Source organism: Canis lupus, chromosome 1 (assembly GCF_048164855.1).
Source record: "Canis lupus baileyi chromosome 1, mCanLup2.hap1, whole genome shotgun sequence".
In the NCBI taxonomy this organism is placed as follows: Eukaryota; Metazoa; Chordata; class Mammalia; order Carnivora; family Canidae; genus Canis; species Canis lupus.
Window position 1 is genome coordinate 16,297,176 of NC_132838.1, and position 144,179 is coordinate 16,441,354.

Below are 144,179 nucleotides of genomic sequence, written 5' to 3' on the forward strand. Positions count from 1 at the left end.
GGCGCTAAACCGCTGTGCCACCGGGGCTGCCCATATTTCTCCAATCTTAAGACAAATTTTAACATCTTCCCTCTACCCTATATTCCTCTCTTACTACTTACCCCATTTCACTATTTCCTTTTTTCTTCTTCTTCTTCTTACGGTAAGCCCAAGGTCCAATGTGGGGCTTGAACTCATGACCCCAAGATCAAGAGTCACATACTCTACCAACTGAGCCAGCCAAGCACACCTCACTGTTTCCTTTAATGGCAAAACTCCTTGAATAGGATTTTCTACACTTGGCTGACCCCAATTTCTGTCTTTTTCTCTTGAAACCATTCCAATCAGGCCATCATTTTCTCACCTCACTGCAAGCACTCTTATCAAGAGTTGACCCTTGCAGAGCGATGTTGTATGGTCTTCACATTGCTAAATCTAGTAGTTGTTTCTCCGTCTCCACTGACTTGATGTCAGAAGCATTTAACACAGTGCATTATTCTCTCTTTCTCTTTTGAAAGATTTTATTTATTTGAAGGAGAGAGAGAGCGAGCAAGTGAGCACATGAGCAGGGGAGGGGCAAAGAGAGAGGGACAAGCAGACTCCCTGCTGAGTACAGAGCCCCACTTGGGGCTCTATCCCACGACCCTGAGATCATAACCTGAGCTGAAGTCAGACACTTAAGCGACTGAGCCACCCAGGAGCTCTGCATTTTTCTCTTCTTGAAAAACTTCCTTCACTTGGCTTCTCAAAAACTCAGACTCTCCTATTTTTTTTTTTTCATATTCTTCAGTTGTTCCTTCTCTTTCTCTGTCTTTTTTTTCCTATCTTCTCCTGATTTTTAATGATGGAGTCCCACTAGACTTAGTCCTTGAACATCTTTCTCCTATGTCTTAAGGTGCCAGATCCACTTAGATATCTAACAGGCATTTGAAATTTAATCTGTCAAAGCTGGGCTCCTGATATTTCATCTTTTCCTCACTCTAACCTCCTCCTTTCACAGGCTCAGTTAATGACTGCTTTATTTTTTTACTTGTTCAGGCCAAAAATCTTGGAGTTCTCTTTCCCTTCTCTTTCTCTCTCACACTCATTATTGAATCCATCAGCACATTATACTGGCTCTATCTTCAAAGTATATCCTCCAGTGACCATTCGTCCTCATTCACGACAACATTAGCACTCACCCAGAGATTGCAACTGCCTCCTAACTGGTTTCCCCACCCCTCGGAGCAGGCACAGTGGTTCTGGCCCTCCTCTAATGGAATCCCTCCAAGGGAAGAATAAAAGCTGAATGATGGCATCAGGGTACTGCTATGTGGCCTGGCCTGGCCTTAGCTCTCTGTCCTTCTCTCCCCTTACTCATTCATTCACCTCCAGCTGTACTGGCCTCTTTGCTGTTCCTTTCTGTTGGCCAAGAGCCTTGCAATGGCTCATAGTAAGCACTTAAATAGGTAAATATTAGCTGAATCAATCAGATAGAGAGATATTAGTGCTTACCCAAACACATACAACAAAGATATCATTAGAGCTTGCCTGGCATGCAAACCTATGCTTTTTCTATGCTGTGAGTGATGCCACTTTTACTTTTGGAGGATGACTCTGATTTGGTCACTTTAAAATAACTACCAAAAACAAGTTTTCAGCTTTCAGGATTCTTAGAAAACATTCTTTCTTAAGTTTACATATAAATCATCAAAGGTCAGAAATTTCAGCTATTTTTCTTTTCTATGAAAATGTGTGTTGAACATGTCAACCCTTTAAGACATGGATGACTACTTTGTTTTTATTTCTCATAGAGAAGCCTTGAACTGTATCTTACCCCCTACAAGTACAGCCAGCAATTATCTTGTTCGTTGCAACTTTTTTCCTTAGAAAAGGATATAGGTTTTCCACCATTATTGAACTTCTTATATAGATTTTGGTTCAAAGAAAACCTTTTGAACTCATAATAGGTTTTGAATTCATGAATCCCGAAATAAATTTATGGTTGCTGGATAATTTGTCCTGGAGATGGAGAAAGAGAAGAGTGATCCTAGCTCAGATAAACGCATTAACTACGGTTTCAATAAATATGTAAGCACTGCTTCTTCCAACTGCTGCCAGCCCAGAAAAGATTAGTCAGAGGGCTGCTTTCTAGCACTTGTATTCACAAATTCTCCTTAGGATTCGAGGACATAGGGCCTTTTTATAGTTAAACAGGTTCTAGCCAAGAAGAGGGACACATATCACACAATATGAGTGTGTCTGGGGAAGCCAGGATGCATTTTCTTTTGGATCTCATTTTCCTTTCTTCTTTTCAACATCCTCCCCTTCTGCAAAGACTTCCCAACAAAAGCAGCTTCCTTGGAGAGGCTGCTTCAGTTTTCTAGCTGTGTTGTGACTCAGCGCACAACAGGAGCCACTTTGCTCTCCCAGCTGATAATTTTGTCGGGAGACCTGGTGGGAAAAGCGTTCCTCCGTGCCAAGCCCCCTGCCGCTGAAGGACCCAGCCTCTGAGATGAACGACCGGTTATTTTGTTCTCCTGGAGTGCTCGTTGCATCCTGTGGTGTCTTCCTTTAGAGAAGAGACTCTCTGTTGTTGTTTGAAACAATACAAAGACATGCTCAGGGCCCAATGAGGGAATTTGTGGGGAAACAATTTATTATTTTAAATGGTAATTTGAAGAGGGATAATTGGCCTTTTTCTGATCTTTCTTGAGGACAAACTGCATTTCCATTCCCCCCTCTCCCCCTCGACTAATTCAAGAGAAATGGATTTGCAAATTTAATGCAACTCACTCCCTTTGGAAGCTTCCTGGCTTTAAAGACGCCTGTTCTAGGAGAATTACAGACTTCAGAGTTGTAGAGGGCATAACCAATAAAAATGATGGCAGCACAGTGGCTAAAGTATGAGGCTCAAAATACAAATTCCTGAACCGCACCATGGCTTCTGGGGCGCTTTCCAGACATGGTGTCTGAGATGGTTGTAGTGGAGTATGACTACCTGACATGGAATTATAAGTGAGGCTTCTTCTCTCCTTATGCTGTGAGCAGAGGCAAACAGGTGGAATGAGTGGCTTCATTTTTCACTTTTGTGTTTAATTGAATTAGATGATCTAGTTTACTGCTTGATTTGGAATCTTGTAAACACAGCCTTTTTATCCAAACAGTATTTTGACTGCCTGGCACTGACCTTTGTCGCCTATGTAAAAAAGAAGAAAACGGAAAGAAGAAAGAAAACTAGAAAGGTATGATGCACATCAAAGAGAAAACACGTTTTATAAATTAAAATAAAAAGCCATTGTAAAGAAGCCCTTTCAGGGAGAAGCTTTTTCTGCATTGTATGGCTAATCTCTTAATATTATCCGAGTCAGTATCTCCTAGAGTGAGGTCAAGGTTAGGAGGCATCCGAATCACGATGGGGGGAGACTTATTAGGACACACTTGGGTGGGTCCCACCCTTAAGTTTTTGGGTGCAGTAGGTCTGGGGTAGAGGCTGAGGATGTGCATTTCTGGCAAGTTCTCAGGAGATGCTACTTCTGCTAGTCCTGTGACCATGCTTTGAGAACCACTGATTTAATCCATTGTGCAAACTTTCTCCCTCCTGAAATGTTTACCATAAATTGCTTTTGAAGGATAATATAAACTCTTTGATAAATTCTTTGAGACACACTAAAGTCCTTCTTTTCAACAATTTATATGCTGTATTTTTAAGTCATAATTCATATTTAATACTTAATTAAAAAACAATAGATTTCAAAGGATATTTTAGTGATGTGAAGTGGGAGACAGCACGGAATTAAGCAGTGTTTCCCAGACCTGAGTAATATATGGACCCATGTAAGTTTTTTGTATAATAATACTAGCTTATATTTTAAGAAACTAGGAGAAGTTCGTTATGCTTATGTAGCTTATAAATCTATAATTTATAAATAAATTATAATTTATATTGTTAGAAAACAAAATTCAACTGAATAAATGTGAAAATCTAATTGGCTTCATTCAAAGACTCGTGAATTGGGCAGCATCTTACCTAGCAGATAGAAAGGAGCTCTGAGGAGTTGTACAAAATGGAAGACTTTTATAGGAAGGAGGAAAAGAAAGAGTGGCTTGTTTCAGGCAAGGTCATCTTCCTTTAGAGGATGATCAAGGGTCTGTCGGGCAGGTTAGCTCACTAGTGCTGATCAGGAAACTCCTGAGTAACCTGTTAAGATCACATTCCTGAGAGGGGTTGAAACTGCTTTTAGGTAAGGTATTAAGTCTTGATTTGCTGACCCGGGGCTTAGCACAGTTGACTCTATATTCGGCCTGTTGTTTCTTTTTAACAGAATGTATATATTAATATATAAATGCATGCATAAATTATGTAACTTGCAAATAAGCATATATGTGTATAATACTGTAAAATAATTTGAATTCAAGTTGAACTCAAATGAAAATATAAAAAAAAATTGAAATTAACAACTTTAACTTAATGTGACTAATGATGCTATTTTGAAGAAATTAAAGCAATATTTGCATTGTGACTATGGCAGGATCTTTCTTCAACATGTCGTACCACTGTGACTGTGTGGGAAGACCCACATTTTTCACCCTTTTAAATTTAAACTCCTGAAAAATGTTCATTCAGTTAGTATAATATGCTATGATTGGGCCTTTTTATGATTTATTACATCATTTACTTATTAGGTCTACCTGTTTTTTGTTGTGTGGTTTTTTTTTTTTTCCTTTTCCAAAGCTTGCAACAATTAGAATTGTATTTTCTATTACCAGTGTAAGCATTCATTCATTCAAAAGCATTTGTTTTGTTCTGTCCTGTCTTTTGAAGTGCCCTTACAGTTACAGGAGGGAAATATCCAAAAGAGGGACCTCCTCTCTAGGAGCTTACTGAGAGGGAGTGGACTGGAAGAGATAAAAGACCAGGCTGGAAAAGTAGATCATATGGAGTGTCATGAAGTGAGGCAAGGAGTTTCGATTTTCTTTGAATGGTAGTAGGAAATCATTGGAGGATTTTTTTTTAGGATTGTTATTTTTTAAAAGTCTGGCTGCTACACAAAGAGTGAGTTGTAAAGGACTGTGATGTGGATCCTAAAACTATGGCAGTGCTTCATTTTAACTTTATCATCCAGGTGATCTGTGACATGCCATATATAAATTCCTGGATGTGTATGGAGAATGCACATTCTCCACCACATTTTTATTATTTAAAAAAGCTAACAGTATCGTAGAGAATTCTGAAGCCCCTCATATATCCTCAGGTTCTGTGTAACAAACTGTTTTAGAAGAACTTATACGGGCTTTGAAGTCAGACCTGGTTCTAACAGTGTTTGGGCCACTTAAGCAAGTTGCTTAACCTTGCAAGGTCTCTTTCCTCCAAAATGGGAGTAATAATATTTCTAACTCTGGGCTGTTGTGTGATGTGTATGTGTGTGGGGGGGAAGGGAAGTGGTTGGCTGCATAGAATCTTTTCACAGAGATTTGAAATAGTCACTTTACATATATTTACATATATTTAAATAAAGATGTCAAGACAAAAATGTAACACAAAATAAAAGCAGGTTAAGATCAAGAGGACCAGGGCAGTTATAATTATCATAGGTGAGAAAAGAAAACCAGGAACCTGAAATTGGGTCAGAATGAAGGTGCCTTCCCTTCAGTCTTGGCTTCCTCCTACTTGTGCTTTTTAAGCATGCTGTTAAATACGAAACTCTCACTAAGGGGGAAGAAAAGGCTTTCCAATTCTCTGAGAGGAATCAGTTCACTTCTATGTAGTTATTCTTGCTTTGTAGATAAGGAAAATTTTCATTCAAGAGGCTAATCCATTGTTCTAATTTCCATATTAAATTCCTGGCCAACCCCACACTTGTACTGTCAGTGGACCACTGAATTTTGCCTCTTGGTGGAATTATGCTGGTGGTACTTCCATAACCATTTGTTACAATCTACATGCTGACTTCCACTTGCTTTTAAATTATGCCACAATTCAAATGACTATAATGCTGTTCTCTGAAGAATGCTTAAAAGAGGTATCTCTGAATAGCCTTGTGGGATGGGAGCACTTTGGTCAATTTTTAGAAATAAGGGATGGGAGATAGAGGAAGAGAGAAAGTGAAATTGAAAACATATTCTAGGGGCGCCTGGGTGGCTCCCTTGGTGAAACATCTGACTCTTGATTTCGGTTCAGATCATGATCTCAGGGTTGTGAGATTGAGCCTTGCATCTCCTCACTCAGCAGGAAGTCTGTGTAAGACTCTTTCTCCCTCTTTCTCTGCCCCATGCCCCCTGTTCTCTCTCTCTATCAAATAAATAAATAAAATCTTAAAAAAGAAAGAATATCCTATATTCTCTTAATGCTCTACTCTCTGATAAAAATTTTAATAAAGAACTTTATTATAAATATTGTTACAGAATGTATATTTATGAAGAGAGAAACAAAGAAATCTTATTTTGTCCAAACAATACCAGGCCTGTTCAGTTGCTTCACTGTTCTTGCAATTACTTTTGTGATGACAATGAATAAACTTAACTCTTCCACCAAATATGCTTAAGGATAATTTCACACCCCAGTGCAATGCAGCTGCTTCTGCCATGGCCAGAGTTTAACAGCTCAGAGCAAGAGCACATGGGAGCATCAGAAAGGAAGCATAACAGACTATTTCAATTTAAAACCATGGCATCAAGAATATTGTGTGTTATCTTCACATTCAGACTTTTTCCCCCCACTGAACATTTCCAAAGGGACAAGAAGTCCTAGTTGTGGTGTGTTTAGCAAAATGTTTCTAATAACTTTCTGAATGAGTAGGGTACATTTTGGTACATTTTGCCTGGAGCCTTTTTCTCTTTTAATTTTTAAATTCAGGTATGTTTGGAGCATGTTTCTATTTCATTTACACTTAGCCTACCACACTGTAGTATTCGAAGAGTTATTTGATGTTGGAGAAGCCCTATACATTTTTTATAAGCCATGTTAAGCGTTTCTCTTTGAACCATAAAGTTGCATTTTCCTCATCTCTATGTGAAAATAAGTCTGTGGAAATAACATAACCAGAGTTCCTAAATGCAAGATCACTAAGAGGAGAAAGAAAATGTATCTCGGTATCGCTTATCACCCAATAAGAGGATACTCATCTACACAGAGCCAGAAGATGCTCCATTCTTTAATAACCCTGGAAACAGAGGGGATTAATGGAAGTCTGTTGTATCATTGAAGCAAACAGCCAGTCACCTGATGGTTCTATCAAAAGATCAATGCAAAGTTGAAAAACAATGAGGAGGGGGTAGTAAATGGTTATTCAGTATCATGCACGCATTTCTCTGCCCTGACCAACTTTGTTGATGGAATCTTCCACTTCTGAGGTAGCATATCCTTTTTGGCATAAAAAGATTGAACTTCAGAGGCTACTTCAGTGTTTTACTCTCCTTTCCTTCTCTTTCATTCTATTCAAGGGACTACCCGCTCTTTCTTACTGATGCATGTAGAGATGTTAAAGCCTGGGGTAACCTAAACAATGGCTTATTCTCAGTATTTTCAAGGCACAAGGTTCTACCATTAGTATATAGAACCAAAGCTGTGGCTGAAAAGGCTTAAAAATTTCACCTAATAAACATATAGATTTTACAGTAAGAGAGCGTGAACCTGCCTGGTCTGATCTAGGATAGGCCTTGCTGACTGAAAACCCAGAGGGTTGCCCCTGCTATGGGAATGGGACAAGACAGGAAAGCTCGAAGGCAGAATGAGGCCTACCTATAACCTGAAAGGCCCTTTCAGGAGTGGTCAGCTCTGGTTTTTATTCTTGGCACTGCTGTTTGTTTGTTAGAAATGTTCTTTAGAAAATCAGATCCAAAAGTCCTGGTTCTGGTTGAAGAAGGGCGATTATAACAAGGGCAAAAATCTTTCCTATTAACTTCTTTCTTCTACTTTAGACAATGGCTCCTTAGCCAACTCCATTTCCTGAGAGGTTAGCTTGACAACCACTGGACCTATGAAATTCTCTGATTTTTTGGTGAGGAAGCCCAAGGTAACAGAAATATTTTTTGGCAGAAACTAAGTTATTTTCCATTGCACTATGCCAGCGGTTGACAGCTTTTTTTTTGTTTTTTTCTGTAAAGAGCCAGATAGGAAACATTTAGACCGTGGGCCATATGGTCTCTGTGGGGACAATTCTGTTCTCCTTTTGTAGTGAGAAAGCAGATGTAGACAATACATAAACAAATGGGTTGGCTGTGTTCCAATAAAATATTATTTATGGAAACTGAAATTTGAATTTCAAATCATTTTCATGTGCTATAAAACATATTCTTATATCCCTCCTTTTTTTTTTTTTTTTTTTAGCCATTCAGAAAAGTAAAGATCATTCTTAGCTCCTAGAACTGTACAAAAATAGGCATCAGGCTTAGGTTTGCCAATCTCTACAGTATACCACCCTTTACCCGACTTAAGTAGTACTTTTCATGCATTACCTTTAAAATAGTTTACACCTTATTTGGGGTCTAATCCCCCCACTGATGTTTCTTATTCGACCACTCAGCTGCTCTGATCTGTATATTCTTTGCATCTTATTCGTTTTACCAGAGGGTTCTGAGCCATTTACTGTAAAGTTAGAATTCTCATGACTGTTTTGCTAGTGAGTGTGTGAATATATAAGCCCAATCAAAGTCAGAGCTAAAGTTGGTTAGATTTCCTATCTGTAACTCATCCTCCCAACATCAGGAACTCTCTTCAGAGAGACCTGGCTTCCTGTTCTTTCAATGCTCATGATGCTCTTGGAGGATATATTCTGCATCATTTTCTCAGCTGTTGTCATTCTGAGCTGGGTTTTTCTAGAAGATGATGGTCAACAACAGCAGAAGTAGCAGCATTTGTAATAAGCCTAATGAAGTAATAACTAACATTTATTCAGTAACCATGATGAGACACAATATAACATGATAGTTAAGGATGTTAAATCTATCCACAGACCTCCTGGGGTAATTCCAGCTCCGTTATGGAGTTACAAAACCAAATGACTTGATATATGTAAGACTTTTTAAATAGTGCCTGATAAATGGTAAGCACTATATAGGTATAAATGATATTATTATTATTATTATTATTATTATTATTATTATTATTATCAGTTAGATATAATTTCAAGTTCACTCTTTTCATATTCCTTCCCAATTCTTCTATTTCTTCACCCTAGAGTAGGCATCATTAACTTCAGACAATAAAATCTAGACATTGCCTTTGTCCACGATGAAAATAATAGTTCAGAATTATTGAAAACTTATCATAGAAATAAGGCATTAATCTAAAGTCTCTCTCACCATTGAATAATTTAATTTTTGTAACAATCCCAAGATAGATACTATTAAGATGTATTTAAAGATGAAGGAACTGGGACACAGACAGATCATTGCAGCTAGCCCAAGGTCACATACCTGGTAAGTGGTAGAGTCATTACTGAAAGCAAAATAATTAAGAGTCAAACATGAATAGATGTAGGTTGAAAGTTCATATGATGATATAACTGAAGTCCAAGTGTCAGGTGAATGCAGGCTTTCATAGTTCCTGGAATATTAAATCTAAGAGGCATCTCTTGAAACCCAGAAGAGTAAATTTCAGAGAATGACAAGAAAGTACTGCTTTACATTGTGGACAGAAAAGCCACAGAATTTATTACCTCAAAAGGCTATAGAGATTTCAGGAAGACAGAATAGAGATAGTTAGGTTTCTTCACCTAATCACGTAAGATTATTCTTTAGGGGGAAGGCAGTAGCATCTCCCCCACTCCCAAACACCACTTGTTCCTTCTCTAGGTTAAAAAATGACACTATGAATAAAATATGAGACTGACTTAGAATGGTAATCTTATACTATTTTTGCCTTAGTAAGTTTCATGGTTTTTTTTTGTTTGTTTGTTTTTGTTTTTTTGTTTTTTTGTTTTTTACTTTCTCCCCCTTGGTTCCACCCTAATCAAATGGGAGGTTGTCAGAGCAACAGGAAGTGGGAAGACACCTGGGAAATTGGATCCCAGTTTAACAGACTCTAGTGTGTTAATCCGTATTGGGAGTCTTTGTTTCCCTGTGACCCCTAGCTCTCCTTGGCAAAAGCCAGACTCTGAAGATTGACAATTAACGTGGGGTCAGAAGGAATTGTTTTGGGAGCATCTAGAAGAATTTAAACACCCCAGTGGGATAACTTCAGGCATCTTAAATAATCATGGGTTTGAAATCTAGGGTCACATTAATGTGTTATTTGGCTCAAAATGTTTTGCATTATATTTTCTTGCAGTTCAAAAAGACTGCAACTTCAAAAGACATTAATTAATTGCTGACAGTTTTCCCAGCATGCAGTAGGAAAAAAATGAACAAACAAAAACTAGGCAATTTTGGCTAAAAAAAATTGTGTTGTTGAAAAATAATTTTTTCCACTTATACATATAAAGCATTTCCTTATAGAGCTTTCAGATAATCCCAAGGGCTTATACATATTTCAGTTTATAAAAGCATAATTTTCTTATTTCCCTCTTGTGCCCAATTATTACCTTTCTTACCCTTAAAGTCAGGTAAGGACAATGTGTCAATATAATAATTGGTTGTGAGTTACTCACTTCAGTGAGTTATCTTGCTACAAACTTGCTCTCATTTTGTGGTTCCTACTTTAATGAATGACATCTCTAGAGCTAGAAGCCTCCAAATCAACTTCAAATTATCCACAGTCCACCAGATCCACACTGGCAGGTTGATTCTTCCTCAGGAATGCAGATCTAATATCCCATTAGTGGTTTAGCTTTCCAGGAGCCCAATCATTATAATATTTTTTAAGGACAGAATTCATGCCACTTCTTTTTGAAAACCTTCTTTAAGTCATCAAGGTAGAATGAATTACTCCTTTATCTGTACTTCCATGGCATATCTTTAAAAAAATAATAAAACAGATATAAACAGCTATTAGAAGTAGGGAGAGGTTTGAATTTCAGTTCTCCTGTTTACCATGAGCAGGTGATTTCAGTTCTTTGAACCTCAAAGCATATCTGTAAAATAGGACATTATGAGGTTTTTATAAAGATGAAGTGTCGTAGGCTAGTGTATTATAGGTGATCATTAAATAATCTTTTCCCCAGTATTCTTTACAACCTCTGCTAGCTAGGATATAATTGATCACAATTGTAATCAATGTGATTGATTGTGTGTATATGTGTGTCTGTTGTGTGAGCTCCTTGAAGACAGGGGCCTTCCAGTACATAGTAAGTGTTGATAAACACTTGTTGAGCAGAATGGAGTCCTAAGTCCTGTGCCTTTCATTCAATTGCAATATTAATACAATGGTCTCAAGAAAAATCCTTATCTTTTCATTTAAATAGTTAAGTTGAATGACTTACTTTATTAATTTTTTATTATTTTTCTTTATGATTTTTTTTTCTCCAAGGCTTGCTTGGGAAAATCAATATGTGTGAAATTATCTGAGCTATATCTATTAAAATAATCACTTAAAGTGAAAACAATGAAAAAACGTTGAAAACAACAACAGTATTAGTTTTTTTTTTTTTTTTTAAATCAGATGTTCAGCATTATAGAAGCTATATATGTGTGTTAACTAAGTTTTTTAAGGATAGGTATTTAATTTTGAAAAAGATGAGTCTTAATGTTAAAATTATAACTCAAAGTGCTGAGAGCCCAGATCCATTAATATTAGAAATGAGTGGTACAATCTAATGTCAGGAGCTAATGGCTCCGTAATATAAAGGACATATTTTAATTAAAAGTAAAATCCGCAGACTATTTGTGATCAGTGCTTTAATGGTCGCCACCCAGGAATGAAAGGAGGAATGAGTGAAGAGAGCTCCTTTTGGCAAAATAGAACTTCTCTAATCTAAGCCAGTTTACTTCAATAGGGAAAAGCTAATTTTATGTGTACTTTAAAGAGAACCTCCAACTGCCTGTCATCATTTTCTGAGGACCCTGTGACTTTATCTCCCAACCACCACCATTTTTTTTTTTTTTTTTTTTGTAGGCCCTCAACAGAACCACAGTCTCTAGAAGGCCACTGCCATTTCCAGTGCTGCTACTTACTATGTCTTGTTTGGACTGCACATTCCATGAGCCCCAATAGCCACCTAAAAACAAAAACAAAAACAAAAACAAAAACAAAAAACATTGCTTCTCTTTTGTGTATTTTGTTTACTTCATCTTTTCTGCATGAACAACAGAATTTCACTAATGCCTGGTTTTTATTTAATCAGTCTCTCTGTCTCTTTCTTTTTCACTCTATTTGTCCAGAAATATCACACAGAAGATTGTATTCCCATATGATTTCAGATTTCTAGGCGGAGAGAAACCAATTGGTGTGTCTTGTAGGGAAGAGCATCTTGTAATAATGCATCTGTTATACATTTTGGCAAATTTTTATTTTGATAACATTTTACACTGGCAGAAAAGTTGCATGAATATAAGAGAGATTGCCATATACCTTTACCTCAGATTCAGCAACAACTGTGACTTTTTGTTCTATTTGTTCTATGTCTATGTGTAGATATATAGCCAATTATGTATCCATATTTAATCTAGCTATCATTTATGTATAGTGAATTGCCGTTATTTGTATTAGTCATGTCCTCTAACGCCACTATGAACACTGAGTGAGTGAATCTGGAACTATCACTCCTAGGGGAAATATGGGATTAGGTTCCTGTGAGTCCTGGGTCACAAGCTTTTTTTATTTTTTTTAAATCAAATGATCATTATATGACTTTGTTTTATGTGTGTTTCTGTTTAAAGGCACCTTATTTCATATATAAATAATAAATGATATTATTTAAAACATTTGATTTATTAGCAAGATAATCAATACAATTGACAATGTTGATTCATTAATATTGAATCTTTGACCAATAGCACATTCACTCATGCCTGAAAGAAGCTTATTTAATGCATGTATTTTTCTGGAAGGCACATTACAGCTTTCTTCAGCTGAGGAACACACTAGACAGCACTTCTGCTCTGCAATGGAGGGTCATTTTAAATATCGAAATCACTAAAAAAATACAAAAATGCAAAAAACATATCACTAAAGAGACCATAAGAAGGATACTTATTTATAAGATGAGAGCTGAAAGAAGGCCAAGTGTGTCTGTTTTCTGCCCAAGCTAGGAACATACAAGTCAAGAGATTCAAATTCTTTGCTGCTTTGCCTCTGTCTGTGAATGATTGCTAAAACACTGTATTGATTTTAGGGTTACAAATAAATTTGAGTACGTAAATTCACAAATACAGATTATTGGCTGCATATATGTTTGACCCATATTTTTTTAAAAAAAGATTTTTACTTATTTATTCATGAGAGACAGAGAGAGGGAGAGAGAGAGAGAGAGGCAGAGACACAGGCAGAGGGAGAAGTAGGCTCCATGCAGGGAGCCCGATGTGGAACTCGATCCTGCGACTCCAGGATCACGCCTTGAGCCAAAGGCAGACGCTCAACCACTGAGCCACCCAGGTGTCCCTGACCCATATATTTATGTAAACATACCACGTTCCAAACCACCTGAGAGCAAATTGGAGATGTAGCTACTTACCCATAAAAAAGTATGTTTTTTCCTAGGAGCAAAGACATTCTCTTATGTAACTGCAATACAATAATAAAAGGAAATACAATAGCGCTATAATCTAATCTATATTCCTTATTAAATCTCATCAACTGCCCCCAATAAAGTCCTTTATAGCTAGTTCCTGTTTCCCCCTATGAAGGACAAGATCATGCATTTCATTGCATGCAGTTCCTTATTCTTTCCTCATCTCTTCTGACCTTGATATTTCTAAATAGCACTGACGAGTTATTTTGTAGAATATTTCTCTGTTTTGAGTTTGTCTGGTGTTTCTTTATCATGAGATTGATGTGATGTGTTTTTAGTAGGACTACCAAAGAGTGCATTGTATCCTTCTCAAGGTATCATATCAGAGTTGCACAATTGGGTTCTTTCACATGGTTAAGGTGGTATATGTCAAGTTTTATACGATTTTTTCCTTTGAAATTAATAAGCAATTTGAGAGGGAGATATTTTGAGACTTATTCAAATACACTGCTTTTCATCAAATTTTTGCCTACTAGTTTTTTTTACATTTCCTTTTTTTTTTTTTTTTTACTGATACAAATGAATGATAAAACAAGGTTTGGAAACTACTAATTTTGTAATAGATTCAGAAAAATCAAAATTAAAAGTATATTCAATGACAAAGCATTGTCTAAATTATGCAGACAGTATTTTGTGACGTATGGTCTTCTTGGCTACTTGGTCCACTTATACACAGTCTGAGTTCTAGTATTTGTTGGTAGATCTGTTAGTTGCATATATCCAACACTGGTCAATCTGTCTCATCCTCCTGGTTCTCACTTCTACTATATTATTTCAATCTTTGGTCACATTTTACTAATTTCAAAAATGTGGAACGCTTCACGAATTTGCATGTCATCCTTGCGCAGGGGCCATGCTAATCTTCTCTGTTGTTCCAATTTTAGTATATGTGCTGCCAAAGTGGGCACTGCCTACTAGTTTAAACATCCTTCTATATTTATGAGATCTACTGCAAGGAAGAACTTGCCCCTCCTTCCCCATCCATTTACGTACTCTTATTTATTTATACCAAATAAACAAATAGATTTTTATTTTATTCAATGGGATATAAGCCATTTCCATCAGTATTTATTTTAACATTCAAATTGTTCAAAATTTGGCCAGTGAGATCCCTTTCAAATTGGCCTGTGTTCTTTTGATATGTCACTAGCATTACTTTAGCTCTTCCTTTCTTTATGATGCAACAGGACATCCTAGACTTCTCTGCAAAATTCCCTGCTCTTTTAGCGGAAATAGTCTTTAAAAACTAAAATTTGGGTACTAGGTATGCTCAGTACTACCGATGGGTCATTGTTTCTAGGTCCCTTTATCAGGTAGCCTAGGAAATACATATGTAGGGATTTAAACATGCACACCCCCACATACAAATTCACACATATATAGACATATAAATAGACACCTATATCTATATAAACACATATGTATATATGTATGTACACACATACACATATATGTATAAATTTATATTTATTCCCGTATCTGTATTTATATGTTTTACTCATATCTCTAATTCCAGTCCAGCAGGCAGAGTGTATTTTAGTGTTTCCTCTTTCCATATTTGTAACTCTCCTCCCCAGTGATGAGAAACCTAGCTTTCATTATTGTCACTATAGTTACACTTCTGCTCAAGCTAGGGTATATGGCATTAAAATTGCTAATTCATACCACTGTTGGAAAAAGCAAACCTACAAACTAGGATTCAATATCTATTTATAGTGTTTTAGATTAAATGTGCAAAGAGTGAAATGCACACATCTCAAGTGCACAATTCAATACATTTTAATGAATGTACACACACCTCTTATTCTTTCTGAAAGTAAGTCAGCTGTTCTTCTTATTACTGTTCTCTTGTGTGTAATGTGTCATCTTTTTTTCTGGCTGTCTACAGTTTGACTATGATAAGCCCTAGTATTTTTTTTTTTTGTATTTATTTTGCTTGTGCTTTACTGATTTTCTCAAACTGTAAGTTTATGTTTCAAGAATTTTGAGAATTTTTTTGCAACTATAACCTTATTACACACACACATTTTAATATACATATATGTGTGTGTATGTGTCTGTGTGTATATATATATGTGTATATATACACGTATATATTTTCGGTCCCAGTCTCTTTTCTTTCCTTTTGTGACTTTGACTACTCAAATGTGAGACTGTTTGGTATTGTCCTCATGTAACTGAGGCTCTATTTTGTTTTTCTTTTTGAGATTAGTGTCTACTGATCTGTCTTCAGGTTCACTAATTCCATCTCCAATTTTCTGTGAACCTCATCCACTGATTTTTAAAATTTCAAATATAGTACTGCTGAGTCTCCATCATTTGGTAATTTTTATCTCTCTGTTGAAATTCTCCATCTTTTTATTCTGAGTGTATTTATAGTAAAATAACTGCTTTATATTGTGACATCTGTATGTTTTATTTTATTTTTTAAAAGATTTTATTTACTTATTCCTGAGAGACACACAGAGAGAGAGAGGCGGAGACACAGGCAGAGGGAGAAGCAGGCTCCATTCCATGCAGGGAGCCTGATGTGGGACTTGATCCCGAATCTCTAGGATCACACCCTGGGCTGAAGCCTGCGCTAAACTGCTGAGCCACCTGGGCCGCCCATATCTGTATGTTTTAGTTGGTTCCTGATGACTGACATTCCACTTCCCTGTGAATCAGATTTTTTGATGTTTTCCTTATTTGGGAATTCTTGTTTATAAACAGAAAATTGTGAATAAAACCACTCTAGACAGTAAATTCTGCTACTCTCCCCTGCAGTGTTTATAGTTGTTTAATCAGGAATTACTCTGGCTAGACTCAAACTCTAGGCGCTTGCTTCTTTGTGGTTGGTAGAAGCTAAAATGTCTGAGAGTCTGTCACTTTTTCTTAGACACTCAGGTGTCAGTTTTGTTTCTGTTTTTGTTTTTTGGTCAGTTTTTTAATAGATTAGAGGCCAGCCAAGGGGTTGGGAAGATTTTAAATGCAGAGTTTTGGACTTTCCCATACTCTTTCCTTTCCATGGTTTCCTTTAGCATGTTCTACATAGTATGGCAACCCCAAAGCCAAGCCAGTAAGACTCAGGCTTTCTGAAACAGGCCACGCCGTGTAGAATGAGGAGTTCTCTCACATGAAAAGTTGCATAAATGCCAACCTACCAAGTGCATTTTCTTATTTCAGAGATTGACTCTTCCAGTTTTTTTCAGCTTTTGATTACTTGTTTTCTCAATTATGTCCAGTGTTTATAATTTCATCTCTAGTTTTCATCCATTACAAGCTACTCTACTATCACCAGGAGCAGAACTCTATTAACTTTTAATGAAGTAATTTTGTTGTTGTTGTTGTTTTTATTCTAAAAATACCTTCCTTGTAGAAAAATTGGACAATATGGAAAAAATAGAAAAAACAATTTGTAATACATTTAACCAGAAATAACCATTATTAACATTTTGAAATGCCTTTGTATCCTGAGTTTTTCATGTATCATGCATAGACATTTCCATTTGATTACATACATTTTATAATGACATTTTAATTATTAAATAATATGTTCTAAAATGGATGTACATCATTTATTTAAATATTAGTGTTGATCACTTAGATTGATGCCAGTTTTCATTCTGTTAAATAGGGCTGTGAAACATATGCATTAATGTTTTATAGTATCTTGGATTACTTTATTGAGATTGATTTCCAGAAATAAAGGTAGTACATCAAAAGTATAAATATTTAAGGATTCTTGCTTGTACTTGATGTTTTCAAGAAAGTTGTTTTAACTAATTTATGCTTAAATTGGTTATGTATGAGAGTTCCGCCTCACTACAACTTCTATACATGCATGTATTGTTGTAAATCATCTCCAATTTCACATGGGAAACATGACAACTCACTGTAGGTTTAACTTGCATTATTAGTGAGATTAAACATTAAACACGTTTATTAGCCACATGTAATTATTTTCTGAACTGTTTATCTATTTTACCTTTTATTTTCCTATTGGATACTATTCTCTTCTTACAGATTTGTAGGATAAGAGCTCTTTATTATGTCTTATTTATTAACATCAACTACATGCCAGAGTGATTGAAACTTTGTGGTGGATAAGATCATACAAAGTTTCTGCTGCTTGAATCTTAAACACGAAGGGTTATATGAAATTTTGCCTATATTTACTAACTTCTGTCAAAGATACTTTTTTTTTTTAATCAAAGTAGTTCATGGGTTTGGCAACAAATCAAGTTAAATAGAAATAATAGTTCTACTTCCTTCCTTACTCCCAGATCCATTCCTCAAAGGCAGTATCTTCTGGCTTTGTTGTATGATTCAAGAAAACATGCTTGTTTTTCTCCTTCCTTCATTTAAAAGCAGTAGGCAATATTTAATAACCACTGATATGGAAGGTAAAGATGTAAATCATTTGCATTGTCTTCTTTCCCCCTTCTTAAAGTTTCAGATTTATACTATTTTTAGTTTTCCATTAGTTACTTTTATAACTTAAAATGACTTAAACCTGTAATTTTTGATACATCAAATTTTAAAAATACAATCTTATTTTGCATCATGAAGATATTATCTCATCTCCTTTAGTGTTTTATATCAACATGAAATGAATTTTATTTTTCCTACACTCAAATGTTTAAAATTATGCCACATTTGATTTGCTTCATATTTTTATTTACATATACTTTTAAAATTTTCACATATCTTGGAGAACTTCCAGGTTCTTAGTTACAACTGTATAGTATTTTGTTGAATGGCTACTTCATAAGTGCCTTATATATAAACATTTACATTGTTTCTAATCTTTTGCTATTATAAGATTGAAATACCTGAGATTACTAACTTTGGATAAAGATAATGAAATATTAGTATTGTCACAAATATCAATCTAATACAAAAAATGCTTTCATTAGAATATATTCCTAGAAGTATAATTTTGATAAATTTTGCCAATTTTTTTCCTAATTGCATTTGCATGTGGATTTCTACTTTCTACAAGTGTTGCTAACATTTTTTGCTTTGATTTTGCAGTGTTGCCAATTTGAAATGTAAAAAATGGCATCCAATTTTAGTTATGATACATTTTTATTACTATGAATGAAATTGAGCATCATTTCATATTTTAAAGAGCATTTTTATTTATTTTGATGAACTCTATTAATGTCTTTTGATCTCTTTTTACTGAGATAAATTTGACAAATAATGTGATGCTAATCTAAGGTGCACATGTTGATTTGATATATTAAAATATTGTGATGTGGTTGCCATTGTAGTGATAGATAGCACCTCTATTACATCGTGTAATTATTTATTTTTTGTGATTGGAATAATTAAGACATAGTCTTTTAGCAAGTTCAAATATTGTACAATGTTGTAATAATAACTGTACTTTGCATTGGATCTCTAGAAGTCAGTCACTATCATTTGCAAGATTGTACCCTTTCTTATCCCCCACTCTCCAGCCCCTGCAACTACTATTATACTCTGTTTTTAGGAGTTTGGCTTTTTTAAGACTCCATATGTAAGTGATATCACACATATTCATCTTACTCTGTCTGACTTACCTCATTTAGCATAATGTCCGTAAGGTCCATCCATGTTTTGGCAAATGGCAGGATTCCCTTCTTTGTTGTGGCTGAATAATATTCCATTGTATATTTATACCACACTTTCTTTATCCATTCATCTATTGATGGACACTTTGGTTGTTTCCTTTATCTTGGCTATTGTGAATAATGCTACCATAAACATGGCAGTGCAGATCTCTCTCTGATACCTTGTTTTCATTTCCTTTGGCTTATACCTAGATGTGGAATTGCTGAATTGTATGGTAGATCTATTTTTACTTTTTTGAGGAACCTCCATATTGCTTTCCAGGCATCGCTGCACCAATATTATCTTGTGGCCAGTGGGCTGGCCAAACATCAGATGCCAGATTGCCTCATTTTCCTCTGAAGGCAATTAGTTTTTTCCATAAAGAACCTTTTAGGATCTTCTTTTTATTCTTAATGGTTTGCAATTTCACGTACTAAGCATGGATCCTTTTGTGTTTGTTTGATGACTCGTTTTTGATTTGTCTTCAATCTGATGATGTGTCCTCCTTTAGCTCTAGGAAATAATTTTCTGGCATTATTTTGGTGTGTATCCCTCTCCACTCTCTTGCTCATTCTAGAATTCCTATTAGCTAGACAATGGAAAACATAGGTGGTTTTATTCCCCATCTCTCTCCTGTTTCCTGACTATTTAACCTTTTGTGCACTGTGTTCAGGGAGATGTTCTCAACCTTATATTCCAGTCATTCTTCTGTTTAATCTCTGAGATCATCTTCTCAGATTGTTCTTTGTTCATAGATTTATATTTTGTTTTATAAATATAATACTTCCTCTGATCATTCTGATTACATTCAGTGTTCTCAAAGGTCTTTCCAATTTTCTTAACCTTTCAAAATGCCACTGAAAATTCTTGTTAATTTTGTTCTTTCTCTTGTATGCTGCTGGTTTTCATCACATACCTGACATTTCTTTCCTATTTCTCCATTCACACTTAAGAAAGATACAGGTTTTCCAAGCTACCAGGAGAGTAAGATGATTCTTTAGATATTTTCTCTAAGGAGCTCTGTGAGGAGCCACTTTGGTAGGTAGAGCTACATGATCTAGGAAACAGGCTATAGACTGCATTCCACAACCTAACATTAACACAAATAGCATTTTATTCAGTAGGAAAGGGAACAGGGGAAAGAATGCTTGCCATGAGAATCTGACTTTTGCCCAACATTGATTTTGCTTCCTTTCGGTAATAGCCTTTCCAGTTTTGCCTGGGGAGATAATGCTGGCCATTTATGCTTTGCATTTGACTTTACGGGATGGGGAGTAAGATGGGAGTCCTGACCACTCTAGTTGCCTTATATGTAACTCATTAATTATTTCACTGTAATTATAACCATATCACAATATATACTTACCCATGTCATTCCTTAGATGCATACTTAATTATTCTCTGTCATAAGGGTGCCTGGAATCTGGCTATGTATGTTAATACAATTGCCTAGAACCCTCTGAGCCCCATGGCTAATTTATGAATAGGTTCTCTTGATTTTATATTAATTCTCCTTCAGCCTTCTAAGTAGCTAGATGTCTTACTTTACCTCGCTTTCTGAATTTTTCTCTTTCTTATTAGGGGGGAAAGGAAAGGGACTCTCTTTTCCTCCAAAAACTAAGCATCAATTTCCTTCTCCTTTTTGATTTTATCTTGGATTTTGACTTTTCCTTTACAGTTCTGGCAGACTGCCTCTACATAGAAGTTACCTTAATGACCCAATGTCAGCGATCCTTCCAATTTACATTTGGCTTCATGGAAGACTTAATTAAGTAACAAGGAAACTATGATGAAAATATAACACAGAAGACATCAGGGGGAATGAGCAAATGGGTTTCAGACTAGGCTACAGATCATTCATCAATATTTGATCCTTTCTTGGATCATCAAGACACTTGGAGACTTAAAATATCTAGAACTACAAAATAAAACGTGTACTAAATAATGATAGCAAGAAAGAAAAACTGCTGACTTTATTTTTACTAAAAGTTTTGCTCTTCCTTATTGCACACATGCATGATGTGGTGATTTTTCCAGCCTAGTGTCTTTTTAATGAGCCCCTTGCTCATTTTTTTTTCCTCCTATTCTTCTTCCTTGGTCACACTTTCTTTGGTGATTGGAGGTTTCAGTGCTCATTCCCTTTATTGTTTTTCTTGACTGTAGTCCAGTCCTGCAATTTCTTCCATCTTCCCTCCTCTACTGAAAGTGCCCCATTGGAACTCTCGAGAGCTGTTCCATTGTATCCCCTCCCTCGCATCTATCTTCCTGTCCTGCATCTGAATACTGCTGCTTACTGAGAGGTCAGAAACCCCATAGCCGAACAAGAGTGTAAGGATTGAAATCCGAGGCAAGAAGTCTGTTAATTCTCAACAATTAGTTGTAGCCACTAGCTGATGGAAACAAAATGCAAATCAATTTTAGGACTCTGGATAAGATCATATTCTTGGCTTATGCAGAAGGATGTAATTTGCCATACAAAATGTTGATCACAAAAATGGATGTAGAAGAGGAAGCCCTGGACAAGTTGTGATGTTTAATTTAACATTTTAAATGGACAGAGGAGCAGCAACAGTATCACATCATTTGTAAGTGGTACTGAGAATTTCAGGCTATGGTGCCTGTGGCTGCCTCCGGTGAGAACTATTTGTTAACATGGCTTGTACTGGTGTCAGACAACCAGAGGGCTCCTCTCAGCTGTCAATTTCTCTAATGAAGGAAGAGAAGAACATGCACTAGATTTCTGTATTGACTTTCCAAGAGCTAGTGCAAACCTCCAGGTGCCAACCTATAAATACTTCTGAAAACAAGGTTGAGAGTCTCTTTCATATTGGCGCTTTTAATCTATTCACACCAATATCAGCCAAGTAAATAGAGCAGAACTTCAGGAACAAGGCATGGTTTTGACTAAAACGGTTTAAAATTTAACTTTATTATGTATCTTGATAGGATTTTGTGTGGAAAGTTGGAGAGGGTTTCTGTGACTGATAAAAACCTGATCTCTCTGAAATGTTTGATTTATACAGATTCTTTCCATAACAATTATATGATTTAAAAAAATTTAACTACCTTTCTTTGCCAAGACGATAGCAATCTTTTTTAGTTCGTCTTATAATTTATCTCCAAAATGCCTGTCTTCATAATATGCTGATCATTAGAGTAATGCATTTTTGATGACAATGGGTAATAAATAACATTTCAAAGCCTATTTCTAGGCATTGATTGATGTACGTATTGTTTTGTCTGCTGTGTTTAATGACCACGTCTTACTTTTCCTAGTTTTTTTAGCAGCACCTGCTGAGGAGTAAATGAGAACTGACCTGTTTTGAAATCCTCTTCCAGAAATAAAACTCTCATCCCATTACTTTTGTGGCTGGGGAGAGGATTTGGCACACACATTGTCATTCATTTGCAAATGCAAAGTCACCCACTTGAAAGCCTGTTCACTCTGAGGAGGATATAGTCTATCAAACAAGATCAAGGGTACTTTTTATAGACTCACAAACATCTCTCTTTATGTACATACATAAAAGGAGCTGATAAGAATAGAATTTCTCTCACTGGGAAAAGTCCCCTAAGTAAAAATACCCGGTTCTATGAAATTTATTGATCATAAAGGGGAAGTATTCTTGCAAAAGTGCTGCTAAGCGACCGGGGCTCTATTGATACATAACACTTATATGGCTCAGTACTACTGAGAAACTCTCTCATGTGCTCTCTGGGAAAAACCAGTTCAGACAAATTCCTAATGAGACTTTACCCATCTTTATATCACTTGCAGATAGCCACTTGGCTGTATGCCTACGGATATTAAACCCTGGGAGATGGGACAAGGCTTTGCTTGGGGTCTCATTCGGCCTGGCCCCTCCTCACGCTCCGACTCTCTTCCCACTGGGCACAAGCCACAGGTCAGTGACTACCAGTAAGATTCTATGTCAGCAAGGGGAAAACATACCAGTCCTACCAGTTGTCTGACTCAATTTTTAAATTTTTTTCTTTCTAGCACTATTCACTTTTTTCCTTATAGGAATGTCCTGTGACTTCAGGTGTTGTGCAGTTGTTGGTTTCATTTGTTTCTTCCTTTCTTGCTGACTTACTTTTATTTTTGGAAATATTGTATATTGTCCAATAAGGGAGCACTGGCATCTAAGTTCAGGAAAGAAGAATAAAAAGGGTAGAAGAGGAAGAAAAAAAAGCTCATGGAGAGAGACTAAGAATTATATATAAATTCAATGTGAGAAATGGTCACTCATATGCAGGATTTAAGTAAGTCATCTTGATATTGCTTCAGATTCTGAAATGGCTGAAAACCGTCAAGAACTTCTATTTTATTTGATTGCCAACAATGAGATAAGCAGGTAAGCTTGTTCTATTTTATTTTATCTTTTACTTTTTGAAAATATGTTTACTTTCTTAATTCTTATTTACCCTGAATTAGATAAAGCACATACTTTGGTAAATATGATGTTGGATATTATTTTTCTAGGACCCATCCATAAAATGTTTCCAAACATGAATTAATAATGATTTCTGATCTCTCTTTGGTAATTCATTATTTCCTTGTTTGACTACTTTTGTTTCTTTGGCCTATAGGTCTCTGGAGATAGCATAGATTACGTAGACACTTTCCTTTTCAGCCATCCTAATTTAATGGTTTGAAACCATTAAATTCACTCCTTATCTGTTGGTATTCATTCATTTGCCAACCTTTCATCAGCTTTAGTCAATTTCCATTATTCAGCCAATCAGATTAAAAATTATGTATTTACTGTCAATACATGCCCAATACTAGATGCTGTAGGGAAATTCAGAAAAGTCTCACATTGTTCTGATTTCAATGGGCACATTATCATAACTGATTCTAACCTGGACACAGAGTTGATTCTCTGCAAATCTGTTTGTCATGGTAGACATTCATAACTACCAGATCTATTCACGTTCCTAATGTGTATTCTATGAGGAATAAGAAGGTGACTGAAAAAACTAAGCATTTAGGCTCAATGGCTATTTAAATTGGAGGGGTTTAATATTTTCAAAATATCCCCATTGACATATAAGTACATTTGTTGGTTGTCAATGTGTACTTATAAATGAGAGGAAAAATGCACAGTGGGCATTTGTTAAAATGGATAATTGTTTTTAACTTAAGTAACATGAAACTTAATAAATTGTGAATTCAATTAGCCTGGAAGAGAAGATAGAGATTTTGGAAAAGTTGGATATCTTTTTTTGTTTGTTTGTTTAAGTTATAAATTAGAAAGGAAAGATTTAAATGCTTGGAAGCCTGAATCACAGAAGTTTAAGATTTCTAGTTGGCTATCTCCAGGGCTTTGGAGATACCATTTTGGCTGAAATGAATTTGGTGACACAACCTAAGTCAGTGTCCTAAATAATAATCCTTTCAGTCGTATAAGATGCCGTTATAGAATGCTACTGCTGAACTGTGGTTAAACGAGAACTACTGCCTAGAAAATGATAACTATCCCTGCTTACATGTGTACCATATATAAACACACATGTGTACGTACATAGATACATACAGATAACATATATTCATGCATATGGACACATATAAAATATGACTTTATATGACAGCTCTCAAGGAGTGGTCCATGGATGCTTCCCAGGGAATTATATAATAAAATTGAAACACAAAAGAAATCACTTGTCTTGCTGTCAGTCTCAAACACCAGTTCCAGCAGGTGCTTTCTTTCCATCCTAAAAATGGGTTTCTGTTGTTACGCTTAGACATCATTGTCATTGCCGCTAAGATCTTGAGGGAAGTACTGCTTCTCATTTATTTTTGTATCTTACCATCTTCTAGCTCAGCTCCTGATCTACACTGAGTGAACTATGAAATTTGAATAAGAAATATGAACCTTTGGGTACCTTCTTGTATGAAAATTGTCATCTTTCTAGTCCAAAGGTACGTCTCTGGGGACTGTAATCCTATGTGCATTATGAAATGATGTGGGATAAGCCCTGTAGAGGAAGAACAGAATACCATCTAACTTGCAGTCATCATCTGGGATAGTAACTGTCTTAAGTGGTAAAAAATTACTGTCAGTGCTTTCTAGAGCCATTAGGAACTTGCTGCACCCTGGAGTGCCGTGAGCCATAAAAGCAGAGTGGAGATAAACACACCCTGGGGTGTCATGAGCTGTGAAGCACAGATGTGTTCACCCATATTATGATAACCGTTGCTTAGAGAAATCCTGTTTTGAGTAAAAGAAGAAAAAGAAGGAAATATGCCTTTTGCTATGCAATAAAGATGTAGCAGTTTAATCTCTCATTTCTTAAGCACACGGGGCAATGGAACTGGGAAGTTTTACATGAATATATCTTTCTCTTTAGAAGCTCCTTTCAGTATCACAAAAGGAGCCTCTTAAAGTGACGTTGTAAGGCCTGACTGTACGTTATATACAGGGACTGAATAAAGCAAACCAAAACTTCATCCTTAGCCTCAGGGCTTTAACAAAGTTATCTGGTTGGTAAATATTGCCAGACTTCAGTTACTTTCCTTTTGTTCAGGAAAAAGAAATAACAGAGCTCCTTAGTTTTTGTATCTGCACAAAACTGGAGTCAAAAAAGTTGGGTTTATTTCTTGGCTTTGCTATTAGCCAAAAGCTAACTTGTGCAATTCACTTATAAAAATGAAGGCTGTATGGGGTGCCAGGGTGGCTCAGTTAGCTGAGTGTCTGACTCTTGGTTTTGCTCTGGTCGTGATCTCAGGGTCGTGGGATCAAGCCCCCAGTTGGGTTCCACTCTCAGTATGGAGTCTACTGGGCCTCTTTCTCCTCTCCCTCTCCCTTTTACCCCCTCAAATAAATAAGTAAATCTTTTTTAAAAATCATTTTAAAAAAAAGAAGGCTATAGGGGATAATCTCTAAGGCCACATACAGGTCTGACATTCTAAATAGATGCTTACCTATCTCTCTTTTAGGTCAAATTCATAGTACCTGAAGTATAGCCAGACTTGATTGAATTGGGGTTTATACATTCAAGCCCCTGGTAAATTCTAAATTTTAAGGAAAGTTTTAGCACCAGCTGAACACATAATTTGGATCTCCAGTGTAGACATTATCTCAAGAAGATTCTCACTGGTAGGTGTCAGATCTGTTAGTGTTTCACTTAGCAGGATGAGATTGAAGAGGTATTAGATATAGTTCCTCAAGGCAAAGCTGATGTATGTGATTATGTTGTTGAAGAACATTCTCAGTTGCTCTTGGATATCTCAAATGAAAACAAAGTATATTCATATATTCCTAAAAAATACTTCTAAAAGTTGTTGGCATTATAAGTGTGTTGCTAATCAGAAACAAAGTGAGCAAATTTCATGAGGTAGTCATGGTGAAAATATCAAATTTTATGGTTTGTCACAGACTAATAAGCAAATAATATTAAGGCTGTGCAAACTCTTTTTCAATAACTTGAGCGATTATCAAAGATTACACAGGGCATGTTTAGCAAAAGAACAAAAACTAATAAATATGAACATCAATCTGCGAGCTGTGCCTCATTAATTCTTTACACACCAGTGAAATTGGAATAAAGCAAGAAATATTCATTGTATAATAACCAGGGACTTGTGTAGAGAAGTTTTAAAATACTATTTTTCGTTAATAATTTAAGAGAATAGATGAAACTACTATTTCAGGAAAGTGAGTTGGCATTGCCTGGATTTGGCACTGAAAAGACTGTTGTGCTATAAAGAATGAACCTGACTCAAAGCCTTTCCCCCAGCTTCTGGCAGGTGATCTCTAGGTTCCTGAAATGTCCTGTCTGTAAGAGTATATATATATATATATATATATATATATATATTTTTTTTTTTTTTTTTTTTTTTTTTTTTTTTTTTTGGCTGGGGGTTTGGTCACTGAACAGACTAACAATGTGATTTCTCATGGGGGCTTTGGCCCATATTGTATCAGACATCCAGAGGAACTAGAGACTAAAGGTATTATCCTGATCTCTCAGAAGATGGGAGACTAATGGTTGGCCATACAGGTATGTGATCAGTATGGTATCTGGACACCAAAGGCTGGTTGAGCTTTTCTGGTTGGTGGTACTTCATGTGTGTATTGCCACTCATCATGGCTGGGAGAGGAGAATACTGTCCTTGACTCCACCGGAAGAGGACAGCTGAAAATTCCTCATTTGGATGCCTCCAGGACTCTGTCCTATGTGTCTTTTCCTTTGTTGATTTAAAAAAAAAAAAAAAGATTTTATTTATTCATTTGAGAGAGAGAGAGAGCACATAGGCTGGGAGGTAGGAGGGAGAAGCAGACTCCCTGCTCAGGGAGGGAGCCTGACATGGGGCTTGATCCCAGGACTCTGGGATCGTGACCTGAGCCAAAGGCAGACACTTAACTGACTGAGACACCTGGGCACCCTTTCCTTGTTGATTTTAACTAGTATCTTTCCCCCTAATAAACTGTACCATGACTAAAATAGACTTCAGTAACTTTTGTGATTCATTTTAGTGAATCACTACATTTGAGGATGGTTTTCAGAAATCCTCAAACTTGCCATTGGTATCAGAAGTGAAGGCAGACTTGTGGGGGCTAGTTCCTTATATATTGTAATTTGGGTAACTGCCTAAGGTCATAAATAAAACCAAAGCAATGACAAAAATAAGGTAAATAAAACATACACACACACACACACATTCTTGCATGTGTGCATACCCACAAGATAAAATGAATGTGTGCATACAAGTTACATATATGCTAACATATATTTTGTGTAATTATCATTTTTGCTCACCCCAAATCACTTCCCCATTTGTTTTGTTTTGATAACAAAATTCCCCCTTTTTCATGGTTACACATTCTGTACCCATCACGTCCCACTCTCAGTCACATGACCCAGCCTTGGTTAATCAGAGTCCTCCCTGAGGCCCTATCTTCCAGAATGACAGGTTTCCATGATCATGCTAGACTGAAGTCCTCTCTGAGATTTGTCTGCTTAGAGCTATTAAGGAAACATCTCTCTTTTTTTCTAGAGTTGCCACAAGACCAAGATACATGCTTGGGATTGCTGATAGCCATTTAGGCATCTGTGCTACACCTAAGGAAGTGCTGCTTTTAAGAATGAAGAACCACATAGAGAAAAGAAATGTCAAGAAATAGAAATCTAGTGGAACAATTTGATTTGATTTCTTGAGTTCTACACTCATTGTGTTTCCTAAATATCTGAGCCCATGTTCTCATTCTGCTTTTTGCCAGAATAGATCAAAGATTTTTTTAAAAAATATGTCATTTATTTACTTATTTGAGAGAAAGAGAGGGGGAGGCAGAGGGAGAGGCCAAGAATATTAGATGCCCTGCTGAGTGTAGAGCCCCACATAGGGCTCCATTTTACAACCCTGAGCTCATGACCTGAGCCAAAATCAAGAGTCAGGTGGTGCCCACTAAGTCATGCAGGTGCCCTTAGATTGAAGGGTTTTTGTTTTATTTTGTCACAAATTAATACTAGATACTAAAAAAAATAAATAAAAAATAAAAAAATAAAAAAAATACTAGACACTATCAGCATTTTATATATATATGGATCCCTGGGTGGCACAGCGGTTTGGCGCCTGCCTTTGGCCCAGGGCACGATCCTGGAGACCCGGGGTCGAATCCCACGTCGGGCTCCCAGTGCATGGAGCCTGCTTCTCCCTCTGCCTGTGTCTCTGCCTCTCTCTCTCTCTCTCTCTCTTTCTGTGTGTGTGACTATCATAAATAAATAAAAATTTATAAAAAAAATATATATATATATATAAATGTGTGTGTGTGTGTGTGTGTGTGTAATAAAGATTTAGGTTTACAACAAAATCAAGAAGAAGGTACAAATGTTTCCCATATACCTCCTGCCTGGACATGCATAGCCTCCCCTGCTATCAACATTACTTAACCAGAATGGTACATTTGTTACCAAGGATAAACCTACATGATACATTAAAATCACCCAAAGTTTATAATTTACATCGGGGTTTGCTCAGTATTTTACATTCATTCTATAGGTTTGGACAAATGTATACTGCTGACACATAACTATCATTGTAATACATTGAGTATTTTCACTGCCCTAAAAATTCTGTGTTCTGATTATTTGTGTCCCTCCACCACCAACCTGCCAACCACTGATGTTTTTATTGTCTTTATATTTTTGCCTTTTCTAGAATGTGGCATAGTTGGAATTAAACAGTATGTATTCTTTTCAGATTGGCTCCTTTCACTTAGTAATTTGCATTTAAGATTCTTTTCATGACTTGATAGCTGATTTTTTTAAGTGCTGAATAATATTCCATTGTCTGGGTATATCACAGTTTATTTAACTCATTCACCTACTGAAGAACACCTAGTTGCTTCTTAGTTTGGGCAGTTATGAGTAAAGTTGCTATAAATATCCCTGTGCAGGTTTTTATAAGTTTTTCAATCCTCTGGGTAAATAGTAAAGAACATGATTTCTTGATTGTTTGGTACAAATACACTTAGTTTGCTGAGAAACTGCCAAACCGACTTCCAGTGGCCTTACCATTTTGCATTCATAGCAGTAATGTCTGAGAGTTCCTGATGTTTCACATCCTCGTCAGCACTTGGTGTTGTCATTTTCTGGATTTTGTTCATCCTAATAGGTATGTAGTAGCACCTTACTGTTGTTTTAATTTGCATTGCCCTGATGTGTGATGTGGAAAATCTTTTCATGTTTTTTTTTCCACCTTTATGTCTTCTTTGAAGAGGTATCTGTTATGATCTTTGTCTCATTTTTTAATTGGGCAGTTTATTTTCTTACTGTTGAGTTCTAAGAATTCTTTGTATATTTTGAATAACCTTTAATAGTCCTTTACCAGATGTGTCTTTTGCAAATATTTTCTTCCAGTCTATGGCTTGTCTTCTCATTCTCTTGACATTGTCTTTTGCAGAGCAGAAGTTTTTAATTTTAATGACATCCAGCTTATCAATTATTTCTTTCTTGGATCTTATCTTTGGTGTTGTATCTAAAAAGGCATTACCATTCCAAAGGTCATGTAGGTTTTCTCCCATGCTATCTTATGGAAATTTAGTTTTGCATTTTGCATCTAGGTCTATAATCCATTTTGAGTTAATTTTTGTGAAGGGGGCAAGTTCCGTATTTAGATTATTTTTTTCTTTTTTTGCACAATGGATGTCTAGTTGTTAGCACCATTTGTTAAAGGGATTATCTTTTTCAACTGCATTGCCTTAGCTTCTTTGTCAGAGATCAGTTGATTATATGTATGGGGTCTATTTCTGGGTTGTCCATTCTATTTTATTGATTCATTGTCTGTTCTTTCACCAGTATCATACTGCCTTGATTTCTATAGATTTATAGTAAGTCTTGAAGTCAGGTAGCTTCAGTCCTCAAACTTTGTTCTTCCTCCTCAATATTTTCCTGGCTTTTGTGGGACTTTTGCCTCTCTCTATAACTTTAAATCAATTTGGTAATTCCATAAAATAACTTACTGAGATTTTGATTGGGATTGCATTGAATCTATAGATTAAGTTGGGAAGAACTGATGTCTTGATAATATTGAGTCTTCTTATCAATGAACATGGAATAGCTTTCTTTTTATTTATTCTTTGATTTCATTCATTAGTTTTTTTTCCACATATATATTTTTATACATTTTGTTGGATCTAAGTATTTTGATTTGGGTAATGTTAATGTAAATGGTATTGTTTTAAATTTCAGATTACATCAGTTTATTGTTCGTATATAAAAAAGCAATTTGTACGTTGACCTTGTATCTTGAAAACTTGCTATAATCACTTATTGGTTATAGGAGTTGTTTTGTTTCTTTTATTTTTGGTCAATTCTTCCAAATTTGCTCATAGAAAATTGTGTCTTCCTTCTGAGTCAATATACCTTTTATTTCCTTTTCTTGCCTTACTGCATTAGCAAGAACTTCCAGTATGATGTTGAAGGAAGTAGTGAGAGGGAACACCCTTTTATTGTATATGATCTTAGTGGGAAAGCTTTGAGTTTCTCACCATTAAGCATGTTAGCTGTAAGGCGTTTTGTAGGTACAAACTTATTGAGTTGAGAAAGTTCCTGACTGTCTACAGCTGGTGACAGTGTTTAACATGAATGAGTGTTGGCTTTTGTTAAATATATTTTCTGCTTGTATTGATAGGATTGTGTGTGTGTATTCAAACACTTACTTTGAGGGTGTAAGAAGTAAATAAAGCAAAAAAAAAAAAAGAAGTAAATAAAGCAAAGCTTTTTCTGTCATTTTAATAGAAGCAGAGATGTTACATAGGTGATCTTTATGAGACTTAAGTCTTATCTTCCCTATAATGTTTTTCCACCAAGTTTCCAAAATAACCAAAACAAGCGTGTTCTTACCATGCAAGTTTTAAGAGTTTTCCTAGAACATTTATGGCTATTCATCATTTCCCAAATCACTCTTATAAAGAAATTCTGGAGCTACCTCTGAGTAATGTAGATTAGAAATTTTAACAAACATTCTGAGATTTAAATTTTTTCTTGAATTATAGTTATAAATATGGATAAAGTTTTGTGCAGTCTTGGGAGATGAAAGTGCTTTTTTTCCCTAGAATTATCCAGGAAGTTTGATGGGGTGGCAGACTTTAAGTTGAGTTTTCAGGAAATAGGTATGGTCTTGGAGACAAGGGAATTTGGGCAGAAAGAATTGCATAAGTAAAACCATGGAAATAGAAAAAAATGTCAGCCATATTTGGGGCAGTTATTATGAATTTGGAATGTTAACAGGCAGATGGTGGAAAGGTGGGCTGAACAGCTGAGTTAAGGACAGGTTATTGTGGACAGTGAATGTCAGACTGAGAAATCTAATTTATTCTGCAGGGGATGTGGATTGGGTGAAATATTTTCAGTACAATGATGACATGATCAGAACTGTACTTTAAGAGGATTAATTTTGTGGTACTTTGCAGAATGAAAGAGACAAAAGACATGAGAGAGAGATACCTTTATCATGTCTGATAATATATCTTTTAAATTCATTTTTTAAAGAAAATGTCACATAGCAACCATGAGAACTTTAACTACACCTTGAGGATGTGATTCCACTGTCAGTAGTGACATTCACTTCTCATTTTCTCTGCTGATAAATGATGGAAGTCAGCTTTAGCCGACAGTGAGAAGAATCACAAACAGGGTCAACACAAAATTTAACTAATTAAGGAAGCAAAAGCTTCTGTTATATGCATAATCATAGTATCTTCTGATTATATGTTACCAGTAATAACAATAGTAGAGAAGGTGGAAGAAAGGGAGAGAGAGAGGGAAAGAAAGAAGGAGCAGGAGAGGGGAGGAAAAAAGGAGGGGAGGGAATATATCAAATGAATTCAATGGCGAGGTTCTTGGAAGTTTACTTAGATTAAACATTTCCTTTATATTTTCTGTTTACCAATAGTTTGAAAGATATTGCCTATCAGTGCAAAAATCTGAGGCAGTCACTAGTTCTTGGCTTTCTGGAGTCAAGGTAGAGGTTGTACTTCCTGGCACCTAATAGGTTTAGTGGAGCTGTGTGACTGATTTGGGGAATGAGTTCTGAATGGAAGTGAAGTGTGTCACTTCTGGGCTGGGACATTTGATTGCTGATGTATGATCCTGGATCCCACAGAGCTCTCGCTCCTTCTGGCACAGATGGTGGCTATTCCCCCAGCCTGCATTTCTGAGACACAGTGTTTTTTTTGTTTTTTTTTTTTTACCAAGTCACATTTGCATCAACAACATCTGAGAACATTGGCCTAATTGCTTCTTCCACAATATTGACTTAGTGTTTTTTTAGTTAAATAATTTGATAAAAGAATATATACTATCTTGCTGCATTAAACTTTTACGTTTTTTTTGCATTTGGAGGTCATGAATAAAACTTAAAAACCACAATAAGAATTTCTAATTTTTCAAGTAACTTTTTATTCAAGTAATACATGTACCCAATGACCGATTAATACAGATGATTTTATGAGGAGTATGAGCTATTTCTTGAACATTATATCCCAACTTAGTTATAACGCTTCAGGAAAAGCTTCTTTTTAAAAATTGCTTCTATTTTAGATTTTCTATAGGTCATTTCCATAGCTTGCATCCTTTTATATCTTCATTCATTGATTTACCAACTTTATTTAATAATTCCTGGATATATAAAGTAAGGATTCAGTTCACTTACACTAGTCCATCCTCCCCTCTCCTTTTTCCAATATTTGCTATTTCACAATTTGCTATTATTCTTCTGTTCAATTTTGTAAGTGTGCATCATCAACATGTCATCTTTTCTTCTCCATAGGGCCATAGCCAATGTTACACATAAAAACCATCTAAAAACACAATAGCATAAAATAATAATTTTATTAATCTCACAGACTGTACTGTTAGAAATTCAGCAGGGGCTACTTGGTCCTTCTCCAATAATGTGTGGGGTCTCAGCTGAAAAGACTCAAAGGCTGGACAGTCTCAGTGGGGTGATCTCACTTGAGCTTTCTCTGGTGATTGCAGTATTAACGTGGCTAAAGCTGGAGTCATTTCAAAGGCTTCATCATGCACATCTCTGGGGGTTGAGGCTGGGACCTCAGCTTGGGCTCTGAGCCAGAGCATCTAGATACAGTCTTTCCATGTGGCTTGGGCTTCAGAATACTTGGACTTCCTATATGATGGCTCAGGGGTCCAAATGTTAGTGTCCAAAGAGAACGAGGAGAAAGCTGTGTGCCGTCCATCATCACTTTGGCAATTGCTCAGTGCCACTTCTTCCTTGTTCTCTTGGTTAAGTGGGAGTCGCTATGGTTGACCCAGAATCAAGGATAGGAGAAGGGACATGGTTCCCACCTCTTGATATAAGAAATGTCAAATAGTTTACAAATATTTTTTTAAAAGCGTCACAATGACCTTATTTCATTTCCTTCTCTGCATGTCTAGTATCTGAACCCCTAGGCCACAGTAAGAGAATCCATTGGATTTTCCTTTCTCTCACTTTATCAGATGCTTAAAATAATGTTACATTTTATTTTGCTCTGTTTTTTATATTTGCAACATGAATTTCTTGAATAGCACCCTTGAATAGCTCCCTTTTTCCTCACTCCCTAGAGTTTCTAACTGCATTTTTAAAAATATATTTCACAATTTGCCTTAAATTTCTCCAAAATGTTTTTCTCCCAGTATCTTGGTAATGACTTCTAGTACTGATTGACTTTTTCTTTTCTTTTTTTACCAGATGCCTTTCTCTCAGAGTTCTTTTTTGCTGTTGTTTTCTTTTTTGGCGGTGGGGGAGGTTGTGTGTGTGTGTGTGTGTGTGTGTGTGTGTGTGTGTGTGTATGCAAAGTTGGATAAGTTCTCTCTAGAATGTCATGCTGACATTCTTATTTACTGCATTGGAGCCATCTATACTTCCGTATTTTCTATTTATTCTTATATTTTTGAAGCTCATCTTTTAAGAAAAGTTAACAATGTGATAAATTTTCTGAGTCCCTATCTCAATGAAAATGTCTGCTTTCCCTGTAAAACTTAATAGTCTGGTTTGATAGATAAAATGATAGGTCAAACATGAGTTTCTTCTCATAATTTTTAAGGAATTTTTTTATTGTTTTCTAGAATCTAGTGCTGGTAAAGAGAGTTCTGATGCTTATCTCATTAATATTCTTTGTTGGTGTCCTATAATTTTTTGTTCTCAATTTTCTTGAATATTCACCCCTAATTGGGATATTTTTTAAAATTTATTTTTTATTCTTGGTTTATTCAGTTTCATAAGCAAGTATCTAGATGTATATATGTTTTAATTTATTGTCTGTGTCTTGTAATGAGACTTTTCAATATGAAGACCTGTATCTTTTAGTTCAACAAAGTCCTCTATAACATTTTTGGTAAGTTTTTTCTTACTCATTTATTCTCTTCTACTTACAGAATACTTCATAATTAGAACTTGAGCCAGGTAGCTCAGTCAGTTAAGTGAGTGGCTCTTGGTTTCCATTCAAGTCACCATCATAGGGTCATGAGACTGAGTCCCACAAGGGGCCCTGTGCTCAGTGCAGTTTGCCTGGGATCCTTCCCCCTCCCTCTCCGTCCCCTCCACCCCTCCCTCTGCTCATGCTCTCTGTCTCTTTTTCTCTCTCTCTCTCTAAAATAAATAAATCTTTAAAAAAAAGAAAAAACAAAGAACTTAAGCCAGAATATGTCTTGGCTTCTCTCTCATATTTTCCATTTCTCTTTCACTATTGGGAAATCTCTAAAGTCTCTAAAATTCTCTAAAATTTCTAAAGTCTCTAAAATATCTTTTTCCTTTTCCAGTTGTTTCTTTTTCATAACATCCTATTCTTATTTTACACTAACAACTTCTGAAATACTTTTTAGAAAATTAAAGTGTTTTTTTTTTTAATTTTGTTCTTTGAATTGTATGTTTCACTTCAGATTATGACTCTTTCTTTTCCCCTCCCCCCCCCCTTTCTTTCTTATGCTGCTTGCTTTGCTCAAAGGCCTGATAATCTTTGGATATCTGTATATATTCTTTTTTTTTAAGTTTTTATTTATTTATTAGAGACACAGAGAGAGAGGCAGAGACACAGGCAGAGGGAGAAGCAGGCTCCACGCAGGGAGCCTCATGTGGGACTCGATCCCGGGTCTCCAGGATCACACCCTGGGCTGAAGGCGGTGCTAAACCGCTGAGCCACCCGGATATCCATATATATTCTTAAATGACTAGAGTTCCTTCTGCTATTATATAAGCAGATATTCTTTCCAATGAGATCTCTGTTTTGAGTAGAAATTCTGCCTTGGAGCTCTGTGTTATAAGACAGGTGTGGTGTGAACTAGCCAACCATCATTTAAGATGAACAAATAGGGGTTGGCTGTCAGACCATTGAAACTCCAAGTGTCAGGTGGTAAAGGCTTTCTGAAGATCCAGCATTCAAATTGTATACCTTAACTTTCTTCAGATATTTCATTCAATTCTGTGATGCTACAGTGAGCGCTCTGATATAAGAGAGTAAATAAAGGCCATCTTTTTTCTGGGGGCTGGTGAGGGAAAGGAGGGTAGGGGTGCTAATTGATACACCTGTTCCATATATACCTTATACAGACTTTCAATGAACCCTGTATATACCATATACAAACTTACAGTGAATCTCACTATTTGGGGCTTCATTTTTCACTTCAGAACTTAATCCTACCTGTTGACTTTGAGCTTAATTTCCCACCAGCAGGATTCTGGCCAGCAAGGTTTATGCCCCTCTCTGTGGTGGTCTTCTGGTGTTGTATTTTGGGCTATAGTACTGTCCTTTTCATCTGCCCTTAATGTCTCCAAATGTGGAAATCTATAGAAATCTCTCCTTAATTAGTGACCACCACCTTCTGCTTACTTAACAGTTATAGGTTAATTTCCCTTAGATATTTATTTCTGTATTGATGCATGAATTTATTTTTACTTCCTTTTATTTAGGAGGGTATTCAGAAACTTGAGAATCAAACTTTCATGCCTGGTCTTCCATCTTGAACCAGAAGTTTATAAATAATGTTGTTTTAAACTGCATAAAGGACTTGAATTCCATAAACATTTAGGGGATTGTGTCTATGAAAGGCAAAGAATGGAAGACACCGGTTTCACATCAGGGTCTTTTTTTTTTTAATTTTTATTTATTTATGATAGTCACAGAGAGAGAGAGAGGCAGAGACGTAGGCAGAGGGAGAAGCAGGCTCCATGCACCGGGAGCCCGACATGGGATTCAATCCCGGGTCTCCAGGATCGCGCCCTGGGCCAAAGGCAGGTGCTAAACCGCTGTGCCACCCAGGGATCCCTCACATCAGGGTCTTCATGGCTTACCTGCAATCACTTGAACTAATGTCCTAGTTAACCACATTGTAAAAATGGTTTTGTCTCCAAAAACAAGAGTTAGTCTTCAGCGGTAACAATATACACCTCAAGAATTGGATTGCTGCCATAGACCAGAATTTGGATTCTGGTACCACTATAAGTATTTCTTAGAGGGAGTAATGCAGTAAGAAGCTGTATATCTCAGTAGGAAAAATCTGTAGATCATGGAACATTGGATATAAATATAGAGGATGACTGATTCTGTATAAGGAGATAAAAGGCATTTCACTTAGGCAGATGATCCAAGTGAACAGTTCTTTGCATAGTGTAGTATTAAGAGATCCAGGAAAGCTTCAATTTGATTATAAATCTGATTACCCAGTGAATGGTGGCATAAGATTTATTAGTTATTTGCACCTCAGTGTGGTTAAAGGAACTGAAACTGATTTTTACTATGAGGTGTAAACATGCAGGCATGGAACCCACCATGAGGATGGGAATACTTCTAAAAAAAGGAAGAAAGGCTGAGGGTCAGCAGTGAAGGGTATTGGAGGAAAAATCTACCTTTTTAAGTGGCAAGTATAGGCCAGCATGTGAAATACTCTAACCCAGGGCTGCCATTTTGATCTACAGAGTATATTCAGTTGGGCATATCAGAGAAACAGGCAGAAGAATTTTGAAGTAATGACTATCAGAGATTTTCTTATGATGTATCTAGAATTATTTATTTTAAAAAGTAATTGTAATGTCTAAATAACATTTCCTGTATTGCCCAACTTAAATTTTAAGATGCTTTATTACACTTATCATTGCATTATTAATACATAAAGCTAGCAATGATGTTGGAGAGAATTTTACTCATCGATGAAAACATGAGGTCTCTCTACCTAGGAGACACATGGTTTGATGCAAAGAAATCCCTCCCTATAAATTAAAAGAACAACACATTCACCATCTCTCTTTGTCATCATTGTCCATTTTGTATCTTCTTTTCTTTCAGACCTCAAACTCTCCTCCACCCCACTCTCATTTTCAGCTACCATTCCCCTCCCCCTAATTCACTGAGGAAATAAAATCAGTCAAAAGAAAGCTTTCAGGTTTGCCCACCCTCACACCTCCTCACTAACAGGCATCTGATCCACACCCTCTCCTCTCTCACAAAGTATCATAGATTCTTATTGTAGATTCTGGAACTCAGCCCCACTCTAACCTGCTTGCTCTCCCCTCTCTCTCCTTCATCATCAACTTTTCACTCTGGATCATTCCTGATAGCACACAAACCTCTTATTTCTTCTCCCTTTAAACAAACAAACAAACCTTCTGCTTGAAGCCACTGAACCTGCCAACTACCTACCCATCTCTTGCCCCCTGTGTGAGGTGATATCACCCACTCCCTGCAGTTCTCCCCTCACTGTCTCCGAAGTTCAGGATTTTGCCTCCATTTTTATTCACCAGAATTGCTCATGTCAGCAAGTCCAGTGTCCTCTGTGTTGCTAAATCCAGCAGACTGTCTTCATTTCTCATCTTACTTGAACTTGAAGTAGTATTTGACAGTATTGATGACCCATGCCCCTCCTCACATTCTTAGGTTGCTTTCTGGACACCACACTCTGTTGGCTTTTCTCCTCCCTCACTTGATGCCTCTCCTGCGTGTCCTTTCTTCACTGTTTTTTATGCAAGACTTTAATATTAGAATCTTGCTTTAGCTTAGGTTCTCCCCAAAATGCAAAGCCTGAAACAAGGACTTGCCTACAAGTAGTTATTTTTATCAAGTGATTCCAAAGAGAAGGGAAAGGTGGGCTGAGAATCATGAATCAGGGAAGCAGGAGAAGCCAAAAGATGAGTGATTTACGAAGCTGGTTATAACTGTTGTGAATAGCTGGAACTTGATCCTTCTGTGGGCTCTCTGGGAAACGAACCAAAATGAACCTAGTAGGAGTCCCCCCAGTGTGCTAATGAAGGCAGTTATTTATGTATCCCACTGGTCATGGTTTCTCCCCATGGTCCTGAACTGAACCTCAAAACTTTCTGGTGTGGACATACACTGGAAAGGCCAAGGAAGCTATCACAGACTCTCAGGGAGTGGCCACAAAGATATGCCAGGGAAAGAAGCAAAAGATGCTTAGGGCTGCTGAGAGGAAGTCTCTCATGGTGTGCTGCACCCATACAACAGCTGGCTGCTGCAGCAATGACTGGAAACAAAAGGCAGGCAGAGAGAATGTGACTCAGGGCACTAAATATTTTCAACAAATACAATGGAGCTGCATGAATAGTACTGGATGGTACTGGATGAAACTTATCTAGTACCATGGTTTTTAGCACCATCCTTAAACTGTCAACTGCCACATTTGAACCACCAACTCAGATTTCCTGTATGTCAACAGCCTGAGGGGCAGCCATATATTCAACAGGCTCATTGATCTTAACTTGCCTCCAATGGTATTTCGAACCTTCTTCCTTCTTACTTGGCTCCACCCACTTCTCACTATCTCCAAGCTACCACCGTGGTTCAAATTGCCATTAGGTTTGACCTGGACCATAGCAATCTACTCTTAACTGGTCTTCCTGCCTCTTCTCTTGCTTATCTTTAGGCCCTTCTCCACAGACCTGCGAGAGTGATTCAGTTAAAATGAAATTCCTATCATGTCACCCCTGATCATTTCCTTCCAAAGGCTCTTTACTCAGAGTAAGATTGCATGACCTCTTGGGCCACATATGATCTGGACCCAACTGGCCTCTCAGATGTCATGTCCTTTCCTCTTTGCCCCACCCACCCAACCTCCTTGTGGCCCACAAATGCCCAGGCCTACTTCAGCCTACAGTCATTGAAGTGTTTATTTTGCCTGTAGCTTTTGATCCTCAGATATCCTCAGGATTAATTGTCTCACTTCCTACTCTGTTTCAATCTTACCTTTTCAATGATATCTATACTGTTCAACATATTTATGATTGCAAATTTCTTCTCTATTATTCTTTGAACTTTTTATGTTTCCCTTTTTCCTTTTCCATAGTCCTTATGACCATTTAAAATAGGATATATTTGTTTTAATTTTATCTTTTCTTTATTTTGTTTCTTCTTGTTAGAATGTACATTTCATGAGATAATATCCTTGCCTGTTTTGTTCACTAGTACATCTCAAACATCTGTAGCAGTGCCTGATTCATTAACGGTCACGTTTGGCAAGTAAATGAGTTGATGATCTGACATCTACTCTCAAGTTTGCTATAACCTGCGTGACCTTAGTCAAGTATGGGTATGGATTCTTTCTGAGTTTGAGCATGTTTTAAAAATCAGTATAAAATTTGTGAACTGTGACTATTAGAATTTTCCAGTTCTAAAAATTTATCATTACTTTTTCATAAGACCAAGCTTGGTAAAAGTTTTCTGTGTTTCCTAAAAGTATGAAAATTAGTGAAAGAATATATTTCTGAATGTTGTATTTGGCTTAGAAATCTATACTTTATTGAATGGAAAAAAATGAATTATATTATTTTGGTGTATAACTGACAAATGAAATCTGCCTCTTTAACTGTGGCAAAATAAGCCTTGGACAAAGGTTCTAGGCTACTTGGCAGAAAACAAAATCTACTTTGTAAAATGCAATTTTAAAATGATTTAAAATATATTTTTAGATGTTAACAAATTTGCTAGTATCTTCTATTAGACTTTCAGTGATAAGCAATAATGAACTGAAATAAATATATCTCATATATCGAATTTAGTATTAGAGTAGTAAATGCTTTCCAAAATTCCCCAGGACAAAGAAAAAACATTTTCATGAGTTTTGAGGTGCTTATAAAGTTTACCTGTGTCTGTTTATACTTTTCTCTAGAAATTTTCTTCTCATTATAATTTCCACAAAAATGCTTCTTTTTCAAATCCCAGTTGCTTCAACTTAAAAAGCCTGAGCATGTTAAAAAGAGAAGCATTGCAAAATTCAATTGACCTGTTATCCAATCGTACAATTTCTAATAAGTTAGGACTATTGTGAGTACACACACATATTGAATCATTACAGTAGAAAGGCTTTTCTCTTTTGAAATACATCTAAAGCCATGTCCATATAGTTGCTGTTGAATTTGAGTAAAATCCCTGGCCAGATTCTCAAGGGAAAAATAAATATCACATTAATGTCAAGAATAATGCCTCTAAGCATTATTCTTTATGTAGCTTAGGAATTTTGACTAGTTAAATTAGTTTTTCAGCCTTGTCTGGTTCACCAAGTTATATTTGTAGGATGGGCCTCGTTTCCTATTTCACTTTGCCATTGCTGGAAAATAAATTCCTCACCACATATATATTAAATAAAATGTCCATTCTACAGAACTCTCTGTTAAGTATGACTTCTCAAATTATGCATTCATGTATGAGGTACATAATATTTAATGATACTGCTTTTAAAAATATGTCCCGAGTCTTAACATCGTTTGAGAGACAAAAGCAGAGACTGTGTATTTGAATAGCTAAATACTCACCATGATAGACCAAAGATGACTATAAAGTTGAAGTAAAACTGAAAAAAAAAGAATTAACAAATAGAGAATATGAAAGAAGAAAACAAATATTGTTAATGCTACTCAAAAAGAGGCTTTGGCTAATGGAAAAGTTATTTAGATAAAGAGCTGATCAGATTCTGCTGGTTTATATAATTTCCCCATGTTTAAAACAAACAAGCTGAAACAAAACAAAAGTACATTTGGAAGGTGTGTTGACTGGTTCAGAGTATCCTCTTGAAATATTAGGGTTGCAGTATCCTAAGTGCCATACTAAGGATTCCACACAGATAATAAAATTTGTAAAGGCTTTATTGGTCTTCAGTGAATATATTAGATACTGGGAGAAGATGGCTCCAAATATTTCTGTGTCAGCTGAGTTTCTCATAAGGATAGACCTATGTAAGCTTGATACAGTTCTCATTTGAATATTTCACATAGTATGGAATGATACATTTATAGTTCCCTAATGTACCACCTGACTCTTGGAGCCAGATTTATGGATTTTCCAGAATGTGTTAGACCTCAGATCTTTCTCTGTAATATTTAAACCTAATACACTGTGGTAGAGTAGCAATTCTAATATCTCTTCATCATAACTGCATATAGGATAATACTAAAGGAAAGAAATAATCAAATGTCTCTAGTGCCTATGAATATTTTTCTAACAGCTTTTAAAATTCAATATTCTATGTTTTATTGGTAACTAATTTTAATGAAATTATGTTAAGTGCTAGCCTAAATATTTTACAAAACATATGTGCGTCTTTGTTGCAAGTAAAGTATGAAAATAATTAATAATGTGCTCGATGCATTAAGGCACTTCTTTAATGGGCTTTTAAGATGCTTAGGTATTACAGGCAACATAATGTAGACTAATGTGGCACAATAAACACATATAAATATACAGTACACACTCTTCTGTAACATATTTAGTATTATGCTCCAGCAAAACATAGCTTATCTTTGTCAAATATTGTTATCTTTGATTCAATGTGAGAGGAGATATTCTTTGAATAGGCATTTTATAGTTTGTTTCTTATAGAGATCTCTAAGTATAAATTAGTTAATTTATTGTTTAAAAAAGGCCATCCATATGCTAGCAGAAAATATATTTGTCTTCCTTTGAAAGTAAAAAAAAAAAATCCTACTCATTAAAGTAATTTGAAAAACTGGACTAAAGCTGATTTTCTCAACAGATTATGGCTTTTCTTATATTTTGATGAATTAAGTAGTCTTGGGGAATTTTTAATCCACTTCTAGGAAGCCATGATGTCAGATATCACCCTTATTACATCACATTTGAAGGTCTATATATAGAAGCAAGTATGGAAGGATTTTCTTTTTCTTTGTTGCCTCTTCCCATAATTCTGATGCTTTATCCTATTTTCTTGTATTTATGAGGATCTGCAGTTGTTACGATCTCATGCCAATGTTCTTCCTTTGTATTTGTAGGCTCTGACTCCATGAAAATGTATTGCATAATAAAACAGGAGAGATTTAGCTGTATAAATGACCACTTTGGGTAAATCTTCATCTAGGAAAGAATATTTTTGGCATTAAAATTTTCTGAAATTATCCTTCACTGTGTCTGGATTCTGGTGACTTTTCATTTAGAAAGTGTTTTGTGGCTATCTTGCAACCATTAAATTAGAAGATAACAAGTAAATTTATAGGAGCTTATCTCTTTTTTGTTTAAATTTGTTTAAATTTTACTATCTAGATAGTATTCTTACTTGGGGGGGGAGAAAAAAATTAATAATCTTTGACACATATCAGATATTCCTAGTGGAAAGGCAAATATTGCCTGCTGATCTTTGGTCCTTTCCAGCTGCTAATTTTTTTTCTTGTAGAGAAAAAATGAGGGATCTGTAGTAATTGGCCACTTTCTGTAAACTCTGCCTCCTGGATAGCCTATTATCTTGGCCAGGGCATGTTAATTTAAGGCATAGAAACAAACACAAACTAGTGAAGCTTTGTTATTTAATGGATAGAGAACAATATCTCAATAAGATGCATCCAGGCTTATTAGAAACTGGTATTCAAGGAACCAGGAAGCTCAAGGATCAAAGCTCATGCCTTTATCTCATTTCTACTTTTTAAAGATCTGTCAGTCAGCCTAGTATTTATTGAGTATTCATTCAACTCATCCATTTACCAAATATTTGTAGGCCACCACTGTTGCTTCAATTGGGTGGTAGATGGGGAGTAAGTAATGAATAAGAAAGAATAAAAATATTAAATGACTCACTAAAGAGGTTATGCATATTTATAGGCACATAAACTTGATGAACACATAGCTTGGGAATTAGTACTAGTCTGGGTTACCAGAATTAGGCCAGCAGGGAACAGACCTTAGAGCCTTAGAGGGCCCTCTGAGCCAAGTTAAGGAGTTTAGCTTCTTTCTGGAGGCATATTGCCATTCCTTTGCTATTGATCATGAAAAACCACTTGGTTTCCAGTCTTTAAGATCTTCCTTTTCAAAAACCACAGCTTTCTATATTTTCCTGGGTTTTGTTAACATTCTCAAGGAAGAATATGACTGGTTATTGACAAACCAACAGATTGAATCTCCTTTTTTCAGATCAGATATGATTACCTTATGTTCAGGGGAAAAGATGGATTGCAAATATTCATGTAGAATATAAATGGCTACCCAAGTATCCAAGTACCCACGTCTGCCTCTTGTTTGCAGTGATGTGTGTGAAAGCCAGGTCTACGAGAATGGATTAGGACTGGGTAGGTACCATTACATACAACTACCAGATCTTCCTTAAAAGCTTCCACAGCTTTTTTCTCATCCATCGATGAAAACTTTGTGTTGAGGCATGTAGTCCTTTGCAAATAAATCATCAGCATATTTTAGTTCAGTGTTTTGGTATCTGAGGGCAATTACTTTAACACTTTTCCTATGAAATTATTTCAAAGACTAGAAATGACGTTAAAAAACCTATTCCAGATGTTTCCCATGCATTCAGCTAAACATAGTGAAGACTCTACCAGCTTCATACCCCATCCTTGAAATTTAATAACCTGATTGCTTATTATAAGTGAGAGAGTAGGAGGAGAGCTGAAGAGTGGAACTTGACAAAATAGAGTAAGAGATTGCTTATAATGGTTAATTTTATGTGTCAGCTTGACTGGGCAGTGGGTTGCCCAGACATTTCGTCAGACATTATTCTGAGTGTGTCTCTAAGGGTATTTCTGGATGAGAATAACATTTGAATTACACTGAGTAAAGCAAATTGCCCTCCCTAAATTGAGTGGCTTCGGCCAATCAGTTTGAAGGACTGAATAGAACAAAAAGGCTGGCCTTCCCATGAGTAAGAGGGAACACCTCCTGCCATACTGCTTTCCACCTAGGATATTAGTTTGTTCCTGCCTTCAGACTCAAAACTGAAACATCAGTTCTTCTTGGATCTTGCACTTGTCAGATTTCATAGTACAACTATACTGTTGGTTCTCCTGGGCCTCTAGCTTGCTGACTATAGATCTTGGAACTTCTTAGCTTCTATAATCACATGAGCTGATTCCTTATAAAAAGTCTTTCTTCCTCTCTCAGTAAACATGCACACATACTTCCCCTATTGTTTTTTTTTTTTTCTTTGTAGAACCCTAATACATGGCTTGACTGCTTGAACTTAAAGATTTGATTAATTCAAAGAGTGAACCCTTAAAGATGTATTTCTAACTTGAATAAAGTATATTGAGAGTAGTGTGAAAAATCTTAAGAAGTCAATGATCTTCAAAAAGCAATATTGACCAATAACCTTAAATAGTTGTAATTAGTTCACAAGCATTTTGTAAGCCCCACCTACTATTGTACTGTTTCCTTAGGAAGCTATATTTCCCCCATTTTCCTCTCAGTCACACAGATCAGTCAGACTGAGATGAACTGACGTTATTATGTGAACTATTTTAGTCCAATTTTTAAAACCCAAGTACTCATGGAGGTTGGATCCTAACTCTGATGTGATCCACTAATGATACCTGCCTCTTAGATTTGTGGCATCATTGAGTGGTCTCCACACCTACCATATGGCAAGAAGCAAGGCTTTTTAAAGACAGACATTGTTTTTCTTCTCTGACTATATCCCTAGAATTTCAGATAGTGCCCGATGCCTAGTTCCCACTCAACAAACATTTGTCCAGTACATTTTTGTATGTTACGTACTGTCTGCATTGCCAGAAGGGAGGAGCGTTCAAAGGGACATGGTTTCTGCATATAGAGAAATGAGGAATGAGGAAAACTACAATATCTTAAATATTTACTGTATTTCTGGGACTACGCTAAGTGTTTTCATACAGTTTTACTTGATTCAGATGATAATTTTATGAGTTTTGACACTTAAGAATAGTTGTTCCGGATGAACAGCAATGAGAAATAATTTAAATACTTCATTTAAAAAAAATACTTGCTATTCTATTGCTTTCATTTGTGACTTCAAAAGAGAAGGTGGTGTAATCTTCATTTGTCTCTACCAAATTACATATTACTGTTATATTTTAAACAGTATATAGTTACTGAATTTGGAGATCATTTAGAGTTTTACAAAGATAAGAGCATATTAGAAAAAAAAAACTTTTAGTATCATTTAATGATACGATGTAATTATAGAGATAGGGCACCAAAATAAATACCAACTCAACAGGGAGTTTACTAGTTTATTACAATGTGAATATATCAACATTTGACACATTTTCTACAAACAACACACAAATAAATGGTAATTGTTCTGAAAAAAATATTTTTTAAAAAAAGATTTTTATTTATTTATTCATGAGAGACACAGAGAGAGAGGCAGAGACACAGGCAGAGGGAGAAGCAGGCTCCCCGTCCAGAGCCGGATGTGGGACTCAATCCCAGGACCCCGGGGTCACGCTCTGAGTGGAAGGCAGAGGCTCAACCACTGAGCCACCCAGGGGTCCCTGAAAGAAAGATATTTTTGATAAACTTCCCCCCGCTCCATCAATTCTAACCTTGCTTGTTTACTTTGTAAAATTAATGAGAAATCTAGATTGCACAAAATCGTTATCTTTAAAGGGAGAGAATAATTTTTTTCGACAAGTTATATTAATGGAAAATACTTTTTTCTTTTATTGCAAGATACCTTTTGGTAAGGGGATTCTAAGCACTAGCAACATGCTAGTTTTGTCTTTTTAACGTATAGAAAAAAAGTGACAAGAAAATTGAAATTTAAGTAATTTCACTGAGGGAATTCATTTAAAGCTTTTCCCTTTGATGTGAATATTGTGATAATTTTCCTGTTAGAGAGTATCTAACTTCCACAGTGACATCTGATGTTTACAAATGCAGGAGATTTTAGTTAATCACATTTAAAAATTTTAATTACATCCTCTCAGGTATTTAAGATGTTGCATTATTCCAGCAAATCCTCCCAATGCTTATTTAAAAAACAGGAAACTTCCTCAGCTCTGTGAATTTTTCAAATTTTATTTTAAATTTGTTCTAGACCTTTGGGTTTTTAAATATATATATAAGCATAGTTTTTAACGAAGAATTCGTAGAGCACATAATTGAAGCAGTAGAGGTGGAATCCACTGTTGTGATGACATAGTGAATGGGTCCATCAAATTTCTTAGACTGTGTCTTGGAGCATTTGAATATCTCAAAAACATTCCTTTGAAACTATCAGATGACTATTTGATAGGGTTTTCTTATTTGTTAAGACTCACAAGTTCTATTTTTCTCAGCATGCAGTGTTGAGCATAATGTGCAATGTTGACTAGCCTTTATTTAGATAAGCTGGAAGAGCATTAGTTTTCCTTGGGAAGCCATGCACATGCAAAATTAATTGAGGAAACCAACTGATTTCTTCTTTCTCAGCCACAATTCAAATGACCCAGGTGTAATACAGTGCAGTTGAGAAAAATCAAGCCACACAAAGCCCTGTATTAAACAGTTGCTACTCACAGAATGAGGTGTTGATTGTTAAGTCTCATTAACAAAATTAACAATTTCTAAATGGAGACAAAAAAAAATTTCCCTTTACTGTAGATTGCTGCTCAGCTAACATCTCTGAAGTCGAAGCCACCCATTTCAAAATTCTGCTTCATTTTCTTCTCAGTGTGAATTTGCTTTTAGGAAAGTTGTTTTCTCAGTAATAACATTGGCCATCCTAACAAGTTGAATAACAGTTTTCAAGCACAAGTGTTTTCCAAACAATAGTTTCTTTGCTTTAAAGTGATATGAAGCAATAAATGTGTAAGGAACATGATATTTTGGATGGATTAGGTAAAGTTTTTTTCTCTTTCACGCATAGCCCATGCTCCACTAATCATCAAAAATGATGTTTTGTGAAAAACCATTGAACAATTCATTGAATCCTTTATTGTATTCAAAATAATCCCTTTTTGTGGAGTTATTCACATTGTTCATTGAGCTTCAAAATTGTTTTTAATCATCTGAAACATGGAAGGTCTATCTGTAATAATCACAGCTCTGCACTTAACCAAGATCCAAATGATAAGATCTGCTATTATCTCCCCTAACTTTGTTTTGTATGGTTTATTCTAACAGCAGATACTTGAATAATCTACTGCCTGAATTAGAGGTCAAACTTGTTCTTTCATTTCATTGAGTTTGCTCTTTAACACTGTTTAGTATCATACCACAGCTTTATTTTTCAAGTCCCTGAAGATAAAGCTAATTTTCCATTCAAAATGTTGTTTGTAAAAAAAAAAAAAAAAAAAAAAAAAGTTGTTTTTGTCATAAAAAAACAGGCTGTGTTTATTTTGGCTTAAGGATAATACATTACAGGTGAATTTAACATGTGTTGAGATGGAAAATTTTTCTTTCTTTCCTTCTAGATTCTTTAGCTAGTCTAATACTTAAGTTGATACGAGACAGATTAACAGGAGAAAAACAAAAAATTAATAACATGTGTAACTCCTTTATATATGGGAGAGACTCAGGAGGAGAACTGAATAACTCTCCAAAATGACTGAAGCCATCACCTTAAATACCATCTAGTGGGGAGTCTGTTATGGGAGTGTACCAAGAAAAGCATGGCAAACAAGAATGAAGTTATTATGTCGGTTTAAGTCTATGACTTCTTCACTGATAATAGTTTCTAGAAACTTCTAGTTCTCTTTCTCTTCTTGGTACAGCCAGGGAGACACCCTTACAAATGAAGATTCCTGTATAAATCACTCTCACACAAGTATCATTTTTCTTTGGTTTTCAGAGCTTCTTCTGTATTTTTAAAAAAATAACCAGCTTAAAATAATCAGTATACCAAGAGGGATTCCTAGGGTGGCAAACTTTGCCCCCTTCACATTAACCCATTGTATTTAGATCAGCATCTGTAATTTCCTGACAATGCAGAAAACAGTTATTTTGCTTTGACTTACCTGAAGTTTGGTTAACTATGGTCATTTACTATGACTTTCTGTGACACATGATTCAGTACCAAAGAATTAAAAACCAAATGCTTCATCCTCAGAAATGACTCATCAACACATCTCAAGGACAGTTCAGAAACCACTGGGAGGATAATAATCTTTAAGGTAAGGACGTTAGGGCACAAATTAGAATCTGAGTTTGTTTCATTTTGGAGAGAATGGCCAAGGAAGTCCTCTGCCAGCAAGCTGGTTGTTTGTCTCTAAAATAACTTGATTTCTGGAGGGAAAATGAATAGAAAATTACATTGTTCAGAGAGTTGGTTAAAAGGTGAACCTCAGCACCACTCCACACTCCAAGGGAATGCTTTTAGTGTTGCTCCCTGAAGTCAACTAATGGATTGAAAAGGGACTGGGAAAAGTGGTCACCAGAGGAAACCCAATGATGGGCAGCCGCGGCTGAGCCGGTGCCAAGCACAAACCATTTAAGATGGAGAAGAAAATGTAAAGATATATCAGAGACAGCAAGAAGTGCCTCTTTCTTTCTCCTAAAGAAAAATGAAGAGAAAATGTGCAGGAGAATAGATGGGAAACATGTAAACACAGTAGAGAGAGAGATAGTATAGAATTCTTGTTCTAATACTGTAAGGTATTTCACAGAAGAAACCAAATCTCTGATAAAAATTTGAAAAATTAAGCCATTGTAGAAAAAAATCACACACGTGTATGTATCGACACATATACACATGTGGCAAGAAGGGCCAAGAGAGGAACTGGAGAAGACAAGACAGCAGTATGGAACTACTGATTGGATAATTTCCTGCGTGATTAAGATTTGATGGACACTAAGCATCTACTTATATGCTGTACTTGCAATATCTTTTGATTTAAGCTGTTTGGTTGATGCAGTGACAGTGTGTGCAATTTGCAATATTTCTTTTTTCAAAGATGAAAGGGACCAGATCTGCTCGATGTGTCCAAGTTAGTGAGGGCCTTACCCAGGTGCAGCTTGAGCCCTTGCCTCCTTGTTCAAACATTTTTTTTCTTTTTTTCAAACATTTTCTATACAGAATCAGTGCAGCACTGGACAAAGAATATGGGCTTTGGAGTGAGGCAGACCTATATTCTGCTATATATTTGCTATGTGACCTAAGGCAAGTTGCTTAACCTTTCATAGCTTCAACTTTCCTTTCCTATAACATGAGGATTATAAACTCTGTTTTAGGGCATTGTGAGGATTACTGTAAATGACATATAAAATTCCAGTTGTCAAAGAAGCTCTAAAAAAGGAAAAAAAAAAAAAAACAGAAAAATGACCAACCAAACAAGGAAGCTTCTATTGTTACTGCTGTTGTTTTAGTTATTGTCTTAGTCCATTTGAGCTGTTACAACAAAATTCTTCAAACTGGGTAGCTTATAAACCACAGAAATCAATTTCTCCTTTCTGGAGGCTGGAGGTCCGAAATCAGAATGCCAGCGTGATTGGGTGAGGACCCTCTTCCAAGCTCCAGACTTTTCCTTGTATCCTCACATGGTTGAAGATGCTCTGTGGGGTCCCTTTTATAAGATCATAAATCCCATTCCTGGAGTCTCCATTTTTATGACTTGAGTACCTCCCAAAGGCCCCACCTCCAAATACCGTCACAGTGGGCATTTGGAGTTCAACATTGGAGTTTTGAGGGGATATAAACATCTAGACCATAGAAGTTACTGCTATAATTATTGAGAAGTAAGATTGTTCAATAATGTGATCATTTAGTGAGACTCCGAGGAAGCATGTGGAATATGAAATAGTCCTTAAATTATGGGTAGGATATAGACTCCTAGAGAAGAGGGAGAAAAAAAAAATCTAGCTAAAGGAAGAAGCATTGGAAAAGGCATCGAAGTGGAGTATGTATGGAAAATGTCAAGCAGTTTGGTTCCTTTGGCCATTTGGAGGCATGACCAAAGATCTCCCTCTGAAATGCATTATGCATATTTTACTTCTATATGGATTGCTGAACAGTCAATTTGATTGCAGTGCTTATGATAGGTCTGTGGTCTGCATGGTTTATATTCTTGTGGCGATTTTTCATTCTCAAGAATTTGCTGGAAGCGGTATGTAAATGCAACCTCTTTTGTATTGCCAAGGTCTGTCTGTTTCTTACAAGTCAGAGTGAAAATCTACATCAAAATATCACTTGACTTCAAAGAACAATCATTTTTCACTTGTTTGTATCAAGGGACAGTGAACATTCGTGAAGGCTTCTACATTTATTTCCAAAATACAGCTTATACCTAGTTGAAAGAGCTGCCCAAATCCTTTGCATATATTTGCAAAGCTGCAGATAGGCTTAGAACCTTCCGAAATGAAGGTCTTTAAATGAGCATGACTTCTGAATTTCAGGTGGAACGGATCCCCCAAAAAGAGACATGGTTTTTCACTAAGTGGGGCAAATTGGCTAAAAGCAAATCTTGGAATTGTGATGCTTTTGTAAATAGGCTGAACCGAAGCAAGGATTTTGAGATTAGATTAATGCCAGCCTTAGCTGGAATAATTTGTGCTCTTGAGCATCTGCAGCTGTGAAATCACTACAACATGCCCTAGTTGAGTATGTTTCTTCTGCCCTGATCCCTGCTACGTTTTAGCTCAAACAGAGATCCATATGTAGAAATGGGTCACTCAGGGGCATAATGAGCATTTTTGATACCCTCAAAGGACTTCAGATTTACACATTAGCAAATGACTTACAATGAGGCTGAGAGAAAACACAGTATTTCCATCTGTGGCATGAAGATTATTGACATTTAAGGGGAAATGGCACACATCTCCATTTTCAGCAACCCTTGAAAATAGAAAAACATAAGCGGTATCTCTAGTAAAGGCCAATATTTGGTCCATAATTTTTCTTGTCAGCTGGCTGCTAGGAGAGTGAAAGGTAAGAATATAGGCCCAAGGACATCTATTACCACTGTCTTAGTTCAGGCTTCCGCAATAGCATATGAAAGACAAGGCAGCTCATCAACAGCAGAAATGTATTTCTCATAGTTCTGGAGGCTGGAAGTTCAAGACTGGGGTGTCGGCACGGGCAGGTTCTTGATAATGGCCTGCTGCCTAATTTGTAGATGGCTGTCTTTACACTGCATGCTCACATGGTGGAAGGGCCAGGGAAGCTCTCTGTGGTTCTTTTATAGGTACCAATCCCATTCTACAGGGATCCACCCTCATGACCTCCTCATCTCCAAGTCTACACCTTCTAATTCCATCACACTGTCAGGATTTCAACATACACATTTTCAGGGGACACCCAATGTTAAAAATCTTAGCATACACTGAAAAGAATATGCTTGTTTCAGATCGGCAAGGGCAGAAGGTACCAACCTATAGAGGGTGGGGGAAATGGTATAGCCTTTTCTTGACTGGAAAGAACCAACTGAGTTATGACGCTGAAATGAGTCTTCTGTAGAATCCTCATTTGCATTGTCAGATTTTAAGCTTTTAAGAATCCAGGGTGGTGAACTGGTGAACCACACCTATGTATGCACCAGTGCGTGGATTAATCTCACAATAGTGAGAGCACAAGAGCCTATGCATTATATATAAAGTTCAAAAAGGCAGAAACGAATCCAAGATGTGAGAAATCAGAATAGTGATTCCCCTTGAAGGGTAGAGAAGACTAGAAGAGTTTCCAAAGGTGGGGGTTGATGTTTACAAGGGGTGCAGATAAAAGTTCTGTTTTTGACCTGAGTTTTAGTTAACAGAGGTATGTTCACCTTATGAAATATCCATCGGGCTGTACCTCTATGGTCTGTGCACCTTTCTGGTGTTTGTTTTACTTCTTTTTTTTTTTTTAAATTTTTATTTATTCATGATAGGCACACACACACAGAGAGAGAGAGAGAGGCAGAGACACAGGCAGAGGGAGAAGCAGGCTCCATGCACCGGGAGCCCGACGTGGGATTCGATCCCGGGTCTCCAGGATCGCGCCCTGGGCCAAAGGCAGGCGCCAAACCGCTGCGCCACCCAGGGATCCCGGTGTTTGTTTTACTTCTATGAGACAGTTTTAAATTTTTTTTCATTTCTGTCAAACCCTCTCTTGAGAACTCCATCAGCATCCACTTTCATGGTGAGTCCTGTGGCTATGAAAACATATCGGTGGCAGTTGGGCACTGTGACTGCACCTCGCCACACGTCCTTATTATGCCAGATGCTTGCCTTTCAAAGGCTCAGCAGCTTCTTTAGTGGGAGTGAGCCAAATGTACAATGTTAACAGAGCAACTTAAAAGTAGAAAATCCAAAAAGTATCCAGGACCAAATAAAACAACCACAAGGCGAGTTAAGGGCTCACTTGGGAAATCTTACCACCTTTCTTTAAAGTCAGAATTTTATAATATTTTTGTTAAGATTTCCACTAGCAAGTCAGAAAATACACATCTGTATCAGGGGAAACATACAATTCCTTCCTAAAATAATGTAATTATAGTAAGAACGTTATTGGGAGGCAGTGTTTCATTCAATGCTATTTGTGGTATCAAAATGAAATGAAAACTTATTTTTAACCTAGAAACACCATATTCGGGGAACTAAATCTGTCCTTTGGAAGCATGGGGCATGATTTTATTTGTGGTCTGCCCATTTCTTTACCTAATGGGACCGCTTTCCAGCAGTCACTATTCACAAATACTGAGGGAACTTATGTATAATTCACTGTTGTGTACATGCCCAGAGAGTCAAAACCAGACCTCTCATTTTACATTATGGGAGGATCATGCACAGTTTCACAGCATGAGATGGATGCTTTTCTACACATGAGGGCATTTCTCAGCATGATCAAGACGGCTGTCTTTAATATGGGTCACATCTGTGTCCAGGTGCTGCCACTCACCAACCGCAGAAAGTCTCTTCCATTTTTTCTGTAAGATGCGTATCTCCTGGGATTTTTCTGTTTTTTTTAAGTAATTTGACAAATATGTTCCACTCCTTAGGTGTTTGGTAAATACACACCTATTGCAGGAGTAGCAGGTGTTATGCTACTAATGATAGTGGTGATGATGATGATGATGATGATCATAATAATAATTTAGTAGCAATAGCTAACATTTACATGTGGCACAACTGTCAGTGCTCCTTCTACATAGAAGTAGCAGTGGCAGTAATTGCAGGCAGATTAGAGTCCTACTCCAACTCCAGATTAGGAATCATTTAACTTAACAGCTTTTCCGTTTTTCACTCAGTTCCGTTACTTTTAGATGGACAACTGTATATAAGACAGAACACAGTTTCATAATGTTTGGCTCTTTCTCAGACCTTTTTCGTATGGACGTCTCTTTTTTCCCATCAATACTGATATACAAGTTAAAATGTTAAGAAAGCATCTCCCATTTACTTCTCATTTTAGAACTCCTTCTCCACAGTTATGACGTGTCTGTTACATGCTGATCATAATTCTACATCATAGTGAGTAATGCAGTCAAGGCACCTGCCCTCGTGAGACTTACATTCCAGTATGGGGGAAGGGAAATAAATAAGCATGTACAATATTTGCTGATTTAATTTCTTTGAAAGGAGTACACAGGGAATTGGTGGGAAGCAGCAGTTGGTAAGCAGTCCTTCAGACACAGTTATGACAGGGCACCTCTGAGACGCTGACTCTTGAGTTAAAATTGGGGAAGAATATTTCAGAGAGAAGGAACAGGAAAAGCAAATGGGATTGCTGGGGATTGCTTGGCATGTCGCAGGAAAAACAAGGTCACCGGGCATGGTGCCAAGTGAAAGAAAGATGGGGAACAGTGAAGGAGATGAGGAGAGAGAGGTAGAAAGGACAAGGGGTGATGATACAAGACTTTTTTTTTTATTGGAGTTCAATTTGCCAATATATAGCATAACACCCAGTGCTCATCCCGCCAAGTGCCCCCCTCAGTGCCCATCACCCAGTCACCCCAAACCCCCACCACTTCCCCTTCCACTACGGCTTGTTCATTTCCCAGAGTTAGGTGTTTCTCATGTTTTCTCACTGATATTTTCACTCATTTTCTCTCCTTTCCCTTTATTCCCTTTCACTAATTTTTATATTCCCCAAATGAATGAGACCACTTAATGTTTCTCCTTTTCTGATTGACTTATTTCACTCAGCATAATACCCTCCAGGTTCCTCCACGATGAAGCAAATAGCAAATAGTGGGTATTCGTCATTTCTAATGGCTGAGGAATATTCCATCGTGTACATAGACCACATCTTCTTTATTCATTCATCTTTCGATGGACACCGAGGCTCCTTCCACAGTTTGGCTATTGTGGACATTGCTGCTAGAAACATCGGGGTGCAGGTGTCCCGGCATTTCACTGCATCTTGATACGAGACTTCTAAAAGTATCACTGGAGTTTTGTGGGCAGAGGAGGGCATGCTAACTTAGTTTTGGGATTTTATTTTAAGATTTTATTTATTTATATGAGAGAAAAGAGAGAGAGAGAGCAGGAGGGAGAGGGAGAGAGAATCTGAAGCAGACTCTGTGCTGAGCTCAGAGCCTGACTCGGGGTTTGATTTCAGGACCATTGAGACCATGACCTGAGCCAAAACCAAGAGTCAGACGCTTAACCAACTGAGGCACCCGGGTGCCCCCTGACTTAGTTTTTGAAAACATCCTTCTGGATACCAGCAGGGAATGCCATGTAAGGCATAAGGATGAATTAGTACCTCATATTAGAGGTGGTAGGTGGTTGTAAGAGTTTGGACTTGGTTCAGAGAAGACTATTTTGATTACAAAATAGAAGCTATCCACCTTTTCATTAATGTGAGCAAGAGAGTAATAGCAATGCCAGTTTTCCTGTTTTTGTGGTTAGTAACTCTACCAGAAACTCAGCAGTAACTATAATTGCAAGTGACTAGCAACTGTCCACATAGATGATGTCACAGACGTCCTTCGTTAATCATGAGAGGGGCATGGATGAATCAGTCCAGGTCCTCTGGTGCACTGAAGAAAGAATCTCAAATTTATCCCCTGTTATGGAATGGAAACCATTTAGTAATGAGAAAAAAAATGAAAGCTTGAGAAGCGTTAGGTAATAATAACATGTCAACTGTTAGTACAGTGCATGTGAGTTTAAAACACTTCACATGAGTTAATTCATTTGATGAACCCAGAATCCCCCAGAATCCCAGGAGCTAAATCCTAGGGCAAAGATTACTGGATGTTTCTCCCTACTTTGTAGATGAGAAAACCAAGACGCTAGGAGGATAAGTGCTTTTTCATGTTTCCACACCTAGAAAGTGACTGCAGTGGGATAGAAACATTATCTCCTGATTCCTGATCTATTTTTTAAAGATTTTATTTATTTATTTATTTATTTATTTATTTATTTATTTATTTATTTATTTATTTATGAGAGAGAGCACACATGTGCACACGCACAGCAGGGGAAGGGCAGAGGGAGAGGGAGAAGCAGACTCCCCACTGAGCAGGGAGCCTGACCTGGGCTCCATCCCAGGACCCCAAGATCATGACCTGAGCTGAAGGCAGGTGCTTCACTGACTGAGCCACCCAAGCACCCCTCCTGATTCCTGATATTAAGAGTATTACTTCTAAATGATATGTAAACTGCTCCTTGTGGGGTTCTAGAATGATTCTAAAGGGATATTTGGAGAGTTAGGCTGGGCCTGCATTTGATCTTTTACTTTCTGTCCTGGGCGATTTCTATTCCCCATGGCCAAATCCAATTCTCTTCAGCCCATTATTGCTACCTTTGTTATCGATGAAAACATTTGGAAATATAAATATGCACTCATTATAAAGCAAGTTCTGATGACCTTTTAGTATTTGTTGTGTACGAACTGTAAGCAGCAGTTAAAGATGAAAAGGAATTGGCATTGAGCCTTCTTAATTATTGTTCCTGTTTCAGACCTTTATTATAGCTCTGGCTCTTGCTGACACATCTAAATGAGGTTTACAGAACCTGGAGCTGTGAATTCAGTGCTCATTAACAGAGGACTGACAGGACTGTGGTGTTTTCCTTTTTGCCCTTTTAGAAAGGAAATCATCTTAGATATCAGATTTAGATGTTTCATTTTACGTGTGGATTACCTACTGATTTGGAATTATTGTAAGTGCGTGCTTCTAAAGAAAAGCCTAAAATGAGATCATAGAAGCATGGCAAGAGAGAGAATGGAGGCTGTGCTTGGTTAGGCTTTCTGAATTCTAAGTCACAACCATTACAACGAGTATGAGGACTCAACGTGCCATTGTAAATAGTGCTATACAAGGAGCATTCAATGATGGAGGTTCCATGTCTGGTGAATTCCACCTCCGTGATACCATGACCAATGCCATCTTTTCCGGCTGCAGGTTGTTAGAACTCATCTTCTGACCTCTAGGGTCTTCTCATTTTGAACTCACCTATACCTCACTGCTAGATTTGACTTCTAAAAGGGGCAACTCTGGTCGTGTAATGTCTCCATATATCCTGTTGCTGGTGCCCTGTTTTATCGTGAATTATACATAAGTCCTTTTAGTAATTAACACCTTTAGGTTCTGGTGTACAAACAATTAAGTCAACTAGTGAACCTCAAAAGGCAAACTTCAAAATAGCGGATCTGCTTGGTCTGCTGTGGTTTGCATACTTCATGAGCATGAAATTCATTTAATACACTTTTACTAGAATTATTGTAGCATCCATATTTTATAAATCTGGAATTTACATTTTCTGACAAAAACAACATGGCCTCCTGTCTCCTATGTGTATAGAGCACAGAACATGGGCATGAATAAAGAGGTTTATGAGAAGAAACACCTAGATAAGGAAGTGCGTTCCAGGGCAAAGCAAATGGAAAAAAAGATGCCATGACTAAGCTGAAAGTATCTGGTGGCAGGTACTTAGCATAATATACAAACTTGAAAAAATGTAATTAATGAAAAATATACACCAAAAGTCTTTAGTTTGAACAATGACTAAGAGAGTAAGAACTTCTTGTAATATGGAGTTTTCCATAAGTAAACAATTATCCCTGCACAAAACCATGTGAAATAAAGTGTGTGGAGCACTAGAGAAGGATCAATAAGACTTAAATTCTAAAAGAAGAACAATTGTAGGACATAGTAAAGGGAAATGATAATTTCTTGACCATGCCCACTTCTAATTAACCTGCTCTCTAGTAAGAAGACTCAGAGAAAGATATTGGAACTATGTAGTGTAGTCATTTTTGTATATAACTGGTATTTATTTACATTTTCTCTATAGTTCTGATTTCAGCTGTTCTCAGCTCACTTTTCTCTAATCCATCTAAAATTCTGAAGATGAATACCCATATGGTTACAAATAGATACTGTCTTTATGCCCCTTAGCTTACCAGAGTTTATTCCTACGTGAGTGAGCTAGGTGTCACAAATGCATTCTCAATTCAACGTTCTGTTTCTGTCCTATATGATTGATCTTGTTAGGGGCTCCCTGTATCTCAATACTTTGCCATGGTCTCCTGACACATAGGCAACATTCTCGTGCCTTCATATTTTACTTTAGCCTAGTGGCCAAGAGAATTAGCAAATGGGAAAAATGCTAAAACAGAATATTCAGTTAGAGGAAGCAGTACTGAATGTAAATTTCCTCATTCTGAATCTAGAAGACCTCATGATGGCACAGGTCATTTGCTAATTTGTTCATTGAATAAACAGTTATTAGTGTCTCAAATACCATTTACTTTGCTTGGTCCTAGAGATATTTAGATGAATAAAATTGAATCACTGTCTCCAAAAAGTTCAGAGTCTAGTTAGCACCTAGATATGTAAATAAATAATATGATACAAGGTGTAAATGTCATAATGAAAAGATGTACAAGATATCCTGATGATAGATTTATTCAGGACAGATTGAGGAGGGATTAGTAACATCTTTGGGAAGTAAATGACTTTTGAGTCATAAAGGGTTAATTCAGGAAAGTCATTTGATAATGTAGGAAAGCAACATCATAAAATACGGGTGTCTCAGCCCCCCCATCCTCTGCGTATGCACGCACACATTCATGTATATCTAATATCTGTATCTAATATCTAAAATTAGTTGGTCCTCAGGACATTTCCATCAGGATCATCTGTGACAATGTTAAACATGCAAAGTTTCAGACATCACTCAAACTTCCTATATCTAAGTTGCTGGGAATCAACTTGGAAATCTGCCATCGCAACCAGATTCCAGGTGATTTCAGTGCACGCTATAAGTGGAAAACTTATAAGAACTTAAGATAGTTCACTGTAACTTGTTCTTGTGGGGAATTTTACAAGTCATACGAACACTTTATCTTAGACATTTCATCCTGGCAGCCATATAGAAGGTATATTGGAAGTATCTTAAGTTTATGAAAGAATGATTATTATTTAATATAAACTGTGGATATGGATCTGGAAGAGAAAGAATAGACTTCAGAAACATCTAGAAAAGAAAATTATTAAAATTTATTGCTAGACTGCATTGGGTAGGAAGAATTAAGGGAGAAGATATATTCCACATTGTAGGAGGACTCACAGAACCTGAGTAACACAAATTATAAAATGAAATTTAAGAGGAGATAATGTGACTGAGATGCTTATGGTATATACAGGTGAATACTAGCAGTGAGGAACTAGATTTCTTTTTTAAATTAATTTTTATTTATTTATTCATAAGAGAGAGAGAGAGAGAGAGGCAGAGACATAGGGAGAGGGAGAGCAGGCTCCCTGTGAGGAGCCTGAGTGGGACTTGATCCTAGGACCCCAGGATCATGACCTGCACCAAAGGCAGACGCTCAACTACTGAGCCACCCAGGTGCCCCAAGGAACTAGATTTCTAAACTTAGGAGAAAGACCTAGATATTTTTAAGCTACAGACTTACAGATGTCACTGCATTGATGAGATTTTAGAAGGCACACTTGTTAAGGTGTAAGAAGGTCAGTGGAGCTGTCCAGAGGACTACCATTCAAACTGTGCTCTGAAAAACCAAGAGGAGTTAATGGGGGCAGCTCAGAGGTCAAAGAGAAGTGGGAGAGAGGGGCTTTAGAGAGTAGGGAGCTCCAGCCCTGTCTGCAACTCCCCTCTCCACAAAAAATAACAGTAGCACATACCTAGGTAGGACTAGTTGTTGGATAAATATGATTCATGACTCAAAATACCATTTTATTTTTGTCTCTAACAGCCCCTTTACGATATCAAATGGGTATTTCTTCTCTGGCCACCTTTTGAATGCTCCTACAGATGGTGACTTTTCTTCTTAGTTGTAGGTGACAAAGAGCTCTTGGTTAATATTAAGTCATAAACAGAAGCTCAAGTATTTAATTAGAATGCTTATTCCTTCCTGTTTTTCAAAACTCCAAGCTTGTTATAGCATCAAGGTCTTCTCTCTTCTCTTGGCTGCACGTGTTTCAGGTTGAAAGCTTGTAGTGGGAAAGAGGGCTGTAAATTGGCTTCTTTGTATTTCATTGTTGGCTCCCAAAGCTGACATCTTGAGGTTTCATTCCTTCTGTGACTGGCACATGGGAAGGGAAGATGGGGGAAAAACTGGAAAGTACTTTGATGAAGCAATTCTTAGCAATCTGGCTTCTCACTCTGGTTCTAAGACATCGGGACTGGCTTCTTTCCTTGGTGGGACACTTTCATGATACCTTCATTAGTTCCCTCTTGGGACCTTCTATCTATAATGTTCTTAATCTCCATGGATGCAGCTTCGTTCCAGATGAGTCACCTCCTCTTCTGCCTCAGCCCCTCGGCTTATCTCCAGCTCCTTGTTTATGGGCTTCCTTTGGTGGTCCTCCTGAGTAGGACTCAGGGTCCCTTATGCTCACTCTTTCTCTCCTGTGTGTTCCACATATGGTCAGTGGGAAACGTACTCACCCTTTGCTCATATCCTCTGCAATTGCACAGTGACCCCAAGGCAGCAGAACTCTCTAGCTGTATACCTCTATCTTGTGCTAGATCCTTCAGTGGGACCTGGTCCTAGATCCTAAAGGATATGATAGAGTCAGTTTAGCTCAGGTAACCTTAGATGGGGGAATATACTAGACCTGGATTCCTATTCTGCTTCTTTGGACTCTGAAGGTCCTAAGAGGGGTTTAGCAAAGCTGCAGTTGGTCTGCACATTGAAGCCTCAGAAACCCGAGACTGGGGAGGCCAGGACAAAAAGACAAAATCATAGAGTTCCTTAGGAATCCTGAAACGTGTAGTGTTCATATAACTTGTAATTTAGTTTCGTTCACCGGTGTTTTCTTCTGTGTGTGCTGGAGAGTGATGAAGGATACAGTATAACACTTGCCAGAATAAGCATTGGCGGAAAGAAGAAAATCATGTGGGATGTATAGTCTTTCTTTTTAAGGACAGGTATACTTATTCCTACCTGTAGGCAACTCTAGAATATAGCATAATAATAGTTGTAAATGTATTTTAAGGACTTAATTGTTGTATTTTATGCTTAAGGAGAAAAAAAAATCTCAACTAAAAAATGAGGACTCTTTCTACTTCCTTCTTTGCTATTGATGCCCTGTGGGGGAGGTCAAATATACCATGGACTATTCGATTTTAAGAGACATTTAATTTTCATTTATCATTGGCATTTTGGAAGACTAGGTGTTTAATTTTAAACCGAGTTATGGATCCCAAGGTAATTATTCAGAGGGAATCTTGGGCAGATAAAATAATTGTTCTGCTCAAGTATGAGTCTGAAACTATCCCTAGGTGTAGCTCTGTTAGGAGATATTTTCTTCATGTTTGAAAACTTTTGTTTTAAACATTAGATTAATTAATCAAGTTAGAGGAGTCTTAGTGTTGCTAATGATGTGTTATGGTGATGGTGATTCTAATGTTGACAACTATGACTCACTGAATTCCTAATATTTTCCTAACTTGTTCAAAGAAATTGAAATAAATATGTCTCTTCAACACTTATAACAACCCTATTAATATGCTAAGTCATAGAAGGGTGAAGTTTTGCTGTTGTTCTAGTAGGCTGTGAATAAGGGGTGAGGGCAAGTTACTAAGATAGTTGGATCCTGTGAGCCTAGACTCTGAACCTCTATCTTTATAGCTGGTTCTGAAGCTTCCAACTCTCTCATATTTTCCATCCAACATCATTATCTTAATTTAGCAAATCCTTCAACTTTCATGATTCTTATTTTGAGATTTGTGAAACAAAAAGGTGATGATTTTCTTCTGCTATATCTTAGATGAACAACAAAGGATCATCTCAAGCCTTCCCCATTCTCATTCAGGAGCACTATTAACTATCAATTAGTAGGTTATCCTTATCCCTTCTCTCAATGATATGCCTCTCTTTGGCGCAAGAGAAAATTATTCTTCTGGCAATTTGGCCAGTGAAGCTTCTTTTTAAAAAGATTTTATTTATTTATTCTTGAAAGACACACACACACACACACACACAGAGAGAGAGAGAGAGGCAGAGACACAGGCAGAGGGAGAAGCAGGCTCCATGCAGGGAGCCTGATGTGGGACTTGATCCTGGGTCTCCAGGATCAGGCCCTGAGCTGAAGGCAGTGCTTAAACCGTTGAGCCACCTGGGCTGCCCACCAGTGAAGCTTCTAGTTTAAATGATTTTTCATCCTTACTAATAACATGGGAGACTAAGCTTTGGATACACAGTCAGAGGTAAGTAATGCCAGTTTCTCCTACCATGTTCCTCTGAAGGGCATGAGATAGTTCTAAACCTAGGAAAAGCCATGCAGTTTCATAACCCACAAAATTAGGAAAGAAAAAGTAATTTCAAGTGCTTCATCAGATGACTCCTTCTTCTCCTTTTCCTTCTTTGAATGGTAAGTTGTATTTACAGAAAAATGTGCTTATTAACACTTCTGTAACAACCTTGCTCTATATCTTTAGCATTTCATAGTGTAGTATATAAACGTTCTCCTGGCTTTAATGAATATTCTAATACCATTCACATTGCTCAGTAATATTCTTTGGTATGTTATAAGACAATAATAATACATGCCTGTTTAAATACATTTATATCATCAGCTGTAATCATTCAGCTGGTACAAAAAGCTATATGTCAAGGCACATCTTTCCCTTCTTCTGATCCTCTTCCATGGCTTTGTGCTTCTGTGTTATAATAATAATGGCTAGGAAGAAAATGATCTCTCACTATTTAATACGCCATAAATTTTCTACAAAATTGAGGCTCTGTCATTCATAGATGACCTGCTTCTTGGCTAGGATCTGTTAGCAAAGTAGGCCCTTGTTGAGATTTTCTTCAGTTTAGTTTGTGACGAAACCTGCAGTCAGCACAAAGACTAATTTATCAATACGTATCTTCCAATTTAGACGTTCTTTTTGTTTCTTGGACAACTTGCCCCTCACTTTTATTCCCCACCACCACCCATGACCCAAAATACACAGATATAATCATTCATTAAATGATAGAAAATACCTAAAATTCATTTCAGGAAAAAGCCATTATTTTTAATCACAATAAAATAGAACTGAGTATTACTAGCAATATGAGAAATTAAAAGATAAAGCAATAAAACTCCAATCATTTGAAAGTTAAAAAAAACAAAATAGTTTTTTCCTGTATAACTATTTTGTTAAAGAGAAATATAAAATAACAATTAGGGACCATAAAAATAATACATGCTAGGTCTGTCAAGAATGACTGTGTGAGGATCTCAATGGTAATATTTAACATTTAAATAATTAAACAACAACAAAAAACATTTAAAGTCTCTGGAAAATGTCATAAGGACATACAGCAGATAGAGGCATTTATTTAAAAAAATGAACTAAATTTCTGTAGGAACAGTCAGGGTCTATTGTGATTGAGGAAGGGCATGTTCCCATTCTTCCTCCCACTCCCTCCACTCCCCATGTTATAGCAGCTCTACCGTGCAATGTGTGGCCAAGAAGATGGAGACTCTCTCTTCTCTAATTCTGAGTCTGGGTCTAAAGTTTAATCCTAGGAGGGATAGACCATTGGTATCAGTCATCTTTCTACCTTCACACCAGCTTCATGCTCTGAAAACTCTATTCCACACAGGCATGGCGAAGAAGACTGGGATCCCTTGTGCCACCCACCTAGCCCTTAGTGGTGGGGTGCAAGTCCATCCCACACATGGAGTTACAAATACTGAACTCCCATTGCCCCAGTCTAGTTTACTCATAAATTGGAGGTTCCAGTTTGGGAGGGATAAGCTGAGAAGACCAGCAGCTACTGTCTTCTTATTGATACAGACCATTTGCAGAGTGGAAGTCTCACCCTATGAGAATTTGGGTACTTTCTCTGACCCCAGCATGCCACAGTAGTGTCAGGGCTTTCCCCAGAGAAGGAGGCAGGCCATAAGGACTGAGATCTCCACAACTCTGCCTGAGGAGCTTTATTTATTTGGAACAGAGCTTAGACAAGTTCATGCCAAAAGGGCATTTTCAAAAGCAGTGAAGACTTCGGTGGTAAGCAATTAAGAGGGGCTTGGTAGCTCTATGATATTAGTAGCAAAAAGTAAACCAACCAAAAGATTAACAGAGAGAACCAGGTAGGTAAGAAGAGCCCTTTAGGACACCACACATCACCGTGGGTTCAGAAGGGTGTGTGCAGATGCCAGGCTGCAGTGAGGAATAATAAAAGTGAAAAGTGAGATATATTTGAAGGCCTTCTCTGAGTTACATACAGATCTGCTAGCAACGGGCCTGGAGCCTTATTGCCTCAAGGGGCTGAAAAACAACCTAACCAAACTCAGACTGAGAAATAAGCTACTCTGACCCATGGATGACTTCTAAGAAACCAGGCTTAAAAATAAAATCACACTCACTTCTAGTGATCTAGAATATTGTGTGCATGCCCAAGGCTACTCCGTCACACAGATGGCTATGGAGAGAATCTCCAAGCTACCAGTCCCTGGATAAAAATGAGTCAAAATCATAAAGTCTCTGAATTACAAAAGCAGTCTCCAAGCTACACACACACATGCAATGAGAAAGGGAAAGAACCTAACTAGCTCTGAGGACTTAAGCAGAAGTCAGACCAATAAGTGATTTATGTGGATACAGGGAGAAACTTACGAAGCCTGGCTAAAAGATAAAAGCAAAGAAAAAATAGTGAGCTATAACATTAGAGGCTGCATACTGCAGAGGAATGAATTTCACAGATTTATTCCTACCAGGTCATAAAGGTCATAAACACGCAAACAGTAACCAGAGCAAGAAGTCTAAGAAGGAGAAGACTGATCAGGATTCAGAGTTGCTATACTATGTGTCGAAAGTGTCAGGTTTTCAACAAAAATTATGAGACATGAAAAGACATGAAAAGAAAAGAAAGTATGGTTCATATACAGGAAAAGAAAAAGCAGATGATAGAAACTGCCTTTGAGAGGCTCATATGTTGGACTTAGCAAGAACTTCAAAGCAACTATTGTATGTTCAAAGAACTAAAGGAAACCATGTTTAAAGAATTAGAGGCAGGGGATCCCTGGGTGGCGCAGCGGTTTGGCGCCTGCCTTTGGCCCAGGGCGCGATCCTGGAGACCCGGGATCGAATCCCACATCAGGCTCCCGGTGCATGGAGCCTGCTTCTGTCTCTGCCTCTCTCTCTCTCTCTCTCTCTGTGACTATCATAAATAAATTAAAAAAAAAAATTAAAAAAAAAAAAGAATTAGAGGCAGATATGATAAAAATTACTCATCATATAGTGAATATTAATAAAGACATAAGAATTATAAAAAAAGAAACAAGTGGCTATTCTGGAGTTGAAATGTACAAGAACTGAAATTAAAAAATCACTAGAAAATCTCATTATAGCTTTAAGGTAATAGAAGAAGGAATCAGCAAACCTAAAAAGACAATATAATCTGAAAAACAGAAGAAAAAAAAAAGAATGTAGAAAAACAGAAACTCAGAAAAATGCAGAACATCATTAAGACTACCAACATACACATAATGGGAATACCAGAAGCAGATGAGAGATAAAAAAAGAAGGATTCAAAAGTTATCTGAAGACATAATGATTGGAAACTTAAAAAAATTTATTAAGGAGGCACCTGGGTGGCTCAGTCAGTTGATCATCCAACTCTTGATTTCAGGTTGGGTTGTGATTTCAGGATGATTGGATTGGGCCCCGTGTTGAGTTCTGTGCTCTTGGGAGTCTCTCTCCCTCTTATTCTGCCCCTTCCTCCTGCTCTCTCTCTCTCTGAAATAAATCAATCAATCGATCAAATAAATAAATAAATAAATAAATAAATAAATTTTATTAAGAAACATTAATTTGCATACTAGGAAACTCAGCCAACTCTAATACATTTGACAGTAATACAATAGAGCAGGGTGGAATGAAGCCATACTGGAATAAGGAAATGACACCAGATGATAACTTGAACAAACAGGAATTGAATAAAAAGAAACAAATATGATAAATAAGAAAATTTACCTGTAAATATTTGTGTCCTCCTTTCTCCTCATAACTTCTGTAAAAGACATAATTTTGTGTGAATAAATAGTTAAAACAATGTATTATTGGGTTTATAACCTATATACACATAATATGCAAAACAATAAAAGTAAAAAAAAATAAAGGAAAGAAGAATAGCACTATCTAAGAGTAAGGTTTCTATACCCTACTGGGACATTTAAAGAATTAATACAAATTCAGTGGGGGAAAGAATAGCCTTTTTTACAAATGGTGCCAGAGCAACTAGATATATACAATTGAAAAGCATGGAATTAGACCTTTACTTCACACTGTACAAGAAATAACTCCTAATGAATCAAAGACCCTTAATGAATCAAAGACCCAAATGTAAGAATTAAAACTGTAAAAATTTGAGATAAAAACATAGAAGTAAATCTTTGTGACCCTAGATTAGGCAATGAATTTTTTTACATAGGTTTACATATGACACCATATAGATAAATTGCAGTTCATAAAAGTTAAAAACTTTTCTGCTTCAAAGCATATCATAAAAAACCCGAAAAGGTAACACACAGAATTGGATAAAATATTTACAAATTATATATCTCTTAAGGGACTTGTTTTCAGGATATATAATGAACTCTGACAAATTCAACAATCAACAGATAAATAACTCAATTAAAAGTAGGCAAATGATTTTGAATAAACATTTTTCTAAAGAAGACATACAAAAGGCCAGTAAGTACATGAGAAGATGCTCAATATCGTTAATCATTAGGGAAATACAGCTTTATATCCCAATGATATTTCACTTCACATCCATTAGAATAGTTGTTAATGAAAAAGATAGACAGCAATAAATGTTGGCAAGGATGTGGAGAAATTGGAACCCTCACATATTGCTGGCAGGAATGTAAAATGGTACAACCACTTTTGAAAATAATTTGGCAATTCTTCAAAATGCTAAATATATAGTCATTGTATGACTCAGCAATCCCACTTTTAGAAATGTACTCAAGGTAAATGAAAACATATGTTCACATAAACACTTGCACATGAACACTCACAGCAGCATTATTCATAAGAGCCAAACGTCCTAGCAATGCAAATGTTGAATGGTGAATGGTCAATTGATGAACGTATTAAAAATGTGTCTTATTTCTACAATGCGCTATCATTCAGCCATTAAAATGGAATTCAATATTGGTACAGGCTACAACATGGATAAACCTTGAAAACACCGTGCTAAGTGAAAGAAGCCAGACATAGAAGAAGGCCACCTATTTTATGATTCTATTCATATGATATAGCCAGAATATGCAAAAAAACATATATATACATGGATATATGTAGAAAGAGAGCGAGAGTGAGTTTAGTGATTGTCTAGATTGTATGAGCTTAAAGGGATGGCATGTAGGAGGGAGGGGAAAAGAGGAGTGACTACGCACTGGTACAGGTTTTTTTCTTCTCTATTTCTTTCCTTTTTTTAAAAAAATTTTTTGGAGTATAGTTGACATGTTATATTAGTTTCAGGTGTACAACATAGTGATTTGACAGATTTATACATTATGCTATATGTTCATCACCAGTGTAGCTACCATTTGTCCTGATATGTTGTTATTACAGTATCATCAACTATATTCCTTATGCTGTGCCTTTATTTCCGGGACTTACTCATTCCATAACTGGAAGCCTGGATCTCCCACTCCACATCACCCATTTGCCTAACCCTCCACCACCCCTCCCCTCTGGCAACCATAAGTTTGTTCTCTGTATTTGTACTTCTGATTCTTCTTTTGAGATAATAAAAATGTTCTAATATTTAATTATGGAGATAGTTGTAAAATTCTGTGAACATGCTAGAAACCATTGAATTGTACATTTAAAATGAGTGAATTTTATGACATACAAATTATATTTTAAAGTTATTAGAATGCCAGCCACAAAATAGTAACTATGTTATGATTCTTACTATGTCATTGAGTATATTAATTAGAAACCTATCCAATCACATATAGTAATAGTTGTCATTGGGTGTTTCTGAGATAGAGTGGGGTTTTTTTCCCCATTTTTTTAAGTTTTCCACCATCTTCTCAATGAATATCAATTACATTAAAATAACTTTTTAAAACCTTTTATTTCAAGAGAATTAAAAAAAATTAGCTTTCTTAGAGAACATAGACCTTGTTAAATTTTGTGGTTTTCTTTTAAATTGTAATAAATACATGATGTTGTTTTGTTTTAAATAATGCTTTTTATCTCTACTTTAGGAATAGAGATAGTGCCTCACTAGTGAGGTTAGGGAATTAGCCCTTGCTCTATACTCCCCCCTCTCGAGCTTAAAGGACAAGGTAATTTTATTGCCTGGTGCCCAAAATGAAGCAACAGGCAAGCCTCCTCCCTCAAGAAAACCTCCAACAAGATCTTATGTTTGGAATATATGGGTTTCATTGAATATATGGGTCTCAACTCCAGTTGAGAGAGCAGAGTAGTTGTCAGTACTTTTCATTTGAGTGCTGGTAAAGAAAGAAGACACTCAACTCCTATGGTTAAGGTAGGGAAAGATGAAGCTGGTGGCAGAAAAGGACAGACTCTACGTCCTGAGGGGTCTGAGTTCAGAATCATTCTGAGTACTTTTCAGTGTCTGCTGCCTTGCTAGAGTGGCTATGTGATCCCTAAATGGAAAGATGTGGGAATAAGGGAATGGTGCCTTGGAAATCAGGAAGAAGCATGTTTGAACAATTTGAGCTCAGAGGCTGAGCTCTTAGTTTCTGTTTAAATAATCAAGAGGTCTGAGCAGTGAGGCACCTTACATTATGGCCCTGGAACAGCTCTCTGTGTTGGGAAGCCCACCTTCACCAGCGATATTGGAGGCCATGTGAACTATAGCCAAAGAAGGTTAAGTAGACATCCATGTTCTTTCTCTAGACTATGAAAATCTTTCCTAAACTGGGCTGGATATAAGCTGGGAGTCTGTTTGGGGGGAAATACAGGAAGTGGAGTTGCTCATTAAAGAGATAGCAGGACCTGCCAGTTAGTTCTGTAGGCAGGAACTTCACAGTTTTTATTTAGAGAAATAAAAAACACTCATAAAACTGTCCCTGGTGTTCTGGGCAGTGCACTACAGTGCACATGATCCATGTATATTTTTAAATGTTATATTTCTCTTTTTATGATTGATATTTTATACCGTGTATTGACTGCAAGTTCAGTTGGGAAGAGGTGAAATGAAGCAGGGAAAATGGTGATGTGCGAATGTTATTTTATAATTAAATAATTTATATGCACCTCTTTTTTTCTTATGAAAAGTAATTATACTAAATGCAATGTGCTATGCTGGATCAGTTCCTAGAACAGAAGAACAGTGTTGTTGGAAGAAGTGGTGAAATCCAAACAAAGTCTGGAATTCAGTTAATAATGATATACCGGTGTTGGATTCTCAGTTTTGACAAATGTATTGTGGTAAGATGCTAGCAATGGAAGAAAATGGATGAAGGTATATACAGAAACTCTGTACTATCTTTGAAAGTTTTCTGTAAATTTAAAATAGTTCCAAAATAAAAATTTGATTCACAAAGTAATTATGAATCACATGTTATCTTCGGCGTGCTGTTCTTAAAAATTTCCAGCTGAGAATTATGAAAGTTTTAGCAAAGAGCCAATTCATGTGAAATTTTAACACTACAGGCTCAAGATGTTAGCACATGGTTTGTACAAGCGTTCCATCTAGTCGCTGCTTATTCTAAGGAAAACTCAGAATCGTTTCATATTTCCTGTAATTGATGAAGCAGGGAGTACAAAGGGACATAATTAAACCTACAAAGGAAGAGAAATCCACAGCTAACATTGTTAAATTTGACACACACTGTCAATTACAAATAAGCTACATATTCGTTCTTTGCAATTTACCTGGGATTCATTTCTCACCTGAAAATTTCTTCTTGTATTCTCTTTAGTGTATTATTAAGCAATATTAATTTAATGTGGCAGTAATTTTAGTGTAAGTTTTAGTTTAGTGGCCAGGGAAAACACACTTGGAGAAGAATACCTATGCACAGCACTGTCTCATGCACTCTAACACTCTTTCTAAGTCATAACCCAGTTCCACCATTGGGATGGAATTTCTAACCTTCATTCTTCCAGTTTATCTACTCTGGAGGTGAACAAATGCCTCATAAAACAACCCAATGGTGCAATTATCACTTCAGTATTAGAGGGACACCAGAAAGTGCTAAAATTCTACATTTGATACAACATTTTATTATAACTATAAACGCACAGTGGCCTTTAGGTGTTTGCTACGGTGTTAGTAATGATTCATTCTTGGCATTTGCCAAGAAATGGAAGGATGTCTTACTGTCACTTTTGATAAAGCCAGTATAAGGAGATTAAGAGATGAGTTAAGGTAAATTGTGTGAAACATAATGGTACATCAAATATCCAGTGCAACACTTCAAGAAAGTGCTGGCAGTTTAGCATGTTTCATGGCAAAATGTGCTGTTCCAAGTTAAATATTACTATCTATGATCTTCAGAGTTTATAGTGATGCCCTGAGCAGTCTTCCTAACAGGTAAGAATATGCAGCAGGCCATCTTTCCATTTTTCTCCCTGTACAAATAGCTCACAAGATAATCCTAGGTTATATGATTGAATCGAACCTAAAAGAAAACACTGTACCTCTTACTTGATAGCGGGTAACCTTTACCTTTTGCTTACTTTAAATTACAAAATTCTTGTTTTGAATTAATTTTCCCTTTCTCTGGAATTTATGCTTCAAATGTTTTTCTTTACTTTTTGATAATGGAGACAATCACTGAAATAAAGGAATGTTTTGTGAAAAAATAAAATCCTTCCTCATCTTATTGCCTTAATCAAATGTACTATTTATGTAGGATCCTCCTTCAAAATTCTTCCAGATAAAAAAACTAACATCATTATTGTGTGCTTTGCATTTTTTCAATTAACATCGATTAAGGTTTTCTATTTTCACATAGATTTTATAATTACAATGGATAAATGATATTACATCAAGTGAGCTACTGTGCCAGAATTGATTGAACTGTTCATCTGCCGTAGAACATTTCGATTTCCTTCAACATTGTGGATGATACTGCAATTGGCATCTTTATGCAGACTTTTTTGTGTAATTACTTTTGTAATATAAATTTCTCAGAAGCAAGATCATTGACTCAAAACAGCAGCTATGTTATAGTCCTCGAGATATATTTCCATATTGTTTTATCACTTTACTATACCAGTCGTATGCACAGAAATTTCATGATATATTCCTTATATGTTAACAGAACTCGTGTTTTCATTATAGGCCCCCAGAATACCATGTGGGTAGAGAATTTGGATACATTCACATATTTCTGTTATAAAAAGTGGTGTGCTTCTTTTATTTTTTTTTTTAAAGAGAGAATACATCTGCCTAGGATATAAGCAATGTTTTCTTTTTGCTTTTCCAGATTTTAAGAATTGTCCTGTTATCAAGCTGCACATTTAGTATCAGTATTTGATAATAGTCAGTGTTGCTACTTGTTATGATGTTATATTGGCTTTTTTTTCCTGAGGTGAAATCAAATCTAGTTTCAGTGCTTACAGTACTCGGAGTTATCAGCTTAGTCAAATTTTTCACATCATTAAAAAAGTGGCTTATCAATGATTTTTCTGCTGAGTTTTTGCGTGCTTCTGTAAAGCTCCATAGTGACGTGCTGCTGAATAACAACAAACATTGTTACATAATTGGTTGTAAGGAATCAATTCAATTAAAGTCGCTTATAATCACCGAATATGCAAGACTACTACTCTTCTTAGGACTAGTGATAACAATTACAGAGACAGTTTGGTTGGTCTGATTCTAGAAAATTATAATGGTTAGATTTTCTTCCATTATTATTAGATAATAATACATTGTTGCTGATTAATGAGCTGTGAACAATACAATGATCTAGGAAAAGGTATGACAAGACCAGATAAACAAAAGGATCTATTTTAATTAGAATAATATAATCATTGATACACTCTCAAGACATACTTGCTTTCATTTAACTGACTTTCTTCTATCTCATCATTTCCCCATTAATTGGGATGATCTTATAGAGATTATAATATGTGAGGAGGAGGGTAGATTTCTGTCCTCACTCATCTATTATCAAGCTGGGTATTGTAAAGGATATCACCGAACCATTGATTTGTGTGAACATTGCCAACTCTAAAATTCCGGAATCATATGATGAAGAAAAAGTGGTACTCCTACAGTATAAGTTATGGGAAAAAATTGGAAATGGGTGAAAGTTCACTATTGTCTTGAGAGACACAGAAGAAATCAGTACAAAACAGTTTTCTCTGTGGAGCAGTTTTGAGGGTATGTTCGAGTGTAATTTGACCACTACCTGTGTTCTCAGGGGATTATTTTCTTATGGTTAGATATGCTGCATGGCTACCTATGCAATCACCAATTGTCTTCATTTTGCTTGTTAATGAGAGGAAAGACATTCATGTGTGAGTCCTAAGTCGATTGCTCCTCAACTGCTATGCAATGAACTGGATTTCTGGGGAGGGGATACAATCAAAGGTATTTCTCAGTAAAATTAAACCACTTCTTGCCTCCTAACTAATATAATGAGGGCCCTAATAAATCCACCTGGATTGAAATGTCCTTCATGTAAGGCAATTCTGTGCAATAAACAACCAAAACTTCGTAAATCATTTGAGATTGAGCTGTCTGTGATAGAAATTGCCTGACGACTACTCCTTCCTGTGGAACCCCCTCATGTTATTTCTGCATAAGTCTGCCCCATGGACAGAAAAGAGAGATAGTCCCAGGAAAAAATGAGGCATGGATAAATTTGTTTCTAAAACACTTGCTTTTTCAGTAGTGACCTTAGTGTTAACTCCCTTTCAGCTTTTTGTATTTTCCAGAAATTTGAAGCCCACTTGTATTAATATATATTTGGTTAATTTTTTGTTTAGCATATATCTGTTGAGCAATTAATATATGTCCTATTGATGGTGAGGTGGGCAGGGTAGGGGGGTTAGACAGATTTGTATGAATTTTTCCTCAATGAAGCCAGAGGCAGTGGTAAGTTCCTATCAGAATTCCTGCCCACAAGCATGTCAATGCAGTGGGAAGTTGAGATTACAAGACTTTGTCTTGTTATAAATAGGCCTGAGAGAAACCCCATGAATTTTCCATGGACACCAAAGAGCATATCAGAGTTTCTGGGTCATTGAGAATGATTGTGAGAGTGTTTTGGTTTTCTCATCAGTGAAAGGGAGAAGTAATGTGAGAATTAAAGGAGTAAAAGACAGAGAATAGAGTTTTGAATAGTGTATACAGTAAATGATCATTATGTGTTATTATTATTATTACTACTATTAGTGTAGAATTGGAAAAAAATAGACTGAAATGTACCCTCACTCCACTTGACTATGGGCTTTGCAAATACCAAGATAGGAAAGATTATAGAAAAGATTATAAGCTAACAGCAATCTTGCATATTAATTATAAATACCTCTGTATATATTTTGTGTGCACACACCTACAGTTCATTTCAAAGATCAAGTGTAGTTCTTTGCCCATACTTTTTATAGAAATCCCTTATTTAGAGAATCTATTTAGTAATATTTAAATAAAAACACCTGAAATGGGTCTCCTCTGACACCACAGCCGCTAGTTTCATGTGGGTTCACCAGTTGGATATATCCATCACAGAGTCTTATTCAACTGACACTGTAGCAAAAAGAACAGAAGGGGACTTGATTGGAATTTATTTAATTGACGCTTCAATTGATTGGAGAATAATGCAGACTCACTGTGTTTATTTAATAGATTCCCTCTTCAAAGTAGAGGTCTGGATATTGGCCCCTAGCTATGCATCAAATATTCCCTGTAGATAATTGCATATTCCTATTAAATATCTGTTGAAACATACCCAAAAATCTCCAGATCTACAATTTTTTCATAGAAAGAAAAATGAGGCATGTATTTGGTCTGCAAGGTCAATTTAGTGGGTTTAAATACAGATACAATGGCAGAGAAAGAAAAATAATCTATGATTTCAAAACCCTATTCTGTCTTTTGCAAAGATCTTATATTAATGTTCCTCCTTTTTTTTGTGTATTTTTCAAAATGTTAAAACTCAATTACCAGACTGCCCCTTGTCTTTGCAAGGTGCTGTGTTTGGGGAATGTACATTACTCAGGATTTGGGATCAAGGCTCAGCTCCATTGCCATGTCCATAGGAATATTTCACTCAACATTGTGCAGGGAGGGCCAGTGTACTTTCAGGAGGAGACCTGTCCACAAGTAGTGGCAGAGGATGAAGAGTGGATGGTCATGTTGATGACAAAATAGATAATCCTGCTGTTCAAGAGCAGGAATTCCTAATTGTGGGGTGGGGGGGGGCCTGGGGTTTGGGTGGAAAGGAACTCTGTGGAGGGAGAAAACATTTTAATGCCAGGAAGGTGAGTGTGGACTTTCCTTGGCAGTAGTGGAGTATAGACTGTGATGGAAATCTTAAGACTTCGAGGAAGTAATTGATAGTATCGATCCAGATTTACTGGTTGGTCTCTCCTTGTGGCAGGTAGTTGAGAAGCTTTGAATGTGAGGGAAAGGTATTCTACATGAAATATGTAGCTATAGATTCAGGTGTTGAATTTGATGCTATTTAATGCAAAATCAAAAATGGAAATAAAAACAAAAACAAAACAAAAATCCTCAATGTATTAGCTCACAAACTAGTTGCATTCAAATCCCTCTGTATTAGCCAAAGAGATAGAGGAGCTTCAAGGGCAAATACCTAATGTGTTGCCCTCAAAGAACCATAATATATGTTGGCTTGTGTTATGCTCATAAATGAGAAAGAGAGCAGCCATTTGCAAAAATAAGATGTTATAAATATGCCACTGGTTGAAGAGGAGGAGAATAATGCAGACCCACTTTTGTTACAGGCCTGTGGCTAACAACACATTTCTCCAAATCATGATGTGACATCACTTGTAAATTGATGACATTCATTTAATGGGCCCTTGCAAAAGTAAATTGCTGTTTCAGGTAATGCTACATGACTAAAATGAAAGAGAATGAACTTCCCCTTACTTAGTGACTTGCTGCTTCTTCTTCCTTCGTCATAATTCTAGAATTTCTCTGGTTCTTTTGGGTTTTGGAAACAAGAAAGTAGTAGATGGCTCTATAAACACTTAAATGCTAATAACTATATTGGTTCTCAGTCATACTAAAAAGCGATGAGGAACAAAATGGAGAACCAAAGAAAAGTGGGGAAGAATGTACATATTTCATAGCTCTAAGGAGTCATAAAATATGTGGATATAAATTATAAAGTTTTGAGGAAGTGCATTTTGATACATTTTCTATTTAAACAAATTTAGTGAAAGTATTCTAGAAAATTAGGAAAAGAAGAAAATAAAATTTATCCCTATTCCTATCACCTTTACATTATGTTTTGGTGTCTATAATTTGGTTTTCTTTTTCTTGTATATATGTGTATATTTACAGTGGAGTCATATGTTCTATAATCTGTTTTATAATTTGACTTTTTTGCACCACCTTGATTAATTACTTTTTTTAAAAATAGACTTTATTTTTAGAGTAGTTTTAGATTCACAGCAAAATTGAGTACTACCCTTATTGGCGTTCTATCTGCATCTCCTCTTTTAAATGATGGGTATTCAAATAATGAGGGCCTCATATTTCACACCAATTTACCCTTCCCTCAAACAATGTCTTCAAAAATACTCTGCTATATTCTATGTTCCCATTTTCTTTTAAGTAAATACAATGTATTAATCATGGTCCTCTGTTGTACCGAATTCCACCTGGAAGCTGTCATTCACCCTGCATCAACTGAAAATATTTGAGAGCCTTCTCTTGTGCTCTTCCCCTTCCCCAACAATTTCATGCTTAATCTATGGGTAATTCTATAGTACTTTTTTTTTTATGACTGAATGTATCCCTGATCAGGAAGTAGCAATCACAGAATAATAAGCGTAATCACATCAAGGAGGGCTTTGTTGTTGTGTCTGTGGAGCATGCCTATTGAAACCTGCACCTGCTCCAAATCAAGAAATGCTTTCAGGTTGTCAAATATCAATTGTCAATGACTTCCAATGGCACTGTACTGAAAACAGAGTTAATGTGTTTCCTTGAAAAGTTATCTGAATTGGCTTGTCCATAGTTATCTCTAATTGCTTTATGGGGAGGAAACGTACACCATATCACAGAAATAGAAAATGAACATGAGAACTTATGTTCATCTTTTGCTCCTTTTAAATTCTAAAGAACAGTTATTCTTTTGGTCGGTGGCTGTTTAAAGGAATAACATAAAAATATATGTGTTTGTATATATACATGCACACACACATATACATGCACACATACACTTTCCAAATTACTTAATCTCAAAATGCTAACAACTGTTGAAATTTGGAATCCTCATAGTACCTGTAAGACTAACTCCAGAGTGGATAAGTATTGACTTAATAGCTTTCGTTTGGCATTGTTCGAGAAGCCTTAAATCACCTAATTCAAGGTTATCTCCCCAAATATGTTATTGCTTTACAATGAAGTTACTGTCTTTCATGTCAAAATATAAGACATATTTCCTGTGAAAATTTGATAAAATAACTTCTCATTCCCTTCTAGGAAAAATGACTATAAAATTGTTTTCCAGTGTTATCTCTAAATCCTGTTTAATCAGTAATCTATGGGACATTTCCTTTTCATTCCCAAATATATAACCATTTTATAAGTCCCATTCACTTGATATATATTAACATTTACTATCAGTTACGAAAAGAAGATTTAAAATTTGTAAGATGGCTGACTCATATAAACAAATTGTGAATGAGGCAATGTTATAGGAATTTTAGAAAAAAGACCTGCTTACGGTCTAATATTTTTCATACTCTGATCGACCCTTTTCCCTCTTTTGCCGGCTCACATCTTGCTTAACAAAAGCTGGTGCTCAGATTGATGGGGACTCTCCCTACAGGAGACACATAGGGGGTGAAGAGCTCAATGAGAAAAGGGTGGATGATAGGCAATCAGAAAGCCTGCATAATTAAATGATGCTTTGCTGGCCTCAGCTGAGAGCTTTTAAAATGATTTTAATGGGCATTTGAGGTCCTTGATGAGATCCTAGTCGGCTGTGACATTATCCTTAAAGGAAGTCTTCTGTGATGTCTGGAGAAATACCATTTCAGAGATCAGACTTAGTCATAGCTATGATCATTTTTGTTAGCAGTCACTTTGAATGTTCTCTTTAGATAGCAAATTGGGGTTCTTCGACATAGGATTGCCTCTGTCTCATAATGGCCTCAGGCATTTGTCATTTTTCCAGGCAGATTTCTTGAGTTTAAGGGATCAGAAGTCAGGTTTTATGAGAGTCTTAGATTTTGACAATCATTTATTGGATGCTTATGATGAACCAATCATTGTTCATGGACTTACAGGGTCTACAACAAATAGAAACATTACTACCTATAAATATTTCGTACTGTATTGATAATAAACAAATGCCAATAAAATAAACAATAACAAATTATATGAAAACTTGGAAATGGAATTTGTTTTCTAACTGTGTTAACTTGACTTGCTTGTCTACTAGTTGGCATTACTTTTCAATGGAAGAGTGTGCTGACCAAAAATGGGAGGCATCTTTTTGTCTGTCTGTACATTTCTATCCTTTTATTATGAAAATTATGAAAATGCATGCTTCCCTTAAAAATATCATCGGTGCATGGAGCCTGCTTCTCCCTCCGCCTGTGTCTCTGCCTCTCTCTCGATCTCTATGTGTGACTATCATGAATAAAAAAAAAAAAAAATCTTCTGTACATATATTATGTGTTTCAGCATCTTTACTGATAAACATTACATTTTAATGAATAACTATTATAATGAAATCTAGCAAAATAGGAGTAAAGTATAAAGCCTCCTGATATGTGTGTGTATATATATATGTATATATGTTAGTTTATTTAAGAAAATTGGGATGGAAATATACTTACAGAGCCAAACTTTGTTGTTTTAAAAACATCTTTACAGGGGCACCTGAGTGGCTCAGTGGTTGAGCATCTGCCTTTAGCTCAGGTCGTGATCCTGGTCCTGGGATCGAGTCCCTCATTGAGCTCCCTGCAGGAAGCCTACTTTTCCCTCTGCCTGTGTCTCTGGTTCTCTCTCTGTGTCTCTCATGAATAAATAAATAAAATCTTAAAAAAAAAAACAACAATCCATACTAAGCTAAGAAAAGGAGAAACCTCATTGCAATTTGATTTTCCCTTCTTTAATTACTCTGAGACTTACTTTAATATTTGTTGTTTCATGTTTGTTATTTATTTAATTTCTTTGGTGAGTTCTTTTTTTATTTTTTTAATTTTAATTTTTTTATTTGATTTTTTTTTTTTCGGTGAGTTTTTATTCTTGTTCTTTGCTTATTTTCCTGTTAGGATGAAGTAGTGTCTATTTTCCAATAGGAATGAAAATATGAAGACTAATCTGGCTTGTAGCTTAGACTGCTGTTTCTGCTATCTCCCATCACAACTCAGGTAGGAAAAGTACCTTCTCACTCATACCGCTATCACAAAAGTTAGGAACTCTGCTTTGAATGATGCTTGATGGATTTCCAAAAAAACACCTCCTTTAATTTAACTCTCTTGTCCTCTTGCTAGGACTCAGGAATAAGCCCTTCCTCTGTCTTTCTCATAATAATTTTTAATATCTGAAATGATGCTAGTTACTGATTTGTTTGCCTGTTTACCACTTATGTACTCCCTCATCTTCAACCGCAATAAGAGAACATTGTTTTGAAGATGGAGACTCTGTATTTCTTGGTCACTGATGTCGCTCTTGGTAACAACAGTATCTGGAACATAGTAGGGGTTCAATAGTTATTAATTGACTAATTAAGTGGCTGACTGGTCTAAAGAACATTCCAACTTACAATATTGAGTTTTGATCCAAATCTGTGCTCCTTGGTCATCTCTTCCGTTGGAATTAGTTTTCCCCCTGAACAGTTTTCAGTTTGTCTGAAGAACAGAGCCCAAAGAGTGAGGAGGGCCGTGTTTTTCCAGGGTGGGGCTAACTGTTCTGCATCAGACCACAGAGTTAACCATGGCTGCAACCCATGTCAGTGGTCTAACCTTGGGCACTCTATTTAACATCCTTAGTGTCTGCTTTCTCTCAACTACCTAACTTTCCTCAACTGAACGAACAAGAATGTCTGCCCCATAAGGTTAGTGTGAGGATTAATAGAGGTAATATATGTAAAGCACTTAGAGCAGCGCCTGACACATAGTAAGTGCTTGATAGATGTTGTTATTATTATATTAGTCTGGGCTCCTAGCGAGAGTTATGTGTCTGTCTCCCTCTCTTGAGGTTAACAAGGAATCTGCATATATAAAGGTGGTGGCCAAGGTAGATAGAGCTTGTTTGCAAATTTCTGCCCGGGAATTATTTTTTTCTAAAGCCATTTTATGTAAAATGCCAGACAGTTTTAATTCTGATTTTTTTTTTCTACAAATGCCTGTGATGGGAATAAGTATTATCCTACTTCTTAGAAAAGTCTGAGGCACAGAAAGGTTAAATGATTTGCTCAAGGACGTAACAAATGAATGGTGGCTGGGAGATAGAAATTATATGACTTCTAGTCCACTGCCCCAGACCGGGCTCATTCTATTTAGATGTTATGTTCATACTTAATATTATAGATCCAAACGACCTGGACTCATCTCCCATTTCCTGTATCGTAGAAGTATGCAGATGGTGCACATAAAGGGAAGGTTACAAGTCAAATGTTGTATCATGGACAGAGAGGCTATAAAATTGAAACATGATCCTCTCTATTATTCCACTTTTATTTGAAGCCTATTCTTTCTTTTTATTCACTTGAAAATACTATTTATTTGCTTTGTGGAGAAGGCATATTCTAGTTTGAAATTATTTCTGTCAATTGCAAAATAAAGTTATCAACTATATAAAATAAAAGATCACCTTGGCAACTTCAAAAATAATAAAGTATGCTATTATAAGAGGTAAATTTTTACACTAGCAGCAACTTATAATAAAACATTAAATCCATATTTATTGCATGAAAAAATAAATTGGACCACATTTGTACCCACTACTTTATAGCCACATACTATATTAGAGAAGCAAGCTGTAATACAGAATGGAAATACACAAATAGAGAAATATTTCCTAGAGCTGTTTTAGTGACTGAGACTAAGGTAAGCTTCTTTTGTTAAAATTGCATATGGTATTTCATGGATTGAAACTAGAGTAGAGGCTTAGTGAAAATAGCACAGTGGGTTTTATCCAGGGGTATGGAGTGGAATTATTTAGTGTGGGGGTGGGGAACAGAACAGACTGGAACATCTGATTGTGGAACCAAAGCAGGGCAGCTGGAAACAGATGAGATGTGGCAAGGGTGATACTTCCAACAGCAGCAGGAAGGGCAATATCCAAACATCAAAAACAGCACTGAGGTCCAACAGATGAACAAGGTGAGTAATGGGTTACCAGCTTTGACCCAGGGGAAGAGAAGAGTCCAGTTGCCAGCACCATCCCTGAGAGGGCCACAGGGCCAGCGCAGAGCTGCCTGGTGGCAGCTGTGCAAGCAGGGACCAAAGCAAAGGAGCACTTGGAATGAAGCCTGGGTCCCAGCAGTGGGAGTGAGGAGCCAGCCAGCAGACTCAGGGGCTGGTGAGTGCACACAAGCCATATTCTTCAGGTCTCTCTCCATTCTAGATGAGGAAGGAAATACTAAAAGGGAAAAATACCAAATTGAAAAAAAAAAAAAGTCATGTGTAATTTATAACATAAAATACCCCAGGCTAGTAAAACCTGGGGCTGTTTCTGTTCACATGATGATTTTTTAAGGCAACACATGCACAAACACTGCTTTTTTAAATAAAAAGAAATATCATAATGTTCTGTGATCTGGTGAACACTTATTCTATGTGTTCACTTCTTATCTCATACAAGTCTTATAAAAACACTGCCCAGGAGATGTTATAATGCTTATCATAGAGTTGATGAAAATGGGTTCAAAACACATTATATAAATCTCCCAAGGTCACCCTGTGAAAGCATCAGGATTCCAGCAGATATCATGAACTTGCTACCTGACCCTACTATCTCTGCCATTTAGAACCATGTCTCAGGAGTTTAAAATCCAGATGTGCTCATTAAAGCAATACAACCAATTGAAAAGGCCACACTTTCTGTAATACAGCCTTAAATTCTACACACATACACACTGAAGTTATATATATACCAGTCACAATGTGAAAGCACTGCTTTGCTTATACTTTTCTTTCTCCCAGGGATGGAAATTGCTTGGCAAATTCCTCCTATGACAAGGAGAGGTGCTTCCAGTTAAGGAAGTTTGTACAGCAAGTAAAATAAGACCAAACTCACACTGACTTAAATAGAAAACAGATTTGTTTATTCAGATAGTGAAGTGTCACTGAATAAGTCTGAAGCTTCAGAAACGGATTGAATCAGAGACTTCAGTTATGCCACCAGAGCCCCAGCCTCTTTCTGCACATTTTCCTGCTGTCTTCCTGTGTACGCCCAAGTATGCTAATGGCAAGGTAGCAAAATAAATGGAGTAGTTCCAGACCTTACATTCTTCACATTCAGGAGACAGTGGGTTTCTTGGTCCCATCATTCCCAGCCAGAGTGTTGGGACTCATGATTGGGTTGGCAAAAGTCATTGGCAGCCAAATGTGATTGTTTGCTGGTTCACCAGGGTTTGGGCATTGTCAACAATTCCTCAAACTGAAGTGGAACCCCACTCAGCTGTGAGCACTGAGACTATGAGAGTATGGGGTTCCTCTAGTTGGGAGGCAGCACTAGGTACTAGGACAACAAACATTGGATGGTGGGCAACAAAACATAAAACAGCCCTATAGGGGATAAGACACAAGAGAGGTAGAGTAAAAATCTGAAGTACAAAGTACCAGGTGTTTACCCTGGGCTCTGTGTGTACCCTGGAGGCCACCTCTAATACTCTAAAAGTGCAGATGGGATGAGTTTATATTTGTGGTAAATAAAAGACTTTAATTCCTCAACATTTTTTTCTTTAAGTTTTCGTGTAATATGTGAACATGATGAATAAACCAAACAGCTCGGAAAGATTACAATGAAAATAGAGGTCTCCTTCTCCCTTGTCATCACACTATTCTCTAAGTCTTTATCCTTCTTCCCCAGGGTAAGCACTATAATAGGTTTCCTGTGCAATTCCAGACATAAAAATTCATATAGTGATATATTTTTTTCCTCCAAATTTCCATAGTAGAAAAAGAAGAAAGCATTACCTAACTCATTCAAGAAGGCTAACACAACCCTCATCCCAAAACAACAACACAAGATTTATTAAAATAGAAAAGCTCAGCCTATTTTAATTTTTAAAATATAGATGCCAAAAATCCTAAATGAAATTGCAGATTAAATGCAAATATGTATACAAAAGATAATATACCATAAATAAATGAGTTTACCTCAGGTGCACGTGAACAATTTCTATCAGAACATCCATAAATATTACTCATCACATTAAAAAAACTAAAAGAGAAAAATCAAATAATCATCCCATTAAATGGAAAAGACATCTGATAAAATAACTATTAAACAAAAAACTTTTATTTCCCTAGAAATAGCCAGATGAATACTATCTATAATAAACAAGTGCAAGCATCGATCTCAATGTATGTGCCAAAGCATTACCTTTAAAATTAAGAATGAGAAAAAAATGTGCCTTTCATGACTTCTAATGGCAATCTTAGCATAGTGAGATAAGAAAAAGGGATTAGAGGAATAAGTGAAGTAGAGGAAATTAAAATACCACTTTTTACAGATGATAAGATTGTTTTCATGAAGACCCTAAAGATCCTATAAACACATCATTAGAAATCATAGAAAAAAAGTTTCCCAAGAGGAATAGATATAAAAATAAATTAAAAAGACAGTTTAATTTCTATATACCAGTAACAAAGTACTTGGAAACAATTAAAAAGAAGAAACAATTAAAGAAGACCTTTATTATGGTATCAGAGAATATAAAATATTCTTAGAATAAATATAACAAAAGGTGTGCAAGAAATCTATAGAAACATTATGAAACATACTTTAAACACAAAAAGCCCTAAATAGAGAATTACCATGATCATGCTCAGGAAAACTGAATAAAGGTATAGATCCTCATATTACAATAGACATTACATTTCCAGTACTTTTAAAATCAAAATCTAAATAGTTTATTGACTTAAGATGATATTAAAATTTTAATGAAAAAGCAAAGAGCCTAAACTAGGGATACTATTTTTGAAAAAGAGAATAGGAATTTACCCTATTAAATACTGGGATTTACTAAGAAGCTAATAAAAGCAAGTCAGTATATCTAGTACAGAGATAAATCAATTGACCAGTGGAACAGGGAATCTCGAAACAGACCTATACAACTATGGAACTTTGGAATATCATACATGAGGCATTTTAGATCAAAGGAGAAATGAGGGACAGTTCACTAAACAGAGCTGGAAAAAAAGTTATACATATGGAGAAAGATGATTTGAACCTCTATCTTATCTAATGTATAAGAAACTTCAGAAGGATTAAATACTTCAGTGTCAAACCCAAAATGTTTAAACTGTCAATAGAAGTTCTTTATGACTCTTTTAGATATACTGGAGTCTACTTAGAAACATAAAAACATAATGGGTTATTGTATAGTAGTCAAAAGTCATGAATTAGGCTGACACACAACAATATGAATGACCCTAAGCAATCTAACATTAACAGAAAAAGTAAGTCCTAAAAGATACCCACAACATAATGTCCTTTTTATAAAGTCAAAAAACTAATACATACATAAACAGAATATTTTTAGGAAATTATTTTTAGTTTTGCATTTTATACTTTAAGTCTGTGTTCCACTGAGGAGGGAGGGAGGGAGTGAGTTATTTATTTACGGAGATGTAAGTTCTGTGTCTTACATTGATTTGTTTGTGTGGGGGATGTTCAGTTGTTCCGGCACCATTTGTTGGAGAGTATCTTTGCTTCATTGCAACTTTGTCAAGGATCAGTCAACTCTATGTACATGGGTCTATTTCTAGGCTCTTTTCTTCTGTTTAGCTGACCTATTTGTCTGTTCTTTCGCCAGAACAACACTGTCTTGATTATTGCAGCTTTATAGTAAGTCTTGAAGTCAGGTGGTGTCAATCCTCCAACTTTGTTTCTCTCCTTCAGTATTGCGGTGGTTATCCTGGTCCTTTGCCTCTTCTTACAAACTTCAGAATCAGCTTGTCAGTATCCTCAAAATAACTTGCTAGGATTTTGATTGAGATTGCATTGACTAGATAGATCAAGTTAAGGAGAACTCACATCTTGATAACACTGAGTCTTCCTCTTCAACAATGTGGAATATCTCTTCATTTCTTTAGTTCTTAGATTTTGTTCATCAGAGTTTTGCAGCTTTCCTCATATAGATATTGTACACATTTTTGTCAAACTTATACCTAGGTACTTCATTTTAGGTGGTACTAATATAATTGGTATTGTGTTTTTAGTTTCAAATTTCACATGTTCATTTCTGCATAGAGGAAATCAATGGATTATGTATGTTAAACCTCTGTCTTACAACATTGCTATAACTCTTATTAGTTCCAGGAATTTTTGGTCAACTATTTTATTTTATTTTATTTTATTTTATTTTATTTTATTATTTTATTTTATTTTATTTTATTTTATTTTATTTTATTTATTTTCGTTCTTTTTATAAATTTATTTTTTATTGGTGTTCAATTTGCCAACATATAGAATAACACCCAGTGCTCATCCCGTCAAGTGCCCACCTCAGTGCCTGTCACCCAGTCACCCCCACCCCCCGCCCTGGTCAACTCTTTTAGAGTTTCTATGTAGATGATCATGATCATCTGTGAATAAAGGTGGTGTGTTTCTTCCTTCTTAGTCTGTATATCTTTTATTTCTCCTCCTCCTCCTCTTTTTTCTCTTTCTTCTCCTCCTCTTTTTCCTCCTCCTCCTCCTTCTTTTCCTCCTCCTCCTCCTTCTTTTCCTCCTCCTCCTTCTTCTCCTCCTTCTTTTTTTTCTATCTCATTGCACTGGCTAGGACTTCAGTATGATGTTGAAAAGGAGTGGTGAAAGGAGACATCTTTGCATTGTACCTAAACTTAGTGGGAAAGCTTTGCATTTCTCACTATTAAGTATGACAGTAGTTGTAGGTTTTTGTGGTTATTTCTTTTTTAGGTCGAGGAAATTTCCCTATATTCTTAGTCTACTGAGAGTTTTTGCCATGGATGGGTGTTGGATTTTGTTAAATGCTTTTTTTGCATCTATCGGTATGTTCATGTCACTTTCTTTTTTAACATATTGATGTGTTGGCTTACATTAATTGATTTTTGAATGTTGAACCAGGCTTGCCTACCTGGGATAAGTCCCACTTGGTCATCGTGTATATAGGCATACCTTGGAGATTTTGCAGTACCAGACCACTGCAATAAAGCAAATATCACAATAAAGCAAGTCGAATGATTTTTTTGATTCCCTAGTATATATAAAAGTTATATTTAAACTATAGGCTATTAAGCATGCACTCTGCACTAGCATTATGTATTTTAATATTTTGCCATGTTCACATTTGCCTTCATTCCCTAGGTGTGTATGTGTATGTATGTATATATGTGCATGTACATGGATATAAATACACACCACATGAAGGTATGCTGTGAGTCCCAGGATCAAGTTCCGCATTGGGCTCCCTGTATGGACCTGCTTCTCCCTCTGCCTATGTCTCTGCCTCTCTCTGTGTGTCTCTCATGAATAAATAAAATATTTTTTTTAAAAAAAAGCACAGAGGTAGATTATGCAGTGAGTTGTAATCTTTTTGCTCATGATGGTTCTTGCCTGGATGTTGATAGCTGCTGACCAGGGTGGTGGTTGCTGAGGATTGGTGGCTGTAGCGATTTTCCTAGTATAAGGCAACAATGAAGTTTGCTGCATCATTGGACTCTTCCTCTCACAAATGATTTTTCTGTAGCATGTAAAGCTGTTGGATAGCATTTACCCACAGTAGAACTTCTTTAAAAATTGGATTCAATCCTGTCAAAGCCTACTGCTGCTTTATCAACTAAGTTTAGGTAATATTCTAAATGCTTTGTTGTCAATTCAACAGTCTTCACAACATCTTCACCAGGAGTAGATTCCATTTCAAAATACCACTTTCTTTCTTTTTAATTTATTTATTCATGATAGACATAGAGAGAGAAAGAGGCAGAGACACAGGCAGAGGGAGAAGCAGGCTCCATGCAGAGAGCCTGATGCGGGACTCAATCCTGGGTCTCCAGGATCATGCCCTGGGCCAAAGGCAGGCGCTAAACCGCTGAGCCACCCAGGGATCCCCCAAAATACCACTTTCTTTGTTCATTTGTCAGAGTTTCTTTGCTAATTCATATGAAGCAGCTTCTCATCCCCTAAAGTTTTATCCTTAGATTGTGGCAATTCAGTTACATCTTTAGGCTGCACTTTTAAATTTAGTTCTCTTGCTATTTCCACCACATCTGCTCATACTTTCTTTACTAAAGTCTTGAACCCTCAGATCCATGACGGCTGGAATCAACTTCTTCCATACAACTATTGATGCTGATATTTTGACCTCTTCCTATGAATCACAGATGTTACACATGTTCTTAATGGGATTTAGAATGATGAGTACTTTGTAGAACATTTTTAATGTACTTTTCCCAGATGCATCAGAGGAATCACTATCTATAGCAGCTATAGCCTTATGAAATGTATTTCTTAAGTAATGAGACATGAAAGTCAAAATTATTTCTTGATCTGTTGATTGCAGAATGAATATTGTGTTAGCAGGCATGAAAACAACATTAATTTCATACATCCCTATCAGAGCTTTGGGTAACCAGGTGCATTGTCAGCGAACAGTAATATTTTGATAGGAATATTTTTTTTCTGAGTGGTAGCTCTCAACAGTGGGCTTAAAATACAAACCATATTGTAAACCATAATTCTTAAGGGCCCTAAGATTTTCAAAATGGCAAATGAACATTCTACTGGAAGTTACCAACTGCAACAGCCCCTAACAAGAGAGTCAGCCTGTCCTTGTGCTGTCCATAATTATAGTCAAATAACATGTGGTGGTCTGTATGATGGGCTGAGCCATTAATAAATGTCTTTAAGATTTGGAGAACATGGAAATTGCCATCATGAATGGAAATTGTCCAGATATTGATCAAGATGTACAAACTGAAATAAACTACCTGTGTAATGGAAGGATGAAAGAGTCTATATGGCAAGGCGGACTCTGAAGGAAGCCATCCAAAGGGTGAAAAGCATGACTTGCAAATGGAGTAGGAATCTTCCAGAGATGATTTGGTTTGTATATGTGCTTATACACAAGTTCTATGATGAAGGCCTCTATGAATCCAGTAGATCAGCATATCAGTGAAAAAGAGGAGGGGGAGTATACTAACAATGAGCCCAAACCAGCCACCTGAAAACTCTCCAGGGTCATCATATAGTTTGCTGTAATCTCTCAACTCTAGGAGAAACAATGAAACAGTGGGACTATTAAATTATGGCAGTAATTGGACAATAAATGTAATCTCTCTATAGACTTTATTTTTAAAAAATCATGGATGCTTCATTAATAAATGATCACAGACAAAATAATAACTCAGTGTTGCAAAGATGAAATAAAGTATATAAGCACCAAGATTTGTTACTTGATCTGGAGACTAATAGTTTATCAGAAGAGGTCATCCTCGGACCATCAGGCTGGATAGAGGTATGGCGTAAAAAAATAATAATCTGCAAAACTGAGCACAAGATCCATCTTAGCTCCTAAAGAGGGTCTGCAGATTCAGTCTCTGTGGGATTGTAAGATGCCCTTTTTCCTTAAACCTTATGATCCAACCTCTGCCAACTTTAGACTTTTCTTCTGCAGATTTCTCACTGGTCAGCCTTCACAGAAATGAAGAGAGTTAAGGCTTTGCTCTGGATTAGGCTTTGGCTTAAGGGAATGCTGTGGCTGGTTTGATCTTCTATCCAGACCACTAAAACTTTCTCCAAATCAGCGATAAGGCTGTTTTGCTTTCTTATCATTCACATGTTCACTGGAGTAGCACTTTAATTTTCTTCAAGAACTTTTCCCTTTTTTGGCTCACTGCTGGGTGTAAGAGGCCCAACTTACTGCCTGTGTCAGCTTTTGACATGCCTTCTTCACTAAGCTTAATTATTTCTAGCTTTTAAAGTGAGAGATGGGTGGTTCTTCCTTTTACTTGAACACTTAGAGGTTATTGTGGGGTTATTAATTGGCATAATTTTAATATTCTTGCGTCTCGGCAAGTAAGAAGGCCAGAGGAGAGGGAGAGAGATGGGGGGGGGGGGGGGAGGTCAGCCAGTAGAGCAGTCAAAACACATACAACATTTATCAATGAAGTTTGCTGTTTTATATGGCCACAATCGGCGGCACCCTACAATTGCTATAGTAACATCAAAGATTACTGATCACAGATCACCATAACAAATATAATAATAATGAAAATGTCTGAAATACTGCAAGAGTTACCAAAATGTGACACAGAGACATGAAATGAGCAAAATGCTGTTGGAAGAATAGCACTGACAGGCTTGCTCTGTGCAGTGGCCACAAACCTTCAATTTGTGAAAAACACAGTATCTGTGAAGAACAATAAAATAAAAGCATGTCTGTACTGTGTATATTTTATTGTACTTTCTCTCTCTCTCCCTTTTATGGGGAGAGGAATAGAAGGAGAGGGAGAGAGAGAGAGAGAGACTCTTAAGCAGGCTCCATGACCAGCACAGAGCCTGACACGGGGCTCGATCCCAGACCCAGAGATCATGAGCCAAAATGAAGGCTTGGGCATTTAACCTACTGAGCCACCCAGGCACCTCCTACTCTACTCTCTTCTTGCTTGCATGGTTTCTGGAGAAGTTGCATGTAATTCTTATTTTTGTTCCTCTGTAGGTAAGGTTTCCCTCCACCTCTTTTCAGGGCTTTTCAAGATTTTCTCTTTAATTTCAAAGTGATATGTCTGGGTGTAGTTTTTGGGGCAGTAATTCTGCTAGGTGTCCTCTGAGCTTCCTGAATCTGTGTTTTGGTGTCTGACTTACTTTAAGGTAATTCTCAATCATTATTGTTTGCACAGAATTTCTTCTATTCCTTTCTCTTCCTTCTCCATCCAATATTTCCACTATGCATAGGTTCTCTTTCATAGCTGTCTTACAGTCCTGAGATATTCTGTTATGGTGTTTTGTTTTCCATCTTTGTTCTCTTTGCTTTTCAGTTTTTTTTAATAATAAATTTATTTTTTATTGGTGTTCAATTTGCCAACATACAGAATAACACCCAGTGCTCATCCCGTCAAGTGCCCCCCTAAGTGCCCGTCACCCAATCACCCCCACCCCCCACCACCTCCCCTTCCACCACCCCTAGTTCGTTTCCCAGAGTTAGGAATCTCTCATGTTCTGTCTCCCTTTCTGATATTTCCTACCCATTTCTTCTCCCTTCCCCTCTATTCCCTTTCACTATTATTTATATTGCTTTTCAGTTTTGGAGGGTTTTGTTAAGGTATCCTTAAGTGCAGACTCTGTTCAGTCTACTAGCAATCCCATCAAAGGCATTCTTTATTTATGTTCTGGTGTTGTTGCTCTCTAGCACTTCCTTTTGGTTCCTTCTGAGGATTTCCCTCTTTCTGCTTACATTACCTATCTGTTCTTACATGCTGTTTACTTTATCCATTAGAGCCCTTGGCATATTAATCATAACATTTTAAAGTCCTGGTCCAATAATTCTAACATCCATGCCATATCTGGTTTTGATGCTTTCTCTGTCTTTTCAAATTGGCCTTTTGGCCTTTTGGTATGCTCTGATGATATACCAGCATATCAGACTCTGCTTAACTAGTTTCCACCGAGAGCAGGTTTGTTAAGAAGAACAGTATCTTCTGGTGTATTTCAAAATGATTCATCTTCTCAAACACCCCTTTTGGACACACAGGGGCATTTTTATTAGAGATTTACTGTAGGAACCTGTTCAGGCCCCTACCGGTAAATCCCATGAAGTTATGGGGCCTCCTGATGACTAGGTCTCCATAGGGCTTCTAACTCTCAGACTCATCTACACTGAGCCTCCAGCAACGTGTCAGTTACAGTTCAGGTTTTCCTTCCCCAAAACTGGCTCCTGAGGCAGGCAGTTTCTACTTGTTAGCCTCTATTTCAGGAAATTGTTATTCTCTATATTTGCTCTAGGTCTTTCCAATCACTGGGGTAGTGATTTGCTGTGTGTCCCTCACCTCTCTTATGTATCCTAGAATTTTGTTGATATATCCATTTGCTCAGCTTTTTGCTACTTTGCAGCTTCAAGTCTCCTTATGTGCAGAGCCAGAAACTGGAAGTGTAGTTGTATTCGTTTTTATTGCTGCTGTGACAAATTGCCATAGACTTAATGGCTTAAAAACAACACATATTTATTATCTTATAGGGTTGAAAGTCAGAAATCTAAAATGGCTCTCACTGGGTTAAAATCAAGGTATCAGCATAGCTGTGTTCCTTCTGGAGGCTCTAAGGACATCCCTTTGCTTACTTTTTCCAGCTTCTCGAGTCCACCTGCATTCCTTGGCTTGTGGCCTCTTCCATCTTCAAAGCCGGCCTTGACTGCTTGAGTCTCTCTCCCATCACTTCACTCTGATACTAACTCTTCTTACCTCTTCCACTTTTGATGACCGTGGTGATTTTGTTGGGCCCACACCAGGCCCTCTTGGGTAATCTTTCTATTTTTCAGTCTGGACATCAGCATCCTCACTTATATTTGCAACTTTAATTCTTCCTTGTCATATAACATAATATATTCCCATGTTCTGGGGATTAGAGCATGGGCATATTTAGAGTGCTATTACCTTGCTTACCACAGAAGTCACGTAGCTTGTGACTTTTAAGACAGCTTTTCAGATAACTAATGACTCATATAAACAAGTACTTGTAGTGGTGGAGATCATGCTTTGTTTCCTGTTGGCTGTTAATATTGGCATAAAAATGGCCATTCTATTTTAGTTCTTTAGCTTTCTGATTTGACTCCTATCAATTTTAATTTACAAAACCTAATCTACGTTGTGTTTTAATATATCTAGTATGGTACCTCTTTATTTTATTGAGGTCACCCAAATAGCTCAAATTAGTAAAGAAATCAGTGGACTTAATTATATTCATTGTTTTGGACACATTTGTCACATTGGTCCAATTTGTCAGATGAGCAACTTTTGTATATATGTCTAAGTTTCACGGTTACATGTTTTGATCAAAGATAAAGGAACAACTGCTAATATAAAAGTTTTTTAAAGAAATTATAAAAATTATATATGTTTTAAAATATAATTTATCTTACATAAGTTATAAAAGTCATATATTATATAAGCTTTTAAAATCATAAAACAAATTTTATAATTTAATTGGTATTCAAGTAAAGTAGATAAACAGTAAAATATTTTTTGTTTTTTAATGTAAATTTTTGCCCAAGTGGAATTTATATTTATACCCACCATGTGGGGAAAATGACTAATGATTAGATATTATATTCTGTCTATTTATACATAATTGAATATTTCAAGACATCCATCAGTTATTCCTAGAGGCAAAGTCAAGCACAAATACCTACATTAAAAACAATTCAAAAATTTTATTAGCTTTTACGGTGTTCTATCCTGGATACACTTAGGATTTTTTCTTTCAATAGCTTACCTATATTCTCAAAGAATGGTTGCCATTGACTTAATTTTTTAATTTAATTCAATTTTAACTTTACTGAAATTACATTTTAATAATTTACGATGATCTCTGTTTAACAAGCTGTAAACTTTATAGGCATATCTGTCTTTATCTTAGCAGCTACAGATGGCTGATCCCAACTGCTAGCAACTTTTACAAAATATAAATCATAAGTGGGTAGAAATGATCCTTTGGAGCCCCTTCTTATGTTAATCTACAGGTGTTTGCGTTATATATGTATGTTTCAATGTTGGAGTCTCAAGATCTCAAAAAGCCTTAGTGAAAGCATCTTTAGAACCAAATAGAAGTGTTCTGTATTTTAACTGTCTTCCATTTGAAAATCAAATCCAGAACAGGCTATTGCAGGACCTAAAAATTTATATAACGTAACCCTTGTTTCTGTCATGCTCCATTATTTATGTACTATATTCCGCCACCACTGGTTAATTAACTCCCTTTGTCCTTGGTATCCATGTGGGTGTTACTACCAGTCACATTTTACTCCTAGGCACCTTGGAAAAATGAGTATGTGAATGCTATGCCTACACACGTTCTGCATACAGATCAGGTTGCACGCCACTAAAGGAAAGCAGAATGTAAGGCAGAGCTTCCCTGATGAGACAAGAGAGGTAAGGAAATGTTTTAACCAGTGTTTTGAACCTAGTTTGTTGAATTTAATTGAATGAACCTGGGTTAGAAAAGCAAATATCGTAAGGTCTGTGGAGGATGCAAAGATAAATATGATGCAGCTCTACCTTTTGGGGTGGAAAATCCAGAGAGGCAGGTGGATTTGTAACTAACTCTAAGGCAGTCAAGATGTTATAATAGAAGTAAGGGAAGAAGAGATTGATTTCAGTTTTAATTTTGTTTTTGAGAAAGGTTGTGGGGTTTTGAGATGGGTTGTGTGGTATTTTTTGAAAATCTTTTTAGTATTATTAGTATTAAGTAATTACAGACTCATAAGTTGTAAAAATAGCATGGAGAGATCCAATGTACTCCTTGCCCAGCTTCTCTTAATGGTACCTGTTATAGAACTAGTACATTAATCAAAACTAGGAAATTGACACTGATACAATTCAATTAAGTAGACTACAGACTTCACTGAGTAATCTTTTAGTATGCAGAAATAAAAGAGGGAAGGAGAAAGGAACTCTAGGTTGAGGAAATAGCATTTGGTTGAGTATAGGTCATGAGAGACTTTGGATTATTCAAGAAACCTGCCGGAAGGGACTTTAACAAGTAAGCCATTCCCTTTCACTTTATAAATGAACTAATGAGGCCCAGAGAGATTAGACAACTTGCTTATTTCGTTTTCTTTCATTGGTTAGTGACTGAGTTTAGGTATATTTATACAGCATACACCGGAGTGCTGGTCTCCAAGATCTTAGTCTAGGAATATTCCTTCCCAAACTGTTTTCTTAGGTGGAATAAATAGATGGTTATTCTTTGAGAACCTCTGTTGAGATCCTCCCTTAGGCATAATTTTTCCTCCGAGTCCCTGGAGCCTAGTGCAATATCTGACACACAATAGATGCTCAGTAAATATCTATTGAATGAATGAACCACCGAATTTCTTTTTTAACCCCTACAACTGAAGGAGAGGCGCTTCAACCGAGGATAAAAAGAAAATAAATCACACCCACAATTAGCTCACTGCAGTGGAATTCATTACTAAAAGTCAATTTGCAGTTGGGCAAAATGACAGCTGGAAGAAGGAATTTGAGCAGAGAAACACGTTTTATTTGAATTATGATGAATTAAAAATGTACACAGGCAATTACTCCTATTTCAGCTACACTGTGCAGTAAATGTGTAAATAAAAGGTGTGAGTGTCCATTGTGGAAAAAGGCGTATTCTCCTTTTCTGATTTTGAACACATGCATCAGATGTCCCTTCATAGGGATCATTATCGTTTTTAGCTTAATTCCAAGCTAAAAAACAGAATCATTACGGAAATACTGCTTTTCTTATTGAGCAATCTGTAGGATAGCTTGTTGCCAAATTAAGCAGCACACAGCACTTGTTAACTTAATTAGCAACCTAACGGCTGAACCTCAGCCTGACAAAATGCACGTTGCGTCGGATGGAAATTGCAGTGAAACTACAGCCACTTCAAAAGAAACACAATCCTGCGAATATTTAATTTCCCTTTTGGGCTAAAAGGAAAACCTGATCACCTGGGAGAATCTCCCACTTCCTGTTGCAGCCCAAACCACGTTACCAAGAGTCAGCACCTTAGAGGTTGTGCAACACTCCTTTTTCAAAGGCTGTGTGCAAGAGAACTCCCAAAGGGCTAATGGATATACTTGTGCCTCCATTAATAGCATGGAAAGCAAACTAATTAATTAGAGGACACACTGAATAAACTCCATTTATCACCAAATGGCCCAAGTGATAAACAAATTATTTAAGAGCTTATTGAAAGCAGACATCAAGAAGGCAATTGTCAAGGATTCAAACTGATGTGTTTGTGAATATCTCTAGAGTAGCAGCAGTTTCAAGGCCCCTTGCTGGGGACAGACATGGAGATTTTATGTGACAGAGGATTTGTGTAGGTTGACTCACCAACAGATCTTAAATTGTTGCTGGGTTCTCTCTCTTCTTTAGAATCTGTTAGTCCTTCTGGCTCAGATGTAATCCACTGGAAATAATCCTCCTGTTCCTGATTTTTGGAAAACAGAGGCTCAGCTCTGATATGCTGGTATGAAATGGGCAAAGGTGTATTCATGATGTTATTCTGGCATTTCAACATGCAGAATTTTCTGCCTTCAGGCTGATGTGTACTTTAAGTGAACTATGAGAGAGAGGGAGAGGAGGAGAGGGAGAGAGAAAAGAGAGACCTAGGAGCAATGAAGACTGTCATCATTTTTATTATATACTGACAATATCTATGTGATGGGGCTTAGAGATTTACCTAACAAATGCTTGCTAATTTCTATAACTATTATATATATTTTTAAAAATTTCCCCATCATCTGTTTTTGGTATGCTTTAGGTCTCTGGTAGATAGAAGAAAACCATAGTACATAAGATAAAGTGGGTTTTCCAGACGGGTCACTTATTCCTATTATTATTATTATTATTATTCTGTCTGAGCCTCTTTTCTCATGTAACCTGTCATGTCACTGCATTTTGCCAGAGCCTTACAAGCCTTCATTGATTCTTCTCTCCCTCTCACATATACAAAAACGCTGACGTGTCTGCAGTATATTTTGTGCCACTGAACACTCGGAAAAGGCCTTATAAATGGATGGCATTGTTGTTGTAAGTGGTTTACCCAAACTAATTTCAATATTTGTGTGTGAACCTGAGTTAGTTTTGAAAGTCTGCTACTTGTAAATGATATTAGCTATTATGAAACTAAAGAAAGGAATTTCTAATAATTTGGGGAGTTATTGTGTGCTGTTTGATTATGGGGGTTAACATTGATTTTGATATGTGTTACAACTGAAAAAAAAAATGAGAAGAAGAGTTCGTTCCTGTGTAGGGATGACACAGATTTCTCATGTTCTCTCTCTACGTTTCATGGCATTTTGTGTCTATCTTCATGTAACAGTTGATACTTTATAGATCTTCTTGATCTGATATGATGGCTCAATGAGAATATGAATTCTTGGGTGATAGGGACTATGTCCTTTTCATTTTATTAGTTCAGCCCTTCCCATATACGTGGTACTCTAGAAACTGGTGATGGTTTTGTTAAATGAATTACAAGTTCTCCTAATCCCTGTGTACTCTGAAAATGGCATCTGATAATACACCTTCTGTAAGTCAATGTTTATTAATTCAGCCAGAGTGAAGCATGTAGTTCTGGGGACAGAGATAGCTGATGAGCTCTACTAGTTACCGGGGCTTCTTTGTCCTATCAGTATGCGGTCACCTAGAAGTGGAAATGGCTCATGTCATGGCAGCATCCAATTTAGACTTTGCCTTATCTTATGGAATAATTCTAATTTATATCCAGCATACCTCAAGGTATCTCTAAAACTATTTATCCTGATATTAGGGAGGTGACATTGACATTATGCAGTGGAAATTATTGTCGATTAAGGGTCAGTGGATTATAGTCCTATAATCCTGTCGTAGTTTTAGGTCTATGATTTTTGGAAAGATTCTTAACTTTTAGCTTTCAGTGTCTTCGTAAGTCTGGAAAGAATGTTGTCATTTCTTTGTAGAGCATACTTTCTTACTCTTTGTTTGGATCTAACCCTCTTTGGCATGTGGTTTGTGGTGTGAACAGTAGAGAAAAGTGAAAGAGAATTATCACCAGGGTGGGAAAAGAAAACATTCACAACACACTTTCCAGTGTCCATGCCCTCTTGTGTTTTCCAGATGGGCACCAGGTCATTTCTAAAGAGAGCCATCATAGATGTGATCACAGCACAGCTCTGTGGCAGTCCTACGTTAACGCTTACCGTAAGTTTTTGGGATGGGTTGTCAGCTTCTGATAGGCTCAGTGACAGTTGTTTTGCTCATTAGGTGTTATCTGAATAATCAGAATGATTCTGTGTACTGCTGCTTAGTGCCCCCCAAAATAGCTCCTGAGCTGGACAATCTGAGTGAGCCAAGACTGGTATGATATCAGCATCCCTTCTACTCACTCTGGAAGAGTGAGACTGAGCCCCAAATACATTTTGAACCAACCATCTGAATTTTCACCCCTCCATATCAGCATCTTTTTCTAAGTATAAAGATACGAAGTGTGCTCAGCAGCAGCTTGTACTTTTTACAACTCTGAAGTATGTGTTCTTTACAAAGATAATTTCATATAAATGTTAGGGCTTTACCGTTTTAATCATTTTCGGATATTTTTTAGTTGTCTTTTAGATGCACGCTTTCATACATTTGTTTTCTGTAGATTAGACAAATAAATGGCTGTTCTTATTTTTTTAAATCTGTCCCAACTGTTAAGCTCCTGGTGTTTAGCTTCAAACTCACGCTTCCATGCTCTGCTTCGTCGTGCTGGAGCTGGGACTCTGCAAAACACATTTCTGCTCTGCAGTTAGCTCCTTGCAAGACTGCCAACAGGGATGCCAGACGCAGACCACAAAGCTGAAGGAGAAAGGAGTGACTTGTCCTCTTCGTTTCACACTTCTTTCTTTAATGTGTTTTTATTGAGATATAATTGACATATAACATTGAAGTGTATAACGTCGATTCGATACATGCATATATTGTAGTATGATTACCACTGTTGTGTTAGTTAATGTAACGTAAGCATCGTTTCTTTTTTGTGGTGGGAAAATTAAGCCCCAGTCTCCTAGCAACTTTGAGGTTTACATTACAGTATTGTTGTGTGTAATCACTGTGCTGTGCGTTCCATCTCTAGGCCTGATTTATCTACTAGTTACTAGTTTGTATCCTTAAGCATCTCCCCACTTCCCTTAGTATTACTTCTTCACCCCAACAGCAGCAGTTCCTTGGGGAGGCAGCAATTAACTCTGTTTTGGAATTTATGTACCACTTGCCAAACCAGCACCAGAGGATCAGTGTACCCTCCTGAGAAGTCTGATTTTTCAGCCCCTAACAGCCCCTCTGTAAGATACCTTGGAGGTATCACAGCCGGGGCTGTGGTCACTGCTTGCTACAGGTGCTCCCTCCATCATGTCTTAGGGCTCTTGGTTTTATTTGCCTTTTCAGTTAATATAGTTAACAATTATTTCCGCCAACTTAATTTCCATATTGAATTCTCTCTGTTACAAAAGCTGTTCTGATTCCTGTCTCTTGATTGGACCGTGACTGACACAGACCTGTTAGTCATTTACCCCAGCATATCCACTCCTGGGTCTCTTCTGGAAGCCAGTCCTGGAGAACACTTCAAGCCATTTCCTGGCCTGTTTTTCTGACCTCACAACAAAGAGGTCTAAGCAATTGCTTTAATGGGTTTTGGTAAAAACCTCATGAATACATGTAATGAGCCCCAGTCCTTCAGCAAAGGGTCACATGTCCCTTACTCTGGAAGTTCTGAAGCCTCATCTCTATGGGAGAACACTCACTGCTGACAGCCCGTCCACACATTTTGTGTTTAGTCATCTTTCACATAACCTCATTAAATCATAGGACTTGGAAGGAAAATTGAGAAATCATTTAGTTAATTTGCTTGCTTCAGACAGGATTAAATCTCAATACTGGCGTAACTTAGTTTTTCCATCAAAACTAGATGCTACACATTTGTAAAATGAGTACATGAAAGTATTTTATAATCAAGATATTATAAATTATAATGACTTGATAAGAAATTTCTTATGTCCATGGAGGATTTTTACCCCCAAATCTACATATTTTTTTTCTAAGTTACTTTATATTGATACTGTTTTCTTGAGTTAATACACGTATTCTCTTGTTTGTATCAAAGATTCAAATACTTTTAAAGATACAAAAGAAAGTACTATACAATTAATCTTAAAATATCTAAATGGGGGTAGCCCAGGTGCTCAGCGGTTTAGTGCCTACCTTCGGCCCAGGGTGTGATCCTGGAGTCCTGGGATCGAGTCCCACGTCGGGCTCCCTGCATGGAGCCTGCTTCTCCCTCTGCCTGTGTCTCTGTCTCTCTCTCTCTCTCTCTCTTTCTGTGTCTCTCATGAATGAATAAATAAAATCTTTAAAAAATATATCTAAATGGTTACTTAAAATAGACTATTTAAATTTTGCTTGGCTTTTTATAATATACATAGTTTTCTGTATTCATAAATATCATTGTTATTTGTGGCCAAGTCAATGTAAGGACACCACAACTTAGATCCAGAGCATGAGTTTTCCTATAATGGATTACATCTTGCTCTTAAGCATACATTCATATGGTTGTCAGAAACCACTTAATCTTTTTAAATTAAAACATCTCATTCTCTTTTGTGGGTCATGTATCAGAAGGTAACCTACTTCTTAAGGAATCTCCCTCACCCCTTCTCCTTCCCAAGATGCTGCCTGGATGTGGGTAATCTAAGATAACCCCCAGTACAGGGAGGGGTGGCTGGGTATCTGATCTTTATGCTGTCCTCTGGTCAAGTTGCTATGCATTCTGGGTTCTAAGCCATTAGCTTCAACCCTCATTGTATCCACTGTGACATGATCTGGCTTGTTTATTCAATGCCTTTCCTGACCTGATTTGCTGAAGTGAACTGGTTTGAACTTTGGTATATGATTTGGTAAATGATACAAGTAACAGTTCTTAATCTTAAAAAGAGGATATGGTTCCATGATGAGACTTCCTTGTGTTTATCTTTTCTGACTACCAATCTATGAGGCCATGTCGTCACTTCCTATCACAATCCTGTAATCACCCTATGAGTTGTATACCCAAACCTAAGGTCTAATACAGAAATTTCTATTTTGACTTAGTATAGGGTCTCCCCATAGGATACACAAGTCTTAACCAAAATAGATTAGGCTACACTCTACCACAAGTTTCCAGCTAGTATTATTACCTCTTTTTATGAGATTCCCAAACATGAGCTTTGATATGACTCAGGCCTCTTCCACTTCTCTATCTTTGAGAAATCCCACACTCTCCTTGGGTTCTGGAAATTCAATATCAATGGAATTTAATTTATTTTGCTTGCACACCCCTAAAATATTGTTGGAAATCTATATACTGCTCACACATTTTTAGTTCAGTTTCATCATAAATTTAAATAGTTGCAAAGAATGTAAGTTTAGTATGTTATAAATATTGACATTTTAAAATAGAACTGCTGCATCACTTTTAAAAATATATCCAGCGTAATTGAATCCATAATGATTGGATACTCACCATCATCCATATTAAAAACACTGAACAGACTCTTGAAAAGTCACAAATTCCACCTTGGCCCTTTACTTCTTCAATTCATGTTTGCATTTCACTTCCCCTTTAGAATTTCTTCTTATATATTTTAATACTTGAAAGTCTTTTAGTTATCACGCTGTAGTAGATTGTAGAAATGGCCCTAACACTTCACCCACCTTTGCCGTGTTGCTTTGTTCCACCTTCCCATTTTGACTATGGGATTGATTGTGTGACTTGCTTTGGCCAGTGTGATGCTGGGAAGTGTGACGTAGGGGCTTATACAACTCCTGAGAGTTGGGGATTGTCTTCTCTCTTCTGCTACTGCCAGAATTAGTCTACTGGAGAGTGAAAGACACCTGATGGCGGTCACCAAGCCAACCTCCAGCTGCTCCAGATGAGTGGACAAATACATGCTTACTGCTTATGATATTTAGGTTTTATGATGATTTTTATGCATTAGTGTTGTAAAATCTGAAATCTGATTCAGTCTATGATGTTTTCTATAAAATGTTATTAAAATTGGTGTGGTTTCGTTTTTGTTTTTGTTTTGTTTTGTTTTGTTTTAGTGTCTGTGACCATAAACTCTAAATTTAAAACAATAAGTGTCTTCATTTTGGGCATCCCGGGTGGCTCAGTGGTTTAGCGCTGCCTTCAGCCCAGGGCGTGATCCTGGAGACCTGGGATCGAGTCCCACATTGGGCTCTCTGCATGGAGCCTGCTTCTCCCTCTGCCTGTATCTCTGCCCCTCTCTCTCTCTCTCTCTCTCTGTGTGTCTCTCATGAATAAATAAATAAAATCTTAAAAAAAGTTTCTTCATTTTTATCAATTCCATTATTAATAGTACCTAGTTAATCTAAGGAGCCTAAATATATTACCAAATTTAATGCATATTTATTAAATAAAAAGGTAAAATTTCATTTAGAATCCATTCCATATTGAGAGAAATGAGGATTCTTCCAATTATCTCAAGAATTTATTGATGAACGTTGAATGAAATGAGACTAATAATCCATGTTACTCATTGTTTGGAAATCTTGCCCATACATAAGTTTATGGGAATGATAGTAGTTTTATGATAGCAATGCCATCCAATTGTTTTGTGTCTTTCCTGGTTATAAGCCAAATTTCACAAAGCTATCTCTAATCATGATTATTTTTAATGATTTAACAGTTGACAGTTCTATAGAGTCTACCTGAATTTTTGAACATAAAGAACAGATAACCACCTGACTTAAAAAATAATCTTTTTATTTTCGTTATTAGAGGCATTTATTTTCTCAACAGACATTACCAATCTTTCAGACTGTCTCTTTGATTTGTGTCACATAGGTTCTTACAACTGGGGCAATGTGCCAAAGACTATGTTCTCATTTTGTAAAATGGAAGAATTGTCATAAAAAGAGAAGGAGTGAATTCTTGGTGAGTTCTCAGACCAGTAAAATTTTGAAAGGAATACATTTGGCAGTCAAACATCTGGAAATCTTACATTAAACCTTCAAATACCATGGCCCTTGGAAATTTATCTGTACATCAGGGGCAAGCTTACCCTGATGATCACTGCTCTTACCAAAACCAGAAAGGTAAGGCTGCTTCCAGGCTCACCTACCCAAACCTTAATCCTATTTCTGCTCTTTGGTTTTGGTAGCATGTTATATATAATGCTTCAAATGTAGAACTCCTTTGAAAGGCCTATACTCTTCCTAGGCCAGGTATGGGGAGATTCATCCAAACGTATCTAGATGTGTTTTTATTCCATCCCAACTGAGATTTCTATCCTTACTGTTAAAAATTGTGACTCTTCTATCTCAACCCTTCTGTCCCTCTTCTCCATCATAGTCCCAGGGAAATGGTTTTCTTGCTGTCAGTCAGAACTTCTTAAATAACAGAAATAAGATCTTGTCTGTCCTCTCCCCTGCCCCCCACCTCACCCCACTGCCATCTCAGCATTGATTCTTTGGGGAGTCCTCTGAGTTTTGTTCTTTTTTTTTTTAAGATTTTATTTATTTATTCATAGAGACAGAGAGAGAGAGGCAGAGACACAGGCAGAGGGAGAAGCAGGCATCATACAGAGAGAGCCTGAGGTGGGACTCGATCCAGAGTCTCCAGGATCACGCCCTGGGCTGCAGGCGGCGCTAAACCGCTGCGCCACCAGGGCTGCCCCAGTTTTGTTCTTAATATGGGTATCAATTCTCTCTTAAAAGACTGGGCATAAAAAAAAAATCGTGATTGATTTCCAAAAGGCTGGTGAAGGCTAGACTAACGTCACTGCTTTGGCTGTGTCTGTTTTCCTTTTTGAAAGGTAGCAAACTTCATGGTCTATTGTATGTGGAATAACTGAAGGAGAAAAACAAACACTGTATGAGAAGGGGGAAATTATGTGATATTTCAAAGCATTCTCCACATTCCTATAACCTTTAACTGTATTTAAGTGTTTACATTGTGTTTTGACCTATGGTATTCTGAAGTATATATTTTGTATTCAGTAACATGTTTTGCTTAATTATGTACTCAAAACCATGCCTCATGTCACTGGGACCCCACGTGAGGCTGCGTGAGCAATTTTCAGCACATTGTCAGTACTCACTAGAGTACTGAAGACAGAGAGGAGGACGCAAAAGACACCACTTTGGGTGGCTTTTCACTACCCACAAAAGAAAGCCTAAATTCTTTAGTGTGGTATCTACAGCCTCCCTTACCCTGTTGTATCTAGCTCTCATGTACAAACTAAATCTGACCTGACCAACATATTCAACCTCTCTCATTGTCCTCTCTTAAACTGTCCACTCTAGCTAGGCTCATCTGCTCAGAAACTCTGAAGTGGGGTGCACATCCTTTGCAGTACCAAGAATGTATGCCTTCATCCTATCTATATTCCTTTCAAGGCATACGTCTTAAGTTCTATACCTTGAAAGCTTTGCCTGTAATGTACCCTTTGTGACTTCCTATAAACTGAACACATTCTACTTGGTATTTTTATTCACATATTTATTTTGTTCAGTCTCTCACCTGAAAGAACAAGTTACTTGAGAGGTGAGGAACTGTTTCATGATTTGAATGCATATTATTAAACACTGAGTTTTACACAGAGTGGGTATTTTAGTGGGTGTCAGCAAAGGCCTAACGTCCCTTTCACAATTTCTGCCTCACTGTCAACATATGACATCACCTTCAATTTCTCAGAGACAGCTGAGATAATCTCGCAGAACTCATTAGCATCTAGCAGAACTCATAGCCCTCTATGTCTACACAGTTGCCCATAGCTGCCCCATTGTTGCCTCCGTATTGCTAGTCATCAGAGAGACTGATGCTCAGGCTTTACCCAAGACCAATTAAATCAGAATCTCCAATTAAATTAAGACCAATTAGATCACAATGAGGATAGAGCCTGGAAATTGGAATTTTAAAAAAGCCTCTCATGATTGAACACCAGTGTTTTCAATTTCTAGAATAGATTCTAGTCTCTCTCATCTTCAAGACTATTTCTCTTTCTGGTACCTTCATCCTATGTCTGTATTAATTATTTCTTTCAACTTACTGCAATGCTGAACTGTTTTCCCCCAAGCCAAAGCAAACCAAACTAAAACTATTACTTTTGATTCTTCTTCCATCCCTCCAATTATAGTTTAAGCATTTTCTTTCCATTTATAGGTTACTTTGGGTAATATAACAGTAGCAGTTTAGGTCCAATCAGAAGATAGGAACCACACAATAGGGTAAATAGGAAACGTTTAATATAAAGAAGTACTGAATGTGATAAAAGAGTAAGATGTAAAATTAGATGTATTCTAAATGGCACATGAGGGCTATAGCAGGGGGTAGGGGAAGGGGTTGAGATGTATTTGGAGAAGGTATGGTTCAGCCATCAGATAGCAGAGAAGCTTGCTGGTTTAGCCAGGCCAGAGTTGATCTGGAGTTTCTGGGATAGCAGTAAGTCCCTGTGGTAGGCAGAATAATGACTCCTCAAAGATGTCCACACCCTTATTCTGAAAACCTATGAATATCTTATCATTCACTGTAAAAGGAACTTTGAAGATGCCATTCAATGAAGGACCTTGAGATGGAGAGATTACCCTGGATTATCTGGGTGGACCCAATACAGTCACTTGGGTCCTCAAAAGGGAAGAACCCTTCTCACCTGTAGTCAAAGAGAGATGTGGCAACCCATGAATGGTTAGAGAGATGCACCATTACTGACTTTGAAGATGGATAAAGGGACTATGGGCCAACTAATGTTGACAGCTTCTAGGAGCTAGCAAAGACAAAGAAACAGATTCTCCCTGAGACCCTTCAGAAGGAACCAGCCTTGTTGACACTTTGATTTTAGTTCACTGAGATGTGTTGGACTTCTAACCTGCAGAACTTGGAGATAACAAATTTGTGTTTTGAGTTTATGGCAGTTAGTTAGATTTGCAACAGAAAACGAACATACTCACTCTTCAGAGCGCGAGAAGGGAGCAGGTGATCCACAACTGGTGGCATAGGTGTATATAAGTCATAGTGGGAGTTCTGGAACTGGAGATTGTAGGACACCCTCACAGAGTATAGGACTCTGGTTTCTGAGGTGTGTGGGCTACAGAAAGGTTATCACGAGGCTGAGGCTACAAGGTCTCGCGGGGACACCAGCTGGGGCAAGCTTCACTAGCTGTCTTCATACCTACTAAGCCTACTTGTAGATCCCAAAAAAAGAAAACGATGAAAGAGCCCCTTCCTTTTTCAGTATCCCTCCAATGTCTACTACTGAGAAAGATTAGCATCATGCTCACTTGAAAGGAGACATATTTAAAGGAATTCTGTCGTTTATCACAAAGCAGATATTGAAAGGTGTATTTGGAGCAGAGGTAATTGATAACTGACATTTATTTCCAAAGCATGGCTGTCCTTTCATTATGTCCCATGGCAGCTTGAAATCTATGCTCAGCTCTCCCCTGAAATTACCCTTGTCAAGGCAATCAGCTATAAACTCTATTTAGTACTTATTTGTGTAATAATCGACAACATTAGCTAATATATTCTCTGCAAAACTGCCTTTTCTCTTGATTTCCTGACATTATTCCTCATTCCCCTCCCACATTTCTGAGTCTTTATTCATAGTCTCCTTCCTGGGGTTTTTTGTTGTTGTTTTTCTGTGCTATTTTTCTTTGTTCAGCTCACCATTTACTTTACATTCTCTTTTTGAGTGAACATAACCACATCTGCCCGTGGAAATTAAGTCAGTGGTAGACGGTGATAATTCTCGAATCTATATCCTCTATATACTCTGCCTGGATTTCTCCTCAGTTCTAGTTCTCCAGGTCCTTCCTGGATATATATCAGTAGGAACCCCAAGTCACCACGGCCAAATCAATGCATTATCTTCCCTAATTCCACTTCACAGAGTACATATAGGTGGATAATACCAGCTAGGCAAATTTTAAACAGAACAGAGGGAGTCATCTCTACTTGTTCTCTCATGAACTCTATCATCAATTTTTGACAAATACAATAAAATTGATTATATTTTCTGAATATCTCTCGAGTCCAGCCATTTCTACCATTCTCCTTGCCTCAGTTTAAGCAAGCTTTTCCTCCTTGCCTAAGTTTAAGCAAGCTTTTCCTCCCGTCTGAAACATCCTGAGAGATTCCAGCTCATCTTTAGCTCTTTAAGAAGCCAGTCTTACTGGCTTCTGACCTATCTATACTCTAAAATGAATAGTGTAATTTTTTAATTAAATGAGCAACACCCCATCTGCTCATCATCACCTCTAAGGTATAGGCTTCTGCACAAGTAAAGGGATTTTATTGAGGGGAGAATTTGCACTAGGCTTGCACGATAGACCAAACTCGGATACGAGGAGACACTGGAAAGAAATAGGGAGGATAGAATTATGGTGAGAATTTTGGGGATATGGAACTTTTTTCTGGCTAGATTTATATATTTATATAAAGATGCATGCTATAATATTTTTTAAAAATCCATACTGGAGTCTCTTGAGTGTCTGGTTGAAGACTTTGAAGTGACTCTATAATTAAAAGGTATTGATTGAGCAAGGAGATTGTCAATTTTAAAACCTTTCTTAAATCTACAAATTTAACTGCATCTTTATATCCTTTCTTTCTTGCTGTTGTAATTGATGCCATGTCCCTCCTATCAAAAAAGCAAATCCTTTCGTGTGTGCTCAGGAGCTAAATTGATCCTGCCCTCTTAGATATTCTGTGTGTTATCTCTTCCCTACACTAAATCTTCAGCCCTGCTCTGTACTCTAGCTTTCTCTCATCATTTAAATAGGTTCTTATATCTCTGATACCCCACTTGCACTTCTTTGGACCCCTCCTTCCATGATATCCCCTGAAAAGAGCTGTGCATGTATACATTCTTAATTTTCTCACAGAGGATTTCACTTTTCAAACACTTCAATCTGGTTTCTGCCTCCAACGCTTCACCAAAACCAGTCTTGCAAATTTAACGAGACGTCTCTATTATCAAATCCTATTGATATTTCTCAAAGTTTTTTGATGTTTCAGTCCATTTTCCACATTATTCACTGGCTTTCTACCTACCTTTCTGGCTACTCCTTCACAGGCTTCTTTGCTAACATCATCTTCTCTAGTAGAAGTGTTGGCAATCTTTGGGGTTCATTTCTGGGTCAGCTTCTCTCCTCACATTATATTTCCGCCTTAAATGTTTCATCTGCGTCGTTGTCTTCAAAAACCATGTGCTAATGACTGCCAGGTTTATCTCAGGATTGCAGGCATCCAGGTATGAGCCCAAGCTAGAGGCAGTCAGGTCTAAAGCAAAAGGACAGATGGAGAAGCATTTTGAAAGATGAGTCAGGCTGATTTCATTTGTCATTACTTCAAACCAAAGCTGAATTTTGGAGAAACTAGCTAAATTTTAGTCCAATGCTTTAAAAATCTTCAAGAAATGAATATTCATTTGGATAAATGAAGAGTTCCTCTCTCCCCCATTGCATCATAAACCCTTTGTAAAATACCTTAATTCATCTTCTAAATGTGCCTTTTTTTTTAAAACCATATCTTGAATATCTTAGAATATTTGTGGGCAAATCACAGCAATTTTAAGTGTGCCTCAGCTGCCCTTGTGAGGCATTCTTTCCTGGGTAAGTACACCTCTTCAATCCTCCCTCCCAGCAAAACTCACAGCTATCTCCTAGGACAGTTGCATATTGATATTATTATTAAATCATGAATGAGAAAATACTGTGGTTTTTTGTTTGTTTTATTTATATAATTTATATTTGTTTTACCAAATAATATGCCTGTTGGTTAGGTCAGTACAACTGACATCCAGTTGGATCTTTTAAACAATGTTTGCATTTCAGCAAGACTTAAATTTATTGCTCTTTTTGAGGCATCAGATTTAAGGAAATTTTGACTGAAAATTAAATGTTTTAATTATCTTACAGTAATACTGGGATTATATTTTTATATAATTAATATGATATTTTACATGATTAATATTTTTCTATTCATTAAGATGATAGGAAGTCGTAGCATGGTTTCAATCAAAATAATGATCAGGTCCTTAACACTATGGTCCTTAAATTAGCATTGCAACAACCAAGTTCTGCTTTTCTTTATTTTACAAAATTATTTCTTCGTTTTTTTTTTTAATATTTTATTTATTCATTTGTGAGAGACACAGAGAGCGAGAGGCAGAGACATAGGCAGAGGGAGAAGCAGGCTCCCTGTGGGGAGCCCGATGAATCCCGAGATCATGCCCTGAGCTAAAGGCAGATGCTCAACTGCTGAGCTACCCAGGTGTCCGCACAATTATTTCTTTGTGTCTGAGTGAGATTATGTCAGTATGAGAGATGGGGTGGCAGTCATTCTAATATCACAAATATTCTTTCTTTGTAGTAACTTCTGCATTCTATTTTTTAATACCAATAGTTATCAAGTACGAGTCATTAAACACATTTTTCTCTGAAGCTTGACATGATCAGATTCTCACAAGTTCTTGATTCTTTCATAGATAATGATGCAAATTCATTAGCTTCTCTCTTGTGCTCCCTTTTTTACTATTTCACATAATTTTTCATAGAAACAGTATTTGATCTGAACATTGACAGCAGTTGGAAAGATTTTTCCAGTGCCTGCTATTGTATTAGCTGTTCACTCACAGATTTGGTCACGCTTCTTAGTATTAGTACACACACATCAGTTTTGTCTATGCATTGGAAGCCTTGATTAGAATTAATAACCAACTGGCTGTTTCAGTATCATACTTAAAATTTTCTTATTTGGTTGGGCATCAAATCCTGCCAATCATTTGTTCTGCTATTACTTTAAAGATTTATTTATTTATTTATTTATTTATTTATTTATTTATTTATTTTTATTTAGAAGGAGAGAAAGCAAGCATGCAAGTACAAGTAGGAGGAGGGGCAGAAGGATAGCATCTTCAGGCAGACTGAAGCTGAGCCTGAGCCCATCAGGCGCTTATCTCATGACCTGTGAGATCATGACCCGAGCCAAAACCAAGAGTCAGATGCTCAACTCAATAAGCCACCCAGGCACCCTTGCATTCTGCTATTACTTTAACATTAAAGCTACAAAATCACATTTCCCCAGTTAGCATACCAGCAGCTATCCGCGGTGACTTAATTCATTGAATACCTTCTGCCTATAGGCCCTTAAATTCATAATCTCATTTAATCCTATACTAAATGTACATGCTAAACACAATGAAATTGAGACTCAGAAAGGCTAAATCACTTCCCCAAAGTCACAAACTTTTGTAAGTAGCAAAGCAGGCTCAAAATCATGACTGAGACTTAAAGCCATAACCTTCCCGCTGCTGCTATTTCGAACCTTCCCAGTGCCACTTACAGCTGACATGGATCTGTTACAGCAACTTTAGGTTAACAAATATAAAATATGTTTTGATTCGCATAAAGGATTTAATCATTTTGTTCACATGAAAATCATTCTCCTTTAATTTCTCTTTCTCCAAAATTAGATAGGAACCCACTTGAGGGGGCTCTCACTTGGAAAGTCTAAGAAAATTTGAGCACCAAAATAAATAAGGGCAATCCTAGACTATAGTGAATTCCATGAGATAAGAATTGTGAGTCTATACTGACAATAGATAAGCAAATAACTAAGTAAGTAAATAAGTAAATATGGAAAAAAGAAGGTGTTTTCTTGTAGATAAAATGCCAACTAATAAATGTAAACAGAGTAATAGAATTTGGAAAGCACTCTCATAGTCATCAATAGATATCTAAGGGAAAGTTTCCACCTAAGGGAAAGTTTTGATAATATTTACATGACCTTACAGTATTGTCCAACAAATCACTCATTGATTACACAAGAAAAAAATACTAACTACAGAGTGAAGAAACCAGATTAACCAAGAGATCAAAAGTAACAGCACCAGTAAGGAGCAGAAAGATGTCACGTGCCTCCAGTTATGAGGCATTGAAAAGAATATAATATCACTTACATAGTTTTCCGAACAATTCATCACTCGAATATAATCATATCATAAGGAAAGCAAAGAAACTCAAAGTAAGAGATATTCTAGAACAGCCATCTCCAAACTATTAGGATAAAATGGGCCAATTGGTTTAGATTTGAAAGGTTTTATGGCATTTTTAAAGAGGTTTTTTCTTTAAAACATATGGTTTTTATCACATATCTTTTGTGTTTTGTTTTAAAACCCTATAAAATCATAAAAACCATTATTAGTCCTAGAGCTGTACAAAAACAGGCCAACGGCTGGATTTAGCTTGTAGGACGTAGTTTGTCAATCCCTATTCTAGAAACAACTTTCAATATTCTTCAAAAACAGTGGATTGAAAGACTAAGGAGAGGCTGAGGAGCTATTTCAGGTCATGGGAAACTAAAAAGACATGACAGCTAAGTGCAATACATAGGTTCTGGGCTAGATTTTCATGGCAAAAAAAAAAAACTATAAACGATATTATTGAGGCAATTGATGGAACTGGGATATGAATTATAAAAAGTATAATATCAGTGTTAAATTTCCTATTTTAAAAAAGTGCACTGTAGACATGTAAGGAAATACCATTTCTCTTAGTCAAATTACACTCAGTTTTGTGGGGTAAATGGACAAGACTTACACAGCATACCTTCATGTGGTGTGTATTTACATCCATGTACATGCACATATATACATACATACACATACACACCTAGAGAATGAAGGCAAATGTGAACATGGCAAAATATTAAAATAGGGAAACTGTGTAAACTGTGTAAAGCATACACCGTATGCTGTATACATATGGTGTGACCCCCGTCACTCAGGGCGAGGAGCCCTGTGAGGTCACTCCCTGCTTAGAGTAGGCTATCTGGCCAACGTGAAGAGATGTTGCAGAGGCAATTAAGATGCCAAATCAGTTGCTTTAAGTTAATCAAAGGGAGGGTCATCCCAAGTGGGTCTGATCTCAACAGCTGAGCCCTGTAAAGAAGAGTCTAGATGTCAGAGACACTCTTCTGCTGACATTGAGGAATCAAGCTGCTGAGTTATGAGGGTCTGTGAGAAGCCCACCTGGCAAGGAATGGCAGGTGAGCTCTTGGAGCCGAGAGGGACTGTCAGCTGACAGCCGTCAAGAAAATGGGCAACTCACGTTTTTACCTGCAAGATACCAGATTCTGCCAAAAGCCATGTGAGGGTGGAAGATGATCCCCAACTCCAGGAAGGCACAGTACCTGGCTGACACCTTGATTGAGAGACTCTGAGCAGGAGATCCTGCTCAGCTATGCTTGGACTCCTGACTCACGTAAATCGTGAGGTAACACATATATGCTATTGAAGCTGAGATTGTAGTAATTTGTTACCCAGCAGAGAAAACTGATACAGGTAAACAGATGCTCTTCGGATTATCCTCCTGTCATTTGTATACATTTGAAACTACTTCAGTAGAAAAGCATTTTTAAAACACCTTGTGCATCTCTGCACTTTTTCTTTTTCCTGCTTAGAAAGTCATAGGCTAGCTAATCAGCATAACCAGTATCTCAGACTTTCCATTTCAGTAGGTCAAGTAAGAATGGAGACTAACAATAGTAATGTGGCCATTAAATGTCTTTGAGATCTTACATAGTGTTTTCCTATTAATGTAACTATTGCACTAAAGTGTAATGGGTCTATTTATTTTAATATGATAATTAAAGTTTGTACTTTTGCTTTTGGCATGATGAAGAAATTCAGATTGGATTTCCTTCTTGCCACAAACAACTAGAAAACTGGACAATATAAGAAATACCTGGGCAGCCTGGGTGGCTCAGCGGTTTAGCACCGCCTTCAGCCCAGGGCCTGATCCTGGAGACCCGGGATCCAGTCCCACGTCGGGCTCCCTGCACGGAGCCTGCTTCTCCCTCTGCCTGTGTCTCTGCCTCTCTTTCTGTGTCTCTCATGAATAAATCAAATCTTTTTTTTTAAAAAGAGCAAATGTTCTAATGTTCAAATTACATCCAAATATTAAAAAAAAATACCTACTTTAAAACACTGGAAAGCAAGAAGTGAATGATTGTAATCCCTAAGAGAACAGGAAAAAAAAAATGGACTAAGGCACACAATCATCCCTCTATCTTATAGCATTTACTAAATTTCATTTCAGATTGGGATATCTTAAGCAGAGTGCAGAGGTTTCGATGAATTGTAGAGGCTGAGATAGAAGTTGAGAGTGGCTGAAATGGCCAGAAACATGAGCAGAATGTCATCAGAGAGGAGGAAACTATACAGAAAAGTGCTGAAAATACATAGGTTACCTTGAATTTATTTACTGAATTCTAGGCTTCTACATTTAAAAGACTGGGAGAACAACTGGGAAACCCGAAGCTGAACAATTCTGGAAGATCCTGGGAAGATGTTGGAGTTCTGATAGAGCAAAATTGACAGACCATGTCAAGTAACCAATGCATTTGGTAGAAACCCCCCACTGGTCAAGTTGTGGTAGAAGGCAGTATCGTGATTGTATTTTGACCTTGTATAACAGTAACCTTCTTAAACTCGCTTTTTAGTTTTAGAGATACTTTTTGTAGAATCACTGGGATTTTCTACATAGACAATGTTTTTATGTGCAAATAAAGACAGTTTCAAATCTCTAAGCCCTTAGCCATAATAATAGGGCTAAACCTTAATCTATACAAAAGATAACTTCCATAGGACTTGACAATGTGTTTTTAAAATATGCAACAGAGTAGGAGAAACAAAATAAAACTACATTGAATGCTGGATTTGGTATTGGAAAACGCTTATTTTAAATCTAATTTTACCATATACTCAATATGTGAAAAAGTGAAAGGCATTTAACTGCTCAGGACCTTCTTATTCCAATTTATAAATGAGGAAATGAATACTTAATCCGCAGAACTGTTGTGAGAATTGAATGAGAAAATATATACATAAGAGCTTTGTAAGTCATAAGATTAATATAAATAGCACTGTTTCATTTTTTGGTAAAGCTCAGCAAGAGTGAAGATGTAGTGTTTAAAAATAAAATTAAAAGATTTTAAATACAATTTTTCAAATAGGAGCCACTGTTTAGAAAGAAGAGTATTACTGGGATTTACTTTTAGTTGTTTTGATATAAGTAACACGTAAATATAATAGATTCATTTTTTAAAAATGTTAGTAGTAGAGAGTGGGAATTTTATTTTATTTTAATTAATTAATTAATTAATTAATTAATTAATTTTTGAGAGTGGGAATTTTAAAATAAAACTTTGTATTAACCAGTAAGAAATTTTGTTGATGTTTCTCTTAACAGTTTAATACACACACATACACACACACACAGAGGGACAGAGATATGTACATATGTATAGATTTTAATATGCACAGCTATTTCATAAATACTTTCAATCAGGACACTGTTCAAGTTTCCTAATTGTATATATGTTTCTTAAGTGCTTTCATATTCAATATTACCATTTTGTTACTTGACGCATTTTCCCTTTATGGGCTCAAGAGACATACACCGTCACATCTTTATGATGTTTTACTTCTTTTTATGAAATCAAAGGTATTAAGTTATAAAATGTGGGTAATTTGTTTGAAAAATACTCCTATTGTAACATTAAAACTGTTGTGAACATGATTGCTAAATGTCTGTGGGAAATTTTCTTTCAAGTTTTACTAAAACTCCAGTTAACAGTGTCATATTAGTTCCAGGTAGAGAATTTAGTGATTCATCACTTACATACAACACCCAGTGCTCATCACAAGTGCCCTCCTTAATCCCCGTCACCTACTTAAACCATCATCCCCACCTCCTCTCCAGTAACCATCACTTTGTTCCTTATAATTAAGAACCTGTTTTTTTGGTTTGCTTCTCTTTTTTCCCCTATGTTCATTTGTTTTGTTAAATTCTGCATGAGTGAAATCATATGGTATTTCTCCAAATGACTTATTTCACTTACCACTAGACTCTCTAGGTCCATCCATATTCTTAAAAATGGCAAGATTTCGTTCTCTTCATGGCTGAGTAATATTCCATTGTGTATATATATACCACATCCTCTTTATCCATCCATCTATTGATGGACATCTGGGCTGCTTCCATGTTTTGGCTACGTAATTAATGCTGCATATATCTTCTCAAATTAATGTTTTTGTTTTCTTTGGATAAATCCTCATAGTGAAATTACTGGATCATATGGTAATTCTGTCTTTAATTTTTTGATGAACCTCCATACTGTTTTCCATGGTGGCTGCACCAGTTTGCATTCCCACTAATAGTGCAAGAGAGTTCCTTTTTCTCCAGATCACTGCCAACACTTGTTTAACCTGTGCTTTTTATTTTATCCATTCTGACAATGGATAAAATAGTTCATTGATAGCTCATTGTAGTTTTGATTTGCATTTGCCTGATGATGAGTGATGTTGAACATCTTTTCATGTGTCTTTTGGCCCATGTCTTCTTTGAAGAAATGTCTATTCTTGACTTCTGCCTGTTTTTTAATTGGATTACTATTATTTTTTTTGGTATTGCTTTTAGTTGTGTAAGTTCCTTATATATTTTGGATATTAACTCTTTATCAGGTATATCATTTGCGAATATCTTCTCCCATCCATGTTGTTGTTGTTGTTGATTGTTCACTGTGCAGAAGCTTTTTATTTTGAAATAGTACCTGAAGTTCATTTTTGCTTTTGTTTACTTTGCCTCAGGAGACATACCTATCTTTGACATACCTCTATGCCGAAGATAGAGAAATTACTGCCTGGCTGTCTTCTGGGATTTTTATGGTTTCATATCTCATATTTAGGTCCTTAATCCATTTTGAGTTGACTTTTTTGTGTATGATGTGAGAAAAGTGGTTCGGTTTCATTCTTTTGCGTATGGCTAATTTCCCCAACATCATTTGTTGAAGAGATTATCTTTCCCATTGCCTCCTTTTATCAAAGATATATTCTTGCCTCCTTTTATCAAAGATTAATTGATCACATAATCATGGGTTTATTTCTGGACTCTCTATTCTCTTCCACTGATCTATGTATCTGTTTTTGTGTCAGTTCCATACTGTTTTGATTACTACAGATTTTTAGTGTATCTTGATATCTCCAGCTTTGTTCTTTTTTTCCTCAAGATTGCTTTGGCTGTTCAGGTTCTTTTGTGGTTCCATATAAACTTTAGGATTGTTTGTTCTAGTTCTGTGAAGAATGCTATTGGTATTTTGATAAGGATTGCATTAAATTTATAGATTGAGTAGTATAAACATTTTAATAATATTTTTTCTTAGAAGCCAGGAGCACAAAATATCTTTCCTTTTATATGTGTCATCTTCTGTTTCTTTCATCAGTGTTTTATAGTTTTCAGAGTACAGGTCTTTTATTTCCTTAGTTAAGTTTATTCCTAGGGTATTTTACACTTTTTGGTGGAGTTGTAAGTGGAAATGTTTTCTTTCTTTCTTTCTTTCTTTCTTTCTTTCTTTCTTTCTTTCTTTCTTTCTTTCTTTCTTTTTTCTTTCTTCTTTCTTCTTTCTTCTTTCTTTCTTTTTTTTGTAAGATTTTATTTATTTATTCATGAGAGACACAGAAAAAGAGAGAGAGAGAGAGGCAGAGACACAGGCAGAGGGAGAAGCAGGCTCCATGCAGGGAGCCTGACGTGGGACTGGATCCCGGGTCTCCAGGATCAGGCCTTGGACCGAAGGCGTGCTAAACTGCTGAGCCATCTGGGCTGCCCTGGAAATGTTTTCTTAATTTCATTTTCTGATACTTCATTATCGGTGTATAGAAATGCAGTGGATTTCTGTATATTGATTTTGTATCCTGAGAACTTCCTGAATTCATTTATCAGTTCTGGAAGTTTTTTTTGGTAGAGTCTTTTGGGTTTTTTATGTATAGTATCATGTCATCTGCGAGTAATGAAACTTTTACTTCTTCCTTACCAGTTTCAATGCCTTTATTTCTTTTTCTTCTGTGATTTCTGTGGCTACAATATCCAGTACTATGTTGAATAAAAGTGGTAAGAATGGATATCCTTGTCTTATTTCTGATCTTAGGGGGAAAGCTCTCAGTTTTTCACTATTGATATGATGTTAGCTGTAGGTTTTTCCATATACGGTCTTTGTTATGTTGAGGTATGTTCTTGTAACGCTTTGTTGAGGGTTCTTGTCATGAATGGATGTTGTACTTTGTCGATTGCTTTTTCTGCATTTAGTGAAATGATCGTTGGCTTCTATCCTTTCTCTGTTAATATGATGTATCCTATTGATTGATTTGTGAATATTGAGCCACTCTTGCAATGCAGGAATAAATCCCACCTGATCATGATGAATACCTTTTAAATGTATTGTTGGATTCAGTTCACTAATATTTTGTTGACAATTTTTGCATCTTTATGCATCAGAGATACTGGCCTGCAGTTGTCTTTTTTGGTAGTGTTTTAATCTGGCTTTGGTATTGCGATAGTGCTGGCCTCCTTGAATGAATTTAGAATTTTTCCTTCTTCTTTTTTTTTTTTGAATAGTTTGAGAAGAATAGGTATTAACTCTTCTTTGAATGTTTGGTAGAATTCACTTGTGAAGCCTTCTGGGCCCAGACTTTGGTTTGTGGGAGGTTTTTTTTTTTTCATTATTGCTTTAATTTCATTGCTGATAATGAATCTGTTCAAAATTTGTTTCTTCCTGATTCAGTTTTGGGAGTTTTATGTTTCTAGAAATTCATCCATTTCTTCTAGATTGTCCAATTTATTGGTATAACATTTTTCATAATACTCTCTTATAATTCTTTGTATTTCTGTGGCGTTGATTGTTATTTCTCTTCTGATTTTTTTTTTTTAAATTTGATTCTTCTCTCTCTCTCTCTCTCTCTCTCTAATGAGGCTGGCTAAAGGTTTATTAATTTTGTTGATCTTTTCAAAGAAGCAGCTCCTGATCTCATTGATCTGTTCTATTGTTTTCATAGTTTCTATTTCATTTATTTCTGCTCTAATAGTTATTTCCTTCCTTCTACTGGTTTTGGGTTTTGCTTGTTCTTTTTCATGCTCCTTTAGTTGTAAGGTGAGATTCTTTATTTGAGATTTTTCTTGCTTTTTGATATAGGCATGTATTGCTATAATCTTCCCTTTTAGAACCACTTTTTCTGCATCCCAAAGATTTTGGACCATGATGTATTCATTTTTATTTGTCTCCATGTATTTTTTATTTCCTCTTTTATTTTTTGGTTGACTCATTCATTGTGTAATAGCAGGTTACTTAACCTCCATGTATTTGTGTTCTCTCAAGATTTTCTCATGTGGCTGATTTCTAATTTCATAGTATTTTTTTGTCCATTCCATCACCCTGTCTTTTGATGGGAGCACGTATTCTATTTAGATTCAAAGTAATTATTGATAAGAAGACTCAAATTAATAAAATCATGAATGAGAAAGGAGAGATCACTACCAACACCAAGGAAATACAAACGATTTTAAAAATATATTATGAACAGCTATACGCCAATAAATTAGGCAATCTAGAAGAAATGGACACATTCCTGGAAAGCCACAAACTACCAAAACTGGAACAGGAAGAAATAGAAAACCTGAACAGGCCAATAACCAGGGAGGAAATTGAAGCAGTCATCAAAAACCTCCCAAGACACAAAAGTCCAGGGCCAGATGGCTTCCCAGGGGAATTCTATCAAACGTTTAAAGAAGAAACCATACCTATTCTACTAAAGCTGTTTGGAAAGATAGAGAGAGATGGAGTACTTCCAAATTCGTTCTATGAGGCCAGCATCACCTTAATTCCAAAACCAGACAAAGACCCCACCAAAAAGGAGAATTACAGACCAATATCCCTGATGAACATGGATGCAAAAATTCTCAACAAGATACTAGTCAATAGGATCCAACAATACATTAAGAAAATTATTCACCATGACCAAGTAGGATTTATCCCCAGGACACAAGGCTGGTTCAACATTCGTAAAACAATCAACGTGAGTCATCATATCAGCAAGAGAAAAACCAAGAACCATATGATCCTCTCATTAGATGCAGAGAAAGCATTTGACAAAATACAGCATCCATTCCTGATCAAAACTCTTCAGAAGGTAGGGATAGAGGGAACTTTCCTCAACATCTTAAAAGCCATCTACGAAAAGCCCACAGCAAATATCATTCTCAGTGGGGAAGCACTGGGAGCCTTTCCCCTAAGATCAGGAACAAGACAGGGATGTCCACTCTCACCACTGCTATTCAACATAGTACTGGAAGTCCTAGCCTCAGCAATCAGACAACAAAAAGACATTAAAGGCATTCGAATTGGCAAAGAAGAAGTCAAACTCTCCCTCTTCGCTGATGACATGATACTCTACATAGAAAACCCAAAAGCCTCCAGCCCAAGATTGCTAGAACTCATACAGCAATTTGGTAGCATGGCAGGATACAAAATCAATGCCCAGAAATCAATGGCATTTCTATACACTAACAATGAGACTGAAGAATGAGAAATTAAGGAGTCAATCCCATTTACAATTGCACCCAAAAGCATAAGATACCTAGGAATAAACCTCACCAAAGAGATAAAGGATCTATACCCTAAAAACTATAGAACACTTCTGAAAGAAATTGAGGAAGACACAAAGAGATGGAAAAATATTCCATGCTCATGGATTGGCAGAATTAATATTGTGAAAATGTCAATGTTACCCAGGGCAATTTACACGTTTAATGCAATCCCTATCAAAATACCATGGACTTTCTTCAGAGAGTTAGAACAAATTATTTTAAGATTTGTGTGGAATCAGAAAAGACCCTGAATAGCCAGGGGAATTTTAAACAAGAAAACCATATCTGGGGGCATCACAATGCCAGATTTCAGGTTGTACTACAAAGCTGTGGTCATCAAGGCAGTGTGGTACTGGCACAAAAACAGACACATAGATCAATGGAACAGAATAGAGAACCCAGAAGTGGACCCTGAACTTTATGGTCAACTAATATTCGATAAAGGAGGAAAGACTATCCATTGGAAGAAAGACAGTCTCTTCAATAAATGGTGCTGGGAAAATTGGACATCCACATGCAGAAGAATGAAACTAGACCACTCTCTTGCACCAGACACAAAGATAAACTCAAAATGGATGAAAGATCTAAATGTGAGACAAGATTCCATCAAAATCCTAGAGAAGAACACAGGCAACACCCTTTTTGAACTCAGCCACAGTAACTTTTTGCAAGATACATCCACGAAGGCAAAAGAAACAAAAGCAAAAATGAACTATTAGGACTTCATCAAGATAAGAAGCTTTTGCACAGCAAAGGATACAGTCAACAAAACTACAAGACAACCTATAGAATGGGAGAAGATATTTGCAAATGACGTATCAGATAAAGGGCTAGTTTCCAAGATCTATAAAGAACTTATTAAACTCAACACCAAAGAAAGAAACAATCCAATCATGAAATGGGCAAAAGACATGAACAGAAATCTCACAGAGGAAGACATAGACATGGCCAACATGCACATGAGAAAATGCTCCGCATCACTTGCCATCAGGGAAATACAAATCAAAACCACAATGAGATGCCACCTCACACCAGTGAGAATGGGGATAATTAACAAGGCAGGAAACCACAAATGTTGGAGAGGATGTGGAGAAAGGGGAACCCTCTTACACTGTTGGTGGGAATGTGAACTGGTGCAGCCACTCTGGAAAACTGTGTGGAGGTTCCTCAAAGAGTTAAAAATAGACCTGCCCTACAACCCAGCAATTGCACTGTTGGGGATTTACCCCAAAGATTCAGATGCAATGAAACGCCGGGACACCTGCACCCCGATGTTTCTAGCAGCAATGTCCACAATAGCCAGACTGTGGAAGGAGCCTCAGTGTCCATCGAAAGATGAATGGATAAAGAAGATGTGGTCTATGTACACAATGGGATATTCCTCAGCCATTAGAAATGACAAATACCCACCATTTGCTTCAACGTGGATGGAACTGGAGGGTATTATGCTGAGTGAAGTAAGTCAATCGGAGAAGGAGATGGAAAGATTTTCTCTTGCTGCTGAGAACATTGTATGTTCTCATTCATTTGGGGAATATAAATAATAGTGAAAGGGAATATAGGGGAAGGGAGAAGAAATGTGTGGGAAATATCAGAAAGGGAGACAGAAGATGAAAGACTCCTAACTCTGGGAAACGAATTAGGGGTGGTGGAAGGGGAGGAGGGCAGGGGGTGGGGGTGAATGGGTGACGGGCATTGAGGGGGGCACTTGATGGGATGACCACTGGGTGTTATTCTGTATGTTGGTAAATTGAACACCAATAAAAAATAAATTTATTTTAATAAAAAAGTAATTATTGATAAATTTGCACTTACTGTTTTTTTGTTGTTGTTGTTGTTGTTTTTGCTTGTTTCATGGTTGCTTTCATAGTTCTTCTCTGTTCCTTTATTCCCTTGTTCTCTTTTGTCATGGTTTGCTGGCTTTCTTTAGTGATATGCTTGGATTCCTTTCTTTTTATTTTTGCATGTGTTATCAGTTTTTGATTTGTGGTTACTATTAGGTTTATATATAATGTACACATAGCAGTCTATATTAAGTTAATGGTCACTTAAGTTAGAACATATTCTTTACTCCTCTCTCCTCCCCCGACATTTTAGGTATATAGTGTCATACTTTACATCCTTTTATTTTGCGAGTTCCTTGATTGATTTTTACAGACTTTCTTTCTTTATTTCTTCCCTTTTTTTTTTTTTTTTTTTTTTAGAACTTTGTTCCTTCCTACTTGTCTTACTCATACTTATGGTCTTTCCATTCAGAGTCCCCTTTAACATTTCTTGTAGGGCTGGTTTAGTGGTGATGAATTCCTTTAACTTCTGTTTGTCTGGAAAACTCTCTCTATTCTGAATGATAGCCTCACTGGATAGAGTACTCTTGGTTGTAGGTTCTTATTCTTTCAGCCCTTTGAATATATCATACTATTCTTTTCTGGCCTATAAAGTTTCTGTTGAAAAATCAGCTGATAGCTAAATGGAGTTTCCCTTGCATGTAACTGTTTTCTTTTCTCTTGCTGCTTTTAAACTCTTTCTTCATCACTATTTTTTGCCATTTTAATTACTATGTGTCTTGGTTTGACCTTCTTGAGTTGATTTTGTAGGGAGTTTTCTGTGCCTCCTGGATCTGTATTTCTGTTTCCTTCCCCAGATTTGGGAAGTTTTCAGCTATAATTTTTGCAAATAAATTTTCCACTCCCTTTCTCTCTCTTATCCTCCTGGGATGCCTAGAATGTGGATGTTATTATGCTTGATGATGTCACTGAGTTCCCTATTTTCAATTTTTATTATTTTTTCTCTCTCTCCCTTTCAGCTAATTGCTTTCCATTACTCTGTCCTTCAAGTCACTGATTTGTTCTGCTTCCTCTAGTCTACTATTTATCCCACTAGTGTATTTTTATTTTAGTTTTTGAGTTCTTCATCTCTGATTGTTTTATATATATATATATTTTGTTAAGGGTCTCATTGAGGTCCTCCACTCTTTTCTCAAGTTCATTAAGTAACTTTATGACCATTACTTTAAATTTTCTATTAGGCATATTACTTATCTCTGTTTTCTTTGGCTTTCTTGCTGTGATTTTGTCCTTTTGTTTCATTTGGAACATATTCCCCTATATCCTTATTTTATCTAAATCTCTGTGTCTGTTTCTATGTATTAGAAAAGTCAGTTATGTCTCCTGCTCTTGAAAGTAGTGCCTTTATGAAGAAGAGGTCCTATAGTGCCCTGCCATGCAATATCCCCTGTCCACCAGAACCTGACACTTCAGGGGTTTCTCCTGTGGGTATTATGTATGTCCTACTCTTGTGGCTGAGCTGCTTTTTACCTTCAGTTCAGTCATTTGCCTGCAATGGTTCTCTTTGTTTGTGTGGTCAGTTTGGCCCCTGTGGTTAAGTGAGCCAGTCTGTGGCAGCTTTGGGCTTGAGCTCAGTCAGATCAGGCATTTGCCCAGAGATGCAGTTGCACCAAACTGCAGGTATCTTCCTTGTGTTGTCCTCTGAGCAGCTTGCATTGGTAGATGGGGCCTGCTGTCAGACCAGATTCCCCAGTGGGATCCAGCCCACTATTAGAGCCACAGCTGGTTTGGTGTGTGTAGTTATTTTCCCCTCTGCCTAGGGCAGAAGGCAGTTGGCATGGTGCTGGTGCTGGCCCCTGTTGGGACTGCTTTCACACTGCTAGGCTTGTGTCACTGCTTTTGTTGGGATCTAAGGGTGTATTGGAGAAAGGAGATCCACAGGAAAACTCAGGGGCTGAGTGTATGGTGTTAGCAAAATTTGAGTAGATCTGCTGTGGAAGGGTACCTGGAGCCTCTTTAAAAAACTGCCACAGGGTTCAAGAGGGTTGAAATGCTGAAGGGTGTGGGGGTGGGACACACCTTTAGCAAGGTAGGTGGAGCCTCCTGGCACTCTGGTAGTTCCCACAGTTGTCTCTGTGTCTAGGCCAGGGGGCAGAAGAAGGAAATGATGGCCCAGCTCTTTTTTTCCTGGAGGAGTTTCCCCAAGATCACTATCCCTCCAGCTCAAGCTCTGAGATTAGTAAAACAAATCTCCCTCCAGTATGCCCTAGGTGCTTTTCAAACTGCTGCTTCCATGGTGTATCTTTGTGGGGATGTTTGGTGTACTGTCTCTTTCAGGGTGGAGATTTAGTTTCTTATCACCCTCCTGGCTCTCCCAGAATTGATCCCACTGATTTTTAAAATTCCAGGTGTTAATTTAAGCCCTACTGACTTTAGCGTATTATGTCCCTCTGCTTTTCAAAGTCAATTGTTATGGAGATTAATCTTCCCTGTTTGGGTTTCCCATCCCTGGGGTACATGGTGTGAGGGTCTGGTCCTCTGCCTTTTTCCTGCCCACTTTCCCTCCCTCTTGCAGACAGTTCTTTGTTTTAGAAAATATTTATTCCTCTTCTACTTATAACATGTATTTTTTGTTGGATATACAATTATGGCTGGAATTTCTTTTCCTTCTCTCAGGTCTTTGACTCTTTCTATTGTCTTCTGCTAGAAATCATGTTTGATAAAAAGTCTGTTGTAAATATGGTCTTTTTTCTTATGTAGGGAACATGTCTTTTCCCCCTAACTATTTTGAAGATAATCTCTTTTGTCTTTTTGTTACAGTAGAATGAATAAAATACGACACACTTGTATTTGTTTGGTTTTTGTCTGTTTTGGTATTTATCCCGTTTGGTGTTCTTTGAGCTTCTTGCATCTATAGATTGTTATTTAATTTGGAAAATTATTAGTCATTATTTCTTCCAATATTTCTTTTGCCTCATTTTCTCTTCTCCTTCTAGGATTTCAGTTATGTTTATCTCAGTAAACCTGATATTGCCATATAGTTTTTGAATATTCTATTTTTTCTGTTGTTTTATTTTCTTTTTAAGATTTTATTTATTTACTTATTTGAGCAGGAGAGAGAGAAAGATAGAGAGTGCATGTGAGCAAGAGCAGAGAGGGAAGGAGAAGAAGGGGAATGAATCCCAAATAGACTTCTTGTTGAGTGTGGAGCCCCACACAAGGCTTGATCTCATGACCCATGAGATCATGATCCTAGCTGAAACCAAGAGTGAGCTGCTTAACTGACTGAGCCACCACTCAGGTGCCCCTATTTTATTTCTTAAACTGTTTTTTCCCCTCTCTATTTCAGTTTGAGTAATTTCTATGGACTTATCCCCATATTTACTGATCTTTTTCCTCAGTAAAAAGAGGAATCTATATCTATATCACATCTACTGATGAGCTCATTTTTCATCTGTGTTATTGTGTTTTTCATTTTCAAAAGTTTCACTTGATGTTTTCCTTATAATACCCATCTCTGCCAAAATTACCCATGTGATCTTGCTGATACTCCACCTTTTCCATTAGAGCTTGATAATGAGCACTCTTTTACTTTTGCTAAGCCCTTAGTTGGATATTTGTATGAAAATAGGAACTGAGTTGGGTTTGAAATTTGTCATTGCTGTGGTACTCTCTCAGTATATATTGAGTTCAGAATTTTTGAAGATATGTGTTAAGGAGAGTGGCTGGTTTGCTAGAGGGCAGGGTTGGGATTAGGGTGTGGGAAGTGAAAGTTTGCCTCAGGTGCAAAATTTAAGGACATGCAAAAACTCAGTCATCAAGATAAATATTTTATTTTTTATTTTTAAATTTATGATAGTCACACAGAGAGAGAGAGAGGCAGAGACACAGGCAGAGGGAGAAACAGGCTCCATGCACTGGCAGCCCGATGTGGGATTCGATCCTGGGTCTCCAGGATCGCGCCCTTGGCCAAAGGCAGGCGCCAAACCGCTGCGCCACCCAGGGATCCCAATAAATAATATTTTAATTCAATATTTTAAAAAATTAAATTAATGAAAAAAATCTATGTGAACAATAGGGAACTTTAAAGACAAGTTCTTGTCTGTTTTATTATTTTATGTCATTGTCCCTGGGAACAGCCTGTGGTTTCCAGGCATTTCCTCCTTGCTGGGTGGGTTAATGAACATTGACCTTGATGTGCAAACTCAAGGCAGCTTGGGCTTTATAAATAGTCATATGTATTGATTGTTGGGCTTTTATCTACCTTTTCCACTTGGTTCACAATATGAAAGGATATTCTGATGAGTGTAAATAGGGACACATTGTTTCTTTTGCCTCAGGCTCCAATACGGTTAGTCATGGACTTCCAGCAGATTTTTCTCAGTAGCTCCTCCACACCCAGCTTTAGGTCTCTCCTTTGTACTCTCCTAGGAAGGTCTCTCTTCATGCTCCTATAACTCTCCTAGCAATATTTCACTGATACTTGTGACTTAATGCTCATTAGGTTGGTTGGAGCAAGAGAGATCTCAGTCCTAAGCAGGCACTCTGCCCCTGGCTTGGGAGTGATTGCTTACTGGTCCCATTCTCCAACTCTGGGCTTAGCTCCTATTCCTGTCCCTCAGCCAGGGAGAGGGAATATTTCTTTTTTATTCTCTCTCTCTTTCTCTCTCTCTTTATCACATCAGTGAATTCACAGAGGTGCTCTAAAGATAATGGCTTTTGTTGCCCTTTCCTCAGTTTAATGCTTTGGACCATAGGGGATATAGATGAGAAGAATTTGAGTGGGACTTTGCTGCCTCCACACAGCAGCTGTTCTCCTGCCCTAGGCCTGCACCATGAGGAATGCCTTCTCTGAACTCACTCGGTGAGGTCCAATGAGAAGAGCTTTTGAATGGGTGAAAACTTCCCTGGACGCTCCACACTCTCATCAGTCTGTACTCAACATACACCAGTTTGGGAACATTTCTAATTGAGTTCTTTGTATCACTGTCTGGCCATAGATGTCCCAGTTGAACAGCTGCTTCTAATCTATGTCTCCCTGTATATACCTGCCTTTCCTTAGATTTTGAACTAGTTTATTACCTTGCAACCTAAGTTTTATGATGAGTTCAAAAGAAATTGGTAACTTGGCAATTTGTAATTTGTTGTTGTGATAAGGGTAGAAATGCTCTTTCCAGCTCTCTACAATAGAATAGAAACCAAAATCCTATATACATTTCAAAAGATTTTTTTTGTCTCTTCTTAACCTCTCCAAGTTCATACTGAAGACATACATCTTAGTTTATTTCTTATACCACTGACAGTTAGTTTGACATTTAATCTTGCATTTCTTACACTATTTTTGTTGCTACTTAAAATTCTTATAAAATAAACTTTTTTTTAACTCTTCATAGTTGTAAATATGCAGATGCTAAAAACAAATTTATGTCCTTTAGAATTTGTTTCAAGTGAATACATAATTTTTAACTGGAATGCAACTAATTAATGTATAATGAAAAATGTAAGTGCAAGTGAGCTGGAAATTTGTGTGCAATGGTCAATTTTTTCTCTCCCAGTCTATAAAAAACAATTATAGTCAGAAGTATATATATTGAATCTGAAACTGAGGGAAGAAGTTACTTGAAGGATCACAGTGGCTCTGATAGCTGTGTTCACTCATCAAATGCTGGAGTCCCCCATTTGGGGCCTCCTCTCTCCCTCTATCAGAAGCAGACTAATAAATCATTATTATGTGGCATCTTTTTTTTTTTTTTTATTTCAGGAAATGGATATTCAGTATGAGTAGAGACTACGTTAAAAAAAAAAAGTAAAGGGAATTTTTTTCAGGATTCTTGGGTGTGATCATACTATGCTTTGGTTTTGTTTTTTTCCATTCCATATCTTCGTAAAATCATTTATCTTATTTTGTAAAGAAGACTTATCCCATATGTTAGTGGGTTTCACTTGTTTTCAGGTTGTGTGGACATTTATGTTGTGGATATTCTTTTCAGTAGTGATTATTACCACTATCCGTTCCCCCCGCCGCCCCCAACACATTTTGAAAATCATGAATAATAGGGAAGGCTATTTGGAAATATATTTCCTGTACCTTCCTTGTAATTTTGCTGTGAACCTAAAACTTCTCTAAATAATTAAGTCTGTTATTATTTCATATATTTCTGAAGGCACAGTTCAAATAATTTTCACTTTTAAGACTTCTGATAATTATTTGATATATTTAAATTCCAAAGAACTACGCACCTCCAAATGTATTTCCTTACTTGATTCTTTGTACCTGCATCTCATTAGATTTTTATCTCATAATATTTATCCACTTGGATGACTCTTATTCTGAGATTGTACTTTCTTCTGGGTAATAAAATACATGGTTCCCTTTCTCTTCTCTGAGCATTAATCTATTGTATCCCTTCACAGTTTGGGCTGTCTTTCATTATGTATGGCAGGCTGTCAAATTTTTGACATTGTTGAAACTGAGAATCTTTTTATGCGTTGTTATGGTAGGTAAAGAGTCTGGTTTATTTGTTTTCTTCTGTTTTTAAGAAATAAGCGGGGTATATACTGTGAGATAAATTCTCTTGTATTTTGTTTCTCACCAAAAGACAATGTCTTACACCTAAAATCCTTCCTTCAAGGGCATTATTATTTTTTCCTTTTCAGGTTTTTCACCTTTGAAATATAGCACAACATAAAAGTTTCATGGATTGATAGGCATTCTATTACAGTTCTGGCTAGAGTGTAGTACTGTTTCCTCAGGGATTGCCCACTGTAGGATTTTCCCCCCATATTTCTAATGACAGCATATTCTAAAACAGTTGCACAGAAGTAATCAACATCTATTTCTTTGCATGGATTCAGTATACATATGCTCAGGATTTGATCACTCAAGTCTTTTGTGTGTTTTTCCTACACATGCTGAAGGTCATGAAACATGACAAAGTAGTTGAGTGAAATATGCAATATTCACATAAATTGTTTTGTGAATCTATTCCACACAATTGTTAAAGCCACATAGCTCAAAGTACATATTCTCTCCTACATCCTCAGTCTCTCCAACCTATTAAATGATGGCTCAAATATATTATACTAATTCAGTAGCATACCAGTAGTACATGAATTTCATTTATATTAACTCTGTTTTAATATAGGGACTTCTTTATCATTAATTCTTTTTTTAAGATTTTATTTATTCATTCATGAGAGACACACAGAGAGAGAGAGAGAGGGGTAGAGACATAGGCAGAGGGAGAAGGAGACTCCATGCAGGGAGCCTGATGTGGGACTCGATCCCGGGACTCCGGGATCATGCCCTGAGCTGAAGGCAGATGCTCAACCGCTGAGCCACCCAGGCATCGCTTTATCGTTAATTCTTTGGAAGTTTTCCTAAAATTTGGCCAATTAGGCTAGATACCTGTACTTCTAAATCTAGGAAACTATTATGGTTTATGAGAAACATTGTTTGCTTTATATGAATAGGCTTTGAAAACTTTCTACAATTAAAATGTGACCAAAAAAATGAGTGTTATTCATAAGCATGTGGCTGGAGTGAGCCATAGTTTTTCTCCTTACTAGAGTGGAAAATCCTGGCCAGTTCTGATTTATAATAATGAGTATAAAAGCTGTCATGTCTTAAATTCCTATGTACAAATTCCTTTATAAATTTTATGTCTAACTTTCACAACAACCTTGTAAGGTAGATAATATACCTGTTTTAACTGATGAGTCTTAAGGGGATTCCTGTTAAAATTGCAGCCTTTTAAATGTTGACAGTGTTTGATCAATTCCTTCCACCCTAAGATCTGTGGATTTGCCAAAAGCAAATGCAATGATTGCAATGCTCTAATGATTAAACAAGAAAGCTTTATATTTTAAACTAAAACTATAGTGTACTCTTAAAGCAGAGATTCATCCTGGCTTGTGGTGGCTTGGTGGGGTCTGACTGTCACCTGACATTTTCTTGTCATGGCCATCCAACATTGGGCCTCTGTAATGCTCACCATAGAAGGATAAAAAGAATCTGATGCACTGGCAGTCAGCTAAAATATAAAGCACTAGTCACTAACTCTAGTGACCCCTCTAGGTATGGTGGATGTTGCCCAAAGGGTCACTTTTTTTTTTAACTTTGTGGGGTTTTTTTTTAAATTTTTATTTATTTATGATAGTCACAGAGAGAGAGAGAGAGAGAGGCAGGGACACAGGCAGAGGGAGAAGCAGGCTCCATGAACCGGGAGCCCGACGTGGGATTCGATCCCGGGTCTCCAGGATCGCGCCCTGGGCCAAAGGCAGGCGCTAAACCGCTGCACCACCCAGGGATCCCCAAAGGGTCACTTTTATAGTTTCCACTGAACTGGGGGAGTACAGTAGCTGCTACTGAAAAATGTCCTGTGGACAGTACAATTCTAATTGCTAGAAAATAAGGAGAGAATGGTGATGAAGTCAGCAATTTTCTATACCTCAAACATAAGGAAATGTCTGGGATTGCCTTACTGTATATAATAGCAGTTGGCATCCTAGGACAACATGGGAGCTGGTGAAATAATATACAAAGATCAAACCCTTATTATGTATCCTTTCCTTAGATATTCCCTTAATTCTAGAATGAGGACCGTTTTCTTTATGAGAAAATCCATTCTTATTAGTGCAAACAGCAGGGCACATGTGCCATCTAAGAATTTAAAAAAGAGCAAATACCAAGTTAATGTGTGTGTGTGGGCATCTATGTGTGTGTTAAGCATTTAAATTAAGTCTAGGGACTATCTCAATAATGTGTAGGCTGCATTGGTGGTATAGTGGTGAACATAGCTGCTTTCAGTAACACAGTTGTCATGCCATTATGAGTGTCTAAACCTGGGTTAAATTTCAATTTTTTTTCATATGAAGTTTGTGTTTTAAATGTTCTCCATACAGCATATTGCCTCTATATAGTTTGATGTTCTTCCTTTGGTGTGTATGTGTTTTCCTCTTAGCATATTTGTTGATTATAATACAATATTGTTGTTTATATTCACTAGACTAAACATTAGATCACTAGGACTTATTTACTGCTCAGGAAGTTAGTTCTTTCATAGTTTTGAAAGTGAATACTTGATATATGATCTGATTCTCAATTTTCCTTCTCCATGAATTTTTATTTTGCTAGCATACTCAGACTTAACTGGACTCAGGGAACAGAAGAGGGTAACTAAACTCACAAAAGACTTACATAGAAATAAGAATGTCAATTTATTGATTTATAGTGATTAATATCAGTGCAAAGAGCACATAAAACTTGTGCCAATTGATCAATTTGGTTTCACCTCTGTAAGAAATTCTATATAGAAAGAAAAATATAACAAGCTACTTAGGACCAATTGAGTCAGGAAAAGGGAAGGTAAATTGACTGGTTTTAATAGCTGTGATGTCTACTGTATGCATTTCTATCATAGGAATCTATTTGCTATAAGTACTGAATTTTGAGTATTATGTCAATATATCCACTTATATCCACTTTCCTGAAGTAAAAGGAGCCCATTTTGGTTTGATTTGGATAATTTTATCATCTAAGAACAAGAATTATATATTGACTGAGAAGGGGATTATTAAGGGGGGGTATCAAGCTTAACTAGTAGACATAGAAGGGGTTAAATTATTAAATTCCAGAAAAAAATTGTTAGATCACGAGGAGAGAAAAGTAAACACAAGAGAAAAGTGACAGACTCTGACTACAGGACTCAGAGCAGCAAAGACGACAGCATATATAGAACCCAGTAGAGAAAGTGAAGTGTTGTCATCTTAAGTCACCTAAGCATGCACCACTCATGGAGGTCCAAGAAATAGACCCTCTGCCTTGTGACAATTACATGGTAGTAAGAAAAATCTTCTGCAAATGAAGTAAATAGTAATTAGAGATGAGTCCATAGTTGGTCTAGTGAGGTTTCTTTTAGGGAAAGTAAATATATATTCCCAAGATGCAAATGCTTAGACATGACTACACTGGGAGAGCTAACCAAGTGGTCAGGTCATTTGCACCTATAGGTAGAACCACCATGAGTGTGACTACTACAGATTGGCAGTCCGATGTGGGTGCATTGTGTTGCAATTCACATTTCACAAGTGGCATTTCCAAGGATCTACTGGTTTTACACAATGGCAGTCAACTCTGCCATTTTGTAAGGATCTAAAGAAGGTAAGGATCTAAAGAAGGTACAGTCTTTTGATTCTATTTACACAGTGGTTGCATTCCTAGAAAAGTCTATGTAAGTTAAACCCATACACAAAAATCTTATGTGTACACTTAAAACAGAATTATACCATAAAATTAGGAAATTATAAACAGACATCTTTTCTCTAAGAATGTCCTGTGGGCTATTTGAAAGTCTTGCAAACTGTAAGGCAATCCTTCAGTTGTACAGGATCTTAAGTATACTTCTGGCCATCTAATATCCCGGACCCTTCTACATTAAATTCCACAAATGACTCCAACCATTGTCATAATCAAAATACCCTTTCAGATTTTTAAAAATATTTTATTTATTTATTCATGAGAGACACAGACTGAGAGAACAGGCAGAGGGAGAAGCAGGCTTCATGCAGGGAACCTGATGTGGGACTCAATCCCGGGACTCCAGGATCACACCCTGGACTGAAGGCAGGTGCTAAACCGCTGAGCCACCCAGGGATCCTCAGATTTCTAAAGCACTAGAGGCCACAGAAGGGTCACTAAGAATAATTCTTCTGATGTTAATAAATGCATTTTGGGGGGTATATTTTATGGAGGAGTTTCAAAATTTTCAGAACCCTGGAGTGTTCTTATTGCCATAGATGACTGATCAATCTGTGATTGTTTTTTCAAATTAAGTATCTCTATGTGGTCAAAGATACAATTAAGGGTAAGGATTAGGGGTTAATAAAAAATAAGTATCAAAAATGAAGAAGCTGTGTGAGTCGGTCAGGACAGCTGTTAATATCTAAATTTTTGAAACAAAAGGAGGTGAAACTAGACTTAAGTACCTGAGATCTGGAGAGTGAGTGTTGGGATAAAGGCATGTGGGACTTGGGGAATAACAAATCGGAGGTCATGAGCATATTTTCTAGCAGCCTGAAGTCTCAGAGCAACTGCTGCTTTGATCCTCTCTGATTACAAAGAACATGGGTTCTAAGAGCCTCTGTTATCTCAGCTTGACTTCAAATACTGATGTTCTTCTGATGACACTTTGGCCACTAACTAGGATCCACAGGTTAACCATGGTTCCTTGCTGCACATGGGAATTAGCAACTATGAACCCAGAGCAGGGACCTAAGAACATTTTGGCCTTGAGCCAGAGAGATGTGATATGCAAGCCAGTGTAGAACATCTGTACCCGCTCCCCTTGTTGATTTGTCATCAAACCCAGTGGATGGGTGAGGCAGCGGTTACCAGTCGCCTCGCTGCACCTTGCATTTCCACCTCCATCTGAATTGATTTCTCTTCCTTTACTCTTTTGGATTCTTTCTGTTGTCTTTACCCTTAATCTGTCTTTTCTCACTTCAAATCATGTTAACAAATTAGAACTATTAAACTTGACTTAGGTAAGTAAAAAAAGCTCACACTTTTGTCATGGAGGTAACTGTGACTTCCCATCCATTTCTTTCCATTTGGGGGCTGTGTGTGGATTTTTTTCTCCATCTCCCACCCCTCCTTTATCAGTTACCAGAGTTTGCACTGGTTTTTAGGCTTTCCTTCCTCCCCTCCCACAGCCAGGCTTTTGCCAACCATCCACCATATACAATATTGCAGCTACAAGCTGTTCTCAGAAAATCCACTCAAAATAGCTGAGGAGCAGCTGCTTCTGTGATATTTTCAAAAAGAAGAAATTTGTATTTGGTTTTACAGGCAAAGGGTCTGTTGGTTTTACACAGAGAGAAATAAATGAAGTCCTTCACTCCAGCTGAAATCCTCTGCCTCTCACTCTCTAGCTCCAATTTCAATGTATGGATAAGAGGGCAGGGAAATGGAAAGATGGTCCTGGAAAAAGTGTGCACCATTTGTTTAAAGACTGTTCATTTGCTTCTCATATTTTTGTAACCGATATTTACAAGGAGATTAACAAGAGCTAATTTATGGGTACAAATTAGAAAAAAAAAAAAAAGGCCAGTTGAATCTGATTAGCATTTTTTAGCATTTTTTGACTCATTTGTCAGTCACCTAATATAACACTGGTGGGAGCACTTTAATAATGTAGAGGAAACGTATCATTAACGTGTGGCATGCTTCTTCTACTCTTGAAATTTAAAAGCTTTGGGAAATTTTGGGAGTGGGGCTAAGTATCCTTAAATTTTTTAGTCTGCTATTATAAGTCTCTTCTTCCCCTTCCCTCTCACACCTCCCCAGGAAGCATTTGAAAGAACAGTGTGGCTGTCAGGATTGGAACAGAACAATTAGATGTCAAGGATGCAATTAGTCTAAGATTAGAGCATTAGGGACTCAAAACCATGGCATCTGAGACCAGGCAGCTATGAACTAGTAATTAAGAAACTACTTTCTACTTATTACTTCCCGGAAAAAAAAATGTATTTATGTATTTCCTGTGAGATCATGTTTAGTCGCTGTACAATTATGGTTCAGTTGAGCACTTGATGCCATATCTTGATTCTGGAAGACTTGCAACACCTCTAGAAGGAATACTCCTGACAATGGGTGTGTATTAGCAACATATCCCATTGCCTGCAAAGTAGATTTTATGCTGCAGATTAAGCAGAGCTGCAAATAATCACACTTCTTGTCACACGCTGTGGGATCACATCAAGCATTATAAATTATTAGAGAATTCACATGGACATCATGTAATACCACAGGAGTTCCATTATGATTTACCGTTAATTAACATCCACTGACTATATTTCAAAGTGCTATTGCTCTGTCACACCACAGGCTGTTATACAAACCATAAATGCTATCAATATTCCTGCATTTATCTAAGCTCCAACTGATTAAAATGTGATTTGTCCCATAATACCTTCTTAGTTTGATATGTGACTTAGATTGCTGACCTAACATTACTTCTATCTCAAGTTGTCACGCAGTCAATTATACTGAATAACTGCAGGGCTTAAGAGCACAGAGGAGAACCAGTATTGGAGGGAAAACATTATTCCCATAATTTAAAGAGAGAAAAGAAATAGTAGGCCAAAGACGGGTGGGGGGAGGGAAGGGGGCTTTTCTGTGCCAATGAAAACAAATTGTAAAGGTTGTTAGTTTCTAGGGAAAGATCATAATTCAGTCTGTCTCTTACAATTTAGGTGAATGCAGATGTTCTCAATTTTGAAGAGAAACCTGCTTGCTTGCTTATTTCCTTTCCTCTCTCTTTCTTTCCTCTTTCCTCCCTTTTGTCACATATATTTATGTAAAGCATATTCCATGTCTTTCCTTAGTGAGCCAAGGAGAGGTCAATTTTTTTTTTTTTTTAGGTCGAAGAACACAGAATAAGCTCTCTCCCCACTCACACTAGATTAAATAGTAGTATAGAACACTTAACAAAGAGTTTGTTTTTGCTCTAAAGGTATATGCCAAATAGTAGAGTTTTGTAGGATGTTATAATTAAGAATCTCTTTAGAGATGACCTAGTCTGACACTTATCAGAGAAATGAAGTCAAGGTTATTAAATAAAAGATCAAACACCAAATGGTAGGGCACAAGAAAATCAGGACAAGAACCCCAATGTCTTAAAACTTATTCAGCCTATGTTCTTCTTTTTGCACTTTCTTTTATATTTCGCTAGCCTAGAAAACAAATACCATTGCAAGACAGGCTAATTTTCTATTAGCTTAAGCACTTATATTTCTTCAAGCAAAAACTAATGAAGAAATCATGGTGAGCTTAAGCCTTGTGTAATAGGAAAGATACAACTAAAATAATCAGGGAACAGACTTAGCTTGCTGCATGATTTGGGGTAAGACACAGATTTGAGCTGGAATGCAAATTGAATGTTGCTAAGCTTCAAGTGCTAGAACACCACGTGCTCTTTGGGTATGAGCTCCCATACTTGTCCATCAGATGAAACCCGCCCCCAGAGTGAGAAAACCATTGCATAAAACTGTATTTTCATGTTTAAAATGTTAAATGTTAAAAACTTACAAATGTTCAAATGTCTAAAAGTTCTAGAGTAAAAAGCAATGACCCTCTGATGTGTCCTGACTGTTGAATAACCAAATTATAGCACTGATCAGACAGGAGAGGTTAATCAAGAGGAGACAGGTTAATGATTAATTGCAAATGAGGGGAATGTTGGCTGCATCCAGTCTATGAAGCCTCAAGTAAGAGAGAGGAAGCCTTAGGAAAAGGAAAGACATTTGGTGGTAAAGTCTTACAGACCCCTTGCTAGTTTTTAATTTTTGAAGGTGAAATTCAACGTAGAGAGGAGATTTGATTCTCTGTGTCACAGTGACTCCCATGCGTCTTCACCAGTACAGGGACTAATTGGAGCCCTGCTGTAGATAAAGCCTGAATGGAAATAAGATTAGCTGCCAAGCAAGAGCCTCCCTGGTGCCTGGTTGGGTGAACAGAATCCTGGACTTAACAGAAATTTGGAGTAGGCGGAAATGATAAGCCTCCATACACTTCAGATACTCTGGGAACAGTTCTAAAAATAGAGCCAGGAAGCAGTGTGCAGTGTAGGTCTGACCAGGGTTGGGTGGGAAGAAGAATTTAGACAGGAGGAACTGAAGTGGAGCCCCTAGGAGCCTGCATGGTCTTGGTCTGTAACACACTCTTGACAGCTCTAATGCAAGTTTAACGTGACTGCTCTTCCAGCTTTGATGTTAGTTTTTATCATTATGCTTCAAATGGTATTTTCTTAATATAAGGTGTAAATGTAGATATTGAAGTTTTAGATGTTTTTATTTTGACATTTTGGCAATTAGAGAGTTTGTTTCTGGGGGGAAAAAGAATCAAACCCATGACTGGATAATGTATTTTCATGTCTCTTTCAGTTAACCTTGTAAAGAAAAGAGAAAAAGGAAGGGAGGAAAGGAGGGAGGGAGGGAGGGAGGGAGAGACGGAGGGAGACAGAGAGGCTTGGAAAATTAAGATTTTATGCTATCCTCAATGGTGCCTCCTGGTGGCACCTACCTTGGGGTTAAGTTCCAATTTGGAAAAAAAAAAAAAAAAAAAAGTCCTGGGCAATATGTCACATGTCCTACAAATCTAGCTTATTTGTGGATAACAAATGTCACACTCATTATCTTCTTTTTTCTCATGCAAACAAACAGATATAGCGTTTAAATATCAGGCACATTTAGAGAAAGTTATTTTTGTTTACTTTTTAAAGGCTGTATGAAGGGCTCAGCTGATTTCACAAGAAATTAATATTCATTCATTCAACAAATATCTAGTGAGTACTTTTACCATGCCAGAACTGTGACTGTTCAGATGTAATATATTTCTATATTTTCTATATTCACATTATTTTTTCTACTTCTTTAAAAATTAATTTCACATTTCAGGACTTATTTTACAGTGAGTTGAATAAAAAATAAAAGTACAATATTTAAAAGAATTTTTTTTTTTTTTTTTTTTGCATAAGGGACTTTCTGATAAACTCAAGGATGACAGAAATTGAAGAATAAAAGGAGGATGAAGGGAACAGTATGGGAGCATTGACTAGATCTTTGTGGAAATGCCATTGTGTTCAGAAGTGCGCATCAGCCTCCTGGGTAGCTCAAATAGTTCTGCACTCTGAAGATTGATGGGTTCCCTGTGCTCCCTTCACTTAGAATAATAGTGAGTCATTGGGCACAGCTCCAGCTCAAAGCAGAACTTTGGAAAGAACATTTTTTTGTGCCTTTTTGTCTTTTCCTAATAAATCACATGAAGCTCTTTTATAGTTAGAGGGTCCCCAATTAAGAAGGACATGGAACCAATTGGGTAAAGGAGTTTGATGTATCAGTGACATTCTTCATAATCTAGGCTGTGGACTTGGAGAAAAAAATATTCAATCTGTGCACAATCTAGGTAATATATTTCCTCAAATTGTCTCCAATCTTTGGTCTGTGGAAAATGGCATCTGAACAGCTAAGGGAGTTATGTTGCCTTTGCACTGGTCACCCTATTGGTGACTCCTCTCCTGAGAAAGTCACTCAGACTTTTAGGAATGTCCCTCTTCCTAATGGACTGAGTGAGCCATACCGATGAGGAAGTTTTATTTTTTTAAAGAGATACTAGTTATTATATAAAAAGACTAAACCTATGCTGAGTAAACAAGCATCTCTAATCTTGAGATTTCTTCTGATGCCATACTATTACCTCCAGATGTATCAACCATCTCTTAGAGGAATTTTTGTCAATGGACTAGACCAGGCTCCTCCCCCTAGCGTTTGTCTTGTGTTCAACTCTATCATTAATGTTTTTCTTTAATGTGACCAACACTTCACCCCAGAATGTAATATTCTTCTAATTGTTTTGGAATTCTGATAAACTACCTTTCCCCAAATGACTGAGCTCTATTTACCTAGAGTTGATAAGTGAACATGCTTTCCTAAGGTTTCCTCACCAATGTGGGAAGGACTATAAGAAAATAACTGGCTGATCACAAGGCTTGGATTGCAGGAGAACTTCAAGGCTAGAGGATTGTGTTAGCAGTTATTTTATTAACCAAAGTCAAAACTCAAAAACTTGGGTTTGTTGAATGAATGCATGAATTCAGTAGTCATCGAATCCTTGCAATGAGCTGAAATTCAAAGCAGATCTTTGGAAGACAGAATAAAACCAGTCAATGATTTCAAGGAACAGGAACTGAGACACACATATAAATACATAATTATGGTGCAGAATGATAGGTGCTAAAGTAGTTGCCAACTGTAGAGCACCAAAGAGAGACAGTTACAGCCTGGAGAAGTAAAAACACTGAAAATAGGAATTTTGGCAGTGGCATTTAATCTTTTAGTTAGGGCATCACTAATTTCTCAATATCATTATGTTCAAGTTATTTCTTTTATATGTCTCTTGCTTGCTTTTGCAGACACAATTGGCTAAGAGTAGTGAAATCATGGCTTTAAAATGCATTTTGATCGGACTGCAGTCTGTACTAGTTTACTTACTGAACAAGCATTACTGGGCTCATGGTTTATTTTCTGTTGTTTTCTAAGCTTTAAAATATTTGAAAATCACCCAAATGATATCAGGAAATCTATAATATGCCTATGACCCTAGAATATGTAACAAAAGACATTCATCGTTTTAATTTCCTCATTCTTGCCCTTTTTTCTAATATATTTTCCTAGACAATCATGTACTTTATTCAGGTTTTAAAACATATTTTCATAATGTTTAAACAATGATTATCTTAATTTCCTCTGTATCTATGGTTCATTCTCATTACCAATCCTGATTTTTGTGATTTTGTCCTTTTTCCTGGATTTTAAAGTTAAGTTTACCTATTGATTGATCTTTTTGTCTCAAAGAACACTATTCTGAATACATTCATTAATGTCATTGTTTTTATTTATTCATTTCTGCTTGTATATTTATTACTTCTCTCCTGCCACTTTCTTTTGGTTTATTTTGCTTCTCCCTTTTCAAGTGTTTTTGTGTGGAATACATTTTTTTTTTTTTTAAACATATCTTCTTGGGGGAGCCCGGGTGGCCCAGCAGTTTAGCACTGCCTTCAGCCCAGGGCCTGATCCTGGAGACCTGGGATCAACTCCCACATTGGGCTCCCTGCATGAAGCCTGCATCTCCCTCTGCCTGTGTCTCTGCCCCTCTCTCTGTCTGTGTGTCTCTCATGAATAAATAAATAAAATCTTTAAAAAAAAATAAAAAAAATAAAACATATCTTCTTAACTCAAAGCTTTGGGCTTTTGTGTGCACAAGTTTAGCCACTTCCCATAGTATGTAATTTTTATTTTGGTTTCTTTTTTAATTCAAGATTTTTTAGAGAAATTTTTCCCAAAATTTCAGGTCAGGGAGTTTTCCTCACTAATTTATAGTCTTGTTTCATATTAATCATAAATTTTGGACTGCTTTACTTCCCCTTATGGAATTTATTTAAAGTTTTTCTTATGGAGTAATATTTTTCATACTTATAAACTATTTCAGTGTCATACAAAGGTATATCTTCTTTATTAAACATAGTATTTAGTTCTACACATTTTTGTTAGTATAAATGAAATACTTCATTTTGTCAAAATTTTCAAATGCTTCTGTCCTGCCTGTGGTATATCTTTATCATATTGTAGGTGAAAAGTTCTTTGAAAGAATCAAAACTGCCTCCTCCAGGCTACCAAAAAGTATTGACCAGTACCGTGGAGATTTCAACAGGTTTACAAAGAAAAATAAGAGGTTTAATGTTCCAATAATTTTGCCTAGTTAATTTTGGCTAACAAAAAATTTAAAAACTGCCTTATTCTGGGTTTCTCAAGACCTTTAATATGTTAAATATGAATTGAATATCCCCAATGAGAAACTCTGTTATATGAGTTTCCCAAAGTTATTTTGTCATGAAGAGTTGTGTTGTGGAGCAAGTAGGGTAAGACGATTGTATTTCAGGAGAATTTTTTAACAAGGAAATAGAAACTGTAGCAGGTGAAGATTTGTTGTCAAAAGCAGTAGCTTTTTTTTTTTTTTATTGACAGAATCAGGTTTGGATCTGATGTTCAGTGGCATGGCCAGTACCACATCAAGTATACCAATAGGTAGATGAACTATCTCCTACCAAATTCACTATCTGAGCTGCAGTCAGCCTAACAATCTATGAAATTCCAGTCTGTAATCTTTAGCTTGGTGGCTCAATTTTCAAATGCTCTGATCTCGAATCTATTTATATGAATGAATATTATCTCCATACCAGAACTGTAATTCATTTATTAAATAAATAATAATTGAGCCCCTAGTCATGTGCAAAGCACAGTTCAGTGTTAAACAGGACATTAATAAGTTTCCTTCTTGAAGCTGATGTTTTTAGTTGAAATAGATAATAAATCAGAGAATATTTGATAGTCAATAAAGTTATGAATAAAATCAAAATAAGTCTGCGACAGAATTCCTGATAGGCTGCTATTAGGTTGGCAGACATGGAAAATCTTGTATTCTTGAATCACCCTATTTCCTAATGACTTAATACAGAAAATCTGCTATGTAAGCTGATAGTCTCAGGCAAGCATAAGAGCATGAGGAGTTCAGAAGAAATGTTTAGCACCAACCTGTAATAAGTAGAATCAGCTTCTGGTTTGTCTGAAACCAGGAAATAGTAGTTCTGTTTAAATAATATTTTCTAATTCTCCTTTGTTCAATGGGGACAAACACTGACTTAATTTTTTAAACAGACATGTGAAATCAAATTCACATGTAAACATGTTTATGGCATGTAAAAGTTTCGGTATTGGAAATGTTTGGTATTTAGTAGAGCTTTTTCAAAAATAATAGTAACAAAAATATTTCTCTATTCATGTGTGATCATGTCAATTCATGATCACATGGCCCTCATTAAGTTAAAATTAGCAGTTTCTTTTAACATATATGATAACTGCAAGAAAATATAAAAGGACACATTTTAAAGCACATTTAAAAGTCTGATCTCAAAATAGGTTATTAGATCCAACAAAATTATCAGAAAAAGACACACAAAATTATATTTCAGTGTTAAGTTCTGTTACATTGTTTCTGTTTTATTTAATCTCTTTTATAAGTAATCGTTCCTGGTGCTATTGTTTTTGAGAGGGGAAAAATGCATTCATAAAGGAAGGTGCAGTAATGTAATTTTAGATTTTCAAAAAGCCGTGTGCAAATATCCCTGCTCAATATATTAAACATTTAGTCACAAGAAAATATTAATATCTGCAATTTGTGATAGATTGGTGAAAGAATGGACTTTTATGAATTTTATAAATATGCAAGAAGCTGTATGATTTTGCATCACTTTAAATGCTACTGGTATAAATGTTCTTCAAATATTAATTTACCATTTGTATTTCTTCCACTGTGGTATTCATCCCAAAATAGTGTGCATGGATTCTCCTTGAATCCTTTTGAAAAATCATCTAGATGCTATTATAATTTTCTTTCAAATCTTAAACTGGAGCACGGGTAAATCATCATATTTAAAAGAATTTGGGAGGAACTAGGACCATAGATTGTGCCAAGGGAGGAAATTCAGATCTGCATGGTGGTTTCTTCATTGCTTTTGTGAAAGCTCTAGACCAAGGGTCAAGTTTCCATTTTGGTCTAGCCTGAGATTAAATTACATGGTGAGTTTTATATTTTTCCCAGTCTTGCCTTGCCTTTTGGAAAATCTCTGTGTAGCATAAGAGATAAGCTATGTCACAGGGAAGCCCTACCATTCCAAAGTTTAGTATGACCAGTGACTGCTATTGTAACAAAATAATTTCCCATCCCACCCCCTGTATTCTTTCTTCATTTCAGCACCTGGTCATTCAAACCAAGAGCTATGTTTAAATCTTTTTTTCCTATAGCCAGTGTCAATGCACTTTCTTCAAAGGAAAAATGACTACAATTTGTCTTTTATAATTTTCTCTGAATATGTGAGATTTCTTAAAATCATGTAGTGTTTATTCTTAAATTTTTTGTCTTATAGGTGGTACCTTACACAGGTTCTAGCATTAACTAAAATAACTCTTTTAAAAAATACATGTGGGGGATCCCTGGGTGGTGCAGCGGTTTAGCGCCTGCCTTTGGCCCAGGGCGCGATCCTGGAGACCGGAGATCGAATCCCATGTAGGGCTCCCGGTGCATGGAGCCTGCTTCTCCCCCTGCCTGTGTCTCTGCCTGTCTCTCTTTCTCTGTGTGACTATCATAAATAAATAAAATTAAAAAAAATACATGTGGGCCTTTGAATTGAGTTCTATTGTGTGAAGGGGGTGAGGAGGTGTGGCAACAGACAATATAAGGATAGTTAGGCACATATATAAAAGTGCATTCCTTTTTTATTGCTACATAATAAATTACCACAATCTTAGTTGCTTAGAACAATACATATTTATAATATCACAGTTTCCATGGGTTGAGAGTCCAGGCACACCTTAACTAGGTCTTCTAACTGCTTATTGTCTTACAAAGCAGCAAAGTGTTGGCTGGGCTGCATTCTCGTCTAGTGACTTGACTGGGAAAGAATAAACTTCCAAAACCATTCAGATTGATGACAGAACTTAATTCCTTGCAGCTACTTGGGGACACCAGCTTCTGGCTGACTGTTACCTGTTTACCACAAGAAGGTCCTGGGAGCTGCCCACAGTTCCTTGCCAGATGCTCTTCTCCAGTGTAGCTGCTTACTTCATTAAGCCTGCAAGATGAGTCTCTAATCTCAAGAACCAAATTTTCCCTTATGAACTCTTTATTTAGTCAAGCCATCCCAGAAATCTATTCCTTTTGATGAATTCAAACTCAGCTGATTTGGGAGTTTTCTTCTTCTTCAACATCTCTTCACCTTTGGCATTTTCTACTGGCCAGAAGGTATTCACAGATCCTAGTCACACTCAAGAGACAGGGATTATTCAAGATATAAATATCAGAGGGAAGGAATCATAGGAGATCCATCTTAGAATACTTTCTACCGCACCAAGCCACCATTTTCCCAAATATATATCTGTATATATTTAATTTAATATATCTGTATATATTTTATTTCATATGTCTAAAACCAAAATTTAATTTTAACTTGAATGGTGTAATTTATTTTAGGGGAGGAGATGAGTTTATTTGGGGGAAAACATTACTATTATATAAAATTTTCAGGATTTTATTCAACTTTCTAAAATAATGCAGGTTATTAAAAATATACTCAAAGCATCCATGAAATGTTTATGAACTAAGTATTAGTTTTACTTCTTTAATATTCTTCCTGTTTCATCATTCCACTTTTTTTCAGCCTAAATTTCAAATGCTCTGCTTCCACTCAGCACAGAATACACATTGCTCTCCAAATCATAAAAACAAAGCACTGAGAGAATGACCCATCTCAAATATGCATTAACGTCTAAGAAATAGTCCTCCTGTTGTGTTTTTTTTTTCCCAGTAATTCCACAGATCAGTGACTTCATTTTTTTCAGGTATTAATTATGGAAATTTTAGAAAAATTGAGGATTAGAATAAGATATGAAAATCAGTAACACTTAATTCTATGAATTTGGCCAAGCAAAAGGAAGATGATAAAATACTTTTTTAATTAGCCTTTGCTCCTCCAGATTGTGCCCCAAGAATCATTCAACATTTCAAGCTGAAAATAGCTGTGGGCATTTTTGCACTCAAAGCCACTATTTTTTTCCCACACACTCAATAACTACATGCATAGAGATGTTATAATGGCCTCTATTTCATTTTACAAAATGGAAGCCATAAATAAGGACAGAGTAGATGACATCACTAGTGTGATTTCCTAACCAGGATTGCCATGGAGCCTATTAGATGCCAATAAAAGCAATTTTTTAGAAGTTGTAAACTCACATGGACCACTAGAAGACTCCCTTTGTGAAAGTGGGAGAAATTGCCTCTGACTACAAGTCAGCTGATACTACTAAGTATGGCAGGCAAATTAGCTTCAGGCAAACCCCTCTGTGCTTCCTCTTATTCTGACTTGCCAGTAGAAAGGGTGCAGGAAATTATGGTATTCATTAAGAAAAGTGCCTTTCAAACATCCCTGGACTCTAACCCCAAGTGAGCTGACTGCAAGTCTGCCTGTTTTAATGCTGGAAAAAAAAAAAAAAAAACAACCAAAAAACAAAAAAACAAATTTTGCAAGAAAAAGCAAACAACTTTATCAGCAGGTGGCTGAAGCAAAGCCTTCAGAAAGCTGTTAAGAACCATTTTTGTCTGTGAAACAAAACATGGTTGCAAGCAATGTTATTTGCACTTATTGATTCAGTGAAAGAAGTCACCTTATGTTTAATTCAAATTGCAGTCCTGACATGGACAGGCTTAAAACAATCATGTTTTACAAATCCATTTGTTTAAATGATTCTCTTGTTGGCTGTTCACACTGTGCCCTGTGTTGTTATAATATCACTCACTGCAAGTGCTATTTAAAGAAGTGAGAAATCAGCCACGCACATTGCTTTAAGCAACAAAGGTTGGACTTAGTAGAAAAAAAGCAAAACAGAGGGTCCAGGGGGCCTAGTAATTTCAAGGTGAAATATAGTGTTCATTAATTTCAAGGTGCATCTTTGTCATTTCCTTAGCCCATTTCAACTGTTAGTTTTCTATTCTCGCTGCTGAATGGGTTTGGCCATGTACATAACTTAATAGCCATATCTTTTTTTTTTTTTTTTTTTGTCCTTTGGAGATTGAGGTGTGGCATGAAATTGCACAAAACCTTTTTTTTTATTGTTAAGATTTATTTATTTATCTGACAGGGAGAGGAAGAAAGGGAGAGAGCATGAGCCGGGGGAGACGCAGGGGGAGAAGCAGGGAGCCCGATGCGGGGCTCAATCCAGGAATCCTGTGATCAGGACCTGAGCCAAAGGCAGACACTTAACCAACTGAGCCAGCCAGGTGCCCCTGCACAAAACCTTTCAACTAAGTTTCCTATTAGTTCTATCTGTGTGGGAAATCATAATTCTTTCCAGAAACTTTAGTTCTATACTTTAGAGGCTAAGGTTCTATATTGTAAGGGGGAAAAAATGTTTGTCCAAAGTTGACAAGCGGTTGTAGGCTAATTCTCTGTGATGCGATTATCCTTATTATTTACATTAGAAAATCTCCTTGAAATTGCTAAGAAATTACTGCACATTATGTTTTTGCCCATTTTATAGAAGTAATTCTGATCTTAGTTTCCCCCATGGAAGCTTCTCTGATGGCATTTGTGAAGTTCTGCAAGAGTGGAGAGAAAGGTTAAATAAACACCCTCAGATCCTAAATATTAATAAGGAGAAACTGAATCTTGCTTTGATGAGGTTTAAAACACCAATTGGAACAGATGGCTGATGTATGTGTGTGGAATTATGAACCCCAGGCTGTTTAGAGCCTGAAGAGTCTGATAGGAAGTCCCAGTGTTAGTTGCCCAGGGAAAGGCACTAGAAAACACTGCACTGTACAGATAAACCGAGTGACTACTAGGTACGAAACTCAGATTGTAGAGGAATCCACAGCTACTCAGTATGGTGCTTGCTGGCTTGATTTTCTTTCTTTCTTTCTTTCTTTCTTTCTTTCTTTCTTTCTTTCTTTCTTTCTTTCTTCCTTCCTTCCTTCCTTCCTTCCTTCCTTCCTTCCTTCCTCTTTCTTTTCTTTTCTTTTCTTTTTTCTTTTCTTTTCTTTTCTTTTCTTTTCTTTTTTTCTTTTCTTTTTCTTTTCTTTTTTCTTTTCTCTTTTCTTTTCTTTTTTTCTTTTCTTTTCTTTTCTTTTCTTTTCTTTTCTTTTCTTTTCTTTCTTTCTTTTCTTTTTTTCCCTCTTGATAGGCAAAATAAAACAACCCCCTGGAGCCCATTCCACGTCAAACAAATCACATACAGAAAGCTGTTTAAAACACACACACACACAACAACCCAGCAATAACACAACAGTGACATTAATGTCAGATAAACCCATAGTTGCATCCCAAATCTTCCGCTTCCTTAACTACATAACCTTGGGCAATGAGGAGACTCTAGGAATCTCAGATTCTTAATCTATACAAACTGAGATAACACTTCTCTTTAGATATGCCTGTGAGGAAGTAAATGGAAATAAGTTACCAAATCACCTATCAGCATGCCTCATTCATTGACTTCTTTCATTCCTGAACTTGTAAAGCTGAGGGTCATG

General features: G+C 36.7%; 2 long non-coding RNA genes, 1 other non-coding gene and 1 pseudogene across 4 annotated transcripts; 1 reads left to right on the forward strand and 3 right to left on the reverse strand.

Annotated features, from left to right (window-relative positions):
• Nucleotides 1-14,368: 14,368 nt before the first annotated feature.
• On the reverse strand, nucleotides 14,369-14,473 carry LOC140608707 (U6 spliceosomal RNA). The gene has a single exon (XR_012010684.1). It is a non-coding gene; the product is annotated as a U6 spliceosomal RNA (small nuclear RNA).
• An 8,445-nt stretch (nucleotides 14,474-22,918) lies between these two features.
• Nucleotides 22,919-28,659, forward strand: LOC140630888 (uncharacterized). Of its 2 annotated transcripts, XR_012028577.1 has the most exons (4): nucleotides 22,919-23,050; nucleotides 23,434-23,500; nucleotides 24,967-25,068; nucleotides 28,147-28,659. It is a non-coding gene; the product is annotated as an uncharacterized lncRNA (long non-coding RNA). The 2 variants fall into 2 exon arrangements; XR_012028575.1 differs by lacking the exon at nucleotides 22,919-23,050 and having other exon boundaries at nucleotides 23,363-23,500; nucleotides 28,147-28,284.
• A 26,025-nt stretch (nucleotides 28,660-54,684) lies between these two features.
• LOC140612562 (uncharacterized) lies at nucleotides 54,685-106,600 on the reverse strand. Its single transcript, XR_012013735.1, has 4 exons — nucleotides 106,273-106,600; nucleotides 66,146-66,182; nucleotides 65,760-65,908; nucleotides 54,685-55,764 (listed from the first exon to the last, which is right to left on the reverse strand). It is a non-coding gene; the product is annotated as an uncharacterized lncRNA (long non-coding RNA).
• LOC140608464 (lathosterol oxidase pseudogene) lies at nucleotides 87,236-88,020 on the reverse strand (annotated as a pseudogene).
• Nucleotides 106,601-144,179: the final 37,579 nt, after the last annotated feature.